The 144179-nt window shown below is 37.1% G+C and overlaps 1 protein-coding gene and 2 long non-coding RNA genes across 18 annotated transcripts in view; all 3 read left to right on the plus strand.

Moving 5' to 3' along the window:
• Positions 1 to 1661: 1661 nt before the first annotated feature.
• Positions 1662 to 121443, plus strand: LOC114297128 (uncharacterized). Of its 16 annotated transcripts, none has more exons than XR_014344438.1 (7): positions 1683 to 2115; positions 4288 to 4470; positions 16238 to 16392; positions 16647 to 16839; positions 28462 to 29457; positions 41267 to 41305; positions 41399 to 41819. XR_014344438.1 is itself a non-coding variant. In XM_082894611.1 (6 exons), the coding sequence occupies exons 3-6, from the start codon at positions 16286 to 16288 to the stop codon at positions 41540 to 41542; spliced, it is 483 nt and encodes a 160-aa protein (XP_082750737.1). In that variant the 5' UTR covers positions 1683 to 2115; positions 4288 to 4470; positions 16238 to 16285; the 3' UTR covers positions 41543 to 41819. The 16 variants fall into 16 exon arrangements, 4 of the variants coding, with proteins under 4 accessions (XP_082750737.1, XP_082750735.1, XP_082750738.1 ...); XR_014344435.1 differs by having other exon boundaries at positions 16657 to 16839; XR_014344439.1 differs by having other exon boundaries at positions 1695 to 2115; positions 4278 to 4470; positions 16657 to 16839.
• Positions 109572 to 112852, plus strand: LOC145802106 (uncharacterized). Its single transcript, XR_014344444.1, has 2 exons — positions 109572 to 110014; positions 112153 to 112852. It is a non-coding gene; the product is annotated as an uncharacterized LOC145802106 (long non-coding RNA).
• Positions 121444 to 133138: 11695 nt separating the features above from the next.
• The window catches only part of LOC145802107 (uncharacterized), a 12704-nt gene continuing 1663 nt past the window's right edge, over positions 133139 to 144179 (plus strand). The window contains exon 1 of the long non-coding RNA XR_014344445.1: positions 133139 to 134143. This is a non-coding gene — a long non-coding RNA (uncharacterized LOC145802107). The remainder of the gene's footprint in view (positions 134144 to 144179) is intronic.

Below are 144179 nucleotides of genomic sequence, written 5' to 3' on the forward strand. Positions count from 1 at the left end.
AGAAAGTTAAGGTTATTTCTTCTCTTCGAATTTTGGTGGAAGACTCTAAGTTCCTCATCTGAAGATGCGGCTAAACAATTCAACATGCCTTAAGAGAGGGCAACATGAGTGCCGATGGTTTGGCTAAGCTGGGCACAGATCAAGATAAATCCCTGATTGTCATAGAAGACCCCCAAATGTGATCCGCAACCAAGTTATGGCTGATTTGATTGGACAAAGCTACCTTAGAAAGGGGCCTAATGGTTCTTAGTTTCTCTTCTTTTTTTTTGTTTTTTTGTTTGCATGTTTCATCTGTTTTAAATTTTCTGATGTACCAAAAAAAAAGAAAAAAAGAAAAAAAGAGAAAAACTTATGAATCCTCGAAAAACTATTATTGAATTTTGATTGGGGGGTTAGAGCATCTCTATCAGTTCCCTTATAATAGCTAATTCTTCAGAAATTCTTCTCCAACAGATCCCTTATACCATCCCTTATATGTAGGATTGCTACAGTGACTTCCTATTTGTAAGGAGTCATTGTAGCTCCCTTATATCTGATAAATTCTTATTTTATTTCGTTGAAGGCTTGAGGAGAAGTCCCTTAGATGTCTCTCCGGACATCTCCTCGGACATCCGTCTGGATATTCGTGAGTGCCCTGTAGCTAAGGAAGAAAAATGCTCAAAAATGACGTAACCGGTTGTCCACCCGAACATCCGGCCGGTCAGCCTCTCGGACGTCTGGCCCGTGCCTTTGCTTTTGTTGCTTTCTTCTGTAATTGATTGACTTTAAATGCAGTGCTATAAAGCCTCCATTTTTGACTTCAAATGATATTGTTTAATTATTTTAGGGCAAATTACACAAATAGTCTCTTCAGTTTGAGACTCGTGTCACTTTGGTCCATGACTTTTCAATTGTAACATATTTGACATTGAATTTTCAATCTTGTTTTAAATAAGGACAATTGAAGGTAACATTGTTTAATTTCAAGGGCAAAATAGTTAATTTAATAAAATATAAACTAATTTGACAAAAATAAATGTCAAAAAAATATTTTTATTTTTTTAAAAATTATTTTTATCCACCAATGAAAAAATTATGTAAAATTGATAAAAATTACATAATTAATTTTACATGATCATCATCCAAACACATAATATTAATTTGGTAAAAAAAAAATGTCTAAAAGATTTATCAATTTTACATAATTTTATTTTTAGTGGGTATAAATAATTTTTAAAAATTCAAACATATTTGTTTGACATTTATTTTTGTCAAATTAGTTTATATTTTATCAAATTGACAATTTTACCCTTGAAAAATCTAATGATATCTTCAATTGTCTTTATTTGGAACAAGATTCAAAATTCAAGATCAAATGTATCACAATTGAAAAGTCAGGACTAAAATAACACAAGTCCCAAACTATAAGGACTATTAATGTAATTCACCTATTATTTTATTATTGAAAAATATTCAAATTTATTATTCAAATTTAAAAATAATTAAAAAGATTATTTTAATAGAATAGGACAAGAATAGAGAATTTGTTGAAGAAGTTGGATGGAAAAATAATTTTTAAAATAAGAAATAAATTTTTTAATAATAATAATTCTTAAAATAGGAAATTTTTTTTAATAATAATAATTCTTAAAATAGGAAATAAATTTTTTAATAATATTTTTGGGTAAAATTTAGGCAAGCTGCTCTTCTTCAATGTGATATGATGTAGCCAATTTTGCTCCGCAGATCCTTCTCCTCTCTTCTCTCTTTCGACCTCTCTCTTTGTTATCTTTACCTTTGCTTTGTCCATCTCTATCTCCACCCGGTCATCCATGCGTCACACTATCTCTCGCGCAGATCCCTCCATCTCTATCTCCACAGATCCTCCCTGCCTCTCTCTTTCCTCTGTTTTATCTCTCTCTAAACCCTAAACCCTTTGGATCTCTCTATATTCGATCCATCTGACAAACCCGAAACCATTGAAATCGACTCCTTCAAATCGTCTTTCAGATGGAGAAGATGAAGACGAAGTACAAACAAACCCTAAGACAAAGCAAGCAGATGAAGAAGATGAACAAGACAAAAGCTTGAGATTGCTGAAATCGTCTGAAATCCATCACGCATCTTCAAATCGAGGTATTTATTTTTTTGAAATCTTCTCTCTGATGATGGAGAATTGCTTAAAATTTGGCACAAGCTTTGGCATTGCCATAATTTGGCAGCCAATATAGCTTTTTGCCAATTGTTGCCAAAATTTGGCAATGCCAGCTCCATTGGCAGCCCACTGTGGATGTTCATATGTATAAATTATTTTGATGGCTTATTACCTTTGATGTTAAACCTTTCATTCTTTGTTATGTAGGCTTATTACTATTATGTACTCATGATCGTTATGTTTATTTATTCCTTTTTTATTTAAAAATTAACAATATTAAACGTCATTAGGTTAAGTCGTGGTAAGTTAACATAATTTCTTAAAATTCTTGTCTATCCTAATTTGTTTCACCAGTAAGAGTTATTTTCTTATTTTACAATGTTTAAATCAAATATCGTTAGGTTAAGTGCTGTTATGTTAATTTAAAATTTTAAAATACATGCCAATCCTTATTATTTTACCAATTTTAAAAACTGACAATAATATTTATGGTCATTGTACATGCAGGAGACAAACAATTCAATGATTGTAAATTTTATTTTACGCAATTAGAGTCCACTTTTTATTGATATCTTATATTTGTTATAAAAATGTTACAAAAGTACATAGTAATTTAACACAAACATGGTTCTTTCTAGATAAAAATTCTTAAGATATAAAAAGAGTTGATTTACTCATAAAACTGTGAAAAGAGGGGGCCAATCTTTGTATACTCTCATGATGTGGCATTTTGAAAATGTAAGTATTTAGAGTGGCACGTAAGCACCGATTAGTTGAGAGTAAAAGATTTGGGTTAAACTTTACTTTTATTACTGTACATTAGACGAGGTTAAGAAAGAAAGACAAAGTAATTTTGTATTATTACGTATATGTCTGCTCAAAGCCTTTTAGGTAAAGGGTGACATATGGATGGGTTGGGTTGGGTCAGGTGAAGATGGGTGTTGTGTTTAAATGGATTAACCCTGAACCTGCCTAATTAGCAAACAAGTTATACTTGGACAGATTTAGCTGTACACAGGTCGTGCACATGGACCCATTTTGATCAGTTTAATTACTCATCTCTGCCAAGAACCATTTTTAGCTGACCATTTTATGAGTATCTTTTTTTGGATCCAATCCATTTTCGTGGCCCGACCCATTGGCCAAGATTTGTTTTCCCATTCCTTGGTACAATTGTTCTAGTGGCTAGCCTGTTGAACACTATAATTACAAGTGGGTGGTTTAATTAAAAATTCCTAGTGAACAGAAAAGCAGAAACTTTTTCTCTTGTTCTTGGTCTTAAACGTTTAAGTAAATAAAAAGTATTACTGCTGTGAGGTCAACCTTGTTTTTGTTTTAAGCAATATGCGGCCCAAAGTTCAATTGTTACACTCATGTGATGAACCAAATAGACACTGTTTCACACATGTGGTGTTCTCACTGGCTAAGTCTTATGGAGGGTTCCTGAATGTCCATCATAAAGATGCTGAATAAACAAATAGAATCCAATTATTTATTTATTATTTTTATTTTTTTATACATCAATTGGGGTTGGATGTTAGTTGTTAAGGGAAGGGGAACCACAAAGAGTGTCAAACTCTTCCCCATAAGATTTGAATTCAAAACCTCACACTACAAAGTGGTGTTGCACAATCACAAGGCCAAGGCTGTTGTTAACTAGAAACTAATTTAGTGCATTGATTTCTTCTTTTTGGTAATTTCAAGTTAAACAATTTGGTTTTGACGTAGGACCAAGTGCTTTGGAATCACTATAATACTAGATCTAATACTAAACCTATGAAGCACGGGTACTCTAAAAATGTTGCCGTACAAGTACCGGGTACTTCTCGGGTGGGGGTACATGTACCGGTACGGCTGCACGCGTACCGGGTACGCAAAAAACGCACCGGGTACGTTTTATATGGTTAGTATACTAATGGGTACGCCATGGGTACACCACAGGTATGCCATGGGTATGTTTTGGGTACTCCGGTGTAAAAAATGAGATTTTTTTATAAATTAAAGGGTACCGGAGCAGTTTTTTATGTCTATTTTAAAGAATTATAAAAATCTGGGGTTCTTTTGTAATAAATAAAACATAAATAAAAAATGAAACCAAATAAAATTAGGGTTCTTTATTCACTCTATCATTCAATCATCTCAGCTCCTTCTAGATCTCATTCCGAAATACTCCAAGGTTGAAGAACTTCGAAGGTGCTAGGGTTCCATGTCTATTCGATCATCTCCTTCCAGAAATACTCCCAAGAGAGTTTGAAGAACACTTCGAAGGTGCGATTGAAAGGTTTAATCGAAGGTGCTGCTGATTGATTCTCTCATTCGAAGGTGCAATTGAAGAGGTAAGTTCATCTTCGATTCTTTCCCCTTTTCTTCTTCGATTCTTTATCCTCTTTCTTTCATTTTTTTTTTCCAGATTTTTGTGCTGTTTCTTCGTTGCAAACGATCGATTCTTCTTTTCTCTTTGGTTTTCTCTTTCTTTGATCCTTCATTTTCTTCATCTTCTTCATCATTTTTCTTGAACTTTTTTTTTTTTTTTTTTTTTTTTTTTTTCTGATATATGCCAGATTTTTGAACTAAAATCTGTCCAGATTTTTGAACTAAGATTTGTCCTTATTTTGTTTTTCTTTTGATATATGTCCAGCTTTTTGAACTTGAACTAAGATCTGTCCTTATATATATATATGTATATTTTTTTTCTGATATATGTCCAGTTATTTGAACTAAAATCTGTCCAGATTTGTTGAATTAAGATCTGTCCTTATTTTTTTAATTTTTTTTTTCCTGATGTATGTCATATATATATGCAATATGATATTGGTTGTAAAGCTTGACGACAAATTAAAATCCCTTGACACCTTAAATTCTCTTTCGTGGCCGTTTATTTTGAGGGGGAGGGATGGGGGTTTTGTAACTGAAAAACAGAGCATTAATTTGTGATGCATAACCATTGGTTTTGAGTTAAGTTAATTTTTCTGTTTGCAATGCTTGATGTTGTGGGTGGATATGATCGATTCTTCTTTTCTCTTTAGTTTTGATATTTAATTTTAATTTGTAGGTTGGATCCTTTAACCATAATTATAAAAAAAATAAAAAAAAATATCGGCGTACCGCAACCGTACCCGTATCATATTTTTTTGGGGTTTTCCGTATCGGCGTACCCGCAATCGTACCCCCACCCGTCCCCGCACCCACACCCGTGCTTCCTAGTACTAAACTCATGTAGGGAAGATTAGGAAACTTACAGAAATGCTCATCGCAGCTGGGGTTTATGGCTGATTAAGTAATGAAAAGTTAGGTAGCTTACCGAGTTAAAATCAATGCTACAATTGGTTTGATTTCAAACTGTGAGCTTGTTGGATTTTGTACTATTTTACGTGTTTGGGGTTGCGTTCAAAATGTCAAAAGGTCGGGGAAAGAGTTCTGTTTCGTTGGTGTTTTAATCATTTAATAGGGGCCCTTTTTGAAAGCTTTGATGATTTAACTCCTAAAAAATAGCCTGGCTTTCATGAGCAAGGAGAAGGATTCATAGGAACAAGATGGAGAATATTTTAGGTTTCTATCTGAGTTTATTCCTTCAGAGCTGCACCTGAAGCAAGGTTGCCATACATTATACAGAGTTCCAAATTTTCTCAAAAAAATTTGGAAATCAATTCTATTGATTAGACTTATTGACATGCATGTACCATATGTAGGTTGTTGGGTTCTAATTCAACTTGGTCTGAAACTTAAGAAATAGAAACTGAGGCCCTTTGACTTGTTGAAAAAATCTAGATCATATAAATTCTCCATAAAACCATAACTTAGCATACAATACAACCCATGGACCAAAACCATAGCCCCTGTCAAGTGAATTTTGAAAATTAGCAAATGATCCCTAACATTTAAATCTAAGAAAGGCAAAGTTTTTAAAGGTGAATGCGTAATGTGAGGCGTTTTATCCCTCATGAGGTGAGGCGTAAGCATTTCAAATTCTGAATTTTTATATTTAGTAAATATTTTAAAACAAAAAATAAATACATCAAAATTAAATATAAAGGTGTAAATACTTTTATGCTCAAGGCTCATTGCAGAGAATGAAGCTTTGCTTTATTAAAAGTGAAATTGGTATTCTTAGTTTTGGTGATTGCGCTTCTCACTGAGCATTAACTTTGTGTTTTTTCTTGATTAGTCATGCTTAATTTTTCCTATGAAATATAGTTGTAAAATGGTTCTTTTTTATTTTTTGTATTTAAACCATCTACTAGAGTAAGTTTAGTAAGACCCTAAGACAAACTCTTCATATGTGTACTCCTCACATGCTTATGCGTAAAAGACGTATAAGGCGCAGCTAAAACGCATGTCTCAGACTATGTGCACAAGCCTTTGGGGAGTAAAGCCTAAGAATCAAAGCCTTGAGGCGTTTTTCGTTAGCCTCGCCTCGAGGCGAGCATTGAGGCAGGCTTCAGTAAAGCCTTTTAAAGGTAATAAAAGATAAATAAAATTGCACAATAGGCTATTGAGCTACTATAAAAAGTAGAGGTGCGCAAATGAATAGATGAACTTGCAAACTGAACCAATCAGGTCTTCATAGTTGGGCTTGTTCGTTATGGGACAATTCTCCATTTGGTTTTGGATCCAAAAATTCCCATGATTGACGCTGTCGTTTTAGTTCTTGGTTTAGGGCTCAAGTAATGTGGAACAACTTGAGAACTAACCCCATGTATATATAATATAATATTTATTATAGATGTAAATTTTCTTGATTTGTCTTGATTACCTTGGCTTTAACAATGTACAAAAATCATTTGCATAGCATGTGTTGTTGACTTTATGTTTGAGTATTTACAAAAATTTTAGTGGACAATTGAAGTGTTATAAAATGCGAGTAGAACTATGGGAGCCTGAAGATTTTCAGTTTTGATTAGTTGTATTCCGTTCATTCATTGGTTTGGTTCTAGGTTTGGAATTTCCATAACTCACTAGGTTCATTTGGTTTTGGGTCTAGAACTAACCCAACTTAACCCAACCCAACCAACCCATGCTCACCCCTACTAAAATTTTAAGTGGAGACTTAAAATTCAAATTAGAAATTATTAGATGAAGTCTCAAGTATATTGTTTCTATATATTTATTGGATGTCTCTTAAACTTAATTTCAAAGAGTTTGACCATGTATTTTGCGGACTTTATGGTTAGGGATTTCTAAACTTTTTAGTGGGCAACTAAATATTTAATTCAAGTGGAACTGTTGGTCAACATGAAGCAACCTGAGTTTTTCATTTTGGGTGGAATGAGTTCCATTCATTGTTCCGTTTGGTGGTGTGTCCAAAATTCCCATAACCAACAAGGCCTGTTTGATTCTCGGTCTGGCATTGACCCAACTGAATCGAAATTATTAAATGAAGTTTCGGGTACTTGCATACAAAATTTTAGAATTGCCATTTTTTTGTTAACATGCCCGACTTCATTCTCCGCCAAATTATGAGAAAGCTTGCCTTCAATGTAGTATTCTAGGAATAAAGAAAATAAATAAAAAGGAATCATGGCTTTTATTCTTGGAAGATTGAAATTCCTTTTTCGGTTTTTTTAAGTTAGTTTAAAATTTTTTATTTTTTATTTTTTTGTTAACTCATTACTTCTTTTGTTTTGTTTTTTATTTTTTTTAATAGTCCACTTCATTTTTAATAGAGGCACAAGATAGTCTTGACGATGGTGCTTTAACTATATTTGAGATCGATGGTGTTAGGAAGAGATATCGGCTCAATTGTTTTCATATAGTGGTTGAAGTAGAAATACTGTACAATAAAATGATGGAACATCCGAACAGTCATATATACACTCCTCTTCCAATTTTCTAAGTCAAGGAGGACAGTGGCAACGAGTGTACGGAAGAATTGCATTTTGTTGCCATACCTCGAAGGGGAGTTACAATTGAAGATTTTTTGAAAACATCGTCAAATAGAGATTCACTCTTTGATTCTCTCCATTCAGATTAATATAAGAAACTAATGAAAGAGATTATCAAAGTTGTTATTCATCTAAAGGACATAAGTGATTTAATAATCAAATTAGGTCTTCAAACTGTCACAGTATTACATGACAGACAATTTTCTCAACATTGTATTGCCAAATTTTTTGGTGTCAAAATTTTCAGTAAGTTGAAATGCTGCTAGTAAAAATGATTTATTTATTTACTTATTTATTTATTCTTATGGAATTTTTATCTTTATGTATTGTAATATAGGAGAGCAAAATAAGGTGTTAGGTTTTTGTAATTGGCAATCCTGTTTGATAAAATTCTTTTCAGTTGTAATTTTATTTGATCTTTTATTTGAGTGAGGCTGTGAGTATTTAGATGCGATTCCAACCTGAATTGTGCTTATGCAGAGGAGTTTATAATCTTAATCCTATCATGTTTGCCACTTTGCTGACTATGTCACGACCTTTTAGAAGTTTCACTCGCCTGCAAAAGTACTGGAAGTTGTTTTTTTCTGCTCGAGCAACCATTCCTGTGTTCGAGCATAAACCCTGTTTAGTCTCACGCGTTTTAGGCACTCTGCTCAAGCAGCCATTCTTGCCGTCGAGCGGAGATCGCGGATCTGTTTGCTATAAAAGCTGTGGTTTAGTCAGATGTTAGGGTACGGCTTCCAGATCTTCTTTTTAGGTATTAGGGTTTTCTTCTGGAGCTTCTTTGCTTGTTTCCTTTGATATCTGTGAGAGTTTAATTATGAATTGAGTGGATTATGTCAAAGGGTTTGTTTAGTTTGTTTTATTCACTCAGCAGCATCGATATCAGTCTTCGTCCTCGTATAGATCAATTTGATAAATGCTAACAACTTTGATGAGGGAGTTATTACCTTATGAAAAATCTAAAATCCCGGATATATTGATTTGTGATTATGTACTAATTTTAAACAGTAAATAACAATCTCAATCAAACAATCAAAGACAAATTGACACAACAATTTTACGTGAAAAAATCACAATTGGAGCGCCTCCAACTGTGATAAAAAATCACGGGCCAAGGCCACAAAACAATTCACTAAGAAGGCACAAATGAATTACACAAGTGTACTCTCAATTTCCTAATGAATTCACGCTTGAATTGAACCGACCCCTATGTGCCTCTTCCAGCCCGTCTTCACCTCGGAATTGTCTTGCCCAACGTTGAATCCACAACACCGATGTCGAATCCACGACGATGAGCCACTCCGGAATCCACTAAAGCTTCAGGTTTATGTTCCACGGAACCCACCAATGCCGATATTAAATTTGTTGGCATTTATCATATTGATCTATACGGGGACAAAGATTGATATCGATGCTGCTGAGTGAATAAAACAAACTAAACAAACCCTTTGATATAATCCACTTAATTCATGATTAAACTCTCACAAATATCAAAGGAAACAAGCAAAAAAGTTCCAGAAGAAAACCCTAATACCTAAGAAGAAGATCTGGAAGCTGTACCCTAAAACCTGATTGAACCGCAACTTTTATAGCAAACAGATCTGCGATCTCTGTTCGAGCGCAAGAATGGCCGGTCGAGCAGAGTGACTAAAACGCGTGAGACTAAACAGGGTCTACGCTCGAGCACAAGAATGGCTGCTCGAGCGGAAAAAAACAACTCCCAGTACTTTTGCAAGCGAGTGAAACTTCTGAAAGGTCGTGACATAGTCAGCGAAGTGGCAAACATGATAGGATTAAGATCATAAACTCTGCTACATAGGCACAATTCAGGTTAGATTCGCATCTAAATACTCATAGCCTCATTGAAATAAAAGATCAATTAAAATTACAACTGAAAAGAATTTTATCAAACAAGATTGCCAATTACAAAAATCTAATATCTTGTTTTGCTTTCCTATATAATAGTACATAAAGATAAAAATTAAATCCACAAGAATAAATAAATAAGTAAATAAATAAATCATTTTTACTAGCAGAATTTCAACTTACTGAAAATTTTGCCACAAAAAAATTTGGCAATACAATGTTGAGGAAATTGTCTGTCATGTAATAATGTGACAGTTTGAAGATCTAATTTGATTGCTAAATCACTTATGCCCTTTAGATGAATAACAATTTTGATAATCTCCTTCATTAGTTTCTTATATTGATCCGAATGGAGGGAATCAAAGAGTGAATCTCTATTTGACGATGTTTTCAAAAAATCTTCAATTGTAACTCCCCTTTGAAGTATGGCAACAAAATGCAATTCTTCCTTACACTCGTTGCCACTGTCCTCCTTGACTTGGGAAATTGGAAGAGGGGTGTATATATGACTGTTCGGATGTTCCATGATTTTATTGTACAGCATTTCTACTTCAACCACTATATGAAAATGATTGAGCCGATATCTCTTCCTAACACCATCGATCTCAAATATAGTTAAAGCACCATCGTCAAGACTATCTTGTGCCTCTATTAAAAATGAAGTGGACTATTAAAAAAAATAAAAAACAAAACAAAAGAAGTAATGAGTTAACAAAAAAATAAAAAATAAAAAATTTTAAACTAACTTATAAGTTATTCTTTGTATGAAATATGTTATAGCTATAGGGAACCGTAGGAGCTTGGACATTCTCTTTTTGCCAGCTACATGTCACGGCCTTGGTTATTTCCAAGTTATCCGCGTGGCTCCGAGACAATCACAAGTCTTACTTGGTGATGCTAAGTCGGTCTAACTCACAAATTTGCAAGAAAAGCATGTAAGAAGACAAAAAGAGTTTGAGAGAATGTCTTTGTATTCACTTTAAAGGGACTCGGTACAATTCTTGGATTGATTGGAACAAATGAGCGCCTCTCCTATTTATAGGCTTCTTAAGAGCATTCTAGAACACACAAGAAAGTGTCATGTAGAAGCTTCCCATGGAAGCCTTCTTACTAGCTACAAGAACATTCTAGAATGTCTTCTAGAAATATCTATATAAATATCTACAAGTCTAGTTATATGTACAAGTATGATCTACTTCCAAAATCAATTTAAGACCAAATAAGAATAATAAATAATACCCACTCATGGGCAACCCCTATTAACTCATATCAACAAATATGAAAATTGTCAAAATACCCCTAACCTAAAAATCCTAGAAAATATAAACTAATAATAAAATAGGACTATAATAATACTAAAACATGATTATGAAGGGTTCCTATCGGTTTTTCATTTTTCTTTGAAATCATGCCAATTTTCAAATATCGCCACTTTTTTGAATTTACTCTTTATTGAGTTTCTTATATTCTGCATCACATCTCTTTATATATTTTTTAAAAAGAATTATACATTACATTATTCTTAAGAATTATACGTTGTTTTTAAGAATATAAGATATTTATGTCAAATTCTCAAACTTTGAAAATCAAACATTAGCAAATGTCAAAGTTTTGGTCTCATGTTTATATTTTTAGTGATAGACATGACCGATAAGTGACGACACGTCGTGAAATGAGTGTCAAACATGTGTCCAAAATTAATATTTTTAATTTTAATCAAGGACATGTAAAAAATAGTATTGAACACGTGTCTAAGAGTGTCGGTGTCCGAAATGGACACATCTGCTTCTTAGAAGTGTTCGTTCGTGCTTCTTAGAACTGTGTGTTTGTGCTTCTTAGCTTATCCCACAAGCATTTTTACAGCCCTAACAAGACAACGGAGAGGAGACCAAATTTGCTTCGCTCGCCCCATCTCAACCCACCCTGTGCCAATTATATTTAATTACATGACCTTTGTATGTATATCCATCCACATATGAATTTGATTTGTTAAATTTAGTAAGAGTAAAATAGTAAAACACTCATGTGTTTCTCAGTTTTTCTTTTCTCACCTTTTTAACTCGTCTTTAATCTTTTTAACTCTTATTACTCATCAATCTTTGTCCCTCTTATACTACATCATCTCCCTCATTAGTATAATTCCTCTGAAGGGTGACAAATTACTTGCCAACCCCTTGCTCCTGACCCATCCTCGCCACTGCTTCGATGTTTCCCACCCCAACAAGGAACGGGGTGGGGATGGGGCCCTTCAAACCTTGCCTGTCTTGTTGTCATTCCTAATTGGAAACCTTGCCTTTGTAGACAAAAAACTTTCTTCTTGTTATTAAAATGCTTTTATTTCTTGGATGTTTTATGTTGGTTGGGGTTGAGGGTTGCGCTGCTATGGGACAAGATGGCAATGATAATTTCATCTGGGAATGCACTTAGCTGATCCTCAATGTAATTGCTCTTCTTGCAACGCTAATCATTGAAAACAAAAGCTAGTGACACACTTTGTTCCAACATATCAAACATTACTATGAAAAATAAAAATAACAAAATTCAAACCCATCATGCAACATAGAGAAACAATTTTGTTTCTGGCAACGGACCACAACGCCTACCCATGTTTCTTCCCATGAATTCCCCTGGTGCTCTTGCTGGAGGTCTGAAATAGGGTTGGTTTCGTATTTGATCCAGGACTTTATGGATGGGGATTCGGAACACCGTCGCCACTGCCTGTTTGCCCTTCAATTCTGTTTCTTGTTTGGGTGGTCCGTTGTTACCTCGGCCTCGCTTCGGCGAGCCGTTTGCTTTCTCCTGCTTTGTCTCTTTGTTTCCCGATGTGTCTTCCTCGGCTCTGGCGTATTTCTCGATTCTTGCCATGAGCTCTTCCATGCTTTTTGGCAGTGTTTTTGCCAAAGACTTCCGTAGTGGGCAGTCATCTTTCAGGCCGTTCTTGAAAGATACGACCGCCACTTCTTGGTTGCATTCGGGTATTCGATTGAACACCTCGTAGTATCTCTTCGCGTAGGCCTAAGGCCTTCTTCTTTGGTGATTCTTAAAGCCATCAGGGCGTCGACCCTCAAGGGCTGTAGTTTGTTTGTTACAAACCTGGCTACAAACATCTCGGCCAGGCCTTCCCATGTCTTTACGCTTCCCTTTGGCAGCTTATGGAACCAATCGGATGCTATTTCCCCAAAGAATGAGGGAAATACTTTACAGAGCAATGGTTCGTTCCCACTGTATAACGCCATTGAGTTCAGGTATAGTCCAACAATGAAGTTGGGGTCTGACTTACCATCATAAATTTGGAACCTCGGCATACTGAATCTCTTTGGTGCTTCAAATTTGTCTAGTTCCACCGAGAATTGTGTCGTCGGCTTAATTGGGGAAGTTACCTCGGCTTCAACATTCTGTTGCCTCCTCTTGAGGTAATCTCTTAGGTCCTCTTTACTCCTTCCTGGAGCTCGGCTATCTTTTGATTTCAATTTCTTCGGCACGCTGCTTTCGGCCTCGTGGTGGGGTCGTTTTGATCTCTCTCCATGTGTTGTGTCAAAGCAAAGTGCTTGCCTTTGAATATGGCGATGTTCTTTGGGCTCTGGATCCTTCGCGTGATACGTCCTTTGGGACTCTTCTTGTCTCGGCTCTTCTCGTCCGCCTTCCCTGGAAGGTCGGTGAGAGTGGCTTCCACTCCTAGTGTGCTGAGGGGCTTCGAGAATTGCTCTTCTTTCTCCCTTCTGGGTATTAATTGCTGGCATCGGCGTATCTTGCAGCGGGTATGGTGGCTGCATTACATTATTTTGCATCATGAAGTTGACGACCGACTGTAGGTCTGCCAACTTGTTTGCCAATTCTTTTACTTCCTCATCCCTCCGTAGGCACCTATCCCTCCATACCTGAAGATTATCTTCGTTATAGTACTGGCCTTGGTCTGTTTTCTTTGAAGTGTTCCCTTCCTGGCCGACGTCTTTCTCGACGTGGCCTTGGTCATGAATTCTTGCATTATGGCTGTCTCCTTCTACATCAAGGTCGATTGGTCTGCCACTCCCAGCAGGAGTGTTGCCCCCAATGTTTTCCCTCTGTTCGTTACTGGCCATCTATTCTTCTAAGATTCCCACAGACGGCGCCAAATTGTATGGGTAATTTTCTTACCACACTGCCCGCCTAGTAATCAGCTGGAGAGCACCGGTAGAGTAGATGGCTTTAGTAACCTGAAACAGAAAGAAAAAGGCTCCGGTGGTGGCTCTTCCACCCGGGGGCACTCCGACGATCAAGTCAGTATATCTCTCAAAGATAATCAAGTGCTAAACTCACAAGCTTGAGTATAAAACTGTGTACCTTAGACCCATGGGGGTGCCTCTCTTTTATAGTTTACTCAATCCAAGTCCTACTAGAAGCCCGACTTCTATGGACTCCAATTTAATACTTACTTTGGATTCTTCAAGAGATAAAGATAAACTCCATAAGAGCTTTATCCTTATCTTGCCTAAGTCTCCTCTTTGTCTTAGGACTCTTGTCCCTTATCCGCTTATCTCGGATTCTGATATCTTCGGAGATAACCTCGGCAACTCCGAGATCACCTCGGCGTAATTTCCACGACATGTGGCACCTCGGCCAAACACGTCGGCGTCGCCATGCCACGTGTTGGTACCCAAGAAATATATCCCCACAATAATAATAATAATAATAATAAAGTTTAGCGATAATGTAAGTGGTTAAAAAGACAGCTCATAGCAAACTTTGAAAGCTTAACTTTAGGTTCAATGGCATAAAAAAGTCTTTATGTTATGGTTATCAATTAATCGGACAATCCACATCAAATTCTTTTAGTTTTAAATTGATTGAAATTAACGTTTCAATTTGAAATATGTTATAAATGCAAGCTAAGTTTTGGTAATTTGGTTTATTAGCTTGGCTAAACCACTTTTAGGTCTTGTTTGTTTGGCGAATTAGGTTAGATGAGATTATGAGTACGGTAAGATTGAATGGGGAGATTATTAGTGTAGTGATATTAGATTGGAGATATAAAATAAAGTGTATTTGTTTGTAACTAGTGGGGTGGTATTAATTAGTTAGGACTAAATTTATAAAATACCTAAAAATCCTCATCTATAATTTTGTTGTTTTTGTAAAGTGGAGAGCAAAATGATAATTTAGCTATCAATTTAAGTGAAGGGACTAGCTATCCCAACCCTTTTTTGAAAATGCTAATCCCACCATAAGAGGGGATTAATATTCTCATGAAATTACTAATCCCATTATATTTTATTACACCCAAATATAGATTTAATGAATCCCACAAAAGTTGATTTACTCATAAAATTGTGAAAAGAGGGGGCCAATCTTTGTATACTCTCATGATGTGGCATTTTGAAAATGTAAGTATTTAGAGTGGCATGTAAGCACCGATTAGTTGAGAGTAAAAGATTTGGGTTAAACTTTACTTTTATTACTGTACATTAGACGGGGTTAAGAAAGAAAGACAAAGTAATTTTGTATTATTACGTATATGTCTGCTCAAAGCCTTTTAGGTAAAGGGTGACATATGGATGGGTTGGGTTGGGTCAGGTGAAGATGGGTCTTGTGGTTAAATGGATTAACCCTGAACCTGCCCAATTAGCAAACAAGTTATACTTGGACAGATTTAGCTGTACACAGGTCGGGCACATGGACCCATTTTGATCAGTTTAATTACTTATCTCTGCCAAGAACCATTTTTAGCTGATCATTTTATGAGTATCTTTTTTTGGATCCAATCCATTTTCGTGGCCCGACCCATTGGCCAAGATTTGTTTTCCCATTCCTTGGTACAATTGTTGTTGTGGCTAGCCTGTTGAACACTATAATTACAAGTGGGTGGTTTAATTAAAAATTTCTAGTGAACAGAATAGCAGAAACTTTTTCTCTTGTTCTTGGTCTTAAACGTTTAAGTAAATAAAAAGTATTACTGCTGTGAGGTCAACCTTGTTTTTGTTTTAAGCAATATGCGGCCCAAAGTTCAATTGTTACACTCATGTGATGAACCAAATAGACACTGTTTCACACATGTGGTGTTCTCACTGGCTAAGTCTTATGGAGGGTTCCTGAATGTCCATCATAAAGATGCTGAATAAACAAATAGAATCCAATTATTTATTTATTATTTTTATTTTTTTATACATCAATTGGGGTTGGATGCTAGTTGTTAAGGGAAGGGGGAACCACGAAGAGTGTCAAACTCTTCCCCATAAGATTTTGAATTCAAAACCTCACACTACAAAGTGGTGCAGCACAATCACAAGGCCAAGGCCGTTGTTAACTAGAAACTAATTTAGTGCATTGATTTCTTCTTTTTGGTAATTTCAAGTTAAACAATTTGGTTTTGATGTAGGACCAAGTGCTTTGGAATCACTATAATACTAGATCTAATATAAAACCTATGAAGCACGGGTACTCCAAAAATGTTGCCGTACAAGTACCAGATACTTCTCTGGTGCGGGTACGCGTACCGGTAAGGCTGCACGCGTATTGGGTACGCCAAAACAGGTATGTTTTATACAGTTAGTATACTGATGGGTACGCCATGGGCACACCACGGGTACGCCATTGGTACGTTTTGGGTACTCCGGGGTAAAAAATGAGATTTTTTTATAAATTAAAGGGTACCGGAGCAATTTTTTATGTCTATTTTAAAGAATTATAAAAATCTGGGGTTCTTTTGTAATAAATAAAACATAAATAAAACATGAAACCATATAAAATTAGGGTTCTTTATTCTCTCTATCATTCTATCATCTCAGCTCCTTCCAGATCTCATTTCGAAATACTCCGAGGCTGAAGAACTTCGAAGGTGCTAGGGTTCCATGTCTATTCAATTATCTCCTTCCAGAAATACTCCCAAGAGAGTCTGAAGAACACTTCGAAGGTGCGATTGAAAGGTTTAATCGAAGGTGCTGCCGATTGATTCTCTCATTCGAAGGTGCGATTGAAGAGGTAAGTTCATCTTCGATTCTTTCCCCTTTTCTTCTTCGATTCTTTATCCTCTTTCTTTCATTTTTTTTTTCAGATTTTTGTGCTGTTTCTTCGCTGCAAACCATCGATTCTTCTTTTCTCTTTGGTTTTCTCTTTCTTTGATCCTTCATCTTCTTCTTCATTTTTCTTGAACCTTTTTTTTTTTTTTTTCTGATATATGTCCAGATTTTTGAACTAAAATCTGTCCAGATTTTTGAACTAAGATTTGTCCTTATTTTTTTTCTTCTTCTGATATATGTCCAGATTTTTGAACTTGAACTAAGATCTGTCCTTATATATATATATATTTTTTTTTTTCTGATATATGTCTAGATATTTGAACTAAAATCTGTCCAGATTTGTTGAACTAAGATCTGTCCTTATTTTAAATTTTTTTTTTTCTGATATATGTCATATATATATGCAATATGATATTGGTTGTAAAGCTTGACGACAAATTAAAATCCCTTGACACCTTAAATTCTCTTTCGTAGCAGTTTATTTTGAGGGGGAGGGATGGGGGTTATGTAACTGAAAAACAGAGCATTAATTTGTGATGCATAACCATTGGTTTTGAGTTAAGTTAAGTTATCTGTTTGCAATGCTTGATGTTGTGGGTAGATATGATCGATTCTTCTTTTCTCTTTAGTTTCGATATTTAATTTTAATTTGTAGGTTGGATCCTTTAACCATAATTATAAAAAAAATAAAAAAAAATATCGGCGTACCGCAACCGTACCCGTATCATATTTTTTTGGGGTTTTCCGTATCGGCGTACCCGCAATCGTACCCCCACCCGTCCCCGCACCCGCACCCGTGCTTCCTAGTACTAAACTCATGTAGGGAAGATTAGGAAACTTACAGAAATGCTCATCGCAGCTGGGGTTTATGGCTGATTAAGTAATGAAAAGTTAGGTAGCTTACCGAGTTAAAATCAATGCTACAATTGGTTTGATTTCAAACTGTGAGCTTGTTGGATTTTGTACTATTTTACGTGTTTGGGGTTGCGTTCAAAATGTCAAAAGGTCGGGGAAAGAGTTCTGTTTCGTTGGTGTTTTAATCATTTAATAGGGGCCCTTTTTGAAAGCTTTGATGATTTAACTCCTAAAAAATAGCCTGGCTTTCATGAGCAAGGAGAAGGATTCATAGGAACAAGATGGAGAATATTTTAGGTTTCTATCTGAGTTTATTCCTTCAGAGCTGCACCTGAAGCAAGGTTGCCATACATTATACAGAGTTCCAAATTTTCTCAAAAAAATTTGGAAATCAATTCTATTGATTAGACTTATTGACATGCATGTACCATATGTAGGTTGTTGGGTTCTAATTCAACTTGGTCTGAAACTTAAGAAATAGAAACTGAGGCCCTTTGACTTGTTGAAAAAATCTAGATCATATAAATTCTCCATAAAACCATAACTTAGCATACAATACAACCCATGGACCAAAACCATAGCCCCTGTCAAGTGAATTTTGAAAATTAGCAAATGATCCCTAACATTTAATCTAAGAAAGGCAATGTTTTTAAAGGTGAATGCGTAATGTGAGGCGTTTTATCTCTCATGAGGTGAGGCGTAAGCCTTAAGGTATTGAGGCGTAAGCATTTCAAATTCTGAATTTTTATATTTAGTAAATATTTTAAAACAATAAATAAATACATCAAAATTAAATATAAAGGTGTAAATACTTTTATGCTCAAGGCTCATTGCAGAGAATGAAGCTTTGCTTTATTAAAAGTGAAATTGGTATTCTTAGTTTTGGTGATTGAGCTTCTCACTGAGCATTAACTTTGTGTTTTTTCTTATTAGTCATACTTAATTTTTCCTATTAAATATAGTTCTAAAATGGTTCTTTTTTATTTTTTATATTTAAACCATCTACTAGAGTAAGTTTAACAAGACCCTAAGACAAACTCTTCATATGCATAGGCGCACCTAAAACGCATGTCTCAGACTATGTGCACAAGCCTTTGGGGTGTAAAGCTAAAGAATCAAAGCCTTGAGGCGTTTTTCCTTAGCCTCGCCTCGAGGCGAGCATTGAGGCAGGCCTCAGTAAAGCCTTTTAAAGGTAATAAAAGATAAATAAAATTGCACAATAGACTATTGAGCTACTACAAAAAGTAGAGGTGCGCAAATGAATAGATGAACTTGCAAACTGAACCAATCAGGTCTTCATAGTTGGGCTTGTTTGTTATGGGACAATTCTCCATTTGGTTTTGGATCCAAAAAATCCCATAATTGACGCGGTCGTTTCAGTTCTTGGTTTAGGGCTCAAGTAATGTGGAACAACTTGAGAACTAACCCCATGTATATATTATATAATATTTATTGTAATAATTTATGTATTATTGATTGATTGATGATTGTTATATTGATGTGTTATATTACAAATCAGAGTAGCTCATTATATAGGAGAGGGTTTGGGTAGTAGGTGAGGAGTAGGTGAGGGTAAATTGGTGGTAGGTGTAGTAGGTGTGGTAGTAGGTGGTGGTAGGTGTAGGTAAATTCTAACAGCCCCCCGCAAACTCAAGGAGGATAGAAACTAACCAACTTGAGTTTGAAGAGAGGAACAAAACAAGAAAATACATAAAAATAAAAAAGGATATGAGACACTGTATGGTCGTGTCAGACCATTGGTGAAGACACTGAATGGTGGTGTCATAACGTTGTAGAGGACACTCGATGGCGGTGTCAGACCGTTGTAGAAGACAGTTTATGGGGTCATGTCGGACCGTTGTAGAAGACAGTTTATGGGGTCATGTCGGACCGTTGTAGAAGACAGTTTATGGGGTCATGTCGGACCGTTGTAGCAGACAATGTTGTGACAGTTGTTGTGACAGTTTACGGAGTCTTGCTGGACCCTTGTAGAAACTAACCGGAATCAATGTCGGGACAGTTTACAGAGTGTTGTCGGACCCTTAAAGGAGCTAACCGGAATCAATGTCGGGACAGTTTATAGTCTTGTCGGACCCTTGTAGAAACTAACCGGAATCTATGTCGGGACAGTTTACAGAGTCTTGTCGGACCCTTAAAAAGTCGCACCCTCAAAAGGTGTGCCCAATTTTTCAAAAAGCGTGCCATCAAAAGGCGTGCCCAATTTTATCAAAAGGCGTGCCGGATTCATCATGGCGAGGCACGTGAGTGCCTTGGTTGGAGCGCCCGTTTGTCGGCTGGTGGCAAGAGGCGCGCGATGCGCGTGGCTGCCTCGGCTATAAGACGGAGGCTGAGGCTGAGGCAGAAGCTGAGACAGAAAAACGGATAGAAACCTCTGAACATTGTCATTCTGAAACACTCGGTAAAGACGTTGTATCCAAACCTTCTCTGAAACATCTGAACAATGGCCTCTTCTTCCCGTTCAGCTACCCAGAATACGGCATCCTCATCCCGAGGTCTACTCACTCTCTTTCCCGCCCTCAATGAGTCAACGAGAGAGAGAACTGGTGCGGTGGCACTGGAAACTCAACCAAGCGCCCCGGAGTATACTCCGTTGAACTTTCCGATGCGGTCTGTGGAGCAAAGAATGGCAGTGCTGTCGGATGTGGAGGCCAATCAGTATACTTTGAAGGCATGTGTGGAAAGCATGACGGCGGTCACAAATTTGTCGAACCGGCTGCAGAGTAGGACAAATGAGGTGCAGCATTTAAACGCCCAACTGGCTCTGCTCCAACGCATGTATAAGGATGCGCGAGCAGAGATAAGCGTGCTAAGGGCAGAAAACAAGGACCTGAAGCGGAAGACCACCGTGATGTTCCGATTTGGAGGGCCGCCATATGCGGCAGTGGAGGAGCAGGGAGTAAATGTGCTCGGTGGCGTGGGAAACACGGAGGCAACACCGTCAAGGGCAGGCCAGGACGGAGGCAAAAAGAAGAGACCGGCGGCTGAATAGAGAAGAAAAAATCCCGCCTGTGGATGTGTTGCTGTTGTTTGTTTTTTTTTTTTTTTTTTGTTTTTTTTTTTGTGTAAAATTGGGATCGGGGTTGATCCCAGAGAGGAATAAAATATGGTTTGTTGTGTAAATTGGTAAATTGTTTTTTTTTTTTTTTTTTTTTGGAAGATATATATAATAATAATAATAATAATAATAATAATAATAATAATAATAATAATAATAATAATACAAAGAATGGGTCAAAGTGGGAGGGTGTGAAGAAATGTTATTTTAGAGGATGGTGGAAGACATGGGTGGAGTGCAGAAGTGGACGTGCCAGAGCCACTATTTTTTTTTTTTTTTTTTTTTTAAGAAAAATAAAAAAAAATAAAATAAAATAAAATAAAATAAAAGAAAGTGATAATGAGTCCCACGGGTTTGGGTAAAACCTGGTTTGTTGGTGCAAAAATATTGTTTAAACAAAAAAGAAAGGGAGGTGGTGGAAGATATGATGATGAATAAAAAATAAAAGAAAGGAAAAGAGAGGGTTTAAAGGAAGAGAGAGAGAGAGAGAAAACATGGAATCTTTGTACAGTTGAATGCACATTTCGGGGGGCTTTATCCTCCATGCCGAGCTTGTTAATCATATATTCTATGATGTTCTTGGTGCATTCTGCAGACAGACCAGATTTTAGGGGATAAAGAGTATCATCGACATCAAAGAGGAGGCAGTCATATTTCGGGTTTGGATCTTGATGGTGAGAAAGTTTAAACATGTCTGAACAGGTGGCTTCAGCCTCGGAAGCCTCGTCGAGGTCCGGCGGAGTCAGGCCGGCGCGACCGAAGAACTTGGCGACGAAGACGGTGGCGTGGCCTTGAGATTCAGGGGAGTCGATCCACTGAAGGCATGGTCGGAGGATACAGTTTTCACTGCAACCCTTTCGAAGAACTCGACAGCCATTGCAACTCATGATTACAAGCTCAACATATCAGATTCAAGCTATAAACGAGGAAATGAATTTGGTAGCCAAACGCAGAAACTGGGGAGAGAGAAAGATGAAGTTACAGTCTGGGTATGTGTAGAGGTCCAGCGGGCGGCCAAGGCGAGGCTGCCGCCCGCCGGTGAAGCGGAAGTACTAAGTTGTTAACCTCGCTCTGATACCATGTAATAATTTATGTATTATTGATTGATTGATGATTGTTATATTGATGTGTTATATTACAAATCAGAGTAGCTCATTATATAGGAGAGGGTTTGGGTAGTAGGTGAGGAGTAGGTGAGGGTAAATTGGTGGTAGGTGTAGTAGGTGTGGTAGTAGGTGGTGGTAGGTGTAGGTAAATTCTAACATTTATTATAGATATAAATATTCTTGATTTGTCTTGATTACCTTGGCTTTAACATGTGCAAAAATCATTTGCATAGCATGTGTTGTTGACTTTATGTTTGAGTATTTACAAAAAATTTAGTGGACAATTGAAGTGTTATAAAATGCGAGTAGAACTATGGGAGCCTGAAGATTTTCAGTTTTGGTTAGTTGTATTCCGTTCATTCTTTGGTTTGGTTCTAGGTTTGGAATTTCCATAACTCACTAGGTTCAACTAACCCAACCGAGCCCAACCCAACCAACCCATGCTCACCCCTACTAAAATTTTAAGTGGAGACTTAAAATTCAAATTAGAAATTATTAGATGAAGTCTCAAGTATATTATTTCTATATATTCATTGGATGTCTCTTAAACTTAATTTCAAAGAGTTTGACCATGTATTTTGCGGACTTTATGGTTAGGGATTTCTAAACTTTTTAGTGGGCAACTAAATATTTAATTAAAGTAGAACTGTTGGTCAACATGAAGCAACCTGAGTTTTTCATTTTTGGGTTGGAATGAGTTCCATTCATTGTTCCGTTTGGTGGTGTGTCCAAAATTCCCATAACCAACAAGGCCTGTTTGATTCTCGGTCTGGCACTAACCCAACTGAATCGAAATTATTAAATGAAGTTTCGAGTACTAGCATACAAAATTTTAGGTTTGCCATTTTTTTGTTAACATGCCCGACTTCATTCTTCGCCAAATTATGAGAAAGCTTGCCTTCAATGTAGTGTTCTAGGAGTAAAGAAAATAAATAAAAATGAACCATGGCTTGTATTCTTGGAAGATTGAAATTCCTTTTTTGTTTTTTTTTTTGGGACATGAAACTTCTGCTAGGAAGCAATAAGAGCGGTATTAAGGGCCTGAGTGTTTGGAAATAAAATCAGTGGCTTGAGTGATTTGTAGATCAGACTTGTACATATAAGTAGACTTGTAGATATTTGTATAGATATTTCTAGAAGACATTGTAGAATGTTCTTGCAGCTCGTAAGAAGGCTTCCATGGGAAGCTTCTACATGACACTTTCTTGTGTGTTCTAGAATGCTCCTAAAGAGCCTATAAAATGGAAAGGGGCTCATTTGCTCCAATCAATCCAAGAGTTGTATAAGTCCCTTTAAAGTGAATACAGAAACATCCTCCCAAACACTCTGGGCTTGTTTGGTTTGTTTTTGGGAGAGTTGTTTTTGAAATTTTTTTTCAAAATTTTGTTTGGTTTATTGTTTTTCTCAAAAAATTTCCAAAATTACTTCCTCTCTCTTACACATCAAGCAATCACTTTTTCTCTCTCCTCTCTCATTCTTAATCACTTTTTTTCTCACACACATCTACCCAATTACAACAAAAATATCAAATCATCACAAACTCCCAAATTCCAAAATTACTTTCAAAAAATACAATCAAGCAAACCAAAAAAATTTCTAAACTCTCTCCCCAATTTTTTTTTTTGAAAATCACTCTCTCAAAAACAAACCAAACACACCCTTTGTCTTCTTACTTGTCTTTCTTGTAAATTTGTGAGTTAGGCTGACTTAGCATCACCAAGCAAGACTTGTGATTGTCTAAGTGCCACACGGATAACTTGAAAATAACCAAGGCCGTGACATGTAGCTGGCAAAAAGAGAATGTCAAAGCTCCTACGGTTCCCTATAGCTATAACATATTTCATACAAAGAATAACTTATTAGTTTAAAATTTTTTATTTTTTATTTTTTTGTTAGCTCATTATTTCTTTGGTTTTGTTTTTTATTTTTTTTAATAGTCCACTTCATTTTTAATATAGGCACAAGATAGTTTTGACGATGGTGCTTTAACTATATTTGAGATCGATGGTGTTAGGAAGAGATATTGGCTCAATCGTTTTCATATAGTGGTTGAAGTAGAAATACTATACAATAAAATCATGGAGCATCTGAACAGTCATATATACACCCCTCTTCCAATTTTCCAAGTCAAGGAGGACAGCGGCAACTAGTGTACGGAAGAATTGCATTTTGTTGCCATACCTCAAAGGGGAGTTACAATTGAAGATTTTTTGAAAACATCGTCAAATAGAGATTCACTCTTTGATTCTCTCCATTCGGATCAATATAAGAAACTAATGAAAGAGATTATCAAAGTTGTTATTCATCTAATGGACATAAGTGATTTAACAATAAAATTAGGTCTTCAAACTGTCACATTATTACATGATAGACAATTTTCTCAACATTGTATTACCAAATTTTTTGGTGTCAAAATTTTCAGTAAGTTGAAATTCTGCTAGTAAAAATGATTTATTTATTTACTTATTTATTTATTCTTATGAAATTTTTATCTTTCTGTATTGTTATATAGGAAAGCAAAATAAGGTGTAAGGTTTTTGTAATTGGCAATCCCGTTTGATAAAATTCTTTTCAGTTGTAATTTTATTTGATCTTTTATTTGAGTGAGGCTGTGAGTATTTAGATGCGATTCCAACCTGAATTGTGCTTATGCAGAGGAGTTTGTGATCTTAATCTTATCATGTTTGCCACTTCGCTGACTATGTCACGACCTTTCAGAAGTTTCACTCGCCTGCAAAAGTACTGGGAGTTGTTTTTTTCTGCTTGAGCAGCCATTCCTGTGTTCGAGCGTAGACCCTGTTTAGTCTCATGCGTTTTAGTCACTTTGCTCGAGCGGAGATCGCGGATCTGTTTGCTATAAAAGCTGTGGTTTAGTCAGGTGTTAGGGTATGGCTTCCAGATCTTCTTCTTAGGTATTACGGTTTTCTTCTAGAGCTTCTTTGCTTGTTTCTTTTGATATCTGTGAGAGTTTAATCATGAATTGAGTGGATTATATCAAAGGGTTTGTTTAGTTTGTTTTATTCACTCAGCAGCATCGATATCAGTCTTCGTCCTTGTATAGATCAATTTGATAAATGCTAACAACTTTGATGAGGGAGTTATTACCTTACGAAAAATCTAAAATCCCGGATATATTGATTTGTGATTATGTACCAATTTTAAACAGTAAATAACAATCTCAATCAAACAATCAAAGACAAATTGACACAACAATTTTACGTGGAAAAATCACAATTGGAACGCCTCCAATTGTGATAAAAAATCATGGGCCAAGGCCACAAAACAATTCATTAAGAAGGCCCAACTAAATTACACAAGTGTACTCTCAATTTTCTAATGAATTCACGCCCGAATTGAACCGACCCCTATGTGCCTTTTCCAGCCCCGTCTTCACCTTGGAATTGTCTTGCCCAACGTTGAATCCACAACGCCGATGTCGAATCCACGACGATGAGCCACTCCGGAATCCACTAAAGCTTCAGGCTTATGTTCCATGGAATCCACCAATGCCGATATTAAAGTTGTTGGCATTTATCAAATTAATCTATACAAGGACAAAGATTGATATCGATGCTGCTGAGTGAATAAAACAAACTAAACAAACCCTTTGATATAATCCACTCAATACATGATTAAACTCTTACAAATATCAAAGGAAACAAGCAAAAAAACTCGAGAAGGAAACCCTAATACCTAAGAAGAAGATCTGGAAGCCGTACCCTAAAACCTGACCAAACCGCAGCTTTTATAGCAAACAGATCCGCGATCTCTGTTCGAGCGCAAGAAGGGCCGCTCGAGCAGAGTGACTAAAACGCGTGAGACTAAACAGGGTCTACGCTCGAGCACAAGAATGGCTGCTCGAGCGGAAAAGAACAATTCCTAGTAATTTTGCAAGCAAGTGAAACTTCTGAAAGGTCGTGATATAGTCAGCGAATTGACAAACATGATAGGATTAAGATCATAAACTCCGCCACATAGGCACAATTCAGGTTAGATTCGCATCTAAATACTCATAGCCTCATTGAAATAAAAGATCGAATAAAATTACAACTCAAAAAAATTTATCAAACATGATTGTCAATTACAAAAACCTAATACCTTATTTTGCTTTCCTATATAACAGTACATAAAGATAAAAATTAAATCCATAAGAATAAATAAATAAGTAAATAAATAAATCATTTTTATTAGCAGAATTTCAACTTACTGAAAACTTTGCCACAAAAAAATTTGGCAATACAATGTTGAGGAAATTGTCTTTCATGTAATAATGAGACAGTTTGAAGATCTAATTTGATTGTTAAATCACTTATGCCCTTTAGATGAATAACAATTTTGATAATCTCCTTCATTAGTTTCTTATATTGATTCGAATGGAGGGAATCAAAGAGTGAATCTCTATTTGACGATGTTTTCAAAAAATCTTGAATTGTAACTCCCCTTTAAGGTATGGCAACAAAATGCAATTATTCCGTACACTCGTTGGCCCTGTCCTCCTTGACTTGGGAAATTGGAAGAGGGGAGTATATATGACTGTTCGAATGCTCCATGATTTTATTGTACAGTATTTCTACTTCAACCACTATATGAAAATGATTGAGCCGATATCTCTTCCTAACACCATCGATCTCAAATACAGTTAAAGCACCATCGTCAAGGCTATCTTGTGCCTCTATTAAAAATGAAGTGGGCTATTAAAAAAACAAAAAACAAAACAAAAGAATTAATGAGTTAACAAAAAAAATAAAAAATAAAAAATTTTAAACTAACTTATAAGTTATTCTTTGTATGAAATATGTTATAGCTATAGGGAACCGTAGGAGCTTGGACATTCTCTTTTTGCCAGCGACATGTCACGGCCCTGGTTATTTCCAAGTTATCCGCGTGGCTCTGAGACAATCACTAGTCTTACTTGGTGATGCTAAGTCAGCCTAACTCACAAATTTGCAAGAAAGGCAAGTAAGAAGACAAAAAGAGTTTGAGAGAATGTTTTTGTATTCACTTTAAAGGGACGCGGTACAATTCTTGGATTGATTGGAACAAATGAGAGCCTCTCCTATTTATAGGCTTCTTAAGAGCATTCTAGAACACACAAGAAAGTGTCATGTAGAAGCTTCCCATGGAAGCCTTCTTACAAGCTACAAGAACATTCTAGAATGTCTTTTAGAAATATCTATACAAATATCTACAAGTCTAGTTATATGTACAAGTATGATCTACTTCCAAAATCAATTTAAGACCAAATAAGAATAATAAATAATACCCACTCATGGGCAACCCCTATTAACTCATATCAACAAATATGAAAATTGTCAAAATACCCCTAACCTAAAAATCCTAGAAAATATAAACTAATAATAAAATAGGACTATAATAATACTAAAAACATGATTATGAATGGTTCCTATCGGTTTTTCATTTTTCTTTGAAATCATGCCAATTTTCAAATATCGCCACTCTTTTGAATTTACTCTTCATTGAGTTTCTTATATTCTGCATCACATCTATTTATATATTTTTTAAAAAGAATCATACATTACATTATTCTTAAGAATTATACGTTGTTTTTAAGAATATAAGATATTTATGTCAAATTCTCAAACTTTGAAAATCAAACATTAGCAAATGTCAAAGTTTTGGTCTCATGTTTATATTTTTAGTGATAGACATGACCGATAAGTGACGACACGTCATGAAATGAGTGTCAAACATGTGTCCAAAATTAATATTTTTAATTTTAATCAAGGACATGTAAAAAATAGTATTGAACACGTGTCTAAGAGTGTCGGTGTCCGAAATGGACACATCTGCTTCTTAAAAGTGTTCGTTCGTGCTTATTAGTACTATCTGCTTCTTAGAAGTGTGTGTTCGTGCTTCTTAGCTTATCCCACAAGCATTTTTACAGCCCTAACAAGACAACGGAGAGGATACTAAATTTGCTTCGCTCGCCCCATCTCAACCCACCCTGTGCCAATTATATTTAATTAAATGACCTTTGTATGTATATCCATCCACATATGAATTTGATTTGTTAAATTTAGTAAGAGTAAAATAGTAAAACACTCATGTGTTTCTCAGTTTTTCTTTTCTTACCTTTTTAACACTTGTCTTTAATCTTTTTAACTCTTATTACTCATCAATCTTTGTCCCTCTTATACTACATCATCTCCCTCATTAGTATAATTCCTCTGAAGGGTGACAAATTACTTGCCAACCCCTTGCTCCTGACCCATCCTCGCCACCGCTTCGATGTTTCCCACCCCAACAAGGAAACGGGGTGGGGATGGGGCGCTTCAAACCTTGCTTGTCTTGTTGTCATTCCTAATTGGAAACCTTGCCTTTGTGGACAAAAAACTTTCTTCTTGTTATTAAAATGCTTTTATTTCTTGGATGTTTTATGTTGGTTGGGGTTGAGGGTTGCACTGCTACATTTCTTTTGTTTCTCTATGTTGCATGATGGGTTTGAATTTTGTTATTTTTATTTTTCATAGTAATGTTTGATATGTTGGAACAAAGTGTGTCACTAGCTTTTGTTTTCAATGATTAGTGTTGCAAGAAGAGCAATTACATGGAGGATCAGCTAAGTGCATTGCCATCTTGTCCCTCTTGACAATGAAAGAAGCGGCAAGAACTGGTGTGCTTTCCCTTGAATGGAAAAATTTGTGGAAGTTTTCCATGGGTAGTTTGAATTTTGATGCTTCCAATACAAAGGCGCGCATGCAACAAGAAATAGAAACAATGTCAATTGAAACTGAAAGGACTAAGTATATAAGTAGGGTAAACAAAGTCTCCAATTTGCATCAGGGCCAAAATATAGAAGAATTTAGAGTGTGCTTTGATTTGGATTAGAATTTTGCATGTGTCATTGATAGATGAATTAACTTTGCAAAAGAAAAGAGTTTGAAAGCTTGAGTTGGACTTGAGGATAATTTGACGATTCTCAGTTTGAGGATTCTTGCCCTTTTCCGTTAAGCCAATTTGGTGTTCTAAGCTTTAATACCTTGACTTCCCTCTGCTTGAAATCGGTAGATTTGACAGAAGACGTTCTTGCACAATTCTTATCTAATTGTCCGTTGATTGAAGAGTTATCTTTGATGCATTCATGATCTTTGGTTAATCTAAAAATAGGTGGTCCTCTGAAGTTGAAGTAATTGGTGCTTAGCTACTGTTTCAGTTTACGAAATCTTGAGATTTTGGCTACAAATCTCATATCATTTAAATACCGTGGGCCATACATAATCAACAATCCTCTTAAGAATGTTGCCCTGTTCTCTGAAGTATCCATTGGGGGTTGTTAGTTACTGCATGGATATAGTTTGTTCAGCATTTTACCGTTTCTCTGGTGTACTCTGTTAGCTAGAGACACTTGTACTGGACCTGGATTCTCTGGTTAGTTGGCATAACCATTGCGTGGTAGTTTTGTTTTTTAATTCCAGAATTTTGTAATCTTAAGCGGTTGGAATTGTAAGCTGTTGCATATGATGACCAAAGTATCCCATTCCTCACTTCCTTGATAGATGCATTGTATAAGTTTGTGGTGAAGGTGAATCTTCTTAATCTAAATGGCTTTTCATTTAAGAACACTTGGATTATTGTTTATTTGGTCAAATGATGCAAATTACAATGTTTGTTGTGTTCATATGAGTACTTGTACATGTTTTAGCTCCCATTCATTTGTATGAGATCAGTCTTGTAATTTGACTATGTAATCACGCAGTTATTATATTACAACCAGTGGTTGATCTATGCGATGCACGTAATAAAATTAATATTTTTAACAAATTTATGATAATATTATTATGAACCATGACATAAATATATGTTTATATGTATAAATTATTTTGATGGTTTATTAGCTTTGATGTTAAACCTTTCATTTTTTTGTTATGTAGGCTTATTATTACTATATACTCATGATTGTTATGTTTATTTATTCCTTTGTTATTTAAAAATTAACAATATTAAACCTCATTAGGTCAAGTCGTGGTAAGTTAACATAATTTCTTAAAATTCTTGTCTATCCTAATTTGTTTCACCTGTAAGAGTTATTTTCTTATTTTACAATGTTTAAATTAAATATCGTTAGGTTAAGTGCTGTTATGTTAATTTAAAATTTTAAAATACATGCCAATCCTTATTTATTTTACCAATTTTAAAAACTGACAATAATATTTATGGTCATTGTACATGTAGGAGATGAACAATTCAATGATTGTAAATTTTATTTTACGCAATTAGAGTCCACTTTTTATTGATATCTTATATTTGTTATAAAAATGTTACAGAAGTACATAGTAATTTAACACAAACATGGTTCTTCCTAGATAAAAATTCTTAAGATATAAATAAAGTTGATTTACTCATAAAATTGTAAAAAGAGGGGGCCAATCTTTGTATACTCCCATGATGTGGCATTTTGAAAATGTAAGTATTTAGAGTGGCACGTAAGTGCCGATTAGTTGAGAGTAAAAGATTTGGGTTGAACTGTACTTTTATTACTGTACATTAGACGAGTTTAAGAAAGAAGGAAAAAAGTAATTTTGTATTATTACGTATATGCTTGCTCAAAGCCTTTTAAGTAAAGGGTGACATATGGATGGGTTGGGTTGGGCAGGTGAAGATGGGTGTTGTGTTTAAATGGATTAACCCTGAACCTGCCCAATTAGCAAACAAGTTATACTTGGACAGATTTAGCTGTACACAGGTCGGTCACATGGACCCATTTTGATCAGTTTAATTACTTATCTCTGCCAAGAACCATTTTTAGCTGACCATTTTATGAGTAACTTTTTTTGGATCCAATCCATTTTTGTGGCCTGACCCATTGGCCAAGATTTGTTTTCCCATTCCTTGGTACAATTGTTCTAGTGGCTGGCCTGTTGAACAGTATAATTGCAAGTGGGTGGTTTAATTAAAAATTCCTAGTGAACAAAATAGCAGAAACTTTTTCTCTTGTTCTTGGTCTTAAACATTTAAGTAAATAAAAAGTATTACTGCTGTATGGTCAACCTTGTTTTTGTTTTAAGCAATATGTGGCCCAAAGTTCAATTGTTTCACTCATGTGATGAACCAAATAGACACTGTTTCACTCGTGGTGTTCTCACTGGCTAAGACTCATGGAGGGTTCCTGAATGTCCATCATAAAGATGCTGAAAAAACACATAGAATCCAATTATTTATTTATTATTTTTATTTTTTTATACATCAGCTGGGGTTGGATGTTAGTTGTTAAGGGAAGGGGGAACCACAAAGAGTGTCAAACTCTTCTCCATAAGATTTGAATTCAAAACCTCACACTACAAAGTGGTGCTGCACAATCACTAGGAAGGCCTAAAGGTGGAGTATGATCCAGTTCAGAGTACGGTACTTGGCATGGATGTGCTTCATTCTTTCCAGGAAGCCTTTGCTTTTGTGCAGAATGAGGAGAGTCGCCGCTCTGCGATGCTTCCATCTGTTACTATTGATTGTTCAGCCTTGGTGTCTGCACCTCCTCACGATACTTGTGGTTCTCGTCCTTCCTCTGAGAAGGATAATCTTTTCTATGATTGCTGTCGTAGACCTCGACACACAGGAGAGACTTGTTGGAAGCTGCATGGGACTCCCTCTGGTGGTTGAGGCGACCGTCTTGGTACTCGAGGGGGTAGGTCTGGTCAGTCTAGAGGCCGCGGGGCCAATGTTCGGGCACATCTTTCCAACACTGTTGAGCCACTATCTTCCTTGCTGCTGATGTTTCGGGGTTATCTGCCTCGGATTTTGAGATTGCTCTTCGTCACTTGCTAGACCGTCGAGCCTTCACTTTTGCTACAGGTGCACCTTCTTCTTCCTTGGCCAATTCAGGTAACTTGGCTGCCGCCCCATGTGCATTGCTATCTTATATGACTGTACCCTGGATTATTGATTTTGGTGCTTCTGACCATATGTCTGGCTCCTCTAATTTATTCTCCGAGTATAACCCCACCTCCGGTCAAGAAAAAGTATGTATTATTTCATCTGTGTTAGGGAAATGTTTAATTCATGCCACCTCTTCCCTTCCTTTGTCCTCTGTACTTCATGTTCCTAATTTTAGTATTAATCTTTTATCTTTGAGTCGGATTACTCATGATTTAAATTGTAACGTAATGGTTTTTCCTGATCATTGTTTTTCCCAAGACCTTATCATGAGGAATAGGATTGGCAGTGGTAGAGAGAACATGGTCTCTACATTGTGGATCAGACAAACAAGCTGGCTCATTCATCTATCCAATCACCATCCACCAAGGACGACATTTGGCTGTGGCATTATTGCTTAGGCCATCCCACCTTTTTATTACTTAAGCATTTATTTCTTTCTGTTTTTGAGAAAAATAATGTCTCATTTTCGATGTGAGTCATGTCAACTTGGAAATCAACATCGAGCCTCTTTTGCTCCGTCTATTAATAAAAGTTCAGTCCTATTTTCTTTGATTCATTTTGATGTATGGGTTCATTCCGTTTTGTGTCTATAAAAGGTAAGAAATGATTTGTTACTTTCATTGATGATTGCTCTAGGGCCACTTGGGTATATCTGATGAGAGATATGAGTGTGGTGCTTTCTGTGTTTCAAAATTTCTATAAAATGGTTTGTATTCAGTTTGGGGCAGTTGTCCAAATTCTACGTTTTGATAATGGGGGGGAATATATTGACTCTGGTCTTGCTAGTTATTTCGCCACTCATGGCATTATCCACCAAATTTCTTGCAATAATACTCCTCAACAAAATCTTGTTGCAGAATGCAAAAATCACCATCTCCTTGATGTGGCCGTCGTCTATCATTTGAGATGCGGGTTCTATGCTTCTATTGGGGGGAAGCGGTTCTCATTGCCGCGTATTTAATTAATCGACTTCCTACCCAAGTCCTTTAAAAACACACACCTCTTCAAGTCCTCTTCTGGGTTCTCCATTCCTTCTAAGACCTTTGGCTGTGTTTGCTTTGTCCATAATCATTCCCTTGTGGTAAATTGGATCCTAAGTCTCTTAAGTGTGTTTTTCTGGGTTATTTTGCCACCCAAAAAGGTTACAAGTGTTATCATCCTTTTACTTGCAAATGGTTTGTCTTTATGGATGTCACTTTCTTTGAGTCTCAGCCTTACTTTCCAGCCTCCCCGGTATTACTGTCATCCCTTTAGGAGGAGCCTTGGTGTGAAGAGATTCCTATTCCACTTTCACCAGTGGTTGCAACGATAGAGAATGATGAGCCAACAGTTGTTGCGGAAAAGGAAGCAAGCAAAGTTTATATCTGGGACAAGGACAGACATTAAGTCCCTTCAATGCAAGAGACTACTACTTTTCCTTCTCTACTGCCAACTTCTTCTCTGGATGAGTGTCCAGAGTCACCCCCCTCTCTTGAGAGTCCAGGTAATTCTGATTCTAGTGCTCCTATTCCTGAGTTTTCAGATCTTGATGTTTCCATTGCTAATAGGAAGGGGGTTAGGCCATGTACTCAGTATCCTATTACTAATCACATCTCTTATTCTAATCTTTCTTCCTCATATAAAGCCTTTCTGTCTAAAGTGTCTTTTGTGAGTTTACCTACCAATTTTCAGGATGCTCTCTCTATTCCTGAATGGAAACATGCCATGATGGAAGAGATGAGAGCTCTCAGCAAGAGTGGCACTTGGGAGTTCGTGGAGTTACCTAGAGGCAAAAATCCAGTTGGATATTAGTGGGTGTATACGGTAAAACACAAAACAGAGAGCGGTACAAAGCAAGACTGGTTGCTAAGGGCTTTAATCAGACTTTTGGGGTAAATTACTAGGAGACATTTGCATTAGGGGTGAGCATGGTCCGGATTGTATTGGATTGGGGTAAAACCAGGACCAATCCGTTATCTACGGTTCCTGAAAAATTAGAACCAATCCAATCCGTTTAAATATGGAACCAATCCGAACCAATCCATTTAAATACGGATTGGATCGGTTTAGGGCCACGGATTCATATAATTAAATAACAAAAATATATATATATAACACTTTAATTTCATAAAAATATAAATATAGCGCTATATTAGTTTCACAATAGCAACATGTTTTTCTATAATAACGACATACTGTTCTAGAATTTAAACCATAAGAAAATTAGTTTCACCATAAGTATTTAGACCATTACAAATTAAAATTAAAAACTAACAAACAAAAGTAATAAAAGAAGATATTATACGGTTTTAGGTTTGAGTTTAGATTTTATATAGAATAAGAAAAGATACTATGGGGGAGGATGTATAATAAAAATATAGATTATTTGTATACGGTCCGGATCGGTTCCAATCTGAAACCGTGGGGTTCAATCCGTAACCAATCCGTATACTACGGATTTTTAATTCTTCAATCCGAAACCGAACCGCAGATTCAAAAAACTAATCCAAACCTATCGGATTGGACTGGACTGGACTGGACTGGACTGGATTGGATTACGGATTTCACAGATTCCTTGCTCAGTCCTAATTTGCATCGGTTGCTAAGATGAATTCCGTGAGAATCTTACTCTCTCTTGCTGCAAATTTGGATTGGCCGCTTCATCAGTTTGATGTGAAGAATGCTTTCCTTCATGGAGACCTAGCAGAGGAGGTCTATATGGATATTTCCCTTGTAACGCCCCAACTTCCGGGCCACTAATAAATCAAATCAACCTCAAATTTATAATTGCGGATAACTTATAATTTCAAATATGCAAATCGTCTCCATAAATAATTACTCAAATGTCTCCAAAACATAAATTATACAAATTTTCAAAAATAATATATAGTTGTGGACTAAAAAATCTCCAACTCAAATAATCTTTTTAGATACTTCAACCTCAATCGCCACTAAATTTGCTCCACACCTGAAAAATAAATTAATTTGGGAAGTATACAATACAACAAGAATAACAAGGCTCAGACAGAAAATAAATCAACAGAGATCCAACAATTACACAACCGATTAGATTCGATAATGAAACAATTTACCAAATTGCACAAACAAGTCAACTTGACATATGATAATTTATCCAGAACCAAATACCGGTCCTACTTGGTACATGACCAGTGACCGGCCTCACCTACCTCACCGAAGCACAACCGCTTATCCGGGCTATTGGTGCAAGCTATTAGCAAGGTCTATTCGATCCATGTATGGAGCGTTTCCATGTCATTTAACTAGACAAATCAACACTGACTACACAAAACTTCATAGAATTTATCAAATGACCAGAGTACTCAAACGTGTCAATAAAATGATTTTACAAAATTTATCAAATGATCACAATAATCAAGATTACAAATTGGAAGTAATTAAAATAAACTCTTTGCAAAGAGATTTAAATGAATCATATTGTATACCACCGAATTACTTCAAATCAATCTCCTCCGTCGCCAACACTCGAATGTCAATATTTCTCCATGAATCTCCAAAGTGGCATAAGGTATGTAAGGTTTCACAAAATTTACAACTCTCCTCCTTTACGAAAATGCTTACACTCACTCTAAACACTCTTAATCTAAACTCAAAATTTCTATAATTTAAAAGAGAACAATATGAGAGAGATAGAGATATGGATGGACCAAGAAGAAGAATGATAGAAATGGTTGAGAGGTGAGCTCAATTTATAGGCAAGGATACTTGGGACAAAAGAAAAGGAAAAATAATAAAATAAAGTCTACTTGGTGGGCAAGAAAGGGGTGTACTTGGAGAAAAAGAAAAATAACTTTCCTTGGAGACAAAGTAACTTGGAGTCTAAAGGAATACGGAGTGATTAGGGGACTTAATTATGTGATTAGACAAGATTTAGTTAGCCTCTAGTTGGAATGGAACTAGGTTGGGAACACAATCCCTTGTTTTAGGGGTACTTGGTACTTTTGCTTCTAGAATGCCATGATTACAAGCCTTGAAAATTGATCCCTCACACTCTCCTAGGTTGGTTGGCCATGGGGAAGGGAAATGGAGAATGTTCTATTCAATATATGTGTACTATGGATATATTCTCAATGTACATATAGATCCAGAAATTGATTTGGTGGTACTATAGTATAAAAAGTACATGTACTAGTTTGGGGCAAAATCTTGAAATTAATAAAAGAAGTGAGGGCTTGGAATTAAACTCATGTATTGGAACCTTATTTATGTAAAATTAAATTAGGCTAAGGAACCTAATTCGGCTAGGATATTCCTATTCCGATAAAAATTAAAAATGTTAACCTGCAAGATTCGAAATAATTTAAGAAACTAAGGGACTTTTAAGGAAATAATTTAGACGTAAGGGTTTTTAAAGAAATACATTTTTTAAGGGCTTCACATCCCTGGTTTTGCAAATGCTAAGTCCAAAGATAAAATATACAAGCTCCGAAAGTCGCTTTATGGGCCAAAGCAGTCTCTTAGGGCTTGATTTGAAAAGTTTGCTCAAGCTATGTTGAAATATGGGTTCAAGCAAAGTCAAGTTGACCACACCTTATTTGTGAAACACTCCCACATGGTAAGATCACAACTCTTATTGTTTATGTTGATGATATTGTTCTGATAGGGGATGACGTTGATGAGATCCCTCAATTGAAGGAATACTTAGCTAAGGAGTTTGAAATCAAAGACTTGGATAATTTGAAGTATTTCTTAGGCATTGAAGTAGCTAGGTCCAAAGATGGTATCTTCATATGTCAGAGAAAGTATGTACTTGACTTGTTAAAGGAAATTGGGATGCTTGGAGGTAGACCATGTGATACACTTCTAGAACTGGGCCAGAAACTAAGTGAGGATCAAGAGGGTGAGCCAGTGGACGGGGAGATATCAGAGACTAGTGGATAAGCTTATACACTTATCCCACTCACGTCCAGACATTGCCATTGCAGTAAGCATGGTTAGGCAGTTTATGCATGCTCCTAGAACTTCCCACCTAGAGGCAGTTTTAAAAATCCTGAAGTCTTCCCTTGGAAAGGGTCTCTACTTCTCAAAACATGGACATCTTGGTGTGGAAGGCTTTACTGATGCGGATTGGGCTAGATCAGTCACTAATAGAACAGTCAATCTCTGGATATTGCACATTTGTTGGCGGCAACCTAGTCACATGGCAAAGTAAGAAACAAAATGTGGTTGCTAGATCTAGTACTGGGGTAGAATTCCAGGCTATGGCTCAAGGTGTATGTGAGTTGCTATGGATCAGACTATTGTTGGGACATTTGGGGATCCATCAGACCGATTCCATGAGGTTGTACTGTGACAACAAGGCGGCGACCAGTATAGCTCATAATCCAGTTCAACATGACAGAACCAAACATGTGGAGATTGATAGGCATTTCATCAAGGAAAAACTCACTAGTGGCACCATATGTACTTCATTTGTGAAGACTGGAGACCAACTAGCAAATATTCTCACCAAAGGAATAGGAAGCAAACCATTTTATAACATTCTCAACAAGCTCGGCTTGAGAAATATCTTCGCCCTGGCTTGAGGGAGAGTGTTAGAATAGGAAATTATATTCACATATGTTATTGTGGTTTGATGTAATGGGCTGTAATGAGCTGGCTCATAACTCATGCCTTATGGCACTCCTGTAATTATGTTTTATTCTTAATATAAAAGGGAATGAGGTCTCACTCATTCCCTATTTCTTTCTCTTCTCTAAATCTACAAAAAGGTTGGGGAAAGAGTTCTGTTTTATTGGTGTTTTAAGCATTAATAGGGCCTCTTTTCGAAAACTTTAATGATTTAACTCCTAAAGAATAGCTTGGCTTTTATGAGCAAGGAGAAGGATTTAGAGGAACAAAATGGAGAATATTTTTGGTTTCTATCTGAGTTCATTCCTTCAGAACTGCACCTGAAGCAAGGTTGCCATACATTATACAAAGTTTCAAATTTTTCTAAAAAATTTGGAAATCAATTCTATTGATTAGACTTATCGACATGCATGTCCCATATGTAGGTTGTTGGGTTCTAATTCAACTTGGTCTAAAAATTCAAAATTAGAAACTAAGGTCCATTGACTTGTTGAAAAAATCTAGATCGTATAAATTCTCCATAAAACCATAACTTGGCGTACAATACAACCCATGGACCAAAACCATAGCCCCCGTCAAGTGAATTTTAAAAATTAGCAAATAATCCCTAACATTAATCTAAGAAAGGAAAAGTTTTTAAAGGCGAATGCGTAAACGCCCTCATGAGTTGAGGCGTAAGCCTTAAGGCATTGAGGCGTAAGCATTTCAAATTTCAAATTTTTATATTTAGTAAATATTTTAAAACAATAAATAAATACATCAAAATTAAATATAAAGGTGTAAATACTTTTATGCTCAAGGCTCACTATAGAGAATGAAGCTTTGTTTTATTGAAAGTGAAATTGGTATTCTTAGTTTTGGTGATTGAGCTTCTCACTGAGCATTGACTTTGTGTTTTTTCTTAATTAGTCATTTACTTAATTTTTCCTATAGAATATAGTTGTAAAAAAGGGTTCTTTTTTATTTTTTATGTTTAAACCATCTACTAGAGTAAGTTTAACAAGACCCTAAGACAAACTCTCCATATGCGTACTCTTCATGTGCTTATGCGTAAAAGGCATACAAGACGCATCTAAAGCGCATGTCTCAGATTGTGTGCGCAAGCCTTTGGGGAGTAAAGTCTAAAAATCAAAGCCTTGAGGCATTTTGCCTTAGCCTCGCCTCGAGGCCAGCATCGAGGCAGGCCTCAGTAAAGCCTTTTAAAGGTAATAAAAGATAAATAAAATTGTGCAATAGACTATTGAGCTACAAAAAGTGCAGGTGCGCAAATGAATAGATGAACTTGCAAACTGAACCAATCGTTTTGGGACTATTCTCCATTTGGTTCTGGATCCAAAAAATCCCATAATTGACATGGTCGTTTCAGTTCTTGGTTTAGGGCTTAAGTAATGTGGAACAACTTGAGAACCAACCCCATGTATATATTATATAATATTTATTATAGATATAAATATTCTTGATTTGTCTTGATTACCTTGGCTTTAACCATTTACAAAAATCATTTGCATAGCATGTGTTGTTGACTTTATGTTTGAGTATTTACAAATATTTTAGTGGACAATTGAAGTGTTATAAAATGCAAGTAGAACTATGGGAGCCTGAAGATTTTCAGTTTTGGTTGGTTGGATTCCGTTCATTCATTGGTTTGGTTCTAGGTTTGGAATTTCCATAACTCACTAGGTTCATTTGGTTTTGGGTCTAGCACTAACCCAACTGAACCCAACCCAACCAACACATGCTCACCCTTACTAAAATTTTTAAGTGGAGACTTAAAATTCAAATTAGAAATTATTAGATGAAGTCTCAAGTATGTTGTTTCTATATATTTATTGGATGTCTCTCAAAGAGTTTGACCATGTATTTTGCGGACTTTATGGTTAGGGATTTCTAAACTTTTAGTGGGCAACTAAATATTTAATTAAAGTAGAACTGTTGGTCAACATGAAGCAACCTGAGTTTTTCATTTTGGGTGGACTGAGTTCCATTCATTGTTCAGTTTGGTGGTGTGTCCAAAATTCCCATAACCAACGAGGCCTGTTTCATTCTCGGTCTGGCACTAACCCAAATGAATCGAAATTATTAAATGAAGTTTCGAGTACTAGCATAAAAAATTTTAGATTTTCCATTTTATTGTTAACATGCCCGACTTCATTCTCCGCCACATTATGAGAAAGCTTGCCTTCAATGTAGTATTCTAGGAATAAAGAAAATAAATAAAAATGAACCATGGTTTGTATTCTTGGAAGATTGAAACTCTTTTTTTTTTTTTTCTTTTTGTGGGACATGAAACTTCTGCTAGGAAGCAATAAGGACAGTATTAAGGGCCTAAGTGTTTGGAAATAAAATCAGTGGCCTGAGTGATTTGTAGATCAGGGATATGATTCGAGATGTTGTAAACTAACATTGCATTCTTACTTTCAATCTTTAGACTTTGTTGAAGTTAGTATCTCAATTACCATGTTCATTAGCAATCACAACATCTGGTGAAAACTTTCAACATCTGCTTACCGTCTTGATTTTGAATTATATAGGTTAAAGCTATCCTTTTGCTTTCCATAATCACTTCATTGATATTGGCAAAGCAACAGAGCTAGGCATCGATAGGGATTTTTTAAAATTGACATGTAGCAATTTTAATACCGCATTCTTGGATCAATTACTGAAATTTTGGTTGCGAAAATTTTCGTCTATACAAGTCACTTATTGCACAAAGGACTTGATTTTGTTACTGATGCTTACCAGGATTTGTCCTAGACAATCAAACAGAAAAAGTAGGATCCTTTAGGTTGAAACTCAAATGGATGAAGACTAGTATGTTGGTGTGCATGTTTTGATACAAAGTTTCTGATACTAAACGTGATGTAAGAAATGTATGAAAGTCGGGACTAATGGCTGAGGTATATGGTGGGTTAGGTTAGGTTTGGTTTATGGGAATTTTGTGCTCAAGAATATATAAATTGCTTGTTTTTAGACTCAGTTTATGGAAAGTTTTGAACAATTATTTATGGTTTTTGGAGTTTAAATGGAAATCCAATAGGTAAGGGAAGGTGTATGGATGGGGTAATTGAACGGTCATAAAATAGGGATATGAAAATTGTGAGTTAGTTCATGAAGGCAATTGTTTTCTTGTTGATATAGAAGGAGAAAACGAAGAAGCAGTCTAATTTGAGGCACTCTAATTTTTGGCGATCACACCAAAAGTTCCTTGAGGATAACCACGTCCTAAGATGTAGTTGCTTTAAGCCTCTAGCTTCGGTACTTCTCATTGATTTTTGGAAATTATTATCTATCGAAGTGAACGATACATGCGTAGTTGAACAAGGGGTTGTAGCCTGTGTGGCTAGCCCTTTGGCTACCAAGTCTCCCCTAAGGAGAGGTCTTGGGTTCCACTCTTGGGAGTCGAATAGGAGGCAAGACTGGGGTGCTTGTAAGCATAAGGTGTGAGTTCAACTCATCTTAGATGCTAATCTAACAACTAATCACTGACTTTTGTTGATCCAAAAAAAAAAAAAAAAAAAAGGAAAGAAAAATACTTGTGAAGTTGTATGTAGGTTGCTGGCTTGTCCTAGTTTTTTTAGGATAATTTAAGATCTCAAGATAAGAAAGTAAGAGACTGTTGAAATTTTATGGAGCTAATGAACACTTCATAGAAGACCTAACCATATAACTTAATCTATATGATACAAAAACCAACAATGGAGTTCATTTTTAATGAATGCAAAAATTTATTGAATGTTGTAACTCATGAGAAACAAACAATTTGCATAATTCGTGTCCCATTCATCTATTATTAATTGTTAAGAATGATGATTTTTTTGCTAAATTGATGATTTTAGTTCTCAATGACATGACCACTGCTTTCCTTTTGGCAGTTACGCTATGGTGGTCATCTAGAAAGAATACAAGAGCATGTATGTTATGATAAAAACTTAAAAAGATTTATGTTGTCTATTGATTTCCTTGTCTGTAAACAAAGTTGACTCAATTCTGTTGCTTTATGGCAGTTAAATGTGGGATTTACATGTTTGGGAGGGAAGCCAAGGGAGGGTACAAGAGGCTTACATGAATTCCTCAAAGTGGTAGAAATTGTTGTGACACTGAGCTTGCTGTGTACTTGCTTGAGAATGCTGTGTTGCTCGACAAGATAACTGTCGTTTCTAGACATCCATATTACATGTGAAGGTGGGATTTAAATGACCCAATAGGCGAGGGAAATGATGCTGCTAGAGAACGTGCCAAGCAGCTGAAAACAAAACTACCCCTAGGCACTGAATTAGTGAACTTTGATTGCAAAATTGTCAATTAACTATAAATTGTTGGCTGTGGTGGCATTGATCTATATATTGTGAGAATAGTTGTGTTGTGTTAAAGGTATAGTATTATCCAATAGAGTTTTATAAAGTTACGTATTATGATTTTGTTAAAGAGGGGGCTATGATGATGTCTTCTTTTATTTGCTACCAGATAGTGATGATATTGTTTGCATAATTTTTACTTGATTACTCCTGATTGCTGTGGAATGGCCATCTCATCTGATCTAGGTTTGCTGAATATATTTTAGTTTCTTGGGTGTCTGTCTTGCCACGGCTGTGAGATCATGAACTGTCTAGATGATGATTCTATGGTGGTGGCAGCCCTTTTTTATTTTTTATTTTGTTTATTTATTTATTTTTTTTGTTGCCCTTTTTTGTCCCCACATAAATTGTTCTTTGTCTGGGCTTATATATCAAGCAGAAAACAAACTATGACAATGTTGCAAAGAAGAAACAATTTAAAAAAAATAATTCAAAAAAATGTGCATACCCTATGTACTTTACTTTTTTCCTTCATTGGATTTAAAAAAAAAAAACTATAGTTGCATTGATTTGTAACATCACTAATTTAATATATCAGAATAGTTTGTAATCAACACGAATTTAAACTATAATTTGCATATGACATGTTGTGCCTAGATATTTCCTTGCGTTAGGTATGAGCACATGCACTAATGGATATGAATCAATCTTAATTTAGTGCGAATCAATTACTGTAAACCAAATAAAAATTGAGATAGAATTGTCTATTTGCAAATATTATTTGAAATATAATATTTAAACCCTATTTTGACTATGTTTAACTCTTAAATAATAGGGCTGAGTAAGGAATTCGTGAAATTTGTAATCCGATTCAGTCCAGTCTAATTTGATAGGTTTGGATTGGTTTTTTGAATCCATGGTTCGGTTCCGGATTGAAGAATTAAAAATCCATAGTCTACAGATTGGTTCTGGATTGAACCTCACGGTTCTGGACTGGAATCGATTCGGACCGTATATAAATATTCTATATTTTTATTATACATCCTCTCCATAGTATCTTCTCTTATTCCATATAAAACCTAAATTCAAACCTAAACCCGCATCATATCTTCTTTTATTACTTTTGTTAATTTTTAGTTTTAATTTGTAATGGTCTAAATATTTACGATGAAATCAATTTTCTTATGGTTGTTTAAATTCTAGAATAGTATGTTGCTATTATAGAAAGACATGTTACTATTGTGAAACTAATATAACGTTATGTTTATATTTTTATGAAATTAAAGTGTTATATATATATATTTTTTTGTTATTTAATTATGTGAATCTATGGTCTTAAATCGATCCAATCCGTGTTTAAATTGATTGGTTCGGATTGGATCCATGATTTAAACGGATTGGATTGATTCAAATTTTCTAATCCGGACCATGCTCACCCCTATTAAATAACTCAAAGTTTTGGTTTGAGAAAACAACAGTTGAATTCAGAGGTTTACCATTGTGTTTAAGGAAGGAGTTAGTTTACCGCGTCCTTTCGATGCTTCTTGATTTTTATTTTTATTTATTTATCGGTGCAAGTCAGTCGTTTGATTAGCACTTATTGGAATTAGCCTCTCCATCCTTGCAAAGCACAAGTATTTATCCATTAATTCAAAATTCTAGGATAAATTACTAGTAGGTCCTAATATTTAGATTTAATTTTCACATGAAAGTTGGTTCTAGCAAAAGACGATTAGTGACATTTTGTTGTGCCAATTTTTATTAGGATCTGCATAGAAGTTCTCTTAATTCAATTCTCTCTTACAAAGAGTTGAACCCGTGACTTTCCATTTGAAATTAAGCCATTAAGAGTCACGGGCCAATTATGTTAGGCCTAGTAAATTCTTCCCGTGACTTTCCATTTGAAACTAAGCCATTAAAAGAGTCATGGGCCAATTATGTTAGGCCTAGTAAATTCTCTTAACTTGACTATGGTTTTAGTGGATTGGTTTTAATCATTATAGTTATTAATATATTTATCAAAATCATAAATATTATTTTATTCTTTTTTTTTTTAATTATAATTAATTCAATTTATGTTTTCATGGGAGCGAGAAGAGGTGGTGGCGGCCAGCACCATTGGAACTTAACTAGTGACAAGCAGTGAGGAAGGGGTGGATGAAAAGAAGAAATTTTGTTTGTGTGGAAGAACAACACAAACTAAGAATTCAGTCTTAAAATTGCTTACATGATAAACTAGGAGGTGGGAAATGGAGAGGGGAAGGAGAGAAGGGAAGAGGTTGACTCTTTTTATCGGGTTGATTTATTTCTTTAATCCAATATATTACGGATAAAATAAGAATTCAGTCTTAAAATTGCTTACATGATGAATATGTAGGTTGAATTATTTTTATATGACTCGAACCACGTACAAAATTATTGATTTGAGTTGACTATTTTTCAACATGAATACGATTATGACCCACATACCCGTTTAATGGAAAATTAATTATATATTTTAAGATTAATTACACTAAGATCCTTTCCACTATTAGTGAATCACTTTGACCTCATCATCTATAAATCCACCATTTTGACCCCTCAATTATATTAATGTGTCATTTTCACCCCTCTAAACCAATACAATTTTTATAATGGAGGGGTGTTTGTATAATTAACCCTACATTTTAATATTATTTCTATTAGAGGTACCACGATTTGAACATCATGATATGTTCAAATCGCATAGTAACTCGATTCAGTTAAATAAAGGATTGGGTTTTTCTCATGTTGGAATCTTAACATGAGAGAGAATTTGAGGGGCCCGTAGGGCCTATTATGGGTATCGTTTCGATAATCTAAATCGTTCATTTTGCAGGGCCCTCAATGTAGGTTAATTTGATAATAGTAACCTTTTTATTTTATCGCATTTGTCTTTAAAAATATGGATGGTTTATTTCAATTTTTTTCAGAGACAAATGCTATAAAATGAAAAATTTGTGACTATTGGACCAAACTAAGTTTCTTCATGGATAATATACATTGAGAGCTCAACAAATTGAATGGATCAGATCATCGAAACGGAATCGGTGATGGGCCTTATAGGTCGCTCAAGTTCTCTCATGTTGAGATCTCAACATGAGAGAAGTCCAACCCTAAATGAAAAGAGTAAATTACAAATACACTCCCTGAGATTTAATTAAAATATGAATCACCCCTCTGTGATTTTGAAAATTACATTCCACCTCCTAAGGTTTCTAATTTCATAACAAATCGCCCATTTGATTAATAAATCATCAAGTCAATTAACAATTTTTAATGATGTTAAAAATATGTTTCAATTAATACTTTAGGTAATTTTATTACTGTATAAGAGAGCAATTATGAATTTTATTTTTTTAGTTAATTCTGTTAAATAAAAATTCTAATAAGGGGCTATTTGTAATTTTTCAAATCACGAGTGACAATCAATATTTTAAGCAAACCTCAGGGGGTGTATTTGTAATTTACCCTATTCTTAAGAAGTCAACACACACCACTATTACTAAAATATCCTTAACTACTAATTTTTTATTTTAAATTTTAAAATGCTATAACTTTTGTTCTAGATATAGTTTTTTTTAATAAAAATTAGTATTTTTAGAATCATCTCATCAAAATCTATTAAACAAGATCTATGTTGACTATAATTTCTTTTTTTAAAAAAAAATACCGTTGAAATTGATGTAAACAGTAAAATTTTACTTTGTTTTATAGTAAAATTTTACTATCAATCAATTAGGAAACATAGCTTTATTGCGAGTTCACAAAATGAATCACACAATGACACACTATCAGAGTAAAATTTTACCATCATTCTATGAACAGGGTATAAAAAAAATATAGTACATCTTACAATGAGCAATTACAATAAGTAGAGAAGAAATTTTATTTTCATATTTACAAACTAGTAAACAAATATCATTAATTACGAATCACACAAAACAAAAACAAATTAAAAAAACAAATAGTTAATCAAAAATTTAACATACATGATCGAACTCGAACAATAATCAAACAATGATTGAATGAAGCTTCAACTCTAACACGAACAGTAATGTAATGAAGAACAATGATCATTGAATACTGATTGCTGATTAGTTCATGATTACAATGATTGAAGAATGAACGATGATTGAAGAATAATGAACATTGATTACTGAAGAACAATGAACAATGAAGAATAGTGAAGATGGTTGAACAATGATCATTGTTCTGTAATCAATGAACAATGATCATTGAATGAAGCTTCAATGTCAATCGTAGTAACAGATTTGAAATCTTTGAGATATATATCAAGGGCAAGATTGTCCAAAAAAAGAGGAAAAATGTTAGTTTATCTTTCATGAAGAACGCGCCTATTGCTTTGGAAGTTTAGGAAGTAAAATATTTTAGGTTGTTTTTTACACACTAACATATTAGGCCTAAGAGGCTTTAGCTAAATTTTTCATAAAAATATATATAAAATATAGTTTTTGGGTTCAATACACTTTTTTTGTTACCATTTTGAGATATGTAATCTCTCATTCATTATTTGAGATTATTTCGTTTATACCCCATACTTTTACACGATTTTCAATGACCCCCTCAGACTACTCTTATTTTCCCGCATACCCCCATGCTATTTAAGGTACTATTAATTTTTCCCTTGCCGTCACATTTGAAATGGAAAAAGTTAAAAATATTACATTTTGGACCCAAATTTCAAAAGAAAGATGCAAACCCACCATTTCCTACCAGCAATCCATCGCCACCAACCACGTCTTCAAGCCCTTCTATCTCATTCGTTATAACTCTGTTTCGCCTCATTTTTACATCGTTGGATTCAACTCACGGTCTAGTTTTCATATCAGATCTCACATGTCTCGTTCTTCCTTTTTTTGCTTGCTATCGGAGCTCCAAAAGTTGATTAAAAAATAAGATGTTTCTTTTCGTTTTCGATTTTTCTTTGAGCCATCTTTCAGACGTCATATCTTTCTCGATTCTTGACGGTTCTACTTCATTCTTTCGCCATTCTCTTCTCCTCATTTCCTATTTTTCCCTACACTACCTTGCTTTCTCACTTCATCGTATAATGGGCAATTTTGGTATGCCGAAAGTTGTTCGAAAACTAATTTTGAAAAGTTCAAAACATTTATCTTTTGTTTCTTTCTTCTCCATTTTCCTCATTCTTCTTCTTCTTCTTTACTTATAACATGATGTGGATCATGGTTCTAGGTGGTAACAAAACTGGTGATAGTGGTGGTGGTGCTTGAAGAAGAACAAAACTGGTGTAGTTCAGTGGCGGTGAAGTTGGTGGTTCGGGTAGTGATCTTTTTCTTCTCCTTCAATTATCCATCTAAACTTTTTCTTTATTTTAGTGAGAAAGAAGAAAGAAAACACAATTCAATAATCAAAATATCATATTTTCCACCACAAAGAGATCTAGAGAGAGAGAGAGAGAGATGACGGATATTGCTGTGTTGGTTGCAGAGGAGTATGAGGGGAAGGTGAAGAAATCAAGACAAAATGAAAATGGGTTTGAAAGTGATCAAACGATCAACTTGTTTTCTGCTGTATCTATCTTGGTTCGTAATCGGAGGAGGCTACATGATGATGATGGGTCTTCTTGGATCCTGATAACGATGAAGAATCTTGGGAAATAAGAGAAGAAGAAGAAAATCATAGAGCTATCCATTTCAACAGGGTTGTTATGGAGATAGATTATTGATATGTGTGTATATATATAGAAAGATGAAATATATCTCTTCATCAATTTCATCACCATCATCAACTTCACCAATATCACCACCCGAACCACCAACTTCACCGCCACCGAATTCCATTACTGCTACCATGATCACTGTCATCACCACTACCTTACAACACCAAACCCACCTTTTCACAACCAAGTTCCATTACCGCCACCATGAGCACTACCATCACCGCCACCTTACAACACCAAACCCACTGCCATCGTCGGGCTGCCACCACCACTACCACCATCACCACCATCACCATTACCAGCTCCATTACCACCTAGAACTATGTTCACATCATGTTTTAGTGAAGAAGAATAAGAAGAATGAGGAAGATGAAGAAGAAAGAAACAAAATATGAATGTTTTAAAATTTTTGAAATTAATTTTCAGACAACTTTCAGCATACCAAAACCACTCATTACATGAAGAAGTGAGAAAGCAAGGTAGTGTAGGGCGAAGCAGGAAGTGAGGTGAAGAGAATAGCGAAAGAATGAAATAGAACCGTCAAGAATCGACAAAGATATGAAGTTCGAAAGATGGCTCAAAGAAAAGTCAAAAACGAGAAGAAAAATCTTATTATTATTTTTTATTTATCAACTTTTGGAGCTCCGATAGCATGCAAAAAGAGTAAGAACGAGACGTATGAGATGTGATACGAAACTTAGACCGTGAGTTGAATCCAACGACGTAAAAATGAAGCGAAACAGATTTATGACGAAGGAGATAGAAGGGCTTGAAGTGGTGGTGGTTTGTTGGTAGGAAAGGGTGGGCCTGCATCTTTCTTTTTAAATTTGGGGCCAAAATGTAATTTTTTTAACTTTTTCCGTTTCAAATATGACGGCAGGGGAAAAATTGATGGTCACTTAAATAGTATGGGAGTACGCGTGAAAATAAAAGTAGTTTGGGAAGGTTATTGAAAATCGTGTAAAAGTATAGAGGTTTAAATGAAATAATCTCTTATTATTTTGGAATTTATCTAGAAAACAAACAAACAAATAAATAAATAATAGGATTTCATTTTACGAAATTGAAGAAATGAGATTGAATTGAAACTTATAATTTCATAGAGGAGAAATTTTGTTTCATTAAATTTAACTCGTGGGATTTGTTTTACTTTTATTTTTATATATCTTTTTTTATAGTTTTTTCATGCAATTGGTATTATGAAGGAATTTTTTTTTTAATGATATGACATGTTAACTTGATACAAATTAAACACGAATTCAAAATGACACAAAACAATGAAATCAAAAATTAAATTGGTTAAGTTAGTATTGACAAAATTTTGATTCAATCCTAATCATATGTTAACGAATGACATGACACACATCCCTAATCATATGTTTTCTATCAACGGTAAAAACCTAAGATTATAGCCACTTAAATTTTTACGCTATATATATATATATATATATTTATCTCTTATTCATAATGGAAGTGGGCCTTATACTATGTAATGATGTAGGGTCCACTTCCATTGTAAGCCGTTGTACGGGGAGCAAATATTCCGGCAAGCCCGTACTCCTTTCTTCCAAGCTCCGTCGATGTCCGATCACCTGCGAGCAAGTAATGGTGAGCTACCCGGCAGTGTGTGGCTGGAAACACCCTCCGACGATCAAGTTAGCACACACCTAAGGATGGATAGAGAGAAGGGAGAGAGTGTTTGAGTGTAAGAATTCCTTATAGAGATGTTCGTGTGTCCTGCGTATGGGGGGCGCAGACATGCTTATATACCTTCTGAGCCCCATATCCACTCCCTGTCATCTCCTGACACGCGGCTCTGCTATCCCATCTGTCAGCATAAACCATGCCATTCATCACCTAATCTCAACTGCCTGTCATCACAGCTGGAGCTCGGCAGCCGAGCTGCCCTATCCGTTGTGCTATGCCGTGCTCCATACCCTAGCACTTCACTGGCCAAGGCTGAGGAGGACCGGGCTAGGCGGCATCTCGGCAAAGCCTAGCCCGAGGTGCCTCCTGGGGTCGGCCTCTCTGCCGGTCAGACAACTTCCTCGGATGTCCGCGCCTTCCCGGGCGCCGGTCGCTCGGCCTATCTGGCTTCGGCCATCTTCGGACCGAGCATCCTGGCCCGACCGAGCACTGCCTTGCCGAGCAGTTTCTGTCCGGTCCGGGGTGGCACACACAGCCCGAACTCTGCCCGGCCCAAGTTCTGGCAGCCCTTCTCTGGGCATACAGTCGGTCATCTCGGCCCAATGCACTGCTGGGCTTTCAACCTGCTGGGTCGATATCTCGGCCCAACTCCAGATCATAAATCACCCTCTCAATTGCCCCTTAATTCCGTCCGCGAAAGCGTGACTGGGATTACTCACTTCGACCGAGATAACATTTCTCCGGTCTTCAAGACGCCGAACCTCGTCCGGGCTAGTTGGCATAATTGTCTGCAAACTTGCCCGGTTATATTCCCCGGCTGACATCTTTTCTCCAAAAGTAGCTCGGCCGGCTCTTCGCCTCTTCAACCCGTCGCTTCAGTCCTGACGTCGCCATAAATAGGGACACGTGGCGGGCTGCCATTGGTCATCGGGCAGCCAACCCGCCGTCCGTGCCAGAGTTTTGAATTTTGGCGGCCTTTCATTCTTACATACACACGACCTCCTTACGCCATTTCTTCCTACTGCCTTTCTACTATCTGACGATCCAAAGCTCAAGCCCTCTCCTCTATCTCGACTGCCATTCTTTGTGCTTTGAAGGACAGCTCGAGCTCTTCACAGGTAAGATCTTCGATCCCCCTAATTGCTATTTTATTTCATATTACACACATTAGGGTACAAAAACGTAGCTTCTTAGGGTATAGGCCTTAGAATCCGTACTAAGCCTCCCTCTGTTCTTGTTGTTCTTCTTCTTCCTGAAGAACACTGAAGAACTGGAGCGAACCGGGCTCCTGATCTTCTTTTGATCCAAAAAACCCACCTGACCGAGCAAATAACATGTTTGTCTCAAACCCAGCAAAATCGAGATAATCAAAAGGACTTGGTCGCTCAACCGGGCTAACATCTGGCCTGCTTGGCTGACCGGGCTCCTTAGATAGAATCAACGACCGAGGTGGTCTGGCAGCCTTGATGACCGAGCTAAAATCCAGCTCCTTTTGCGCGACCGCGCTAACACCTAACACTTGCCATCCTTTTCCTGCAGAGTCCGAGGGGACCACTGTCATTCCTGAAGCTCTCAGGACCGAGCTGCATCCAATAACTAGCGCCAAACCCCTCAGCCGGGATACCCTAAGCCGGCCACAAATGGGGAAATTTCGCTTCCTAGTGGAAACTCCGGCCGCGCTAGCAGCCTTCAGAGAGGATTACAGCATTCCGGCCGATGTTCATCTCGAACTGGCTGAGGAGGAGACCACTCCTTGGGGAAGAGTTGACCAATGCCCCTTCACCGTGCTCTCAATCGTTGAAGGGGGGCTTCGTTTCCCGCTCAACCCTCTCATAACCGAGTTCCTCCGCCGTACCGGGCTGGCGCCCACCCAAGTGTCAACCAACACCTATAGAATAATCAACGGCGTTCACGAACTGAACAATCGGCTAGGCACCCACTTAGGTCTAGCCGAGATACTACGGCAATACACAATGGGCCACACCGGCGACGGCCTAGCGTATTACTTGAAGATTAGACCGGGCAAGGAAAAAATTGTGACCGGCACCCCGGATAAAGATCTTCACGACGATGATTTTTTCTGGGTGTCGGGCAATTATGAAACCGCCGAGGTGCCGGGCTGGTTCATAAGCAAGGACTTCGATTTTTCATGTAAGCCACTCAAACTTGCTCGGTGAACTTAATTCTTTAGTTTTTAACTAATCGGTTTCCCTGTTTCTTTTGCAGCTATCCAAGTCTTGCAAGCCAACTACCAATTCCCCAACGTCGAAGCAATTCGGACCGTGCTTAGGTACCGACACCGGGATTGCAACGATTTACTCGGCTATACCCCGACATATAGGTATTCTGCCCCGCGTCGGAGTAGAGTAACCGACTTCCTCAGAGCTCCTTCGCCACCTCCAGATCCAACCCTACCCGACGTCCCGCTAATCCAGCTGACAGACGAGCAAGAGATGGCCAAAAGAAGTCGAATCAAAAACCTGCTCACCGCCACATCCGCCGAGGTGCCGAGCGTGGTAACTCGGTCGCCAGCCGCCGGTCAATCCAGTGGCGCCGTGGTCGCCCTGGCCACTCAATCCGCCGGGTAATCCAGCCGAGAAGCCCCTGCACGTCGGGCCGGAAAAAGAGCTCGGGCAGACCCGTCCGCCGAGCTAGTCACCGAGCTTACCACCAAGCACCCAACTGACACCCCCGCCCCAGTGCCGGCCTGGCGCCCACATTTGAAGCACCGGGGTCAGGATATCCCGGCAACGGCTTCTATCAAAGCTGACAAAGAGCATTTGCTCGCCTTTGATCTGACCAAGGCCCTGCTGCTACCGAGCGACGTGGTCGGCAGCGACCACGTCCCCGACACCCGGTTGGTCAAATCGTCGGTGAAGTCCATGGCCAGGGTAAGTGGATGTTGCTTTGAAAAATTTCATAAGTGTTTGTTCGGTTTCCTTTCTGCTCGGTCTTCTTTCTGATCAACTTTGCTTCTTTGTGCAGGCCATTCAAAAACAACACTTGGTTTTGGAGCGCATCTACCGGCTTAGGCAGAAAGCCAACGACACTGCCAGCCAGGTTGAAAGCCTTCAAGCCGAGCTCGGCCGGGCTAAAGCTTCTCTCGAGATGGCCAATGCGGATAATAATAGGCTGCTCGGTCAGCTGAATGCAGCCGAGAAGAAACAAAGTGAGCTCCAGACCGAGGTGGACACCCTCAAGAAGTCAGAGAAGAAAGCTTGCCGGGCTGCGAACAACGCCGGTTTTAACGAGGCCGAGCAGAGCTATAAAAAGCAAGTCTTCGCTACTCAAGACATCTACTTCAAGGCCGGCTGGAAGTCCGCCTGCGAACACCTCGGCCAAGGCTCCGACACCGACGTATTTGCCAACCCTCCTCCAGCTTCGCTACCGGTCTACCTTGTGCCTTACGCAAACGACGTATTCAGCGCCTTGCAAGCGGAGGCCGAGGAAGGACTTGAGGACGGAGAGGGTGACATAGATTCGGAGGCAGAGGAGGCCGAGGTGCAAGAGCAGCCCGGCAATGCTGAGCCCGGTGTCGAAGACGTCAGTCCTACCATCAACCTGGATGCTGGCGAGGACGAGTTCACCAATCTCTCCCCCCTAGTTTAGTTCTCTTGTTCTTTTTTTTGTATTTTTGCTTTCAACACTTTTGATGTAACCGGGCTCTGTCCCCACCTTTGTACTGAATTTCTTATCAATGAAAATTCAAATTTTTGCAAGTGTATGCACGGTTGTAATCAGTTCTGTCTTTAGCAAAATATCTCGGCATAACTCATCGTTTGAACACTTTGTCGACCGGAATACATAACACGGTCTAAGCACTTCAGCAGAACAAGACAAATTCATGAACCGAAATAGCCACTTCGGCTGTAACAAAGTCGAACAAATCAACTCTTCCAACCGGAGTACATCATCTCGGTTGGGAATCCAAAGTTGGACAAGACACCAACTCTTCCAACCGGAGTACATCATCTCGGTTGGGAATCCAAAGTTGGACAAGACACCAACTCTTCCAACCGGAGTACATCATCTCGGTTGGGAATCCTAAGTTGGGCAAGACACCAACTCTTCCAACCGGAGTACATCATCTCGATCGAGAATCCTAAGTTGGGCAAGACACCAACTCTTCCAACCGGAGTACATCATCTCGGTTGGGAATCCAAAGTTGGGCAAGACACCAACTCTTCCAACCGGAGTACATCATCTCGGCCCGTAACATTAAAACAATAATCCAAGTGCTAAAGCAAAATTACTTCTATAATTTGACAAAAAGAATTACATTCTGCTTTGTAAGCCAAAAAATTTCTTTACAAAAAGAGGAAAGTAAAAGCTTAAAAATAATACAATTTCAAGTTGGCCGCATTCCATGGCCGGGGTATGGCTCTTCCCTCTAGATCCTCCAAGTGGTAAGCCCCCTTGCCAGCCAGACCAGTGATCTTGTAGGGTCCTTCCCAATTTGCCCCTAGTTTGCCTTCTCCTGGCACCAGGGTGTTGCCCATAATCTTCCTCAAAACCCAATCTCCAACTTTGAACGGTCTGGGGTGCACTGTCTTGTTATACTTCTTGGAGAGCTCTTGTTGGTAGGCGGCCACATGGATGAGGGCTTTCTCCCGGCGCTCTTCCGCTAGGTCGAGCTCCAAGGCAATAGCCTCGGCATTTAGCTCGGGCTCGAAACTTTCGCTTCTAAGGGTGGGCATTCCAACTTCCAAAGGTATGACCGCCTCCATGCCATAAGCCAAAGCAAATGGAGTTTCCCCGGTCGAACGTCGCGGGGTTGTTCGGTATGCCCAAAGGACGCTAGGTAATTCTTCAGCCCATTTTCCCTTAGCCTTTTCCAGCCGTTTCTTCAACCCATCTAGTATAGTCTTGTTTGATGCTTCGGCTTGACCATTGGACTGCGGGTAGGCCGGGGTGGAGTTGTAGAATTCTATCTTCAAATCTTCACAAAATCCTCTGAATAGGCGACCGTCAAACTGGGTGCCGTTGTCAGAGATCAAAATCTTGGGGACGCCAAACCGCGTGACCACGTTCTGCCAGACAAATCGCTTCACGTCTTTCTCTTTGATGGTTGCCAAGGGCTCAGCTTCAACCCACTTTGTGAAGTAATCTGTGGCCGCGATGAAGAATTTCCGGTTGCCCGGTGCTGTTGGCAGTGGTCCCACTATATCTAGCCCCCACATGGCGAAAGGCCAAGGACTGGTGAGGGGAAGAAGTTCCCTGGCAGGCTGGTGGATCTGATGGGCGAATTTCTGGCATTTTTCGCACTTGCGGACATATTTTTGCGCGTCGGCCTGCATGCACGGCCACCAGTATCCCTGCGAAATAGCTCGGTAGGCCAAGGACCTGCCCCCTATGTGGCTGCCACAAATGCCTTCATGAATTTCAAACAAGAAGGCTGCCACACTATTCGGGTGCACGCCCTTGAGATAAGGACCGGTGAAGGACTTCTTATACAACGCGCCAGATGGAGAGAGCCAAAACCGCTCTGACTTCACCCGGATTTTGTGTGCTTCTTTCTTGTCTGTTGGAAGAATCCGGTCTCTGAGGAACAAGATCAAGGGGTCCATCCATGAGGGACCTAACTCGGCGCAGAGTACATCCGTCTGCCCGGCGTTTTCAATGCTCGGCCGCGGAAGAAAGTCAATTAACAGGGGGTTGGGAGACGTACTATCTACCATGGAAGCGAGGCCGGCGAGTTCATCAGCTCGGCTGTTTTCTTCCCGGCCAATCTGTTGGACTCTGATTGCCTCAAACTGCTTGATATGGTCCCTGACCAGAGCTTGGTACTTCGCCATCCTATCGTCCTTCGCTTCATAAATCCCTGAAACTTGGTTAACCACAAGCTGGGAATCACTGTATACCAGGAGCTCGGCAGCCTTCATTTGAATTGCGCTCTTGAGCCCGGCGAGAAGCGCCTCGTACTCAGCCTCGTTGTTAGACGCCGGGAAGCCAAGTGTGATAGAATGCTCAATGGTTAGGCCGTCCGGGGATATAAGAACAATACCTAGGCCGGCACCATGGCGGTTAGACGATCCATCAACAAAAAGCTTCCACATGTCCCCCACAAAAAGGTTCCAGCAGTCAGATGGGTCCTGAGAGTTGCGAAGGGCAATGGGATCACAACTGCCTGGCTGTGCGGTGTCAAGTTTGGTGTTGACCGGTTCAAATTCAGTGCCCCTTGGTGATTCGACACCGGACTCAGCAAGTTGGTCTGTAATGCTCAAGTCCGTAGGCGAATCATCAGGTTGCGGTGTGAAGCCGGCCGCAGGTTCTGAGCTGACTGGAACCATTCCTTCCCTCCTGGATGATTCGGCACCGGACTCAACAAGTTGGTTCAGAATGCCCAAGTCCGTAGGCGAATCATCAAGTTCTGAGCTGTGTGGAACCATTCCTTCCCCCCTTGGTGATGCGGTACCGGACAGAGTGGATGGGTTGGTGATACACAACTCCGTCATCGCATCGCCGGGTGGTGTGACCATGCAAACTGAGGGAACTGCGATGGTGCGCACTAACTCCACGGCGCTTTCTTCTTCAACTGGTTGTTCCTCGGTTGGCATTGCGTACGTCTCATCATCTGCCTCGGCAATGTCGACCGGGCATACCGGATGAGTGCCAGGTGAGAACTCGGCAACAAAATCGGCCAAGGTTTGGGCTTTGATTGCGGTGCGCGGCTGGAACTTCACATCGAACTGTCCCAACTCGACCGCCCATTTTAAAATTCGGCCTGAAAAGTCTGCGCGTTCAAACAAGGCCTTGAGGGGAAACTCGGTCAGTACGACGATGGTATGGGCATGAAAATAATGTGCCAATTTCCTCGAAGCCATCATCAGTGCCAACGCAAGCTTTTCCAGCGGCAAGTACCTCGTCTCAGCCGGCAGCAAGGTCTTACTTACGTAAAAAATTGGGAGGTGCTTGATTCCTGCAGCCCGGACTAACACCGCACTTACTGCGTGCTGGGAGACGGCAAGGTAAAGGTAGAGTTCCTCACCTGGCTCTAGTGTAACCAACAGCGGCGGAGAAGACAAATAATCCTTGAGCTCGGCCAAAGCTCGGTCACACTCGTCATCCCATGAGAACTTTGACTTCAATGCTTGAAAGAAAGGGCGGCAGCGATCTGATGACCGGCTTATAAATCGATTAAGCGCGGCGGCCATCCTGGCCAGATGCTGCACGTCCTTAGCCGAGCTGGGCTGCTTCAACTCTTGCACGGCTCTGATCTGAGTAGGGTCTGCTTCGATGCCTCGGTTCGTGACTAAGAATCCCAAAAATTTCCCGGATCCCACGCCGAAGGCACACTTCGAGGCGTTCAAGCGCAGCTTGTGCTTCTTCAGAATGGCAAACATCTCGGCTAAGTCGGACAAATGGTTTGCCTCATGTCGGCTCTTTACCACCATATCATCGATGTAAGCCTCCATTGTCCGGACGAGCAAAGGAGCAAACATTTTGGTCACCATCCTCTGAAAGGTTGCTCCGGTGTTTTTCAAACCAAAGGGCATAACTCGATAGCAGAAGAGTCCCCTTGGAGTCGTGAAGGAGGTGATCTCTTGGTCAGGCCCATGCATGGCAATCTGGTGATAGCTGCGGTACGCATCCAAGAAACTGAGCCGATTGTGTCCAGCCGTCAAATGCACTAGCTGGTCAATGCGCGGCAAAGGGAAGCTGTCTTTTGGACAAGCTCGGTTGACTGTCTTGTAGTCGACACAGACTCGCCACTTTCCATTCTTCTTAGGCACCACTACCGTGTTGGAAATCCACCGAGGGTAGTGCACTTCCTGTATTGCTCGTGCCTCAAGCAAGTTCTTTACCTCCTCTGCTACTACCTCGGCGTGATGCAGCGCCGATCTCCTTGTTCGCTGGATGACTGGCTTTGCTCCAGGGAAGACATTGAGGTGATGGCAAATAAAGCTTTGGTCAACGCCAGGCATGTCGTAGGGCGACCATGCAAAGACTTCGATATTCGCCATCAAAAACTCAATCATCTCGGTTCTCTCCATGGCCGAGAGACTTGAACCGAGCAAGAAGAATCTGTCCGGCTGCTCGGCATCAATCCGCACCTCAACCAATTCTTCAACAGCCTTGTCTTCGGCTTTGGTGCCAACATCATCCAAGACACTCCGGTCCTCCGGTCCCTCGATCATTTGAACGAATCCTTTGGCAGCCCGGCTCCCGTTGACCGCCACGAAGCATTGCTTGGACATGACCTGATCACCCCAAATCTCCTCGATTGCCCCCATAGCCGAGGGAAATCTCATCACCTGGTGGTAGGTCGATGCTACGGCTTGCATGGCGTGAAGCCATCCTCTTCCAAGGATAAGGTTGTACGTTGAAGGCACTTGTAGCACCCAAAACTCCACTTGCTTGACCACGGATTCCGCTTTGACCGGCAGGATAATCTTTCCCAATGGCCACTCCGACTGCGAGTTAAATCCAACCAGTGGCGAAGTGGCCGGAGCCAAGTCTGTCTCACGGAGTTTGAGCTGTTTGAACGCATCATAATACATGATCTCGACCGAGCTTCCCTGATCGATCAAGATCCGTCTAACATCAAATTCTTTGACGCGTAGTGTTACTACAAGAGCATCGTTGTGCGGCGTCTGGATACGCTCTAAATCCCTTGAGGTGAAACTAATTACATCTTTCTCCTCTGTCTTCCCCCTTTTGATGGCAGGCTGTACTGACAAAACTTCCCTCATATGCTCTGCCTTCTTGATCATGCCCCGGAGTTCGCAAACACGCTCCGGTTCCACGATGCCGTGGATGACATTAATAACTCATTGTGGTGGTGCATCTCGGTCATCCTGTCCCCTGGGATCGACCGGAGCCTGATTCGGTTTCACGCCGCCATCAATGTAAAGGTCCAGATGCCCGGCCGCAACCAATTCTTCCAAATGTTGTCGCAAAGGCAAACAATCCTCAGTCCGGTGGCCCCTCTCCCGGTGAAACGTACAACGATACCGCGGATTGTAGCCCCTTTGTCCATCGCCCAACTTAGCAGGAAACCGGACATACTCCTTGTCTCGGATTTCACTAAGTATGCGATAGATTGGAATCTTGAAGACCGTGGTTATGCCTGTCCTCGCCTTCATTCTTCTGTTTGCGTCCTCAACGTCATCCCGGGGGTAATCATCCTGGTCATTCCGACGTCCTTTACCCCGGTTTTTACGATTTGAGCCTCGGTCTGATTCCTCTGCTCGGTCATTTGAGCGGCTGGACTCTTGCCCAACGGCGTGCACTTTGCCTGCTGTCTTCTTGTCTGTTCCGACCGGGGTGGCCTTCACGGTGGAAGCTGACGCATCATCCTCTACTCGGATGTGCTCATTGATGCGCTGCATGAGCTGGCCCATGGAGGTCGGCTGGTGCATGGTAAGCGAGTCCCGCAGTCTATGTCCGACCGGGAGACCACGCTTATATTGCGTGATTGCAAGGTTGACCGGGCAATCCAGGATCTCGTTGAAGGTTTCCCAATACCTTGAATTGTATGCCTTCAGTGTGTCGCACGGTTCCATCTTGACACTCAGCAAGTGATCGACTTCCTTTGGTGTTTTTGTGTTGGTTTTGAAGCGCGTAACAAACGCTTCGGCCAACTGATGCCACCGTTGTATGCTCCCTTCCGGCAACCTCTCAAACCACTTTAAGCCCAGCTCACCTAAACTGGACGGGAAGATTAGGCACATAAGTCCGTCATTTCGCCTATGTCCGGCCATGACCTGTCGGAAGTGGCTCACATGCATATAAGGATCGGTTTTGCCGTCGTAGAGCGTGAACTTAGGCTGGTGGAAGCCTGCCGAAAGCGGTGTTGTTTCTATTTCCAGGGAAAAAGGGGTGGCACTCAGCCTGGCCAGGTCTATATCTTCAAATATTGGCACTGCTTGGCGGGGTGGAGGCATTTCGACCTCCTCGCTGGCGTGAACCCCGTAGGAGAGCCGCTGGAAAGCTGGTATTCTCTGGGCTTCGCGCCGGCGAGCCCGCTCCCTTAACACTGCCCGTAGGTCCTCTGACTGAGCAGAATAAGAGTACTTCGACGTCGTCGCCGGACGTGAGGGTTTGTAGGTGCTGTCTTGCGCGCTAGACTTTTCTGCATGCACGTTGGAATCACCAACCTGGTAACTCCTGGTGATGGAAATGGACTGAGTACGTCGCTGACCCTGATCGCCTGACCGGCGGGATGGGGTGCGCTCACTGTGGTCTCCCACTCCAGCTACACCTTTCCCTTTGACATGCCGCTTAAGATCCTCCATCTCCGCCGCCATCCGCCTGATGACAGCGTCTTGGTCCCTTAACTTGTTTTCCAGTCGCCTGGCGTGCGAGTCTCTCCTCCGCCGGTGACCGTCTGGACTCCGTGAATGACAATGACTCCTTCCGCGCTTGTCCCGCGCGTCTCCTGACTGTCCTCTAGTGGGCGTCCCCAAGTCAGCCATTGGATGGACGGCAGGAGGTCCCTCTCTCCTTCGGGTATACTCCGGGGTGGCTCCGTTGATGGCGAACAACGGAAACTCGTCGTTGTTCGCCATGGACGGCGATCAGACGAGCCTGGAAGACAAGGTTTTGTCTGAAAACTTCCCACAGACGGCGCCAATTGTACGGGGAGCAAATATTCCGGCAAGCCCGTACTCCTTTCTTCCAAGCTCCGTCGATGTCCGATCACCTGCGAGCAAGTAATGGTGAGCTACCCGGCGGTGTGTGGTCGGAAACACCCTCCGACGATCAAGTTAGCACACACCTAAGGATGGATAGAGAGAAGGGAGAGAGTGTTTGAGTGTAAGAATTCCTTACAGAGATGTTCGTGTGTCCTGCGTATGGGGGGCGCAGACATGCTTATATACCTTCTGAGCCCCATATCCACTCCCTGTCATCTCCTGACACGCGGCTCTGCTATCCCATCTGTCAGCATAAACCATGTCATTCATCACCTAACCTCAACTGCCTGTCATCACAGCTGGAGCTCGGCAGCCGAGCTGCCCTATCCGTTGTGCTATGCCGTGCTCCATACCCTAGCACTTCACTGGCCAAGGCTGAGGAGGACCGGGCTAGGCGGCATCTCGGCAAAGCCTAGCCCGAGGTGCCTCCTGGGGTCGGCCTCTCTGCCGGTCAGACAACTTCCTCGGATGTCCGAGCCTTCCCGGGCGCCGGTCGCTCGGCCTATCTGGCTTCGGCCATCTTCGGACCGAGCATCCTGGCCCGACCGAGCACTGCCTTGCCGAGCAGTTTCTGTCCGGTCCGGGGTGGCACACACAGCCCGAACTCTGCCCGGCCCAAGTTCTGGCAGCCCTTCTCTGGGCATACAGTCGGTCATCTCGGCCCAATGCACTGCTGGGCTTTCAACCTGCTCGGTCGATATCTCGGCCCAACTCCAGATCATAAATCACCCTCTCAGCCGTCATCAAGAAATGTTGTATAAAAAGTGTGGTTGTAATAGGACTCAAGGGAAGAATTACATTTTATTATAGGGATAAATACTGGTAATATCCCAATTTGAATTTCATTGGCTAACATTTGTGATCCACCATTTTTGTATCAATTTTAGGAGACAATAGGACAAGTGTTATAGCATAAGTGGTGTTACCAAATAATTTCTCATTTCAAGAGGAGGGGAGAGGAGAGGGTGTATGTTGTGTCATTTTGTCAAAATAATAGGGTCACATGTAAATTGGACAATTATCAAGGGGTCATGGAGTCATGTAATTTACTCTAACCAAGTTGTGGGCGGTACGCATCCTCTCCTAATGTATATATATACAGAGTCTAATTTTCAAATGTCATTTCATCACGTAGAAAGAGCATAGTGAGTGTTGAGAGCAGAGCAGAGATTATCGGCGACAGAAGCGACACCTTTGAAGCCCTCTTATTAATGGTGGAAGAAGAGTGTAAGCTTTTCGGCTACCGTTCTCAACTCGATAATTACAACACACAATTGGCTGCTGCAGGGGCCACAGATTTGAATGAAATTGCAAACATGAAAGCTGAGATCACTCAACTTCTGTCCATACAAACTGAGAAGTGTGCAAAACTTGCATTTGATCTTCAACCAAAGGCCATACAATTTGCTCTTTGATGCAACATTGGAATCAAATGCACTACTTCAGAAGAAATCAAAGCTGTGGCCATTCTTCACCAAATGACAGGTTAGGACAAACCGATTCTAATATGTGAAAATGAGTTGGAGGCTTGTGCACTGATGCACAACTTGCGTACAAAGAAGATTGTCAAGGAAGAAGTTCATGGAAAGGCATCCTCAGATTATCGTTCCCCGAAAATCTCTTTCGACTACTACATGGAGAAAAAAGATGACTATTGGTAAGCACTCAATTTGATATAGTATATTTTTACAATTTTCTCTTCTTTATTTAGTTATATTTTTCAGATCTAAGCTCATGTATATCATGTCCTTAAGGTTAATGTAATATATTAGCTACATTTTTCTTATCTCTGTTGTTTTTTTTCCCTCTTTATTTTAGATCTTTGTAGAGAACATGATAATGATAAGAGTACAAATGAAGATCAAGAACTGAAGCAATCTCACAGCTCAGTGACAGTTAAAGATGTCATAGGTTAGTGAGGTTATATAAACTGCATGGCAGTTAGCTAGAATGTTGTTAGAGAATTTGTTAGAGAGTATTCGTATAGTGAGTTAGATAGATTAAGAGTGGGATGTATGTAGAAGTACAAATATATCTGTAATAGTTACATTTTTTTATATCAAATGAGAATTTCACCATGGTATCAGAACTTACAAGCTCATCCGAGCAAGATCCTCTGATGGCAGCCAGTTCTTCATCTCTTTCCAGTTCCATACTTGCAAATCTAAACTTGCTTATCTCTAATTTCACTTCTTTAGTTACCGTAAAACTCGATTCAAGTAATTTTCTCATCTGGAAGAGTCAATTACAAAATGTTGGCCAGTTCTCTATCTTTTTCTTTTTGGGCATTTTGTTTGTTTTCCTTGTAGATAACTCCTTGCCCACTTTTTGTATTTTTTTTTTCAATCAATATATATATATATATATATCCTAATTTGTTGCTGATAAAAGAAAAAACAAATACAAATAAGATATAGGCGTATGAAACTAAATTGCTCACTTCTTGTATCCCTTGCTAAGACCATTCAAAAATGATTCCATATCCCCTATTTTGTAAGGATATTTACAAGCCACATTCATAGCCCTCACCAGTAATTCTAACTCTCATCAATTTGAGTTGCCACTTGGCGATACTGTTACAAAAAAATATTTTAGTTATAAAAAAAGTACAAATAACTACAAATTAATTAGTGGTTAAAAATGTAATTCACCTTTAACACTATAATCAATCACTGTAATATGATAAAAATCTCCAACCCAAAATGAAAATATTTTGTATGCTATGATTGCCCTTCACTTTGAGCTTCAACAAATGTTGAAAAAGTCGAAGCAGTTCATTACATTTGTAAAAAAATAAAAATATATTAAAGAAATGAAATATAAAATAATATAATCATTATTGAAGATATAAAATTGTAGAACTTACATTAAAACCTGTTGATACATTTCATAAATCAAATGGTCCCTAAAAAACAATTGTTTGTTCTCTTTCATGAACTCTCCTAAACTCTTCTCCAAACATTTTAACACGTTTTTTTAACTACCCCACTGGAGATCATACCCTAACACGAAGAATATTTTAGTTCAACTACTAGAGCAAACATTTACTTTCTAAACTAACAAACACTTAACACACATAAATGGGTCTCATTTTTCACACAGATAGTGGAGACAATGCTTGTATATTTCACTATGGAGACAACTCTTACACTTCGGATGAATATGAGGCAAATGAACCTTCACTCCTTATATAGGCAACCTAGCATGCCTAGGAATATTATAGAGCCTTTATTAATTAGGGTGTGTAGAAGCTTCGTAGAGACTTCTACCACATTACAAGAACATTTCCTACACTAGAACTATGTATGCACATTTTAGAATTGTGTATAATATTCTCATATTCTTTAAAGTCTTCTAGGAGTTTCAGGAATCTTTCATTAGTCGCCCTTTCTTGAGCCTTCCTCTTTGTAGGCAATTTTGTCCAGGTAATTCAACGAGACGTGACAACGTAGCCGTACCCCTGACCAATCACAAATCATGTCTCTTGTTATTTTCCAATCACCCAACATAAAATCACAGGTCCTATTCTCTCCACCAATTATAACATATCATCACGTGGTCGTGCCCTAGGACAACCAAATAACTTCACCTCTCTGTTAGGGGTGCAGTGTAAATTTTAGGGATGTCAAATGGATGGGTTTGGTTAGGTCTATTAGGGTTATACCTTAAATTGGATAAGTTCAAACCTACCCAATTATCAACCGAATTAAATTTGAACATGTTTATATGGGTACGGGTTAGACTCAATAGCCCATATTATACTTAACACATTTTTAAATAGAAAGTTGATATTATCAATAATTACTATTGTCTCAAGTCAGTTTATCATATTATCAACTTTCTATTGGCCATTGGTAAATATTATTAATTAATAATAATAACTATTTTTTTATAAAAAAAATCAACTTATCAATACCTAGATATTTTAAATATGAGTAACGCTACAGACACTAATTAGAGTATAAACTAACACACCAACTAAATATAATATTAGGTACGACCATGTTAAGTGTTAGAACACTAATTAGTGTACCAACTAATACACAAACTAGATACAATATTAGGCAGGACTATGTTAAGTGGTGGAATCTACATGTATGCCTTGTGTATTAGTGTGTTAGTTGATACACTAATTAGTGTTTCTAGTATGAGTCTCGCTTCTCTCAAGTTGTCATCTCAACTTAAGAGACCGTTTGGATTTGATAGACCTATTTTGAAACTAATTTCGGTGATCCAAACCGTTCACTCTTTTAGACTCGTATTTATGCAAAAAATGAAGATAATTGGATTTTGATAGTTATATGTTTGAATCATATTTGTTTAAAAAAAATAGACGACAAATATAATTTCAAGAATAACCATTCATTTTTTTTTTAAATACAAATTTGATTCAAACATATAGCTACCGATATTCGATTATTTTATTTTTTGCATGAATATTCTACTCAATAAGTCTTAATAAATGAATTGTTTGGATTATTGAAACAGGATATGTGGTGGGCTCTACAAACTCCCAAGTTCTCTTATATTGAGATGTGAACTTGAGAAAAATTCAATCCTTCTGGTATTACTCTATAAATATTAGCCATTGATTTAAATTATTTGCACGTTTTGGACTTTAAGGAGCAGTAAATTCAACTTAAATCATTTTAAATAGAAAGTTGATACTTGGTTACATATGATAATTTTAAATAATCTAATTTTTTACCATTAAAATAAGCCTATTCAAACAACTAGGGAAAAAAAAAAAGATTTTCATTTAAAGGAAGTGGTGATATTTTTAAGTTTGTATAATTGCTGACATCTTTAAGTTGTAATTTATTTTTTTCTTATAAAAAAATGAAGAAAGTGTAAAAGATCAATTATTATTATTATATATGCACCATGAAAAAGATATCTCAAAATTTACTCTGAAATGAGTTGAATGATATAAATTTAAAATTGATATGACATGAACCCATCTAAAAATAATTATGATCATAAATATATTATTGTAAATATTTATTATTATTGATTTGTTTGTATAGATTTCATTATTGATTGTGTAACCAAACAAACCGTTGGACAAATTGTGACCATGCATAAAGTCCCAATGCAAGCCTCTGCGTTCCATCTTTTAGGAGCAATATTACGAATCAATCTTTATTACTCCTAAGATATCTTTTAGGAGTAAAAATTTATTTAGATTTATTTTATATATGAATTCCACACTACATAAACCCCATGAATTATTTTGGATCCTCCATTTTTTTGGGCTCCCATTTATAAATTTTGAAACCCCTCAAAATTTCTTCCCCCCTAAATAATACCAAAATTATCTTTGTGAAATTATTTCACCCATTGAATGCACACCCCCGCATCCCCACACCCCAAAAAAATCCCTCTTCCAAAAAACTCTAACAAACCCACCAAGAAGAAGAAGAGTCAATGTGATTATTGTCTCTGCTGCCGCATCCACCATTGTCACAGTTGGTATGTTTTCCCCTCCCTTCTCTCTCTCTATCTCTCTCTCTATATATATATACACATATAATTTTTTTAGTTTTCTCTTTATAATTTCTTCTCTTACAGGAAAAAAAATTATAATAATTGGTTTGGTTGGTAGATATTATAAAATTGTGAGTTCAGCAGAGAACTACGCAGCAATATTATCAAAATTACATGATGAAGGAATAACTTTTGAACCTGATAATGGATTTGGACTATTTCCGATAACTTCTACAAGCGTTAAAAATTTTGACCATTCAATGTGTTAAGAAATTTCCTGTTTTCCCGAACTTGAAAAATGAAAAATTCTGCAAGCATTAATAATTTTGACCATTCAATGTGTTAATATATTTTCATGTTCGGACCTGCATTTCTGAACATTACTTATTTGTTCAAGAATGCCTTCCCGAACAAATAAGTAATGTTCGGGCCTGTATTTCCGAACTTGAAAAAATGAAAACTTCTGCCAACATTAACAATTTTGACTATTCAATGTGTTAAGAAATTTTCATTTTCAAATCTGCATTCCTGAACATTACTTATTTGTTTGGGAATGTCTTCTCGAACAAATAAACAATGTTCGGGCTTGTGTTCTCGAATTTCAGTTATATGTTCGGGAGTTCAGTCCCGAAAAAATAACAAACATATTTTATTATTTTTGCCATTTTTTCAAGAAACTTACCTTTACAAGGCCAATCTCCTCTGAGTTAAGAACAACATCAAAGCTATGAATATCCTTTAAGCTTTTATTGTTGTATTCTTCTCGTCTTATTGAGTTGTGGTTACCCGAAAAATTTCTATTCATTGTTATTACTAGAGAAGTGTAGATAGTCAAATGGTTGCCATTGTTATCACCAGAATATTGTCGCCAAAAGGCTTTCAAAGTTTTGAGGGTGGGTAGATTTTGATGGTGGGATTTGGGAAAGATAGATGGGTGGTGATGGAAGTGGGTGCTCTCATAAACCCTAATTCATGATGTAGTGGATGTGTAGGTTTAATTGTAAGTGGGGTGTCCCAAAATTAATGATATTCTTTTTAGTAATTTTATTTGAGGTAATTATTGTAATAAAAAAATAAGTTAAAAATTGGGAGGTTCAAAATAATTTATGAGGTGCTAATAACAACGCTCTTAATTTATACTATACAATCATTCACCTAAAATTTTTTAAGTGGATTAATTTGGATCCCCATCATATTTGGTCTTTCAGCAAGACCCATTGGGCACCTGCGTCCAACCCGGCTTAACCCATTTTCTATGTGGCAGAATGAAACCAACCCAATTACAACCCATTTTCTAATTGGACGGGTTTGAATGGGTCTTAGATAGGTTTAAATGGGCGGGTTCATGGGGGCTAGACTTGCTAACTCTAGAAATGTGTCACTGCCTTCATTCAAATTAAATACTAATCAATATGTTTGATTTCAGTTTTCTAAATGTAGTTTTTTAAAATTTGAGTTTTTTTTTTTATTTTTCGTATTTTTTTAGTGAATATTTTAAAAAATTTAAACATTTTTTTTTTACTTTTTTAGATGCATCTTACTTAAATGTACCTAAATCGTAAAATATTTGTAAAAAGATATTTTAAAAAATTAATAAATACATAAAAATACGAAAAATATACTTAATTTTCATTTTTTTTGGTTGTATTTTTGGTATTTAGTGAATTTTTTAAAGATTTCTTTCACAAATATTATACTTTGTAAGTATATTTATGTTGGGTGTGTCTAAAAATTTAAAAAAAAAAATTACTTAAAATTTTTAAAAAAAATCAGTAAAAATAAAAAAATATGAAAAACAAAAAAGTAGAATTTTCTGAAAAGTGAATTTTGAAAAGTGAAAACAAATAGAGTGAGGAACGTTTTTATTTTTATTTTTAATATAACAAAAACGGATTAGAATGTAATAAATTTGTAGTGTACTCAAGTGAGAATTTTACTTTTGATCTATTTTTAGAATTTTCTTTTTAAATGATAGAATGTGTTGCGATTAATGCTGTTTTCTAACTAATATATTGTTTTGAACACTACTGGAGCAAATTAAGATTTGACTATTTAAACAAATTTAGAATAAATTATTTAAATTGTATGGGTAAAGCATAAAAATAAATTCACTTAAGTTAAAAAATTATAATTTATCTTATTTCATAACTAGCGGTTAACCCATGCTGGCTGATTTTCTTGTTTTTAAATGATATTTTATGTTACGATGCATGTGTCATAAAAAAATATTATTAATTTAAATTTAAATTAAAATGTAATTCTAATTATTTATTTTGATAATCTTAACCTTATCGTTCTATAAAATATTATTTGAATACTCATGTATAATAATTTTAGTTAAATTATTTGTGTGTTTTGATCATTTTAGTCCTATCGTGTTATAAAAGTGTAATTATCATATAAAAATTTTATACGATATATATTAAATTATAAGATAATAAAATAAATACTCATTTTGATATTAAAATGGTTTATATCATGTGTATTTTATGTTATATGTAATTTTTAATTTTCAAAAATAAAAAATGAAATTTTAATTAATACTTTGAAGTAAATACTTTCAAAATTTTCCAATCATGTAGACTAAAATTTAATTTGGACTTTCCTATAAAGATTTTAAATTTCAAAGCAAATGTAACTTAGATATAGTGTAATGATATGACTAAAACCTTTTCTTTTCTTTTTTTTTTCTTTTCTCCCTCTTGCTTTTCATATAAATATTTTAAAATTTAAAATTATAGATATTGTTAGATAGATCAATAGTTTTAAACTATTTATATTACAAAAAAAGAAAAGAAAAAAGAAAGTGTAATTAATACTTTAAATCTGAACTCATGGTTAACTTACCAACACCCATAGCTTTAGTCATATTTTGTTACTATTTCAATGGGGGATTGGATTGGAGCTTGGAAGCCATGAGACAGGCTGTTATTTTGAGTCATTTGAATAGGCGGTTGGGTTTTATGAGGTTAATATGTATGTTGATTTATCAGTCAAAATTGTGATGTTAAGAACAGTAGACGGTGAACATTTTTCACTGTGTTTTCATTCATACATTTTCAATGAAATTTTTGTAAATCATTGAAGCTTTATTTTATAAAGTTTCACTTCTCATAGTGTTTATTGCAACCAATTTCCCTACCTCAGTTGGAACTAAGATATTGTGTTTGGTTAAACATATAGTTTTGGTTTGTCTGTATATTATATTTTTCTTTAATTATTATTTCAAGTTATGACTATTAAGTTCAGTTTCACCTATACATATTTACTCAGCATGGAGATTTTGTTTTGGTGCAGCAAAGAAAGGGATAATGGTTTTTGCTCTGCATGAGGAGCCTGATCTCACAGAGCTAGTTGGGGATTTCAAAGTTCATATTCAGATCACCAAGGAGACTTTCAATGGTATACCAGCTAGACTCTTTCCAATCCATAACCGACAACACCACCAAAATTAGCTCCACCTTCAGTTTGTTCTTCATTTTTTTAAACCAATAAGCTTTCCACTTCGCTCATGATGGGACCTGAGCTTTGTTCCTAATTTACAAGCATTGGAGAGGTGGAGAGCTCAAGTTCATAATTGGTGAAGTGGATGGCTTATATTCAATTTTGTGTGTGACATTTATTTCATATTTTTTGGTTATGCAGTCTTGCAAGTGTTTCATCAATAAGGAGCACTTGCCATCTTATGTATAAAGCTGACGAGGGTTTTGTTAATGAGGAAATTTTATTTTATCCTTCAAACTATATCTCGATGATCAATTTTAACCCTTGTACTTCAAATAATTTTAATTTCACACCTAAGTTATTGGATTTTGGATCTATTTTACCTCTGTCGTTAGCTACTGTTTATAATCAAACAGAAGTTGCTGACATGGCACCGAAATTTCGTATGAGATTTTATTTTGCCCCCCAAACTATCTCAAAAATATCAATTAGAACCCCAAACTTCATATTGTTTAAAGGTCTAATTGATATTTTGGAAAGAGTTGGGGGGGTAAAATGAAAATTTTGAGAAAATTTGGTGGGTAAAATGAAATCTCAAATGAAGACGGCAGCAAGTGCTAGCTACAGTTGATGGCAGGGGTGAAATTGATCTAAAATTAAATAGTTTAGGTGTAAATTTGACATAATTGAAGGTTTAGGGGTTGAATTGATTTTCAAGTGATAGTTTGGGGGACAAAATGAAATTTCCTCTTTGTTAATTAGCATTCAACTTCTTTTCCCTTGGTTAATGTATTTCACTGGACTTTGAAACAATTTATTATAGCTTGGCTTCAGAGTATTACAAATTCCCAATATGCACCTGTAGAAATTCAGGCTAGATTTTACTTTGCTACCCTTCCCAATATATTCTTTAGCGTTGCTTTTTTATTTTTCTTATTTGTATTCATTTAAAAAGAAAATTTTAATTCTTCAATGAAAGATATCAACAAATGTTGGTTCATTGTTCTTATTTTGGGACTCGTTGAATCTGCGCTAGTTATTAGTTCTGCTTCTGCGTTAGCTATTATAGTCATCAATGCTCGTGTTTTTCATTCTTGTGTAACACAATGCTACTCTGAAAGTTATAAGAGTGGTTGTTGAACTAGATAAGTCAAAGTTAAGGATTACAAGTTTGGAAATGGTTTGCAAAAGTTTTCTTAGGACCATCAATTGTCACGACCCTCAATCAGTCTTTTGTTTGATGTTTGTGTTTGGTCATTATGGTTTTGGTGTTGTTTATTGATGGGCTATACTAGTGCATGACAAATCTTATTTCACATTGTCACACTCGTGAAACTTTTGCCAGTGTAAAAGCAGCTTACATTCCTTTTTCAACTATTATAGTTTCCAACTTTTTGTGCCCAACATAATTTCTTAGTGCTTCCATTAATTTTTCCATATGCCATGCATTATTCTTGCTAATACTTGTTATTTTGATTGACTTCTTACTCAATAGTTGTGAAGACACGATATTTACATCCTATCCATTGAGCTCTGTCCAAGAAGTGTAGTGTGAGCTTTACTCCTACGGGAATCTTTTCATTTCCTTTGTCCATTTCATTGCACTTAATTGATTTTATTTCCTTTCTTATTCCCTCCTTAATTTTTAGAGAATGTGAAAGTTGGGACTGGTTTCTCTCCAGTCTAATTATCGGACTAAAGAGGTACTGTTGGGCCTATTGTGGCCCACTTTTGGGCCCCATTTCGATGATCCAAATTGTTCACATTTTAGGGTTCGTCAAGAACATCACACCTGAAAAAAATCAAGTTGATCGGATAAAGACAATCACATGTTCGGATAAGTTTTGTATATAAAAAAAAATAAACTGTGAGAAAATAAACGGTTTATACAAAATTGATTCGAACACATGATTTCTGTTATCCGATTGACTTGATTTTTTGAAGAGATGATATACTCGACAAATTTTAAAATGTGAATGGTTCAGATCATTGAAACGGGGCCTAAAAATCTAGATAGTCCAATCTAGATTCGAATTGGAGACAGTCCATGTCATGACCCGAACCCGCCCCTATGGGTTAAGGACATAACTGGCCAGTAATTAAGGGATTACCTACGGCCTCAAACCATCTAAGGCAAAACTCATCAGAGTAAAGGGGTCAAACGGAAGCAAATTCAAACTTTTGTCCATAGAGCTATGCTTACATGGCACGTTGTCACGACCCAAACCCGGCCCTATGGGTTTAGCACCATAACTGGCCAGTAATCCGAGATTACCGAAGGCCTGCAGAACAGTAGTATAGTAAAACAGAGTACAGGGCCTGGCGGAAGCCAAAACAGTAAATAAATAATGTCCATTGAGCTGTGACAGTCTGTATGCCAAAAAGATTTTTCAAGCATTCACATATACAAACAGTACAGTCTATACAAAATTTACAGTCACACAGTATAGGGACCAAATCCCTTGATAACAGTACAGTTAGTAGCTGACAGTCTATACAGTAAACCAAACGGTACGGAGATAGACGGGGGAAAAACAAGACACCCCAAAGCCATAGCATGGCAACTCGGAACCTCGCAGTGAGGCACAAAGGCTGGCTTGACAAAACTGGAGTCTAACCCGCGGTCCTAGCTCCGATCTGGTGGCTGAGCACCTACATATATATATAAACAGTGAGCTAAAGCCCAGTAAATAACATAATGTGTAAGGAGGTTAAGAATGAAATGTCCTTACAGTAATGAAATCAGTTCATTAAACAATACTTCAGTCTTTCAGTCAGAACAGTTATTCAATCATATGTGGTACATCCATTAGCATAGCAGTAAACAGTAGGTCTTAAAGACCGAATAGTAATGATGGCCATCAATCAGTAAACAGTAGTGGTTCCACGAGGGAACCGACAGAGATCTCTGTAACAGTAACAGTCAGTAACAGTAGTTGCTAAGGATGCCACAATACAGTTCAGAATAGAGGACATACATTCATTCAATTAACAGTAACAGTTCAGAAAGCAGTACAGTACAGTTCAATTGTTCTGAAGATAATCATTTTGAACATATCTTTACACAATTGTTACTCACAGAGTTTGGGCTACAGTATGCTAGAGCGCGCCTCCCCAGTCGCCAACCCTACACAGTTAACAGATTGAACACACACTAAGCTACACAGTTGGGAGATAACATAATTTAACCCCTAATGCCTCGGTGTGTTCTACATCTATCCTCAACAAGATGTCTTAAACTAGGCCTAAGAATGCCTAGAATGGAATGAGGATGCAAATATGTGATCAGAAGACTGTTTCAAGATTTTCAGAAAAACAGAGTCCCGCTCGAGCGCAAGTTTCCCCGCTCGAGCGGTCATGCAACAAAGGTACACGCTCGAGCGTCAACTTTCCCACTCGAGCGTACTGTAAAAGTACTGGATGGGTGAAATCTCCGCTCGACGCCCGCTCGAGCTTGAGACATGACTCCGCTCGAGCGCCCAATCCTCCGCTCGAGCGGACTGTAAAACAGTGCAGAGGTACTGGATGCTCGGATTCCACGCTCAAGCGGCACTTCCCCTGCTCGAGCGGAAGTGCAGAATCTGGGAATTCCAGATTGCACCTCCAAGCTCAAACTCACATTCAAATGCATCAAAACCAATCCTCTTGGGCCCATTTTCTGGAAAACATTTATAAACACATAGAATATCCTAGTTCAAAGCTCAATTTTGAGAAATCAAGGCCCAAGGGTGTTTAATTCAAACTCAATTTCAAACCAATTTCATGAACAATATGAACACGCAAACATGCATGAATTCAAATCATTTGGAAGTTCCAATCTGATGCTCTAAGGAGCCAATTGATCCAAAAACAAGTTGAAAACATGGACCATTACAAAATTATGAACATGCATGTTCTATTTCACCATGGATTCAACTCAAAACTCATCAATTCAAACAGGCATACGGGAATTATGTTCTAATCTTACATGTATGAACTAAAACATGGCTTAACTCTACAAATGAAGCATGAATCATGCAAGAATCAAGTCTATGACAACAAAAAGAAGATGAATGTCCTACCTTAGTCCTGTGTTCAAGGTTTAGGTGTCCAATTTGACAATTTGCACTTCAATTCCAAGCAATTCAAGCCAATTCACTAGAACAATTCAACTCTCTCCCTTCCTCTCTCTCTAAGGCCGGTTGAACAAGGAGAAGGAACTAATGAAATGTTTTGATTCATGATTCAAGCATGCAAGGGCTCTAATGTGTTATATTGAGTGGGCCACTAAGGGTGGCAATTTGGTAATAAGTCCAGTTCATGTAATTTAACACCATTAATCTAATTTAATCATACCTAATCAGTTTTCAGATAATTATACCATAAAATCACATTAATTATGAGGATCCTAAAACATCAATCAATTCCCGGTTCGGCCGCCGACAAGGCCTTCAATTAGCAGTTTAAACGTAAAACACGAACAGATCAAATAATCAATCAAACAGATAGATGCACAATTAAACAGATAGACTCAGTCAATTAATTCCAGATTCCAGTCATTCAGTTCAGTACTTTAATCAGTCCAATTATCAGTCATAATCAGTCATTAATCGGTAAACAGTATGAGGGTTGTTACACACGTCATAACAATTCACACGCACATATGTTAATAACTCACATCAAAATATGCAATAACATAAAGTTCTGTACACACAGGATCATCCAAGTCTTAGTCAGCCTAACCAAAACTTATATACAAACGTAATCCAAAGTCCTCGCCAACATGACAAAATATAACAAAATAGCAAAAGGGCGAAGACAAGTCTCGTGCGTGAGACGTATGGGCTGACTCTTCAAAACCTTGGTTGTTCCACACAAACTTCACAGAGGCTGGGTTTGGACCTCCCTTGGCTCACCTACAGACACATGAATGAGCATGAGCGAAAGCTCAGTGAATAATATCAAACACGGAAAATACACGAACAGTATTTAGAACAATCATGCACCAAACGGCCTTGGGCCCAATTCACTTTTCTGTCTAGTATATATATATATATCAATTAACTGCGGTTCCAAACACATCAGATGGCCTCGGGCCCAATCCATTCATGTCAAACGGCCTTTGGCCCATTTATTCTTCTATTCATATCAGACTGGCCTTTGGCCCATTCATTCTTTCATTCATGTCAGACTGGCCTCTGGCCCACTCATTCTTTCATTCATGTCAGACTGGCCTTTGGCCTATTCATTCTTTCATTCATGTCAGACTGGCCTCTGGCCCATTAATTCCTCCATTCATGTCAGACTGGCCTTTGGCCCAAACATTCTTTCATCCTGTCAAACTGGCCTTTGGCCCAAACATTCTTATAGCAAACATTCGTCCACCAATCAAAATTAACGAACTTATAAGACTTACATAGAAGTAAGCAATTGGACAAATAACATACTTCAGATATCTTTATTAAGATATTAATCATAGTGTTCTGCCGGTGGATTCACCCTTGAGCTCGACCCTACACATTACATAACACATTTGGGTCACAAGCAATTCAATCCGTTCTTAATTCATACATTCCTCTTAGGCTTCTTTCTTACCCTTTTAATTCATTCATAATGCTCAATGCATGCCTAAGAGTGCTCAGAAGTGAAAGAGAACGGAAAACGAAACATAGAACATCTTTACAAAATTTCTGAAACAGGGGTCCCCGCTCGAGCGTGGACTTTCCCACTCGAGCGGACCCATTAGGTCTGCAAAAGTATTGGTTGCCTCATTTTTACACTCAAGCGTGAAGTCGGGTGCTCGAGCTGAAAGTCACTCTACATGGCTCCCTGCTCGAGCGTGAATCTCCCCGCTCGAGCGGGCATCAATGTTTGCAAAATATTCTGAGAGCTTGTATTTTATGCTCGAGTGGCGGTTCCCCCGCTCGAGCGGACTTCAAGAATTCTGGGTTTTCCAGAACTTGTTCTTGAGCTCAAATTCGACATTCAAAGGTTCCAAAGCTCGAATTAAGGTACCAAAATAGGGAAACACAATATATATCATGAGTACACAAACAATATGAAGCCAATTGCTCAAAATCATGGTCCAATCTTCAAAATTAATCAACATTTCTTTAGTATAATCAAGGCTCATGAATTCAAACTTTACATAGGCTTCATATCTTCCATAATCAAACATGCATGCAAATTTTTGACTTCATTTCTATTTCAAATCATGCAAATGACACTTATTATTGTGGAACCCATGAAAATTATGCATGCATGTGAAGATTGATGCCCAGTTCTCTATGTTCAACATTATTCATGCTAGCTCATGCAAATTTCAAGCTCAAACATACAATCCATGGCAATCTCCTACATGCATGTGTTCATTGACTCCCAATTCATCAAAACTAACTCAATTCATGTTCTTGATCACCATTCAACTTTGAATTCACAAAGTTACAAACTAAAATCTATGAATTTACTCACCTTGGAGTTTTAATCTTCACAATTGAGGTTAATCCTTGAGCCTAGCTTTCAAATCTCACAAACCTTGAGCCAAATTACACAATGATGTCTTCCCTCTCTCTCAAAGTCGGTTCTCTCTTCCTCTAGAGAGTTGATCTCAGCCAAAATGACTTAAAAGAGGTGGAATTAAGTGTATAATGCCCCCTTTATATGGGCTCTCATAAGCACAATTGATTAAGATTAAATAATTGAGCACTATAACACCAATTTAATCTATTTAATTTGATCCGACTCAATTTTCAATTAAATTTCACCGCAGTCTCTAAAAATTACGCTAATCACAATGGCGTAGTTAATTTTGATTTCTGTGGCCGATAAGGCCTTCAATTTTCAGTTTATAACAGTAAGTTGAATAGATATTCCTACGGTGAACAGATAGAAATTCAAAACCATATATATTCATATAAATGGCACTCAAAATCATATCAAACACATAATTACATATGCAATTAGGATTAACTAGCATAATACGGAGCAGGGTTATCACAGTCCAAGTATGTGAAAGTTATATGTGTGAATATTCCCACTTAGAAATAATCTAAAACATGGTGGCGTACAAGGACACTGCCAAGTCACTAGTTATCTGAGTTGTAGTTGCAAATGATTTGGTGTGGAAAACATCAATTGGATGGGTCTTTAAGTTCACTTATAAGGTAAAAATGCGACTCAATGTTTGTAACATCAAGTCATTGAGTTCAAACGGAAAAATAGACCATGTAGTCGATCTTACTTGATCAAAACACAAGGTTAAGTTTGGTTTGGTTTGCAAAGAACCCACTTTCTAGCTTGAATAGTTGCTACAATATAGAGCAAACAGGTAAGAGGTTGGCAAAGTATTAACAAAAGTAAGCAAGCAGCATAACTCGATCATAGAAAATAAATAGGTTACAAAATAGTTTGTAGTATTAACAAATCTAATTATTAATGGTGCTTACAAATCTCATTATTAATGGTGTTTGGTTTCTTGCAAGAGTAGTTTTCACAAAGTCACGTAAGTTGTGTGTCACAAAACTCAGGGGAGTTAACACAAAATGAAGCGTAAGTTTGTTCCTACAAATTTTCAACAACACAAAAATGCGTATGTTTTCATAACTGACGTAAGTGAATTTACATAAATACGTAAGTGAAGACAAATATATCCTAGTCGTTGGATATATCTTTGATTTCACAAAAATGAGTATGTTTTCACGACTCACAAAAGTGATTTCATAAAAAATGCGTAAGTTAACACTAAAATCATGTAAGTTTGTTCCTGAAAATTTTGAAGAACACAAAAATGCGTAAGTGAACACCTTTACGAGTAAGTCATTGGAGAAAACTTTGATTTCACAAAAGTGAGTAAATTTTCACAATTCATGCAAGTGATTCACAGAAAATTCGTGTAAGTTTGTACCCATAAAAATTTTGAATTTCACAAAATTGCGTGAGTTTTCACAAACACTCGTAAGCAATCTAAAAAAAAAGCATAAATGAACTGAATTTTGTGTAAGTTGTTTGAGAAAATTTTTAGTTTACTGAAATGCGTAAGTTTTCACAAAGTCACATAAGTCATTCCAGAAAAAATTCGCTTAACTTATCTCATACAAATTGACTAATTTCACAAAAATGCATAAGAATTCACAAACTCACGTAAGTGATCTAACAAAATTTTATTTATGTAACATACTACTACAAAATTATAAATAGATCATGGATTTTAAGTGTGATATATGTTATTTAATCACGAATTTTTTAATTTGTCAAGGTGTGATCTTTAAGATTAAGGGTCATTTTCGATCACACTTTTTGACCGTCATTAAAAGATAATTTTGTCACATATTTTGACCATGATAAAAAAAAACATTTAGGTCATAGATTTTAAGTGTAATTAATAACTAATAAAACCTGAGATTGAACTTAAATAATTTATGATTAACAATGACATAAGATCACAGTTATATGCATTTGTTTATCACGATTAGTGCGTGTGATAAAAAAAAAGTTCGACCACAAAATATGACTATCAATCACAGCATATAAACTGTGATTAAAATCTGAACAGTACTAATATCTAAAATATAATCAATATTATTTGTACAGAAATTTCCTTTGAATCATAACGCTAACCACATATAAATAAGTAATAACCTCATATATTTTATAAGTGAAAGTTGAATGTTGAAAAAATATGTACAATAAAAGTTAAGGAATAAAATGTTTTTTCACTGTATACACAATAAAAATCTAATGAAAAAATTAAAAATATAAAAAAAAACTAAAGGAAAACTCAAAATTCTTAAATTTCTGTCTTATTTGATCGTATTTTGCATCTCTCCAAGCAATTTCTAACCTAAATAAAAAGAACACAAATTAGTTCAGAGACAGCTAAAAGCCTAAGAATAAACTTACTCATTTTTTTGTCATTTAAAAACAAAAATAAAAAATTAATGGATATGCCAAAAGTAACCTCATATACAATGTCTTCTATGCATAAAATGCCATGCTTCCCCAATGCCTGCCAAACAATCAAAAGAATGTTGCATTAAAATATTTGAAATTTTGGCATCAAGTGAGAATCAAACCATACAAAACACAATTTAGAAATTCCCCCCCCCCCCTAATTACTAGTTCAATAATGTTATTGTCGATCAGGGGAACTTTCTACTTGACAATTTTCACCAAGCCTTTCTTCTAAATCAATTCCTTCAAGAATTACATTTCTATCTGTGTGTTACTTATTGATTGAGAACTATGAAATTCCTATTGGGCATCAGTGCTCACGCCATTGTTGTTTTATCTTTTTACAGGAAGAAGGTATGGATTTTGTGATTGAAGAGTTAAGAAGTCTATGTTTTATATATATATATATATATATGTAATTTCATAGTAGATGTAAAAGAAATGGATTTTGTATTTGTATTTGTATTTATTTATTTGTAGTACAGTAGGAGATTGACATGTATTGTTGTCATAGTAATATTCATTAAGAGAGAGAGAGAACATGTATTATTGTATTTCTAGTACTCAAGTGTAATAGATATTTGTATATATCTATTAAAAAAAAAATGGACCTAAATTACAAGCTTTGGTAATGTTTCCAAGTAATTAAAAATTGAGGCGTGACAAAATATGTCTTCATCTCTAAAATAGCTACCTTTGCATGAATCTCTGACTGAAAGCCATTCTCAAACAGCATCACTTTATCTTCTTCTGCAGCTACCTGATGTGGAGCATACCTCGACAATTCTGCAAACTTGGCATCATATTGAGCCACCATCATGTTATTCTACTTCAACTTGAGAAACTCCACTTGTTTCTACCTCCACACTACTTCAGGGAAGTATTTCTCATTAAACAGTTCCAGAAACTTGTTCCACACTATCTTTGCTTCTTTACCCTCATATTGACTCTTCACCATGCGCCACCAATGCTCTGTTTGACCCTTGAACCTAAAAGCTGCAATGGCCACCTTTTGGTCTGCTGAACAACCTAGAACATCAAATATTTTCTCCATCTATAGTACCCATGCCTCTGCCTCTGTAGGGTCCATTGCTCCATGAAATTCTAGAGGTTTTGCCTTCATAAACCTCACAAATAAGGAACCTCTATCCAAACTTAAGGCTGGTGGAACTACTGGTTATGGGGCTATATGATTGTTCAGTAATCCCAGCAAGACTGTAAAACATGTGTGGCTGGTGCAGCAGGAACAACTCCTGGTGCTTTAGAGGCAACTGAAGCAATATATGGTGTAGTAGGGGGAATAGTGCCCACAACTGACGCAGTAGTTGGCGCTACTGAAGAAGGAATAGGAGCATGGGGAACTCTACGATTAGCGGCTGACTGACCAGTTCCAAGAGCATTCACACTTCTTGTAACGACCCCATCACATATAATGATTAGCATTTAATTAATTATGGAGATTTGAATTTTAATTGCCCATTATTCTGATTTAATTTAGGATTTATGGAAATTATGGAGACTGATTCATATATGATTCTATTAAAGATTTATTTTGGAATTAGAAATTGAAAGCCTAAATGGCTCAAGAGAATATAATTGGCAAATTGAATTATTTTTATTTCGAATATCAGACCACATGGGAGTTCAATTAAAAATTCGATTTAGATTAGTAAAATTGAGATTTTATTAAGGAAGAAATCAACTAAATTTTCTGAAATTAAAACTTAAGGTATGAAATTTATGTTTAATTTGTGTAGAATCTTCACATTATACTTGAAATTAAAGATGAAATTGGAATCAAAATCACATGATTAAAAGGAATTAGCAAGAAGATGAAGAAAATGGAGTTAAATTTAAGATTATGGAAATAAATTTGGAAATTAGTTAATTTGAGTTTGATTTTTGTTATTCTTCATAAATTTAAAACTCATCCTTACATGCATCTTGGATTTCAAGTTTTTTGATTTTAATTCATGTTTAAAAGACTTATGAGTTTGAATTTGGGTTTGATATAAAGAAAATTAATAAAAAAACTAAATTAGAGCAATTCAGGAAGTAAATTATGATTTGAATATATAAAATTAATTAGTTTTGGTCTTAATTTCATACATGAAAATACTTTTCTAAGAGTTTTGTAACTTCAATTTCATGATTTAAAGGAAATAGAAAAGAGTTGGAAATCAATTTCATGTAAATTGAAAGGAATTGGTAAAAGGATGAAGAAATTGAATTAGATTCAAGTTTATGAAAGTTAATTTAGAAATTCCTTATTTTGGATTTGATTTTGAGAGTTATAATTAAATTAAGCTTCATGAATTACATGTAATTTCATTGTACATTTAATTTTGAAAAAGAATTTTAGAAAAAAACATGAGTTCATGGGTTTTGATTTTGAAATGCGGTAAGGTTTTGATTTAAATAAATTGATTATTATGCTTCAAGATTTTGAGTAAATGATTTATAACTAAATAAGTGTTTATGTTTTCTAAAGTATTTTCAAGTTTGGATCAAGATATGTATGGGTTTAAAGATTGAAAATGCGTTTGGAAGCCATTTTTGAGAAATTTGGAACTGAGAAATTTTACAGACTGCTCAAGTGGACTAATTACTGCCAGAGCGCACATTGAAGGCTTCTAGTACTTTTGCAGTCTTTACAGATCGCTCGAGCGACAAGAAGTTCACTCGAGCAAACAACTCTTTTTCAACATATTTTGGAAAAATGGCATTTAGTTTGTATTTTTAATCTCATCTCTTTCTAAGCATTCTTAGGCAAGAATTATGACTCAACAAGATTAATAAACTAACAATTAACACAAATTAGTTGGTTAAGGAATAAATCACTGATTTAGTAATAATTGACCAAGAAGCCAAGTAAGAAATTAATCTATTTGGAAGAAAGGGATTTGGTAATGAAAGAATATGTGAAATAAGAACCCGGTTCATTTGAATAAGAAAGAATAAGCATAGTACAACTTTAGATTACTTAGATAAAAAAGGATAAGAGAAGTCAAGTTTGATCAAGAAGTGATATTGTGTTTGAATGTGTATATGTAATGTATTTGTGTAGGTCACGCGTTATCGCTTGCCTTATCTGTCTAATCTATCTAATTTGTCTGATTTGCTTCTGGAGCTATCTGTGGGTAACAACTCTATAAAGCTATGTTTGATTATAAGTATTTTCTGACTGAAATGATACGATCTGTTTTCTAAAATGTTATTTTATGAATTATGAATGAATGTCCATTCTTCTTAAATGTATTCATGGCATCCTTAACATCATGTGATATCTGTTATTTGCTCTGTATACGTCTCATGGAATCATGAGTCAACTGAACGTCTCATCATGAGTCAACTGTACATCCCATGTGATCATGAGTCAACTGTTATGGATCCTTATGAACGTCTCTGTGCACATGAGTCAACTGTTTACATCCCATATAAATGGGTCAATTGTTCTGTTAGCGCTAATGGATGTACCACGTATAATTATTTATGAAATCTGTATAAGTATGAATCTGAATCTGTTTCTGATTTGAAATCTAAATATATATAAAAATCTGTTTCTGATATAAACTCTGATTTCTGAATCTGTGATGGACATCATTTGTAAACCTTTTTACCTTGTTGTTATTAACTGGGCTCTAGCTCACTATATTATTTATGTATGTAGGTGATCAGGCGCGTGACCAGGCCTAGAGCTTCTGCCTGGACTCTGTCTTGTTAGCCAACCTATATGTCCCCCGTGCAGGTTCCAGATATGTCAAGTGGTCAAATCTATGTGAATAAAGTTTAAGTTTTTGTTCATTCTATATTTAGGGCTAAGCCTCTTTTTGTCTAGTCTATATATTTGGTGATGTGTAAATATATGTATATAAAGTTTAAAATTTTTCTGTCCCATATATGTCTTCACAGCTCAATGGATGTTATTTATTTGTATTTTGCTTCCGCTTGCCCCTAATAATTTGATTTATGTATTAGAGGTCTTCAGTAATCTATGGATTACTGGCCGATTACGGTGCCAAACCTATAGGGCGCGGGTTTGGGTCGTGACACTTCTCTTCCTATGTGCCATCTCTTACCCTTCAAAATAAAATCAAGAAAAGCTAAACACAAGCTTAAACAAAACTAACTTAACCATATACTACTAAGGACTCTAGGGACTCAAACCTCGTCTAAATGATGAAATACAAGATATGTAACTTGATAAATTACAGCTCTGATACCACATTTGTCACACCCCAAATCCAAGCATGATCGGTCGTGGCCCACAAGGACTTAGCCCAAGGCACACGTAAGCCTAAACACAAACCCAATATCAAAAAAAATAAATGTAACGATAGTCCAGAAATAAATAAACCAAAACCGAATCCAGTTACAAGTCACAAGTACAAACAGCTAAACTAACCCTAATCAATACCATCCAAACCAATGGGATATAAACAACCCATATAATAGAATAACCCTAAAAGAATCTTAATAAATAAATAAATAAATAAATAAATAATATGGACAAACTTAATATAATGATCTAAAAAATAAACATAAAAAAAAGTAATATAAATGTCCTAGAGGTTCATGCAATTGAGTCCTCGCTATGCCATGAGTCCACTCTTAGTCCTTCTATCACCTAGAATTGATAAACAACTAAGTCAGCTGATAGCTCAGTGAGTAGAAGCATAGGTAGTAAATACAGTTTTGAAACAGGGTTCAATCCCAACATAAGATATATATATCACAGAAACTAGATTGTCATACAATTTTGATAAAGACAATCTGCTTCAAAAAGAAGGTTCTACAGTTGAACAGTTAAAATACACATGTCTTTCAAGGACATAACAGATGACATTCTCCACTTAAAACAGATTACAACATGATCATCAATAATTTTTTGGGTTCGAAGAATAACAAGTAACACGCCACAAAATTCTATAGGCAATAAGCCTGTTGGATCCTATATTGAACCAAGAGTCATCCTCGTGGTGGTCACCTAGTGTAACAACCCTCGTCACTGTTTACTGATTAACCACTGATTACCGTTAAACTGAACTGATTATGACTGATAAGTGAACTGAATAAACTACTGAACTGACCTACTGAAATTGAAACTGAATTGACTGAGTATACCTGTTTAATTGTAATTCTATCTATTTGGTTATTTGATTATCTGTTCGTGCTTTTATGTTTAAATTGTAAATTGAAGGCCTTATCGGCGGCCGAATCCGAAATTGATTGATAATTTGTGATCCTTAGAATTAATGTGATTTTATGGTATATTTATCTGAAAGCTGATTCGGTATGATTAAATTAGGTTAATTATTGAGAAGTTACATAGTTTGACTTAACTACAACTTTGCCATTTGAGGGGGCCACTACACCAAACCTTGTCTAAGGCTTAGTCTTGCATTACAAACATTTGCTCAGCCATTATTCTTGAGTGTATAGCCGACTAGAGAGGGAGAATAGGGAGTTAGAGTGAATTCATCTTGAATTGCTTGGAATCTTGAAGAAATTGTGAGAGATTTGCCTTCTTGAGCCTCCATACCTCTAATTCAAGACTTAGGTAAGGAATTCCAACCTCTCCTTGTTGTATTTAAGCTTGTTCATGCGTGGTTCTTGAGCCTTTAGTGATTTAAGTCAAGTTTTGGTCTCATGATGTTGAATTGGAGCCTAGTTCATGCATGCATGCCTTTACTTTGAAGTTTTGATGTTGTCCTTCATGAAATTGTACACGCATGCTCATATTTTTACAATAGACCATGTTTTCACCTTGTCTTTGAAAGAATTGGCTCATTAGAGCATGAAATTGAAGCTTGAAATGGTTTAAATTCATGCATGTTTGCCTGTTCTTCATATTCATGGAAATTGGTTTGAATTGGATTTATTTGAAACACCCTTGGGCTTTGATTTTACAAATTGAGTTTTGAATTATGTTAAAGTATGAGTTTTGATGTGTTTTCTGGAAAATTGGCCCAAGAGGATCGAAATTTATGGTTTAAAACTTGGTTTTGAGCTTGAGGTTCAAATCTGGAATTTCCAGGATTTTGACTCACGCTCGAGCGGGGTGACTGGCGCTCGAGCGTGGAAATCGTGCTCCCAGCATTTTGTTCTGTTTTGAATTCCGCTCGAGTGGAATAATTGACGCTCGAGCGGGGCATTGTGTCTTATGCTCGAGCGGGTGTCGAGCGCCCAATCGAGCGTGATTTTCGCCTATCCAGCACTTTTGACTGTTTTGCAGAACGCTCGAGCGGGTAAGTCTACGCTCGAGCGGAAACCTTTGTCTGCATGTCCGCTCGAGCGGATTAACCTACGCTCGAGCGTGACCTCTATTTTCTGAAAAGTCTGGAAATGCTTTTTTCAAGTGCATCTTTGCATCCTCATCTCATCCTAGGCATTCTTAGGCCTAGTTTAAGGCATCCTAATGAGGATATAGATGTAGAACACACTGAGGCAATTAGGGATTAAGTTATTATCCTTCCCAACTGTGTAGCTTAGTGTGTGTTCAATCTGTAACTGTGTAGGGTTGGCGATTGGGGACGCGCTCTAGCTTACTGTAGCCCAGAACTCTGTGAGTAACAACTGTGTAAAGATATGTTCAAAATGATTATCTTCTGAACAATTGAACCGTACTGCTTTTTGAACTAATACTATTAATTGAATGAATGTATGTCCTATATTATGAACTGTATTGTGGCATCCTTAGCAACTACTGTTTACTGCTACTGCTACAGAGATCTCTGTCGGTTCCCTCGTTGGAACCACTACTGTTACTGACTGATGGCCATCATTTACTGCTCGGTCTTTTTAAGACCTACTGTTTACTGTACTGTTATGCTAATGGATGTACCACATATGACTGTATCGACTGAACGACTAAAATACTGATTTAATGAACTGTTTTCATTACTGTAAGGACATTCATTCTTAACCTCTTTACGCATTGTGTTATTCACTGGGCTTTAGCTCACTGTTCATATATATATGTAGGTGTGCAGGCACCAGATCGCATCTAGAAGCGTCGGGGTAAACTCCAGTTTTGTCAAGCCAACCGTTGTGCCTGACTGCGAGGTTCCGAGCCTGTCAAGCTACGGCTTAAGGGTGTTTTTAAATTCCCCGTCTGTCTCTGTATCTGTCCTGTTCGACTATATAGACTGTTACTGTACTGTTTGATAGGGATTAGGTCCCTGAACTGAATGATTGTATATATGTACATACTGTTTTGTCTGACTGTATATATTTTAATGAAAAGTCTTTTTGGCATACAGACTGTCGCAGCTCATTGGACATTGTTTATTTACTGTATTGGCTTCCGCCAGCCCCTGTACTCTGTATTACTGTATTACTATTAAGCAGGCCTTCGGTAATCTCGGATTACTGGCCGGTTACAGTGCTAAACCCATAGGGGCGGGTTGGGGTCGTGACAGAGTGGTATCAGAGCGATACTTACCACGAGTTATACCGCACACACGTGTCCAAATGAGCTATAGGATGTCCTAGAAAAGTGATTAGGGCATTACATGAGCATGATAAGTGTGTGATATGACTGAATGAGTATATGCTAAAGTATGAACCTGTGTAAACAATGACTGCCTATATTGATAATTGTTACAACTGCTTATAGTGAAATGGATAATGCAAACACTGCAACTGAATCCTCATCCCCTGAGGCCAGAATGGCCAGACTGGAACGGATGATGGAACTGATAACTGAAAGATTAGACCAGCAACAGAATCAACAGCCCCCACCTTCTCCTCCGGCTGTACCGGAACAGAATACTAACGTTAATGATGGGGACATAATTACTCTCACCCACAAGTTCAGCAAAATGAAACCGCCATCCTTTCAGGGAGGCTTTGAACCGTTAAAGGCTGAAGCATGGGTTCTTGAGACTGAAAAATTATTTGAGGTTTTTTCGTGCTCTGAAGCGCATAAAGTGCTATTGGCCACCTTTACTCTGCAAGAAGAAGCTAGAAGGTGGTGGATGCTTATCCGTAATGAAAATACAGTTATGACTTGGGCTCAATTCAAAGGAGCCTTCTTCGAAAAGTATTTCCCTCAGTGTGTCAGGGATAGAAAAGTAACTGAGTTTGAACAGCTGAGACAGGGCTCAATGTCTGTTGCTGAATATGAAATAAAATTTACCGAACTTGCTAGATATGCACCACACATGGTGGACACCGAGTACAAGAAGGCCAGGAAGTTCGAAGGTGGCCTTAATGTTGCAATTCTCGACAGAATTAATGTTCTGAAGCTACCAAACTATGTAAATGTTCTTGACCGAGCCTTGATGGCTGAATCGAACATCGAGGCACTAAAAACTGAAACACTAGCGTCTGAATGGCGTGGGAAAAGGCAGGGTTTCAAATTCAAGAAAGGCAAACATAACCCAGTGAACAAGAAACAGAATACGGGGTCAACAACTAGCCCCAGCCAGGGAAGTGGTTTCATACCACCCTGTTTTGAGTGTGGCAAGAAGCACAAAGAGGTCTGTTACAAAATATCTGGAGCTTGTTACAGGTGTGGCAAGGTGGGCCACATGGTTAAAGACTGCCCCTCTGCTCCACAGGCCAGTAGTAAAGCTACACCAAGCGTGGCAGCCTTAACTGTTGCACCAAAACCGAACCCCAAAGCTACCGGGAAAGAGCCCATGAGGCAGGGCCGAGTGTTTGCCCTAGTATCGGGAGACGTGCAGAATACCGAGACCGTTGTGTCAGGTATTCTCTCTATTTGCACCCAAAATGCTTATGTACTGATTGATTCGGGGTCTACGCATTCATATGTGTCGCATGCTTTTTCGCGAAAACTGAATAGACCATTAGAACCCATGAATTATCTGTTAGTTGTATCATCACCCATTGGGGAATCTATGACCTGTGCATATATGTACCCTGCTTATGAAATTATTGTTGGTGATGCACATTTGTTTATTGACTTACTGCCTCTAAACATTGATCATTTTGATGTAATATTGGGAATGGACTAGTTAACAAAATACCATGCTACCATAGACTGTGTAACGAAACAAGTAGTTTTCCGTCCACCGGGTTTACCCGAATTTGTGTTTAATGGGGTCGGAGTAGTACCTCCTCCGTATTTGATTTCATCTATGAAAGCTATTAAATTGATTAGAAAGGGGTGTAAGGGATACCTGTGTTCTGTATTGACTGTATCTACTGATGATGATGCTAATGTGAACAGTATTCCTATAGTCAGAGAATTTCCAGATGTTTTCCCAGATAATCTGTCAGGGGATTTGACTGACAGAGAGATTGAATTCACCGTTGATGTGATTCCGGGAACGCAGCCAGTATCTAAAGCTCCTTACCGAATGGCTCCAACTGAACTGAAGGAATTGAAAGTGCAATTGCAGGAACTGTTAGATAAGAAGTTCATCAGACCTAGCACTTCGCCTTGGGGTGCTCCTGTTTTATTTGTGAAGAAGAAAGACGGCTCACTGAGACTGTGCATTGATTACCGTGAACTGAACAAGGTAACTGTGAAAAATAAATACCCATTGCCACGTATTGATGACTTATTTGATCAGTTACACGGTGCTCAAGTGTTTTCTAAGATCGATCTCAGATCCGAATACCATCAGTTGAAAGTTAAACCAGAAGACATTGATAAAACTGCTTTTCGAACGAGGTATGGACATTACGAATTTTTAGTTATGCCTTTTGGAGTTACCAATGCACCTGCTGCATTCATGGACCTCATGAACAGAATCTTTAAACCGTACCTTGATGACTTTATTGTTGCATTCATTGATGACATACTGATTTGCTCCAAAAGTATAGAAGAACATGAACATCATCTGAGACTTGCCCTACAGACCCTAAGAGAACAGAAAATTTATGCTAAATTGTCTAAATGTGAATTTTGGCTTGATCATGTTATGTTTTTGGGGCATGTTGTTAGCAAAGATGGAATTTCTGTTGATCCGCAGAAAATTGAAGCTGTAGTGAACTGGCCTAGACCAACAAATGTGACAGAAGTTCGAAGCTTTTTGGGACTAGCCGGGTATTACAGAAGATTTGTCAAAGACTTCTCCAAAATTTCCTTACCATTAACTCAACTGACATAGAAGGGGATGTCATTTGATTGGACTAACCAAAGGGAATCAACCTTCCAAGAGTTAAAGACTTGACTCGTGACTGCACCAGTTCTTACCTTACCTTCAGGTACGGACGGTTATACCATATTTAGTGATGCTTCTCATAAGGGTTTGGGGTGTGTTTTAATGCAGAATGGGAGAGTAATTGCCTATGCTTCCCGATAACTGAGACCGCATGAAAAGAACTACCCGACCCAGGATCTGGAACTTGCTGCAGTAGTATTTGCACTAAAAATCTGGCGTCACTACCTTTATGGGGCGACGTGTAAAGTATATACCGACCATAAGAGTCTGAAATATTTCTTCACACAGAAAGAACTGAACATGAGACAGCGGAGATGGCTAGAATTGATTAAAGACTATGACCTACAGATTTTGTACCATCTAGGAAAAGCCAACACCGTTGCCGATGCACTGAGTCAGAAATCGATTGGAAATTTAGCCTGTTTGCTTACCGGGCAGAAAGAGTTGCTTTGTGACCTTGAAACATCTGAAATTGAAATTGTCGTACGAGAACAAGGTGGAACCTTAGCTGCTATTTCTGCTCAACCGGCACTGATTGAAGAGATTAAAGAGAAACAACAATTGGATGACTTCTTAAAGAAGATCATCGAAGAAAGGGAATCCAAATCAAGATCGGGTTTCAAATTTGAAAGTAATGTACTGAAATTTCAAGAAAGACTGTGCGTACCAAATGATTCTGAATTAAAAAGAAGAGTTCTGCAAGAGGGCCACAATTCAAAATTTTCTATCCATCCAAGGAATACGAAAATGTATCAAGATCTGAAACTGAATTTCTGGTGGCCGGGAATGAAGAAAGAAATTGCCGATTTTGTATCAAAATATCTTCATTGCCAACAAGTCAAAGCCGAACATCAACGACCCGCAGGCTTATTGCAGCCCTTACCGATACCGGAGTGGAAATGGGAACATATTACCATGGACTTTATCGTTGGATTACCTCGCTCTAGTAAAGGTATGGACTCAATATGGGTTATGGTTGATAGACTGACTAAATCTGCTCACTTCTTACCTGTTAAGACAATTTATAACGCGGACAAATTGGCTACACTCTATATTGATGAAATTGTTAGACTACATGGAGTGCCTGTGTCCATTGTTTCTGATAGGGATTCGAAGTTTACGTCGAGATTTTGGCAAAGCTTACAGACTGCATTGGGTACTGAATTGAGACTGAGTAGTGCTTATTATCCTCAGACCGATGGCCAGTCAGAAAGAACCATCCAGACTTTGGAGGATTTACTGAGAATGTGTGTCCTTGATTTTCAGGGAAACTGGGAAAGCCATTTGTCATTGGCTGAATTTGCCTATAACAACAGCTACCATTCAAGTATTGGTATGGCGCCTTTCAAGGCGTTGTATGGCAGAAAATGTAGATCTCCGATTTGCTGGGCAGAAGTTAGAGATGGGCCTCTGCTTGGGCTGAGATTGTTTATGAAACAACTGAGAAAGTGAAACTAGTACAACAGAGACTGAAAACTGCGCAGGCAGACAGAAGAGTTATGTTGATGTTAGAAGACGAGACAAAGAGTATGAAGTGGGTGATCACGTTTTTGTGAAAGTGACACCGATGAAAGGCCAGACTCGTTTTGGAGTCAAAGGCAAGTTAGCGCCAAGATATGTTGGACCGTATGAGATTATCGAGAAAATCAATCCGGTGGCGTATCAAGTTGCGCTTCCTCCTGAAATGGAGCATATGCACAACGTCTTCCACATATCTATGTTGAGGGATTACCTCCGGGATCCCTTTCATGTGATAGAGCCTACTCGTGTAGTGTTGGGTGATGACTACACTTACGAGGAACGGCCCATACAGATTGTAAACAGACGGATCAAGAAGTTGAGAAATAAAGAGATCCCGCTAGTGAAAGTCGACTGGAAAAACCATGGTGGCGTGTATGCCACTTGGGAAAGGGAAGATGACATGGCTAAAAGATATCCTGAACTGTTTCCACTAAACCCTGTTTTCTTCCAGAATAAAGGTAACTCGAGTTTAGAGGACTAAACTCTTTTTAAGGAGGGGAGACTGTAACAACCCTCGTCACTGTTTACTGATTAACCACTGATTACCGTTAAACTGAACTGATTATGACTGATAAGTGAACTGAATAAACTACTGAACTGACCGACTGAAATTGAAACTGAATTGACTGAGTATACCTGTTTAATTGTAATTCTATCTGTTTGGTTATTTGATTATCTGTTCGTGCTTTTATGTTTAAATTGCAAATTGAAGGCCTTATCGGCGGCCGAATTCGAAATTGATTGATGATTTGTGATCCTTAGAATTAATGTGATTTTATGGTATATTTATCTGAAAGCTGATTCAGTATGATTAAATTAGGTTAATTATTGAGAAGTTACATAGTTTGACTTAACTACAACTTTGCCATTTGAGTGGACCACTACACCAAACCCTGTCTAAGGCTTAGTCTTGCATTACAAACATTTGCTCAGCCATTATTCTTGAGTGTATAGCCGACTAGAGAGGGAGAATAGGGAGTTAGAGTGAATTCATCTTGAATTGCTTGGAATCTTGAAGAAATTGTGAGAGATTTGCCTTCTTGAGCCTCCATACCTCTAATTCAAGACTTAGGTAAGGAATTCCAACCTCTCCTTGTTGTATTTAAGCTTGTTCATGCGTGGTTCTTGAGCCTTTAGTGATTTAAGTCAAGTTTTGGTCTCATGATGTTGAATTGGAGCCTAGTTCATGCATGCATGCCTTTACTTTGAAGTTTTGAAGTTGTCCTTCATGAAATTGTACATGCATGCTCATATTTTTACAATAGACCATGTTTTCACCTTGTCTTTGAAAGAATTGGCTCATTAGAGCATGAAATTGAAGCTTGAAATTGTTTAAATTCATGCATGTTTGCATGTTCTTCATATTCATGGAAATTGGTTTGAATTGGATTTATTTGAAACACCCTTGGGCTTTGATTTTACAAATTGAGTTTTGAATCATGTTAAAGTATGAGTTTTGATGTGTTTTCTGGAAAATTGGCCCAAGAGGATCGAAATTTATGGTTTAAAACTTGGTTTTGAGCGAATTTCCAGGATTTTGACTCACGCTCGAGCGGGGTGACTGGCGCTCGAGCGTGGAAATCGTGCTCCCAGCATTTTGTTCTGTTTTGAATTCCGCTCGAGCGGAATAATTGACGCTCGAGCGGGTGTCGAGCGCCCAATCGAGCGTGATTTTTGCCTATCCAGCACTTTTGACTGTTTTGCAGAACGCTCGAGCGGATAAGTCTACGTTCGAGCGGAAACCTTTGTCTGCATGTCCGCTCGAGCGGATTAACCTACGCTCGAGCGTGACCCCTATTTTCTGAAAAGTCTGGAAATGCTTTTTTCAAGTGCATTTTTGCATCCTCATCTCATCCTAGGCATTCTTAGGCCTAGTTTAAGGCATCCTAATGAGGATATAGATGTAGAACACACTGAAGCAATTAGGGATTAAGTTATTATCTTTCTCAACTGTGTAGCTTAGTGTGTGTTCAATCTGTAACTGTGTAGGGTTGGCGACTGGGGACGCGCTCTAGCTTACTGTAGCCCAGAACTCTGTGAGTAACAACTGTGTAAAGATATGTTCAAAATGATTATCTTCTGAACAATTGAACCGTACTGCTTTCTGAACTGATACTGTTAATTGAATGAATGTATGTCCTATATTCTGAACTGTATTGTGGCATCCTTAGCAACTACTGTTTACTGCTACTGCTACAAAGATCTCTGTCGGTTCCCTCGTTGGAACCACTACTGTTACTGACTGATGGCCATCATTTACTGCTCGATCTTTTAAGACCTATTGTTTACTGTACTGTTATGCTAATGGATGTACCACATATGACTGTATCGACTGAACGACTGAAATACTGATTTAATGAACTGTTTTCATTACTATAAGGACATTTATTCTTAACCTCTTTACGCATTGTGTTATTCACTGGGCTTTAGCTCACTGTTCATATATATATGCAGGTGTGCAGGCACCAGACCGCAGCTAGAAGCGTCGGGGTAAACTCCAGTTTTGTCAAGCCAACCGTTGTGCCTCACTGCGAGGTTCCAAGCTTGTCAAGCTACGGCTTAGGGGTGTTTTTAAATTCCCCGTCTGTCTCTGTATCTGTCCTGTTCGACTGTATAGACTGTTACTGTACAGTTTGATAGGGATTAGGTCCCTGAACTGAATGATCGTATATATGTACATACTGTTTTGTCTGACTGTATATATTTGAATGAAAAGTCTTTTTGGCATACAGACTGTCACAGCTCATTGGACATTGTTTATTTACTGTATTGGCTTCCGCCAGCCCCTGTACTCTGTATTACTGTATTACTATTAAGCAGGCCTTCGGTAATCTCAGATTACTGGCTGGTTACGGTGCTAAACCCATAGGGGCGGGTTTGGGTCGTGACACCTAGCCTAGCCTAGGTCTTTTCCTTACAATCGTTGAGCACTAGGGTCATCACATGCCAACCCAGATCTGTTCCCTAGTGGCTAGAGTCACAGTGGAATGATTTCCTTGGACTTTTATATACAGATAATCCCAATAATCAATACAATTCAGTTTCGCAAAACATGGTAGTTCACCATTATAAACATGAGACCATAAAAAATAGTTTACAGTATGCCAAGTTTACACATATTTCAGTGTTAATTTAATTCCATTGATAATATAATAATTTATCAAAACAGTTTAGTTCTAAAACAACAATTTAATTTTCCAACAGTTCAGGGTAGGGGAACATTTATAAAAATATGTAGCAGGCAACTACTCACCTAAACATGGTATAATATAATCCTCAAACCGAATAGGAAAGTCCAACTAGTACCCTGAAACAAGTACGAAAACTACATGTCACTAGTAACTCAAAAATACTAAAAGAATAAGAAACTAAGTAACCCCAAGCTAAATCACACTATCACAGCTCAACCCAACTCACCGTTACTATTCAATACTATTAAATAATACCTAATTTCATGTTCTTCAAGGTCTAAATTACCCAAGACAAGGGTTCAGATCGAAACTTAATTAAAAATAACTTTAAGATAAAACAGAATTTTAAACAAGTTTTCCCAATCTATTCGCTAAATTTGAAAATTAAAAACCCACTTCATGCTATTAAAAAAATTCCAAAACCCTCCATATATCAACTAATATATCCTAAGTTTCAAATCCAATTGGTTTCTGTTAGTATACCTGCAACACTTTAAAGAAATTAATGTTTCTGTTAGTATACCTGAGAAATCGATGCAAGGCCAAAATTTTAAGAAACTAGACTTGTAACCGGTTCTAATGACACTGATTTGATAATTTTTGAATTTATACCCAAAGAAAACGACACTTCCGAATTTACTATTTTGTACTAGTTTCCTAGACAAACTTGAATGCATCAGTTTATATGGATTTTGACTCCCAAAAATTATAAAATAATTCTGGCATGAAATTCAATATTTAATTAAGCTACTGTAAAAATTTCAGTTCAAAATTCATTTGTTTGATATGATTTCTTGATTTTTAATGTTTGTGTTTGTGTGCAAAATTTTTTTTTCTTTCTTTGGACTACGAATTACACCCATTATTTCTCATCACCAACCACTGCCTTGGCACCCAAACAACACACCCATTTCTCCTATTCCTTCCCAACAACAAGCAGATTACACACATAAACCATCACAATATAAAAATATAATAAAATAGGAAACCCACCAATATTGCTGAAAATTTCTCTCCAATCTCTCTTCTCTCTCTCTCTCTCTCTTTCACGACTGCAGCTATTTTGCGGAGAACAAATAAGAGAGATTAGGGTTTTATTATTATTAACCTTTTCATATCGTGTGTTTAAAATTAATTAAAATACCCTCTAACAATATTTAATTTGTACTTTAGAATTCACCATCAAAATATTTGAGATTGTAAAATTATTATCATTTAATTTTTTACTTTATTTTTATATTCGGGTTCTCACAGCACTCATTCGTTTCTCTTCCTCTGGCTTGACTGACTACAGGTTTTAAGTGGTTGTTCGGTTTAAAACCCTAATCTAACCCAGTAAGCCGAGAAAACGAAGGAAACTTTTTTTTTAAAGAGCAATCAACAAGATATCCCTCCCTTTGATTATTTCTGAAACCCTAAACCCTCTTCTAAAACTATCTTCTTCCCCATTTTTTTTCTCTCTGTGGATATTTCTAAAATCATCCCTTTTCTAAAACTTGTTTGAAAAATCTTCTGTGTATAACAAATAACTTGAATCCAAATCAAATAAACAAAATAAATTACTTACAGTATTTTACCTAAACAACTTATGAACAATAATGATCAAGTCAAGTGTGTGACACTCTGTCCTTAAGACAGATTCGCCCCGCTCAGGTGCTTACGAAATTATAGCGTCTATCTCCTGGGATAAAATGATCTTACACAGATTGTATTAGCACTAAAAACAATCTGTTCCGGTAAACTAGAACCTGTGTTCTATACTCTCAGAAATTTCTCTAAAAACTAGTATGAAAAATAGTGCAAAGAGAGAGCAAAAACGGGAAGAGAATTGAATTTATTTGGATGATCAAATTTGCTGAAATGATTTTGTATTTATAGGCATAGTTGGTGATTGTTGGAAGAGCCGAACATGTTTGATTTCAAATTGAACAGATGCAAACTGTTGAAACAGTTTTGAATCTGTCTGGAAAGAAACTGAATTTGTCCAGTGCAATTTGTTAAAACATGTTGAAAATCTGTTTGAATCTGCTTGGACTTGTTTGGAAAAGTGTCACGACCCAAACCCGGCCCTATGGGTTTAGCACCGTAACCGGCCAGTAATCCGAGATTACCGAAGGCCTGCTTAACAGTAATACAGTAAAACAGAGTACAGGGCCTGGCGGAAGCCAATACAGTAAATAAATAATGTCCATTGAGCTGTGACAGTCTGTATGCCAAAAAGATTTTTCATACATTTATACATAACAGTACAGAACAGTATGCACGATATTTACAAGCATTCAGATTAGGGACTCGACCCTATATAACGGTACAGTAACATACAGTCTATACAGAACGGTAAAACAGTACAGAAGGGGGAATTCTTAAAACACCCCTAAGCCTTAGCAGGTAGACTCGGAACCTCGCGGTGAGGCACAAAGGCTGGCTTGACAAAACTGGAGTAACCCTGACGCCTCTAGCTGTGGTCTGGTGCCTGAACACCTACATATATATATGAGCAGTGAGCTAAAGTCCAGTGAATAACATAAAGCGTAAAGGGGTTTAGAATGAATGTCCTTACAGTAATGAAAACAGTTCATTTGAATCAGTATTTCAGTTGCTCAGTACAGTAAACAGTCATATGTGGTACATCCATTAGCATAACAGTAACAGTAGGTCTTAAAAGACCGAACAGTAATGATGGCCATCAGTCAGTAAACAGTAGTGGTTCCACAAGGAAACCGACAGAGATCTCTGTAACAGTAACAGTAACAGTAAATCGTAGGTACTAAGGATGCCACAGTACAGTTCAGAAATAAAGGACATACATTCATTCAGTAAATAATACCAGTTCAGTAAACAGTTCAGTTCAGTATTCAAAAGATAATCAGTTGAACATATCTTTACACAATTGTTACTCACAGAGTTTGGGCTACGGTATGCTAGAGCGTGTCTCCCCAGTCGCCAACCCTACACAGTTCACAGGTTGAACACACTAAGCTACACAGTTGGGAAATCTCATAACTTAATCCCTAATTTGCCTTGGTGTGTTCTACATCGATATCCTCATCAAGATGTCTTAAACTAGGCCTAAGAATGCCTAGGATGGGATGAGGATGCAAAAATACGCTTAGAAAACATTTTCAGAAATTTCAGTGAAACAGGGTCCCGCTCGAGCGCAGGTTTCCCCGCTCGAGCGTACAGGCAAACAAAGGTCCCCGCTCGAGCGTGTCATCCAGTCCTCCGCTCGAGCGCCCAATAATCCGCTCGAGCGGACTGTTCTACAGTGCAAGATGCTGGAAGCTCGATTTTACCGCTCGAGCGGCACTACCCCCGCTCGAGCGGACGACTGAAATCTGGAAATCCCAGATTCGAGCTCCAGGTTCAAAACCAAGCTTAGATGCATAAAATTCGATCCTCTTGGGCCAATTTTCTGGAAAACTCTTTTAAACACATAGAATAACATATTTCAAAACTCAATTTAGGAAATCAAAGCCCAAGGGTGTTTAATTCAAACCCAATTTCCAACCATTTTCCAAGAACAATCCTCAAACATGACATGCATGACCTTAAATCATTTTTAAAGCTTCAATGCTGTTTCAAAAGAGCTCAAACCTTCAAAAACAAGATGAACTCATGGAGTATGACCAAAAGATGGACATGCATGTGAGGTATTATGAACTACAACCTCAAAACTTCAAGAATGGCAACATGCATGCAACAATTAAGCTTCAATTCAACCAGAATGAACCAAAACATGACTAAGAAGACAATGGAGCTACCTTTAGTCTTGTATTTCAAGAAGGGAGCTCAAATATGCAATCACTTCAACAATTCTTCAATTACCAAGCAATTTACCAGCAAAATCAACAAGAACAATTCTCTCTCTCTCTAACTCTCCTCTCTTGGTCGGCAAAAGCAAGAAATGAGCTGAGAAAAATGTTTGATTCAAGCATACCAAGGCTCTAACATGTTATAACAAGGGCCCACTAACAATGGCAAAACGGTAATTAAGTCCAACTCTTCAATTAGCTTATTTTAATCTAATTTAATCATACCTAAACAGTTTTCAGGTAAATATACCGTAAAATCACATTAATTATGAGGGTCATGGAACATCAGTCGATTTCTAATTCGGCCGCCGATAAGGCCTTCAATTAGCAGTTTAAACATACAAACAGGAACAGATAGTCAAACAGTCAAACAGATAGAACACAATTTAACACACACATACTCAGTCAATTCGATTCCAGTTTTCAGTCAGTCAGTTCAGTACCTTAGGTAGTTCAATTATCAGTCAAAATCAGTCTCGGTTAACAGTAATTAGCGGTTAATCAGTCATTAATCGGTAAACAGTATGAGGGTTGTTACAGTCTCCCCTCCTTATAAAGAGTTTAGTCCTCTAAACTCGAGTTACCTTCATTCTGGAAGAAAACAGGATTCAGTGGGAATAGTTCAGGATATCTTTTAGCCATGTCATCTTCCCTTTCCCAAGTGGCATACATACCACCATGGTTCTCCCAGTCAACTTTCACTAGCGGGATCTCTTTGTTTCTCAGTTTCTTGATCCGTCTGTTAACAATCTGTATAGGACGTTCCTCGTAAGTGTAGTCATCACTCAGCACTATACGAGTAGGCTCAATTACATGGAAGGGATCCCGGAGGTAGTCTCTCAACATCGAAATGTGGAAGACGTTATGCATATGCTCCATTTCAGGAGGGAGCGCAACTTGATACGCCACCGGATTGATTTTCTCAATAATCTCATACGGTCCGACATATCTCGGCGCTAACTTGCCTTTGACTCCAAAACGAGTCTGGCCTTTCATTGGTGTCACTTTCACAAAAACGTGATCACCCACTTCATACTCTCTGTCCCGTCTTCTGACATCTGCATAACTTTTCTGTCTACTCTGTGCAGTTTTCAGTCTTTGCTGTATCAGTTTCACTTTTTCAGTTGTTTCATACACAATCTCGGGCCCAAGCAACGGCCCATCTCCAACTTCTGCCCAGCAAATCGGAGATCTACATTTTCTGCCATACAATGCCTCGAAAGGCGCCATACCAATACTCGAATGGTAGCTGTTATTGTAGGCGAATTCAACTAATGGCAGATGACTTTCCCAGTCTCCCTGAAAATCAAGGATACACATTCTCAGTAAATCCTCCAGAGTTTGGATGGTCCTTTCTGACTGTCCATCTGTCTGAGAATGATAGGCACTACTCAGCCTTAATTCAGTACCCAATGCAGTCTGTAGACTTTGCCAAAACCTCGATGTAAACTTCGAATCCCTGTCAGAAACAATAGACACAGGCACTCCATGCAGTCTTACAATTTCATCAATATAGATAACAGCCAATTTGTCCGCATTATAGATTGTCTTGACAGGTAAGAAGTGAGCAGATTTGGTTAGTCTATCAACAATAACCCAAATTGAATCCATACCTTTTCTGGAGCGAGGTAATCCCACAATGAAATCCATCGTGATATGCTCCCATTTCCACTCTGGTATAGGTAAGGGTTGCAATAATCCGGCAGGTCGTTGATGTTCAGCTTTGACCTGTTGACAATGAAGACATTTGGACACAAAGTCGGCAATTTCCTTCTTCATCCCCGGCCACCAGAAATTCTGTTTCATATCTTGGTACATTTTCGTGTTCCCTGGATGGATAGACAGTTTCGAATTGTGGCCTTCTTGCAGAACTCTTCTTTTCAGTTCAGTGTCATTTGGTACACACAGTCTTTCTTGAAATTTCAGTACATTATTCTCAAATTTGAATCCGGGTCTCGGTTTGGATTCTCTTTCTTCGATGATCTTTTTCAAGAAGTCATCCAGTTGTTGTTTCTCTTTAATCTCTTCAATCAGTGCTGGTTGGGCAGAAATAGCAGCTAAGGTTCCACCTTGTTCTCCCAAAACAATTTCAATTTTAGACTTTTCAAGGTCACAAAGTAACTCTTTCTGTCCGGTAAGCAAACATGCTAAGTTTCCAATCGATTTTCGGCTCAATGCATCGGCAACGGTATTGGCTTTTCCCGGATGGTACAATATCTGTAGGTCATAGTCTTTAATCAGTTCTAGCCATCTCCGCTGTCTCATGTTCAGTTCTTTCTGTGTGAAGAAATATTTCAAACTCTTGTGGTCGGTATATACTTCACATGTTACCCCGTATAGGTAGTGACGCCAGATTTTCAGTGCAAATACTACTGCAGCAAGTTCCAGATCATGGGTCGGGTAGTTCTTTTCATGTGGTCTCAGTTGTCGGGAAGCATAAGCAATAACTCTCCCATTCTGCATTAAAACACATCCCAAACCCTTATGAGAAGCATCACTAAACACAGTATAACCATCCGTACCTGAAGGTAAGGTCAGAACAGGTGCAGTCACTAATCGAGTTTTCAACTCCTGGAAAGCAGATTCTCTTTGGTCAGTCCAGTCAAATGATGTCCCCTTCTGAGTTAACTGAGTCAATGGTAGAGCAATTTTGGAGAAATCTTTGACAAATCTTCTGTAATATCCAGCCAATCCCAAAAAGCTTCGGACTTCAGTCACATTTGTCGGTCTAGGCCAGTTCACTACAGCTTCAATTTTCTGCGGATCAACAGAAATTCCATCTTTGCTAACAACATGCCCCAAAAACATAACATGGTCAAGCCAAAATTCACATTTAGACAGTTTAGCATACAGTTTCTGTTCTCTTAAAGTTTGTAGGGCAAGTCTCAGATGATGTTCATGTTCTTCTATACTCTTGGAGTAAATCAATATGTCATCAATAAATACAACAATAAAGTTGTCAAGGTATGGTTTAAAGATTCTGTTCATGAGGTCCATAAATGCAGCTGGTGCATTCGTGACTCCAAAAGGCATAACTAAAAATTCGTAATGTCCATACCTCGTTCTAAAAGCAGTTTTATCAATGTCTTCCGGCTTAACCTTCAGTTGATGATATCCGGATCTAAGATCAATCTTGGAAAATACTTTAGCACCCTGTAACTGATCAAACAGGTCATCAATACGCGGTAACGGGTATTTATTCTTTACAGTTACCTTGTTCAATTCACGGTAGTCAATGCACAGTCTCAGTGAGCCGTCTTTCTTCTTTACAAACAAAACCGGTGCACCCCATGGTGAGGTACTGGGTCTAATAAACTTCTTGTCTAACAGTTCTTGCAATTGCGCCTTCAATTCTTTCAGTTCAGTTGGAGCCATTCGGTAGGGAGCTTTAGAAACTGGCTGTGTTCCGGGAATCACGTCCACGGTGAATTCAATCTCCCTGTCAATCAAATCCCCTGGAAAATTGTCTGGAAAAACATCTGGGAATTCTCTGACTATAGGAATACAGTTCACATTAGCATTATCATCAGTAGATACAGTCAGTACAGAACACAAATATCCCTTACAGCCCTTTCTAATCAATTTTACAGCTTTCACAGATGAAATCAGATACGGGGGAGGTACTACTCCAACCCCATTAAACACGAATTCAGGCAGACCAGGTGGACGGAAAACAACTTGCTTGGTCACACAGTCAATAGTGGCATGATATTTTTGTAACCAATCCATTCCCAATATTATGTCAAAATGATCAATGTTCAATGGCAGTAAATCAATAAACAGATGCATATCCCCAACAATAATTTCACATGCGGGGTACATATAAGCACATGTCATGGATCCCCCTACAGGTGATGATACGGCTAGCAGATAGTTCATAGGTTCTAAGGGTCTATTCAGTTTCTGTGAGAAAGCATGCGATACATAAGAATGTGTAGACCCCGAATCAATCAATACATATGCATTTTGTGTACAAATAGAGAGAATACCTGACACAACGGTCTCGGTATTCTGCACATCTCCCGGTACTAGTGCGAACACTCGGCCTTGCCTCACAGGCTCTTTCCCGGTAGCTTTAGGATTCGGTTTTAGTGGAGCATTTGATGCCGCGCCGCTGGCTGCAGCTTTGCTATTGCCCTGAGGAGCGGAAGGACAATCTTTAACCATGTGGCCCACCTTGCCACACCTGTAACAGGCTCCAGATAGTTTGTAACAGACCCCTTTGTGCTTCTTGCCACATTCAGAACAGGGTGGTATGAACCCACTCCCTTGACTGGGGCTAGTTGTCGACCCCGTATTCTGTTTCTTGTTGGCTGGGTTGTGCTTGCCTTTCTTGAATTTGAAACCCTGCCTTTTACCATGCCATTCAGTTGTTGGTGTCTCAGATTGTTTCACTGCTGCAATGTTTGACTCGGCCATCAATGCCCGGTCGAGAACACCCACAAAAGTTGGTAGTTTCAAAACGTTTATTCGATCAAGAATTGCAACATTAAGGCCGCCCTCAAATTTCCTGGCCTTCTTATACTCAGTATCCACCATGTGCGGTGCATAACGGGCAAGTTCAGTAAATTTTGTTTCATATTCGGCAACCGACGTGGTGCCCTGTTTCAGTTGTTCAAACTCAGTTACTTTCCTATCCCTGACACACTGCGGGAAGTACTTTTCAAAGAATGACTCCTTGAACTGAGCCCAAGTCATAACAGTAGTTGTATCGCGGATCAACATCCACCACCTTCTAGCTTCTTCTTGCAAGGTGAAGGTAGCTAACAGTACTTTATTCGCTTCTGAGCACGGAAACACTTCAAATAGTTTCTCTGTTTCCAGAACCCAAGCTTCAGCTTTTAACGGTTCAAGGCCTCCCTGAAAGGATGGCGGTTTCATTTTGCTGAACTTCTGGGTCAGAGCAATAATATCCCCATCATTCACATTAACATTAGGTTCCGGCTGTACCGGAGGAGGAGGAGGTGGGGGCGGTTGGTTCTGTTGTTGTTCAAGTCTAGCAGTTATCAGTTCTATCATTCTTTCCATTCTTTCCATTCTTGCCTCGGTAGACGAGGATTCAGGTTCATTTGCATTGTCCATTTCACTATAAGCAGTTATAACAGTTTTAAACATAAGCAGTCATTTGTTTAACAGTTTACCACATTAGCACGTATTCAGTCATAACATAATCACACACTTATCATGCTCATGCGATGCCCTAATCACTTTTCTAGGACACCCTATAGCTCATTTGGACACGTGTGTGCGGTATAACTCGTGGTTAAGTATCGCTCTGATACCACTCTGTCACGACCCAAACCCGGCCCTATGGGTTTAGCACCGTAACCGGCCAGTAATCCGAGATTACCGAAGGCCTGCTTAACAGTAATACAGTAAAACAGAGTACAGGGCCTGGCGGAAGCCAATACAGTAAATAAATAATGTCCATTGAGCTGTGACAGTCTGTATGCCAAAAAGATTTTTCATACATTTATACATAACAGTACAGAACAGTATGCACGATATTTACAAGCATTCAGATTAGGGACTCGACCCTATATAACGGTACAGTAACATACAGTCTATACAGAACGGTAAAACAGTACAGAAGGGGGAATTCTTAAAACACCCCTAAGCCTTAGCAGGTAGACTCGGAACCTCGCGGTGAGGCACAAAGGCTGGCTTGACAAAACTGGAGTAACCCTGACGCCTCTAGCTGTGGTCTGGTGCCTGAACACCTACATATATATATGAGCAGTGAGCTAAAGCCCAGTGAATAACATAAAGCGTAAAGGGGTTTAGAATGAATGTCCTTACAGTAATGAAAACAGTTCATTTGAATCAGTATTTCAGTTGCTCAGTACAGTAAACAGTCATATGTGGTACATCCATTAGCATAACAGTAACAGTAGGTCTTAAAAGACCGAACAGTAATGATGGCCATCAGTCAGTAAACAGTAGTGGTTCCACAAGGAAACCGACAGAGATCTCTGTAACAGTAACAGTAACAGTAACAGTAAATCGTAGGTACTAAGGATGCCACAGTACAGTTCAGAAATAAAGGACATACATTCATTCAGTAAATAATACCAGTTCAGTAAACAGTTCAGTTCAGTATTCAAAAGATAATCAGTTGAACATATCTTTACACAATTGTTACTCACAGAGTTTGGGCTACGGTATGCTAGAGCGTGTCTCCCCAGTCGCCAACCCTACACAGTTCACAGGTTGAACACACTAAGCTACACAGTTGGGAAATCTCATAACTTAATCCCTAATTTGCCTTGGTGTGTTCTACATCGATATCCTCATCAAGATGTCTTAAACTAGGCCTAAGAATGCCTAGGATGGGATGAGGATGCAAAAATACGCTTAGAAAACATTTTCAGAAATTTCAGTGAAACAGGGTCCCGCTCGAGCGCAGGTTTCCCCGCTCGAGCGTACAGGCAAACAAAGGTCCCCGCTCGAGCGTGTCATCCAGTCCTCCGCTCGAGCGCCCAATAATCCGCTCGAGCGGACTGTTCTACAGTGCAAGATGCTGGAAGCTCGATTTTACCGCTCGAGCGGCACTACCCCCGCTCGAGCGGACGACTGAAATCTGGAAATCCCAGATTCGAGCTCCAGGTTCAAAACCAAGCTTAGATGCATAAAATTCGATCCTCTTGGGCCAATTTTCTGGAAAACTCTTTTAAACACATAGAATAACATATTTCAAAACTCAATTTAGGAAATCAAAGCCCAAGGGTGTTTAATTCAAACCCAATTTCCAACCATTTTCCAAGAACAATCCTCAAACATGACATGCATGACCTTAAATCATTTTTAAAGCTTCAATGCTGTTTCAAAAGAGCTCAAACCTTCAAAAACAAGATGAACTCATGGAGTATGACCAAAAGATGGACATGCATGTGAGGTATTATGAACTACAACCTCAAAACTTCAAGAATGGCAACATGCATGCAACAATTAAGCTTCAATTCAACCAGAATGAACCAAAACATGACTAAGAAGACAATGGAGCTACCTTTAGTCTTGTATTTCAAGAAGGGAGCTCAAATATGCAATCACTTCAACAATTCTTCAATTACCAAGCAATTTACCAGCAAAATCAACAAGAACAATTCTCTCTCTCTCTAACTCTCCTCTCTTGGTCGGCAAAAGCAAGAAATGAGCTGAGAAAAATGTTTGATTCAAGCATACCAAGGCTCTAACATGTTATAATAAGGGCCCACTAACAATGGCAAAACGGTAATTAAGTCCAACTCTTCAATTAGCTTATTTTAATCTAATTTAATCATACCTAAACAGTTTTCAGGTAAATATACCGTAAAATCACATTAATTATGAGGGTCACGGAACATCAGTCGATTTCTAATTCGGCCGCCGATAAGGCCTTCAATTAGCAGCTTAAACATACAAACAGGAACAGATAGTCAAACAGTCAAACAGATAGAACACAATTTAACACACACATACTCAGTCAATTCGATTCCAGTTTTCAGTCAGTCAGTTCAGTACCTTAGGTAGTTCAATTATCAGTCAAAATCAGTCTCGGTTAACAGTAATTAGCGGTTAATCAGTCATTAATCGGTAAACAGTATGAGGGTTGTTACAAAAAGGCACATTGGGTGGGAGCAAAAAATTTGAATTCAAATTGGTGCAAAATTCAAATTTTTTTCTACAATAATATTTTTTTTGGAAAAATTCAAAAAAACTTTGTCAAAAAATTAATGCTAGGACCCAATCCACAACCCGCACCCAGCCCGGCTCGGTCGGCCGGACGGACGACTGCGACGGCGCACGTGTGTGGTGGTTTAAGCCAATCCACAACCTGCACCCGGCCTGGCTCGATCGGCCGGACGGACGGCGACGCATGTGTGTGGTGGTTTGAACTAAAACTCACTTTGTCCATAACTCCTCCCTTCTACAAACTTGGAGTGTCCCCAAGTTTGTCCCCCTAGAGCTTATATACTCACATAAGCTCTATTAAAGTTTTAATGTGGGACAACCATTTTAAGATAACCCATATTTGACTCTTTAATTTCCCATTTGAACAAACTCGAAATCGACGTCAACTTCTCATTCACTCATAAATGGTTTTGACGTCTTCACCGTGACTTGCCATGCGATAAGAAACACGTCACCTCTTTGGATCCACCCCAAGACATGTGGGCGCCACTCAAATTTGGGCTTAAAGTTGGCCCAAAATAAGACTATAAAAACCATAATTTCCAAAAAAACTATACTCTTTGATTTTTACCCTATTTTCTGTCTCTAGTGTTCTATCTGAATTTCTATTCTAGTCTCTCTTGGCTCACACTAATTCGAAATTTGCACTGAAATGAGGTTGGGTAGGATTTTGTTCTATTTTGCTATTTATATATCTTGGTTGACATTCTTAATGAAATAATCCATTTTTACATTAATTAATATAGTATTTTGTAACCATGTTGTTGCTTCCATGACTTGTTCTTAAATTGTTGCAATATATTTCATGAGAAATTTTGGCATTAAAATTATAGGGCCAATTATGTCATTTGAATTTTGATTGCATTTAAGATGTTTGTAAAAATGCATAGTTCGTTAGCAATTTAAACAAAAGTTTTGGAACTATATTTTCATTGCATTTAGATGTTAACAACTTGTGATTGACTTAACATGTTCATAGAAGATTAATCCCAAAATATATTTAGTGATATTCACATGAAGTAACTATAACTTCCCAACTATAATTGCAGGGTGATAAGCACTTACCACTAAATAAAAGTGTAAGGCCTACAAGAAGACAGCTACATCTGATTGTTCAGCCAACCTAGTAACATCTGCAGGAATGACAGAGCTGCGGATAATTGTAGGGGCCACTTCAGCACTGCCTATAGCCGTATTAGCATTGGTTATCTGTCGATCCTTCAAGGCCGGCATGGAGATGATTGGGGATTCGACGACCGCTATCTTCAAGGCAGAGGTTGGAGACCATGCAGCAGTAGTGGAAGAATCTAATCGACTTTTTTTTTCAGACCTCTACCGATTGGTTATGAGGACACTTGCCCGATCTCTGGCCAAAGGTTGGGGGCAACGTTCTCAACAGTTGCCATGATAGGAGAAGAAAATGAATCATCTACTGCTACAATCGGTGATCATTAGGGCTGATCAGATACAGCAGGATCAGAAATAGCCTGGGAGGCTGAGGGTGACTCAGCAGCCCTTTGACGCTTTCTAGCGACAACAATCTCCAAAAAATTCTTTAGTGGCATCGCATGATGTTTGAAATAGTAGCCTCCGAACTAGATGACTCTTCTTGAGGTTGTTCTTCTTCAGGTGCTACTTCCTCGATGTTCTCCCGAAGATGAGGAAGAATATAAAAATCAAAGCCACTGTCAGCACTAAGATTTATACCGTCAGTCACGATCATGGTACCATAGTAAGGAATGTACGAAAGCAGCACGTAGGCAACTTGACCTTGGCCTTACTGTTCTGGTGGCCCTTTGTAAGACCAAGCTTGTTGTAGAAGAGGGAGGTTCACTTGATCTTTCCACTCGCTAGGATTAGAAAAGACCTTAGGAGCTGCAAAAAATGACAAGAAAGCATTAACAAACTGCAATCAGAAAGGACGACATCACAGGCAAGTAGAAAGATAGAGGATAACCTGGTCAACCAATGACCTTGAAAATATATCAAATTCGATTAGCACTAGGAGTGAATTCCATATTCCCCTCTATTATTACAAACAAATCGTTGACATCCTTGCTAGAGTCAGGAAGCATCTGAACAAGTTGACACTTCGCTGATCTGGGCTTGAAGTAAAACTTCGACTTTTCTTTGGAAGTAAGGACAAAATTATAACAATATCTAATCTCCAAAAGGCATAGATTGATCCCTAAGATATCGTTCAAGACAACCACGCCCATAACTATTCTAAAAAAGTTGGGGAAAAGTTAGGAAGGACGTACCTCATAAAAATGAAACACCTCTCTGAGAAGAGGATGTAGGGGGAATTGAACTCCTCCCTCAACTATGTTTATCAAAGGGAGAGGAATTCGTTCCTTAGATCCCTCCGAGATACTATCACCAGAATAAGGAGACAGACGACAACATCATCAAAAAAGTTATACAGAGTTCTAAACTCCGTAATACTTTCCTTGGACTCAAAGAAACATCTCAGGCAATTCATGGTGAAAATAAAAGAAACCAGCAGAAGAAAAAGCAAAAAGAAATTCAAAATCACAATAAGCAAACAAGAGAAAAAACTTACAAGGATTATAGACTAAAACTTCAGGCGAAGGACAGAGGAATGCGTATAGGGTTTTGAGAAGACGATGAACAAGGAGGTGAAGAGCAAGAGACAACCCCTTAATTAATATGTCAGAAGCGAGATGGCACATTGAAAGACGAAGTGACGGGCTTCATCATTTAATTTAAAACTACTCAAAAAGACGCATATCATAGGCAGGGGTATCGACCCGGATTCCGACTAGATCGGCCACGATGTCTTTGGCAATCCGCTACAAAGGATCCCCGAAAAGGGGTAATTGTTGAGAGGTGAAAACATTGACCCAAAGCCCAGGGGTAAAAACATTGGCCCAAAACCCAAGCCTAGCCAAGTAGGACAGATCAGGAGAAAAGCCCAATTCATCACTAGGTCCATAAAATAAAGAGACAGTGTCACGTGACCAAAGCTTAAGTAAAATCGTCTTTCAGAAGGAGATCTGCAGAATGCAGGGACGCACTTCGATCCATTTATAATCAACGGTGTGGACCACAATTGTCAGAGCTAGGGGCATAGGCTTAGCCTACCCAAACGACACAACTATCGATGATCTAAATCTAACAGGCGAACAATTGGCAAGTTGACCATAGACATCTAAACTGATCTAAGTCGCCTACCTCAAGGTGATCCAGCGATAAAGGATCAAAACAACCTGGCCACTTGCCTGACCAAAGTCTGGTTGTAAGTAGAGCCCTCGGATTACGATGATCATCTAATGGCCGAAGCCCAAGACGATAGCACTATAAAAGGAGGAATAAGAAAAGCAAAGAGGGTAAAAAAAACAAGTCTTTCTTCTCAACAAAATACAATATGACTGGTCACCATTCTGACTTGACCGTTGGAGGATCCTCCTTACTATCCCTGGTCGGGAGTGATCACTAACAAGTTGGTTTCTGTTTTCAGAGTAAAGGAAGGAGCACTTCATCTCACTTTCTCTGTGGAGAAAATTTCTACCTTCCATAGAATCCATTTTGAAGTCTAAGTTTTCACCGGTTATTGGCCCTACCTTTTTGTTGCTACTTTGTGCAAATCTGGAAAAACTGAAATCTTTTAATTTTTGAAAACAAATTTACTCCTTGATAACACAATATTTATAACATCCAAAGATTTGGTTCTGAAATAAAAGATGTTTTTAAATGCTCTATTGTTTATCCTTCAACTAATTTGCTGGTTGTGTGGACTCCTCCCTTTGCAGGAAAATTGAAGATGAACATGGATGGCAGCTCGGGAGGTGACCTAAACGATGGCTATTTGAGGGCTGATCTGCGATGAGAAAGGAATTTGGCTTTGCGACTTCAACAGAAAACTTACCAACTATTCAAGCATTGAGGCAAGAATCTAGGCTATTTAACGAGGTTTGACAATTGCTTTTGAGAAGGGCTACAAGAATATGATCATTGAGACCGATTTTGTGAAAGCCATTAACTTGCAGAAGGAGAAAGTTAAGGTTATTTCTTCTCTTCGAATTTTGGTGGAAGACTCTAAGTTCCTCATCTGAAGATGCGGCTAAACAATTCAACATGCCTTAAGAGAGGGCAACATGAGTGCCGATGGTTTGGCTAAGCTGGGCACAGATCAAGATAAATCCCTGATTGTCATAGAAGACCCCCAAATGTGATCCGCAACCAAGTTATGGCTGATTTGATTGGACAAAGCTACCTTAGAAAGGGGCCTAATGGTTCTTAGTTTCTCTTCTTTTTTTTTGTTTTTTTGTTTGCATGTTTCATCTGTTTTAAATTTTCTGATGTACCAAAAAAAAAGAAAAAAAGAAAAAAAGAGAAAAACTTATGAATCCTCCAAAAACTATTATTGAATTTTGATTGGGGGGTTAGAGCATCTCTATCAGTTCCCTTATAATAGCTAATTCTTCAGAAATTCTTCTCCAACAGATCCCTTATACCATCCCTTATATGTAGGATTGCTACAGTGACTTCCTATTTGTAAGGAGTCATTGTAGCTCCCTTATATCTGATAAATTCTTATTTTATTTCGTTGAAGGCTTGAGGAGAAGTCCCTTAGATGTCTCTCCGGACATCTCCTCGGACATCCGTCTGGATATTCGTGAGTGCCCTGTAGCTAAGGAAGAAAAATGCTCAAAAATGACGTAACCGGTTGTCCACCCGAACATCCGACCGGTCAGCCTCTCGGACGTCTGGCCCGTGCCTTTGCTTTTGTTGCTTTCTTCTGTAATTGATTGACTTTAAAGGCAGTGCTATAAAGCCTCCATTTTTGACTTCAAATGATATTGTTTAATTATTTTAGGGCAAATTACACAAATAGTCTCTTCAGTTTGAGACTCGTGTCACTTTGGTCCATGACTTTTCAATTGTAACATATTTGACATTGAATTTTCAATCTTGTTTTAAATAAGGACAATTGAAGGTAACATTGTTTAATTTCAAGGGCAAAATAGTTAATTTAATAAAATATAAACTAATTTGACAAAAATAAATGTCAAAAAAATATTTTTATTTTTTTAAAAATTATTTTTATCCACCAATGAAAAAATTATGTAAAATTGATAAAAATTACATAATTAATTTTACATGATCATCATCCAAACACATAATATTAATTTGGTAAAAAAAAAATGTCTAAAAGATTTATCAATTTTACATAATTTTATTTTTAGTGGGTATAAATAATTTTTAAAAATTCAAAAATATTTGTTTGACATTTATTTTTGTCAAATTAGTTTATATTTTATCAAATTGACAATTTTACCCTTGAAAAATCTAATGATATCTTCAATTGTCTTTATTTGGAACAAGATTCAAAATTCAAGATCAAATGTATCACAATTGAAAAGTCAGGACTAAAATAACACAAGTCCCAAACTATAAGGACTATTAATGTAATTCACCTATTATTTTATTATTGAAAAATATTCAAATTTATTATTCAAATTTAAAAATAATTAAAAAGATTATTTTAATAGAATAGGACAAGAATAGAGAATTTGTTGAAGAAGTTGGATGGAAAAATAATTTTTAAAATAAGAAATAAATTTTTTAATAATAATAATTCTTAAAATAGGAAATTTTTTTTAATAATAATAATTCTTAAAATAGGAAATAAATTTTTTAATAATATTTTTGGGTAAAATTTAGGCAAGCTGCTCTTCTTCAATGTGATATGATGTAGCCAATTTTGCTCCGCAGATCCTTCTCCTCTCTTCTCTCTTTCGACCTCTCTCTTTGTTATCTTTACCTTTGCTTTGTCCATCTCTATCTCCACCCGGTCATCCATGCGTCACACTATCTCTCGCGCAGATCCCTCCATCTCTATCTCCACAGATCCTCCCTGCCTCTCTCTTCCCTCTGTTTTATCTCTCTCTAAACCCTAAACCCTTTGGATCTCTCTATATTCGATCCATCTGACAAACCCGAAACCATTGAAATCGACTCCTTCAAATCGTCTTTCAGATGGAGAAGATGAAGACGAAGTACAAACAAACCCTAAGACAAAGCAAGCAGATGAAGAAGATGAACAAGACAAAAGCTTGAGATTGCTGAAATCGTCTGAAATCCATCACGCATCTTCAAATCGAGGTATTTATTTTTTTGAAATCTTCTCTCTGATGATGGAGAATTGCTTAAAATTTGGCACAAACTTTGGCATTGCCATAATTTGGCAGCCAATATAGCTTTTTGCCAATTGTTGCCAAAATTTGGCAATGCCAGCTCCATTGGCAGCCCACTGTGGATGTTCATATGTTAAACCTTTCATTCTTTGTTATGTAGGCTTATTACTATTATGTACTCATGATCGTTATGTTTATTTATTCCTTTTTTATTTAAAAATTAACAATATTAAACCTCATTAGGTTAAGTCGTGGTAAGTTAACATAATTTCTTAAAATTGTTGTCTATCCTAATTTGTTTCGCCAGTAAGAGTTATTTTCTTATTTTACAATGTTTAAATTAAATATCGTTAGGTTAAGTGCTGTTATGTTAATTTAAAATTTTAAAATGCATGCCAATCCTTATTATTTTACCAATTTTAAAAACTGACAATAATATTTATGGTCATTGTACATGCAGGAGATAAACAATTCAATGATTGTAAATTTTATTTTACGCAATTAGAGTCCACTTTTTATTGATATCTTATATTTGTTATAAAAATGTTACAAAAGTACATAGTAATTTAACACAAACATGGTTCTTTCTAGATAAAAATTCTTAAGATATAGAAAGAGTTGATTTACTCATAAAACTGTGAAAAGAGGGGGCCAATCTTTGTATACTCTCATGATGTGGCATTTTGAAAATGTAAGTATTTAGAATGGCACGTAAGCACCGATTAGTTGAGAGTAAAAGATTTGGGTTAAACTTTACTTTTATTACTGTACATTAGACGAGGTTAAGAAAGAAAGACAAAGTAATTTTGTATTATTACGTAGATGTCTGCTCAAAGCCTTTTAGGTAAAGGGTGACATATGGATGGGTTGGGTTGGGTCAGGTGAAGATGGGTCTTGTGGTTAAATGGATTAACCCTGAACCTGCCCAATTAGCAAACAAGTTATACTTGGACAGATTTAGCTGTGCACTGGTTGGGCACATGGACCCATTTTGATCAGTTTAATTACTTATCTCTGCCAAGAACCATTTTTAGCTGACCATTTTATGAGTATCTTTTTTTGGATCCAATCCATTTTCGTGGCCCGACCCATTGGCTAAGATTTGTTTTCCCATTCCTTGGTACAATTGTTCTAGTGGCTAGCCTGTTGAACACTATAATTACAAGTGGGTGGTTTAATTAAAAATTCCTAGTGAACAGAATAGCAGAAACTTTTTCTCTTGTTCTTGGTCTTAAATGTTTAAGTAAATAAAAAGTATTACTGCTGTAAGGTCAACCTTGTTTTTGCTTTAAGCAATATGCGGCCCAAAGTTCAATTGTTACACTCATGTGATGAGCCAAATTGACACTGTTTCACTCATGTGGTGTTCTCACTGGCTAAGTCTCATGGAGGGTTCCTGAATGTCCATCATAAAGATGCTGAAAAAACAAATAGAATCCAATTATTTATTTATTATTTTTATTTTTTTATACATCAATTGGGGTTGGATGTTAGTTGTTAAGGGAAGGGGAACCACAAAGAGTGTCAAACTCTTCCCCATAAGATTTGAATTCAAAACCTCACACTACGAAGTGGTGCCGCACAATCACAAGGCCAAGGCCGTTGTTAACTAGAAACTAATTTAGTGCATTGATTTCTTCTTTTTGGTAATTTCAAGTTAAACAATTTGGTTTTGACGTAGGACCAAGTGCTTTGGAATCACTATAATACTAGATCTAATACTAAACCTATGAAGCACGGGTACTTCAAAAATGTTGCCGTACAAGTACCGGGTACTTCTCGAGTGCGGGTACATGTACCGGTACGGCTGCACGCGTACCGGGTACGCAAAAAACGCACCGGGTACGTTTTATATGGTTAGTATACTAATGGGTACGCCATGGGTACACCATGGGTACGCCAAGGGTACGTTTTGGGTACTCCGGGGTAAAAATTGAGATTTTTTTATAAATTAAAGGGTACCGGAGCAGCCTTTTATGTCTATTTTAAAGAATTATAAAAATCTGGGGTTCTTTTGTAATAAATAAAACATAAATAAAAAATGAAACCAAATAAAATTAGGGTTCTTTACTCGCTCTATCATTCAATCATCTCAGCTCCTTCCAGATCTCATTCCGAAATACTCCAAGGCTGAAGAACTTCGAAGGTGCTAGGGTTCCATGTCTATTCGATCATCTCCTTCCAGAAATACTCCCAAGAGAGTTTGAAGAACACTTCGAAGGTGCGATTGAAAGGTTTAATCGAAGGTGCTGCTGATTGATTCTCTCATTTGAAGGTGCGATTGAAGAGCTAAGTTCATCTTCGATTCTTTCCCCTTTTCTTCTTCGATTCTTTATCCTCTTTCTTTCATTTTTTTTTTCCAGATTTTTGTGCTGTTTCTTCGCTGCAAACGATCGATTCTTCTTTTCTGTTTGGTTTTCTCTTTCTTTGATCCTTCATTTTCTTCATCTCCTTCATCATTTTTCTTGAACCTTTTTTTTTTTTCTTTCTGATATATGCCAGATTTTTGAACTAAAATCTGTCCAGATTTTTGAACTAAGATTTGTCCTTATTTTGTTTTTCTTTTGATATATGTCCAGCTTTTTGAACTTGAACTAAGATCTGTCCTTATATATATATATATATATATTTTTTTTTTCTGATATATGTCCAGTTATTTGAACTAAAATCTGTCCAGATTTGTTGAATTAAGATCTGTCCTTATTTTTTTTAAATTTTTTTTTTTTCTGATGTATGTCATATATATATGCAATATGATATTGGTTGTAAAGCTTGACGACAAATTAAAATCCCTTGACACCTTAAATTCTCTTTCGTGGCCGTTTATTTTGAGGGGGAGGGATGGGGGTTTTGTAACTGAAAAACAGAGCATTAATTTGTGATGCATAACCATTGGTTTTGAGTTAAGTTAAGTTATCTGTTTGCAATGCTTGATGTTGTGGGTGGATATGATCGATTCTTCTTTTCTCTTTAGTTTTGATATTTAATTTTAATTTGTAGGTTGGATCCTTTAACCATAATTATAAAAAAAATAAAAAAAAATATCGGCGTACCGCAGCCGTACCCGTATCATATTTTTTTGAGGTTTTTCCGTATCGGCGTACCCGCAATCGCACCCGCACCCGTACCCGCACCCGTGCTTCCTAGTACTAAACTCATGTAGGGAAGATTAGGAAACTTACAGAAATGCTCATTGCAGCTGGGGTTAATGGCTGATTAAGTAATGAAAAGTTAGGTGGCTTACCGAGTTAAAATCAATGCTACAATTGGTTTGATTTCAAACTGTGAGCTTGTTGGATTTTGTACTATTTTACGTGTTTGGGGTTGCGTTCAAAATGTCAAAAGGTCGGGGAAAGAGTTCTGTTTTATTGGTGTTTTAAGCATTTAATAGGGGCCCTTTTTGAAAGCTTTGATGATTTAACTCCTAAAAAATAGCCTGGCTTTCATGAGCAAGGAGAAGGATTCATAGGAACAAGATGGAGAATATTTTAGGTTTCTATCTGAGTTTATTCCTTCAGAACTGCACCTGAAGCAAGGTTGCCATACATTATACAAAGTTCCAAATTTTCTCAAAAAAATTTGGAAATCAATTCTATTGATTAGACTTATTGACATGCATGTCCCATATATAGGTTGTTGGGTTCTAATTCAACTTGGTCTGAAACTTCAGAAACAGAAACTGAGGTCCTTTGACTTGTTGAAAAAATCTAGATCATATAAATTTTCCATAAAACCATAACTTAGCATACAATACAACCCATGGACCAAAACCATAGCCCCTGTCAAGTGAATTTTGAAAATTAACAAATGATCCCTAACATTTAATCTAAGAAAGGCAAAGTTTTTAAAGGTGAATGCGTAATGTGAGGCGTTTTATCCCTCATGAGGTGAGGAGTAAGCCTTAAGGTATTGAGGCGTAAGCATTTCAAATTCTGAATTTTTATATTTAGTAAATATTTTAAAACAAAAAATAAATACATCAAAATTAAATATAAAGGTGTAAATACTTTTATGCTCAAGGCTCATTGCAGAGAATGAAGCTTTGCTTTATTAAAAGTGAAATCGGTATTCTTAGTTTTGGTGATTGAGCTTCTCACTGAGCATTAACTTTGTGTTTTTTCTTGATTAGTCATACTTAATTTTTCCTATAAAATATAGTTGTAAAATGGTTCTTTTTTATTTTTTGTATTTAAACCATCTACTAGAGTAAGTTTAATAAGACCCTAAGACAAACTCTTCATATGTGTACTCCTCACATGCTTATGCGTAAAAGACGTACAAGGCGCACCTAAAACACATGTCTCAGACTATGTGCACAAGCCTTTGGGGAGTAAAGCCTAAGAATCAAAGCCTTGAGGCGTTTTTTGTTAGCCTCGCCTCGAGGCGAGCATTGAGGCAGGCCTCAGTAAAGCCTTTTAAAGGTAATAAAAGATAAATAAAATTGCACAATAGGCTATTGAGCTACTACAAAAAGTAGAGGTGCGCAAATGGATAGATGAACTTGCAAACTGAACCAATCAGGTCTTCATAGTTGTGCTTGTTCGTTATGGGACAATTCTCCATTTGGTTTTGGATCCAAAAATTCTCATGATTGACGCTGTCGTTTCAGTTCTTGGTTTAGGGCTCAAGTAATGTGGAACAACTTGAGAACTAACCCCATGTATATATAATATAATATTTATTATAGATATAAATTTTTTTGATTTGTCTTGATTACCTTGGCTTTAACAATGTACAAAAATCATTTGCATAGCATGTGTTGTTGACTTTATGTTTGAGTATTTACAAAAATTTTAGTGGACAATTGAAGTGTTATAAAATGCGAGTAGAACTATGGGAGCCTGAAGATTTTCAGTTTTGGTTAGTTGTATTCCGTTCATTCATTGGTTTGGTTCTAGGTTTGGAATTTCCATAACTCGCTAGGTTCATTTGGTTTTGGGTCTAGCACTAACCCAACTGAACCCAACCCAACCAACCCATGCTCACCCCTACTAAAATTTTAAGTGGAGACTTAAAATTCAAATTATAAATTATTAGATGAAGTCTCAAGTATATTGTTTCTATATATTTATTGGATGTCTCTTAAACTTAATTTCAAAGAGTTTGACCATGTATTTTGCGGACTTTATGGTTAGGGATTTCTAAACTTTTCAGTGGGCAACTAAATATTTAATTCAAGTAGAATTGTTGGTCAACATGAAGCAACCTGAGTTTTTCATTTTGGGTGGAATGAGTTCCATTCATTGTTCCGTTTGGTGGTGTGTCCAAAATTCCCATAACCAACAAGGCCTGTTTGATTCTCGGTCTGGCGCTGACCCAACTGAATCGAAATTATTAAATGAAGTTTCGAGTACTAGCATACAAAATTTTAGAATTGCCATTTTTTTGTTAACATGCCCGACTTTATTCTCCACCACATTATGAGAAAGCTTGCCTTCAATGTAGTATTCTAGGAATAAAGAAAATAAATAAAAAGGAATCATGGCATGTATTCTTGGAAGATTTAAATTCCTTTTTTGTTTTTTTTTGGGACATGAAACTTCTGCTAGGAAGCAATAAGGATAGTATTATGGGCCTGAGTGTTTGGAAATAAAATCAGTGGCTTGAGTGATTTGTAGATCAGACTTGTAGATATTTGTATAGATATTTCTAGAAGACATTGTAGAATGTTCTTGTAGTTTGTAAGAAGGCTTCCATGGGAAGCTTCTACATACACTTTCTTGTGTGTTATAGAATGCTTCTAAAGAGCCTATAAAAAGGAAAGGGGCTCATTTGCTCCAATCAATCCAAGAGTTGTATAAGTCCCTTCAAAGTGAATACAGAGACATTCTCCCAAACTCTCTGTCTTCTCACTTGTCTTTCTTGCAAATTTGTGGGTTAGGCTGACTTAGCATCACCAAGCAAGACTTGTGATTGTGTAAGTGCCACACGGATAACTTGGAAATAAACAAGGCCGTGACATGTAGCTGGCAAAAAGAGAATGTCCAAGCTCCTACGGTTCCCTATAGCTATAACATATTTCATACAAAGAATAACTTATAAGTTAGTTTAAAATTTTTTATTTTTTATTTTTTTGTTAACTCATTACTTCTTTTGTTTTGTTTTTCATTTTTTTTAATAGTCCACTTCATTTTTAATAGAAGCACAAGATAGTCTTGACGATGGTGCTTTAACTATATTTGAGATCGATGGTGTTAGGAAGAGATATCGGCTCAATCGTTTTCATATAGTGGTTGAAGTAGAAATACTGTACAATAAAATCATGGAACATCCGAACAGTCATATATACACCCCTCTTCCAATTTTCCAAGTCAAGGAGGACAGTGGCAACGAGTGTACGGAAGAATTGCATTTTGTTGCCATACCTCAAAAGGGAGTTACAATTGAAGATTTTTTGAAAACATCGTCAAATAGAGATTCACTCTTTGATTCTCTCCATTCGGATTAATATAAGAAACTAATGAAAGAGATTATCAAAGTTGTTATTCATCTAAAGGACATAAGTGATTTAACAATCAAATTAGGTCTTCAAACTGTCACAGTATTACATGACAGACAATTTTCTCAACATTGTATTGCCAAATTTTTTGGTGTCAAAATTTTCAGTAAGTTGAAATTTTGCTAGTAAAAATGATTTATTTATTTACTTATTTATTTATTCTTATGGAATTTTTATCTTTATGTATTGTAATATAGGAAAGCAAAATAAGGTGTTAGGTTTTTGTAATTGGCAATCCTGTTTGATAAAATTCTTTTCAATTGTAATTTTATTTGATCTTTTATTTGAGTGAGGCTGTGAGTATTTAGATGCGATTCCAACCTGAATTGTGCTTATGCAGAGGAGTTTGTGATCTTAATCCTATCATGTTTGCCACTTCGCTGACTATGTCACGACCTTTCAGAAGTTTCACTCGCCTGCAAAAGTGCTGGGAGTTGTTTTTTTCTGCTCGAGCAACCATTCCTGTGTTCGAGCGTACACCCTGTTTAGTCTCATGCGTTTTAGTCACTCTGCTCAAGCGGCCATTCTTGCCCTCGAGCGGAGATCGCGGATCTGTTTGCTATAAAAGCTGTGGTTTAGTCAGGTGTTAGGGTACGACTTCCAGATCTTCTTCTTAGGTATTAGGGTTTTCTTTTGGAGCTTCTTTGCTTGTTTCCTTTGATATCTGTGAGAGTTTAATTATGAATTGAGTGGATTATGTCAAAGGGTTTGTTTAGTTTGTTTTATTCACTCAGCAGCATCGATATCAGTCTTCGTCCTCGTATAGATCAATTTGATAAATGCTAACAACTTTGATGAGGGAGTTATTACCTTATGAAAAATCTAAAATCCCGGATATATTGATTTGTGATTATGTACTAATTTTAAACAGTAAATAACAATCTCAATCAAACAATCAAAGACAAATTGACACAACAATTTTACGTGAAAAAATCACAATTGGAGCGCCTCCAATTGTGATAAAAAATCACGGGCTAAGGCCACAAAACAATTCACTAAGAAGGCACAAATGAATTACACAAGTGTACTCTCAATTTTCTAATGAATTCACGCTTGAATTGAACCGACCCCTGTGTGCCTCTTCCAGCCCCGTCTTCACCTTGGAATTGTCTTGCCCAACGTTGAATCCACAACGCCGATGTCGAATCCGCGACGATGAGCCACTCCGGAATCCACTAAAGCTTCAGGCTTATGTTCCACGGAACCCACCAATGCCGATATTAAATTTGTTGGCATTTATCAAATTGATCTATACGGGGACAAAGATTGATATCGATGCTGCTGAGTGAATAAAACAAACTAAACAAACCCTTTGATATAATCCACTGAATTCATGATTAAACTCTTACAAATATCAAAGGAAACAAGCAAAAAAGTTCCAAAAGAAAACCCTAATACCTAAGAAGAAGATCTGGAAGCTGTACCCTAAAACCTGACTGAACCGCAGCTTTTATAGCAAACAGATCCGCGATCTCTGTTTGAGCGCAAGAATGGCTACTCGAGCAGAGTGACTAAAACGCGTGAGACTAAACAGGGTCTACGCTCGAGCACAAGAATGGCTGCTCGAGCAGAAAAAAACAACTCCCAGTACTTTTGCAAGCGAGTGAAACTTCTGAAAGGTCGTGACATAGTCAGCGAAGTGGCAAACATGATAGGATTAAGATCATAAACTCCGCTACATAGGCACAATTCAAGTTAGATTCGCATCTAAGTACTCATAGCCTCATTGAAATAAAAGATCAATTAAAATTACAACTGAAAAGAATTTTATCAAACAAGATTGCCAATTACAAAAATCTAATAACTTATTTTGCTTTCCTATATAATAGTACATAAAGATAAAAATTAAATCCACAAGAATAAATAAATAAGTAAATAAATAAATCATTTTTACTAGCAGAATTTCAACTTACTGAAAATTTTGCCACAAAAAAATTTGGCAATACAATGTTGAGGAAATTGTCTGTCATGTAATAATGTGACAGTTTGAAGATCTAATTTGATTGCTAAATCACTTATGCCCTTTAGATGAATAACAATTTTGATAATCTCCTTCATTTGTTTCTTATATTGATCCGAATGGAGGGAATCAAAGAGTGAATCTCTATTTGACGATGTTTTCAAAAAATCTTCAATTGTAACTCCCCTTTGAAGTATGGCAACAAAATGCAATTCTTCTGTACACTCGTTGCCACTGTTCTCCTTGACTTGGGAAATTGGAAGAGGGGTGTATATATGACTGTTCGGATGTTCCATGATTTTATTGTACAGTATTTCTACTTCAACCACTATATGAAAATGATTGAGCCGATATCTCTTCCTAATACCATCGATCTCAAATACAGTTAAAGCACCATCGTCAAGGCTATCTTGTGCCTCTATTAAAAATGAAGTGGACTATTAAAAAAACAAAAAACAAAACAAAACAAAAGAATTAATGAGTTAACAAAAAAAATAAAAAATAAAAAATTTTAAACTAACTTATAAGTTATTCTTTGTATGAAATATGTTATAGCTATAGGGAACCGTAGGAGCTTGGACATTCTCTTTTTGCTAGCTACATGTCACGGCCTTGGTTATTTCCAAGTTATGCGCGTGGCTCCGAGACAATCACAAGTCTTACTTGGTGATTCTAAGTCGGTCTAACTCACAAATTTGCAAGAAAGGCAAGAAAGAAGACAAAAAGAGTTTGAGAGAATGTCTTTGTATTCACTTTAAAGGGACTTGGTACAATTCTTGGATTGATTGGAACAAATGAGCGCCTCTCCTATTTATAGGCTTCTTAAGAGCATTCTAGAACACACAAGAAAGTGTCATGTAGAAGCTTCCCATGGAAGCCTTCTTACAAGCTACAAGAACATTCTAGAATGTCTTCTAGAAATATCTATACAAATATCTACAAGTCTAGTTATATGTACAAGTATGATCTACTTCCAAAATCAATTTAAGACCAAATAAGAATCATAAAAAATACCCACTCATGGGCAACCCCTATTAACTCATGTCAGCAAATATGAAAATTGTCAAAATACCCCTAACCTAAAAATCCTAGAAAATATAAACTAATAATAAAATAGGACTATAATAATTCTAAAACATGATTATGAATGGTTCCTATCGGTTTTTCATTTTTCTTTGAAATCATGCCAATTTTCAAATATCGCCACTTTTTTGAATTTACTCTTTATTGAGTTTCTTATATTCTGCATCACATCTATTTATATATTTTTTAAAAAGAATTATACATTACATTATTCTTAAGAATTATACGTTGTTTTTAAGAATATAAGATATTTATGTCAAATTCTCAAACTTTGAAAATCAAACATTAGCAAATGTCAAAGTTTTGGTCTCATGTTTATATTTTTAGTGATAGACATGACCGATAAGTGACGACACGTCGTGAAATGAGTGTCAAACATGTGTCCAAAATTAATATTTTTAATTTTAATCAAGGACATGTAAAAAATAGTATTGAACACGTGTCTAAGAGTGTCGGTGTCCGAAATGGACACATCTGCTTCTTAGAAGTGTTCGTTCGTGCTTCTTAGAAGTGTTTGTTTGTGCTTCTTAGCTTATCCCACAAGCATTTTTACAGCCCTAACAAGACAACGGAGAGGAGACTAAATTTGCTTCGCTCGCCCCATCTCAACCCACCCTGTGCCAATTATATTTAATTAAATGACCTTTGTATGTATATCCATCCACATATGAATTTGATTTGTTAAATTTAGTAAGAGTAAAATAGTAAAACACTCATGTGTTTCTCAGTTTTTCTTTTCTCACCTTTTTAACACTTGTCTTTAATCTTTTTAACTCTTATTACTCATCAATCTCTGTCCCTCTTATACTACATCATCCCCCTCATTAGTATAATTCCTCTGAAGGGTGACAAATTACTTGCCAACCCCTTGCTCCTGACCCATCCTCGCCACCGCTTCGATGTTTCCCACCCCAACAAGGAACGGGGTGGGGATGGGGCCCTTCAAACCTTGCCTGTCTTGTTGTCATTCCTAATTGGAAACCTTGCCTTTGTAGACAAAAAACTTTCTTCTTGTTATTAAAATGCTTTTATTTCTTGGATGTTTTATGTTGGTTGGGGTTGAGGGTTGCGCTGCTATGGGACAAGATGGCAATGATAATTTCATCTGGCAATGCACTTAGCTGATCCTCCATGTAATTGCTCTTCTTGCAACGCTAATCATTGAAAACAAAAGCTAGTGACACACTTTGTTCCAACATATCAAACATTACTATGAAAAATAAAAATAACAAAATTCAAACCCATCGTGCAACATAGAGAAACAAAAGCTAGTGACACACTTTCTTTTGTTTCTCTATGTTGCATGATGGGTTTGAATTTTGTTATTTTTATTTTTCATAGTAATGTTTGATATGTTGGAACAAAGTGTGTCACTAGCTTTTGTTTTCAATGATTAGTGTTGCAAGAAGAGCAATTACATGGAGGATCAGCTAAGTGCATTGCCAGATGAAATTATCATTGCCATCTTGTCCCTCTTGACAATGAAAGAAGCAGCAAGAACTGGTGTGCTTTCCCTTGAATGGAAAAATTTGTGGAAGTTTTCCATGGGTAGTTTGAATTTTGATGCTTCCAATACAAAGGCGCGCATGCAACAAGAAATAGAAACAATGTCAATTGAAACTGAAAGGACTAAGTATATAAGTAGGGTAAACAAAGTCTCCAATTTGCATCAGGGCCAAAATATAGAAGAATTTAGAGTGTGCTTTGATTTGGATTAGAATTTTGCATGTGTCGTTGATAGATGAATTAACTTTGCAAAAGAAAAGAGTTTGAAAGCTTGAGTTGGACTTGAGAGGATAATTTGACGATTCTCAGTTTGAGGATTCTTGCCCTTTTCCGTTAAGCCAATTTGGTGTTCTAAGCTTTAATACCTTGACTTCCCTCTGCTTGAAATCGGTAGATTTGACAGAAGACGTTCTTGCACAATTCTTATCTAATTGTCCGTTGATTGAAGAGTTATCTTTGATGCATTCATGATCTTTGGTTAATCTAAAAATAGGTGGTCCTCTGAAGTTGAAGTAATTGGTGCTTAGCTACTGTTTCAGTTTACGAAATCTTGATATTTTGGCTACAAATCTCATATCATTTAAATACCGTGGGCCATGCATAATCAACAATCCTCTTAAGAATGTTGCCCTGCTCTCTGAAGTATCCATTGGGGGTTGTTACTGCATGGATTTAGTTTGTTCAGCATTTTACCATTTCTCTGGTGTACTCTGTTAGCTAGAGACACTTGTACTGGACCTGGATTCTCTGGTTAGTTTGCATAACCATTGCGTGGTAGTTTTGTTTTTTAATTCCAGAATTTTGTAATCTTAAGCGGTTGGAATTGTAAGCTGTTGCATATGAAGACCAAAGTGTCCCATTCCTCACTTCCTTGATAGATGCATTGTATAAGTTTGTGGTGAAGGTGAATCTTCTTAATCTAAATGGCTTTTCATTTAAGAACACTTGGATTATTGTTTATTTGGTCAAATGATGCAAATTACAATGTTTGTTGTGTTCATATGAGTACTTGTACATGTTTTATCTCCCATTCATTTGTATGAGATCAGTCTTGTAATTTGACTATGTAATCACGCAGTTATTATATTATAACTAGTGGTTGATCTATGCGATGCACGTAATAAAATTAATATTTTTAACAAATTTATGATAATATTATTATGAATCATGACATAAATATATGTTTATATGCATAAATTATTTTGATGGTTTATTAGCTTTGATGTTAAACCTTTCATTTTTTTGTTATGTAGGCTTATTATTACTATATACTCATGATTGTTATGTTTATTTATTCCTTTGTTATTTTAAAATTAACAATATTAAACCTCATTAGGTCAAGTCATGGTAAGTTAACATAATTTCTTAAAATTCTTGTCTATCCTAATATGTTTCACCAGTAAGAGTTATTTTCTTATTTTACAATGTTTAAATTAAATATCGTTAGGTTAAGTGCTGTTATGTTAATTTATTATTTTAAAATACATGCCAATCCTTATTATTTTACCAATTTTAAAAACTGAGAATAATATTTATGGTCATTGTACATGTAGGAGATAAACAATTCAATGATTGTAAATTTTATTTTACGCAATTAGAGTCCACTTTTTATTTATATCTTATATTTGTTATAAAAATGTTACAGAAGTACATAGTAATTTAACACAAACATGGTTCTTTCTAGATAAAAATTCTTAAGATACAAAAAAAGTTGATTTACTCATAAAATTGTGAAAAGAGGGGGCCAATCTTTGTATACTCTCATGATGTGGCATTTTGAAAATGTAAGTATTTAGAGTGGCATGTAAGCACCGATTAGTTGAGAGTAAAAGATTTGGGTTAAACTTTACTTTTATTACTGTACATTAGACGGGGTTAAGAAAGAAAGACAAAGTAATTTTGTATTATTACGTATATGTCTGCTCAAAGCCTTTTAGGTAAAGGGTGACATATGGATGGGTTGGGTTGGGTCAGGTGAAGATGGGTCTTGTGGTTAAATGGATTAACCCTGAACCTGCCCAATTAGCAAACAAGTTATAGTTGGACAGATTTAGCTGTACACAGGTCGGGCACATGGACCCATTTTGATCAGTTTAATTACTTATCTCTGCCAAGAACCATTTTTAGCTGACCATTTTATGAGTATCTTTTTTTGGATCCAATCCATTTTCGTGGCCCGACCCATTGGCCAAGATTTGTTTTCCCATTCCTTGGTACAATTGTTCTTGTGGCTAGCCTGTTGAACACTATAATTACAAGTGGGTGGTTTAATTAAAAATTCCTAGTGAACAGAATAGCAGAAACTTTTTCTCTTGTTCTTGGTCTTAAACGTTTAAGTAAATAAAAAGTATTACTGCTGTGAGGTCAACCTTGTTTTTGTTTTAAGCAATATGCGGCCCAAAGTTCAATTTTTACACTCATGTGATGAACCAAATAGACACTGTTTCACACATGTGGTGTTCTCACTGGCTAAGTCTTATGGAGGGTTCCTGAATGTCCATCATAAAGATGCTGAATAAACAAATAGAATCCAATTATTTATTTATTATTTTTATTTTTTTATACATCAATTGGGGTTGGATGCTAGTTGTTAAGGGAAGGGGGAACCACGAAGAGTGTCAAACTCTTCCCTATAAGATTTTGAATTCAAAACCTCACACTACAAAGTGGTGCAGCACAATCACAAGGCCAAGGCCGTTGTTAACTAGAAACTAATTTAGTGCATTGATTTCTTCTTTTTGGTAATTTCAAGTTAAACAATTTGGTTTTGATGTAGGACCAAATGCTTTGGAATCACTATAATACTAGATCTAAGGTAAAACCTATGAAGCACGGGTACTCCAAAAATGTTGCCGTACAAGTACCGGATACTTCTCGGGTGCGGGTACGCGTACCGGTAAGGCTGCACGCGTACTGGGTACGCAAAACGGGTATGTTTTATACAGTTAGTATACTGATGGGTACGCCATGGGCACACCACGGGTACGCCATTGGTACGTTTTGGGTACTCGGGGGTAAAATATGAGATTTTTTTATAAATTAAAGGGTACCGGAGCAATTTTTTATGTCTATTTTAAAGAATTATAAAAATCTGGGGTTCTTTTGTAATAAATAAAACATAAATAAAACATGAAACCATATAAAATTAGGGTTCTTTATTCTCTCTATCATTCTATCATCTCAGCTCCTTCCAGATCTCATTTCGAAATACTCCAAGGCTGAAGAACTTCGAAGGTGCTAGGGTTCCATGTCTATTCAATCATCTCCTTCCAGAAATACTCCCAAGAGAGTCTGAAGAACACTTCGAAGGTGCGATTGAAAGGTTTAATTGAAGGTGCTGCTGATTGATCTCTCATTCGAAGGTGCGATTGAAGAGGTAAGTTCATCTTCGATTCTTTCCCCTTTTCTTCTTCGATTCTTTATCCTCTTTCTTTCGTTTTTTTTTTCCCCAAATTTTTGTGCTGTTTCTTCGCTGCAAACGATCGATTCTTCTTTTCTCTTTGGCTTTCTCTTTCTTTGATCCTTCATCTTTTTCTTCATTTTTCTTGAACTCTTTTTTTTTTTTTTTTTTCTGATATATGTCCAGATTTTTGAACTAAAATCTGTCCAGATTTTTGAACTAAGATTTGTCCTTATTTTTTTTCTTCTTCTGATATATGTCCAGATTTTTGAACTTGAACTAAGATCTGTCCTTATATATATATATATATTTTTTCTGATATATGTCTAGATATTTGAACTAAAATCTGTCCAGATTTGTTGAACTAAGATCTGTCCTTATTTTTTAAATTTTTTTTTTCTGATATATGTCATATATATATGCAATATGATATTGGTTGTAAAGCTTGACGACAAATTAAAATCCCTTGACACCTTAAATTCTCTTTCGTAGCAGTTTATTTTGAGGGGGAGGGATGGGGGTTATGTAACTGAAAAACAGAGCATTAATTTGTGATGCATAACCATTGGTTTTGAGTTAAGTTAAGTTATCTGTTTGCAATGCTTGATGTTGTGGGTGGATATGATCGATTCTTCTTTTCTCTTTAGTTTCGATATTTAATTTTAATTTGTAGGTTGGATCCTTTAACCATAATTATAAAAAAAATAAAAAAAAATATCGGCGTACCACAGCCGTGCCCGTATCATATTTTTTGGGGGGTTTTCCATATCGGCGTACCCGCAATCGTACCAGTACCGTACTCGTACCCGCAATCGTGCTTCCTAGTACTAAACTCATGTAGGGAAGATTAGGAAACTTACAGAAATGCTCATCATAGCTGGGGTTTATGGCTGATTAAGTAATGAAAAGTTAGGTAGCTTACTGAGTTAAAATCAATGCTACAATTGGTTTGATTTCAAACTGTGAGCTTGTTGGATTTTGTACTATTTTACGTGTTTGGGGTTGCGTTCAAAATGTCAAAAGGTCGGGGAAAGAGTTCTATTTTATTGGTGTTTTAAGCATTTAATAGGGGCCCTTTTTGAAAGCTTTGATGATTTAACTCCTAAAAAATAGCCTGGCTTTCATGAGCAAGGAGAAGGATTCATAGGAACAAGATGGAGAATATTTTAGGTTTCTATCTGAGTTTATTCCTTCAGAACTGCACCTGAAGCAAGGTTGCCATACATTATACAAAGTTCCAAATTTTCTAAAAAAAATTTGGAAATCAATTCTATTGATTAGACTTATTGACATGCATGTCCCATATGTAGGTTGTTGGGTTCTAATTCAACTTGGTCTGAAACTTCAGAAATAGAAACTGAGGTCCTTTGACTTGTTGAAAAAATCTAGATCATATAAATTCTCCATAAAACCATAACTTAGCATACAATACAACCCATGGACCAAAACCATAGCCCCTGTCAAGTGAATTTTGAAAATTAGCAAATGATCCCTAACATTTAATCTAAGAAAGGCAAAGTTTTTAAAGGTGAATGCGTAATGTGAGGCGTTTTATCCCTCATGAGGTGAGGCGTAAGCCTTAAGGTATTGAGGCGTAAGCATTTCAAATTCTGAATTTTTATATTTAGTAAATATTTTAAAACAAAAAATAAATACATCAAAATTAAATATAAAGGTGTAAATACTTTTATGCTCAAGGCTCATTGTAGAGAATGAAGCTTTGCTTTATTAAAAGTGAAATTGGTATTCTTAGTTTTGGTGATTGAGCTTCTCACTGAGCATTAACTTCGTGTTTTTTCTTGATTAGTCATACTTAATTTTTCCTATTAAATATAGTTCTAAAATGGTTCTTTTTTATTTTTTATATTTAAACCATCTACTAGAGTAAGTTTAACAAGACCCTAAGACAAACTCTTCATATGCATAGGCGCACCTAAAACGCATGTCTCAGACTATGTGCACAAGCCTTTGGGGAGTAAAGCCTAAGAATCAAAGCCTTGAGGCGTTTTTCCTTAGCCTCGCCTCGAGGCGAGCATCGAGGCAGGCCTCAGTAAAGCCTTTTAAAGGTAATAAAAGATAAATAAAATTGCACAATAGACTAAGTAGAGGTGCGGAAATGAATAGATGAACTTGCAAACTGAACCAATCAGGTCTTCATAGTTGGGCCTGTTCGTTATGGGACAATTCTCCATTTGGTTTTGGATCCAAAAAATCCCATAATTGACGTGGTCGTTTCAGTTCTTGGTTTAGGGCTCAAGTAATGTGGAACAACTTGAGAACTAACCCCATGTATATATTATATAATATTTATTATAGATATAAATATTCTTGATTTGTCTTGATTACCTTGGCTTTAACATGTGCAAAAATCATTTGCATAGCATGTGTTGTTGACTTTATGTTTGAGTATTTACAAAAAATTTAGTGGACAATTGAAGTGTTATAAAATGCGAGTAGAACTATGGGAGCCGGAAGATTTTCAGTTTTGGTTAGTTGTATTCCGTTCATTCATTGGTTTGGTTCTAGGTTTGGAATTTCCATAACTCACTAGGTTCATTTGGTTTTGGGTCTAGCACTAACCCAACCGAACCCAACCCAACCAACCCATGCTCACCCCTACTAAAATTTTTAAGTGGAGACTTAAAATTCAAATTAGAAATTATTAGATGAAGTCTCAAGTATATTGTTTCTATATATTCATTGGATGTCTCTTAAACTTAATTTCAAAGAGTGTGACCATGTATTTTGCGGACTTTATGGTTAGGGATTTCTAAACTTTTTAGTGGGCAACTAAATATTTAATTCAAGTAGAACTGTTGGTCAACATGAAGCAACCTGAGTTTTTCATTTTTGGGTGGAATGAGTTCCATTCATTGTTCCGTTTGGTGGTGTGTCCAAAATTCCCATAACCAACAAGGCCTGTTTGATTCTCGGTCTGACACTGACCCAACTGAATCGAAATTATTAAATGAAGTTTCGAGTACTAGCATACAAAATTTTAGGTTTGCCATTTTTTTGTTAACATGCCCGACTTTATTCTCCGCCACATTATGGGAAAGCTTGCCTTCAATGTAGTATTCTAGGAGTAAAGAAAATAAATAAAAATGAACCATGGCTTGTATTCTTGGAAGATTGAAATTCCTTTTTTGTTTTTTTTTTTTGGGACATGAAACTTCTGCTAGGAAGCAATAAGAGCAGTATTAAGGGCCCGAGTGTTTGGAAATAAAATCAGTGGCTTGAGTGATTTGTAGATCAGACTTGTACATATAAGTAGACTTGTAGATATTTGTATAGATATTTCTAGAAGACATTGTAGAATGTTCTTGCAGCTTGTAAGAAGGCTTTCATGGGAAGCTTCTACATGACACTTTCTTGTGTGTTCTAGAATGCTCCTAAAGAGCCTATAAAAAGGAAAGGGGCTCATTTGCTCCAATCAATCCAAGAGTTGTATAAGTCCCTTTAAAGTGAATACAGAAACATTCTCCTAAAAACTCTGGGGTTGTTTGGTTTGTTTTTGGGAGAGTTGTTTTTGAATTTTTTTTTTCAAAATTTTGTTTGGTTTATTGTTTTTCTCAAAAAATTTCCAAAATTACTTCCTCTCTCTTACACATCAATCAATCACTTTTTCTCTCTCCTCTCTCATTCTTAATCACTTTTTTTCTCACACACATCTACCCAATTACAACAAAAATATCAAATCATCCCAAACTCCCATACTCCAAAATTACTTTCAAAAAATACAACCAAGCAAACCAAAAAAATTTCTAAACTCTCTCCCCAATTTTTTTTTTGAAAATCACTCTCTCAAAAACAAACCAAACACACCCTCTGTCTTCTTACTTGTCTTTCTTGCAAATTTTTGAGTTAGGCTGACTTAGCATCACCAAGCAAGACTTGTGATTGTCTAAGTGCCACACGGATAACTTGGAAATAACCAAGGCTGTGACATGTAGCTGGCAAAAAGAGAATGTCCAAGCTCCTACGGTTCCCTATAGCTATAACATATTTCATACAAAGAATAACTTATAAGTTAGTTTAAAATTTTTTATTTTTTATTTTTTTGTTAGCTCATTATTTCTTTTGTTTTGTTTTTTATTTTTTTTAATAGTCCACTTCATTTTTAATATAGGCACAAGATAGTTTTGACGATGGTGCTTTTAACTATATTTGAGATCGATGGTGTTAGGAAGAGATATCGGCTCAATCGTTTTCATATAGTGGTTGAAGTAGAAATACTATACAATAAAATCATGAAACATCCGAACAGTCATATATACACCCCTCTTCCAATTTTCCAAGTCAAGGAGGACAGCGACCACAAGTGTACGGAAGAATTGCATTTTGTTGCCATACCTCAAAGGGGAGTTACAATTGAAGATTTTTTGAAAACATCGTCAAATAGAGATTCACTCTTTGATTCTCTCCATTCGGATCAATATAAGAAACTAATGAAAGAGATTATGAAAGTTGTTATTCATCTAATGGACATAAGTGATTTAACAATCAAATTAAGTCTTCAAACTGTCACATTATTACGTGATAGACAATTTTCTCAACATTGTATTGCCAAATTTTTTGGTGTCAAAATTTTCAGTAAGTTGAAATTCTGCTAGTAAAAATGATTTATTTATTTACTTATTTATTTATTCTTATGAAATTTTTATCTTTATGTATTGTTATATAGGAAAGCAAAATAAGGTGTTAGGTTTTTGTAATTGGCAATCCTGTTTGATAAAATTCTTTTCAGTTGTAATTTTATTTGATCTTTTATTTGAGTGAGGCTGTGAGTATTTAGATGCGATTCCAACCTGAATTGTGCTTATGCAGAGGAGTTTGTGATCTTAATCCTATCATGTTTGCCACTTCGCTGACTATGTCACGACCTTTCAGAAGTTTCACTCGCCTGCAAAAGTACTGGGAGTTGTTTTTTTCTGCTCGAGCAGCCATTCCTGTGTTCGAGCTTAGACCCTGTTTAGTCTCACGCGTTTTAGTCACTCTGCTCAAGCGGCCATTCTTGCCCTCGAGCGGAGATCGCGGATCTGTTTGCTATAAAAGCTGTGGTTTAGTCAGGTGTTAGGGCACGGCTTCCAGATCTTTTTCTTAGGTATTAGGGTTTTCTTCTAGAGCTTCTTTGCTTGTTTCCTTTGATATCTGTGAGAGTTTAATCATGAATTGAGTGGATTATATCAAAGGGTTTGTTTAGTTTGTTTTATTCACTCAGCAGCATCGATATCAGTCTTCGTCCTCGTATAGATCAATTTGATAAATGCTAACAACTTTGATGAGGGCGTTATTACCTTATGAAAAATCTAAAATCCCGGATATATTGATTTGTGATTATGTACTAATTTTAAACAGTAAATAACAATCTCAATCAAACAATCAAAGACAAATTGACACAACAATTTTACGTGGAAAAATCACAATTGGAGCGCCTCCAATTGTGATAAAAAATCAGGGGCCAAGGTCACAAAATAATTCATTAAGAAGACACAACTGAATTACACAAGTGTACTCTCAATTTCCTAATGAATTCACGCCCGAATTGAACCGACCCCTATGTGCTTTTTCCAGCCCCGTCTTCACTTCGGAATTGTCTTGCCCAACGTTGAATTCACAACGCCGATGTCGAATTCGCGACGATGAGCCACTCCGGAATCCACTAAAGCTTCAGGCTTATGTTCCATGGAACCCACCAATGCCGATATTAAAGTTGTTGGCATTTATCAAATTGATCTATACGAGGACAAAGATTGATATCAATGCTGCTGAGTGAATAAAACAAACTAAACAAACCCTTTGATATAATCCACTCAATACATGATTAAACTCTTACAAATATCAAAGGAAACAAGCAAAAAAGCTCGAGAAGGAAACCCTAATACCTAAGAAGAAGATCTGGAAGCCGTACCCTAAAACTTGACTGAATCGCAGCTTTTATAACAAACAGATCCGCGATCTCTGTTCGAGCGCAAGAATGGTCGCTCGAGCAGAGTGACTAATACGCGTGAGACTAAACAGGGTCTACGCTCGAGCACAAGAATGGCTGCTCGAGCAGAAAAAAACAATTCCTAGTACTTTTGCAAGCAAGTGAAACTTCTGAAAGGTCGTGATATAGTCAGCGAAGTGACAAACATGATAGGATTAAGATCATAAACTCTGCTAAATAGGCACAATTCAGGTTAGATTCGCATCTAAATACTCATAGCCTCATTGAAATAAAAGATCGAATAAAATTACAACTCAAAAGAATTTTATTAAACATGATTGCCAATTACAAAAACCTAATACCTTATTTTGTTTTCCTATATAACAGTACATAAAGATAAAAATTAAATCCATAAGAATAAATAAATAAGTAAATAAATAAATCATTTTTACTAGCAGAATTTCAACTTACTGAAAACTTTGCCACAAAAAAATTTGGCAATACAATGTTGAGGAAATTGTCTTTCATGTAATAATGTGACAATTTGAAGATCTAATTTGATTGTTAAATCACTTATGCCCTTTAGATGAATAACAATTTTGATAATCTCCTTCATTAGTTTCTTATATTGATTCGAATGGAGGGAATCAAAGAGTGAATCTCTATTTGACGGTATTTTCAAAAAATCTTGAATTGTAACTCCCCTTTGAGGTATGGCAACAAAATGCAATTCTTTCGTACACTCGTTGCCACTGTCCTCCTTGACTTGGGAAATTGGAAGAGGGGAGTATATATGACTGTTCGAATGCTCCATGATTTTATTGTACAGTATTTCTACTTCAACCACTATATGAAAATGATTGAGCCGATATCTCTTCCTAACACCATCGATCTCAAATACAGTTAAAGCACCATCGTCAAGGCTATCTTGTGCCTCTATTAAAAATGAAGTGGACTATTAAAAAAACAAAAAACAAAACAAAAGAATTAATGAGTTAACAAAAAAAATAAAAAATAAAAAATTTTAAACTAACTTATAAGTTATTCTTTGTATGAAATATGTTATAGCTATAGGGAACCGTAGGAGCTTGGACATTCTCTTTTTGCCAGCTACATGTCACGGCCTTGGTTATTTCCAAGTTATCCGCGTGGCTCGGAGACAATCACTAGTCTTACTTGGTGATGCTAAGTCAGCCTAACTCACAAATTTGCAAGAAAGGCAAGTAAGAAGACAAAAGGAGTTTGAGAGAATGTTTTTGTATTCACTTTAAAGGGACGCGGTACAATTCTTGGATTGATTGGAACAAATGAGCGCCTCTCCTATTTATAGGCTTCTTAAGAGCATTCTAGAACACACAAGAAAGTGTCATGTAGAAGCTTCCCATGGAAGCCTTCTTACAAGTTACAAGAACATTCTAGAATGTCTTCTAGAAATATCTATACAAATATCTACTAGTCTAGTTATATGTACAAGTATGATCTACTTCCAAAATCAATTTAAGACCAAATAAGAATCATAAAAAATACCCACTCATGGGCAACCCCTATTAACTCATGTCAGCAAATATGAAAATTGTCAAAATACCCCTAACCTAAAAGTCCTAGAAAATATAAACTAATAATAAAATAGGACTATAATAATACTAAAAACATGATTATGAATGGTTCCTATCGGTTTTTCATTTTTCTTTGAAATCATGCCAATTTTCAAATATCGCCACTTTTTTGAATTTACTCTTCATTGAGTTTCTTATATTCTGCATCACATCTATTTATATATATTTTTAAAAAGAATCATACATTACATTATTCTTAAGAATTATATGTTGTTTTTAAGAATATAAGATATTTATGTCAAATTCTCAAACTTTGAAAATCAAACATTAGCAAATGTCAAAGTTTTGGTCTCATGTTTATATTTTTAGTGATAGACATGACCGATAAGTGACGACACGTCATGAAATGAGTGTCAAACATGTGTCCAAAATTAATATTTTTAATTTTAATCAAGGACATGTAAAAAATAATATTGAACACGTGTCTAAGAGTGTCGGTGTCCGAAATGGACACATCTGCTTCTTAAAAGTGTTCGTTCGTGCTTCTTAGTACTATCTGCTTCTTAGAAGTGTTTGTTTGTGCTTCTTAGCTTATCCCACAAGCATTTTTACAGCCCTAACAAGACAACGGATTTGTTAAATTTAGTAAGAGTAAAATAGTAAAACACTCATGTGTTTCTCAGTTTTTTTTTCTTACCTTTTTAACACTTGTCTTTAATCTTTTTAACTCTTATTACTCATCAATCTTTGTCCCTCTTATACTACATCATCTCCCTCATTAGTATAATTCCTCTGAAGGGTGACAAATTACTTGCCAACCCCTTGCTCCAGACCCATCCTCGCCACCGCTTCGATGTTTCCCACCCCAACAAGGAAACGGGGTGGGGATGGGGCCCTTCAAACCTTGCTTGTCTTGTTGTCATTCCTAATTGGAAACCTTGCCTTTGTGGACAAAAAACTTTCTTCTTGTTATTAAAATGCTTTTATTTCTTGGATGTTTTATGTTGGTTGGGGTTGAGGGTTGCACTGCTATATTTCTTTTGTTTCTCTATGTTGCATGATGGGTTTGAATTTTGTTATTTTTATTTTTCATAGTAATGTTTGATATGTGGGAAGAAAGTGTGTCACTAGCTTTTGTTTTCAATGATTAGTGTTGCAAGAAGAGCAATTACATGGAGGATCAGCTAAGTGCATTGCCAGATGAAATTATCATTGCCATCTTGTCCCTCTTGACAATGAAAGAACCGGCAAGAACTGGTGTGCTTTCCCTTGAATGGAAAAATTTGTGGAAGGTTTCCATGGGTAGTTTGAATTTTGATGCTTCCAATACAAAGGCGCGCATGCAACAAGAAATAGAAACAATGTCAATTGAAACTGAAAGGACTAAGTATATAAGTAGGGTAAACAAAGTCTCCAATTTGCATCAGGGCCAAAATATAGAAGAATTTAGAGTGTGCTTTGATTTGGATTAGAATTTTGCATGTGTCGTTGATAGATGAATTAACTTTGCAAAAGAAAAGAGTTTGAAAGCTTGAGTTGGACTTGAGAGGATAATTTGACGATTCTCAGTTTGAGGATTCTTGCCCTTTTCCGTTAAGCCAATTTGGTGTTCTAAGCTTTAATACCTTGACTTCCCTCTGCTTGAAATCGGTAGATTTGACAGAAGACGTTCTTGCACAATTCTTATCTAATTGTCCGTTGATTGAAGAGTTATCTTTGATGCATTCATGATCTTTGGTTAATCTAAAAATAGGTGGTCCTCTGAAGTTGAAGTAATTGGTGCTTAGCTACTGTTTCAGTTTACGAAATCTTGAGATTTTGGCTACAAATCTCATATCATTTAAATACCGTGGGCCATGGATAATCAACAATCCTCTTAAGAATGTTGCCCTGCTCTCTGAAGTATCCATTGGGGGTTGTTACTGCATGGATTTAGTTTGTTCAGCATTTTACCATTTCTCTGGTGTACTCTGTTAGCTAGAGACACTTGTACTGGACCTGGATTCTCTGGTTAGTTTGCATAACCATTGCGTGGTAGTTTTGTTTTTTAATTCCAGAATTTTGTAATCTTAAGCGGTTGGAATTGTAAGCTGTTGCATATGAAGACCAAAGTATCCCATTCCTCACTTCCTTGATAGATGCATTGTATAAGTTTGTGGTGAAGGTGAATCTTCTTAATCTAAATGGCTTTTCATTTAAGAACACTTGGATTATTGTTTATTTGGTCAAATGATGCAAATTACAATGTTTGTTGTGTTCATATGAGTACTTGTACATGTTTTATCTCCCATTCATTTGTATGAGATCAGTCTTGTAATTTGACTATGTAATCACGCAGTTATTATATTATAACTAGTGGTTGATCTATGCGATGCACGTAATAAAATTAATATTTTTAACAAATTTATGATAATATTATTATGAATCATGACATAAATATATGTTTATATGTATAAATTATTTTGATGGTTTATTAGCTTTGATGTTAAACCTTTCATTTTTTTGTTATGTAGGCTTATTATTACTATATACTCATGATTGTTATGTTTATTTATTCCTTTGTTATTTAAAAATTAACAATATTAAACCTCATTAGGTCAAGTCGTGGTAAGTTAACATAATTTCTTAAAATTCTTGTCTATCCTAATTTGTTTCACCAGTAAGAGTTATTTCTTATTTTACAATGTTTAAATTAAATATCGTTAGGTTAAGTGCTGTTATGTTAATTTAAAATTTTAAAATACATGCCAATCCTTATTTATTTTACCAATTTTAAAAACTGAGAATAATATTTATGGTCATTGTACATGTAGGAGATGTACAATTCAATGATTGTAAATTTTATTTTACACAATTAGAGCCACTTTTTATTGATATCTTATATTTGTTATAAAAATGTTACATAAGTACATAGTAATTTAACACAAACATGGTTCTTCCTAGATAAAAATTCTTAAGATATAAATAAAGTTGATTTACTCATAAAATTGTAAAAAGAGGGGGCCAATCTTTGTATACTCCCATGATGTGGCATTTTGAAAATGTAAGTATTTAGAGTGGCACGTAAGTGCCGATTAGTTGAGAGTAAAAGATTTGGGTTGAACTTCACTTTTATTACTGTACATTAGACGAGTTTGAGAAAGAAAGAAAAAAGTAATTTTGTATTATTACGTATATGCTTGCTCAAAGCCTTTTAAGTAAAGGGTGACATATGGATGGGTTGGGTTGGGCAGGTGAAGATGGGTGTTGTGTTTAAATGGATTAACCCTGAACCTGCCCAATTAGCAAACAAGTTATAGTTGGACAGATTTAGCTGTACACAGGTCGGTCACATGGACCCATTTTGATCAGTTTAATTACTTATCTCTGCCAAGAACCATTTTTAGCTGACCATTTTATGAGTAACTTTTTTTGGATCCAATCCATTTTCGTGGCCTGACCCATTGGCCAAGATTTGTTTTCCCATTCCTTGGTACAATTGTTCTAGTGGCTGGCCTGTTGAACACTATAATTGCAAGTGGGTGGTTTAATTAAAAATTCCTAGTGAACAAAATAACAGAAACTTTTTCTCTTGTTCTTGGTCTTAAACATTTAAGTAAATAAAAAGTATTACTGCTGTAAGGTCAACCTTGTTTTTGTTTTAAGCAATATGTGGCCCAAAGTTCAATTGTTTCACTCATGTGATGAACCAAATAGACACTGTTTCACTCGTGGTGTTCTCACTGGCTAAGACTCATGGAGGGTTCCTGAATGTCCATCATAAAGATGCTGAAAAAACACATAGAATCCAATTATTTATTTATTATTTTTATTTTTTTATACATCAGCTGGGGTTGGATGTTAGTTGTTAAGGGAAGGGGAACCACAAAGAGAGTCAAACTCTTCTCCATAAGATTTGAATTCAAAACCTCACACTACAAAGTGGTGCTGCACAATCACTAGGAAGGCCTAAAGGTAGAGTATGATCCAGTTCAGAGTACGGTACTTGGCATGGATGTGCTTCATCCTTTCCAGGAAGCCTTTGCTTTTGTGCAGAATGAGGAGAGTCGCCGCTCTGCGATGCTTCCATCTGTTACTATTGATTGTTCAGCCTTGGTGTCTGCACCTCCTCACGATACTCGTGGTTCTCGTCCTTCCTCTGAGAAGGATAATCTTTTCTATGATTACTGTCGTAGACCTCGACACACAGGAGAGACTTGTTGGAAGCTGCATGGGACTCCCTCTGGTGGTTGAGGTGACCGTCTTGGTACTCGAGGGGGTAGGTCTGGTCAGTCTAGAGGCCGCGGGGCCAATGTTCGGGCACATCTTTCCAACACTGTTGAGCCACTATCTTCCTTGCTGCTGATGTTTTGGGGTTATCTGCCTCAGATTTTGAGATTTCTCTTCGTCACTTGCTAGACCGTCGAGCCTTCACTTTTGCTATAGGTGCACCCTCTTCTTCCTTGGCCAATTCAGGTAACTTGGCTGCCTCCCCATGTGCATTGCTATGTTATATGACTGTACCCTGGATTATTGATTTTGGTGCTTCCGACCATATGTCTGGCTCCTCTAATTTATTCTCCGAGTATAACCCCACCTCCGGTCAAGAAAAAGTACGTATTGCTGATGGTACTATTTCATCTGTGTTAGGGAAATGTTTAATTCATGCCACCTCTTCCCTTCCTTTGTCCTCTGTACTTTATGTTCCTAATTTTAGTATTAATCTTTTATCTTTGAGTCGGATTACTCATGATTTAAATTGTAGCGTAATGGTTTTTCCTGATCATTGTTTTTTCCAAGACCTTATCATGAGGAATAGGATTGGCAGTGGTAGAGAGAACATGGTCTCTACATTGTGGATCAGACAAACAAGCTGGCTCATTCATCTATCCAATCACCATTCACCAAGGACGACATTTGGCTGTGGCATTATCGCTTAGGCCATCCCACCTTTTTATTACTTAAGCATTTATTTCTTTCTGTTTTTGAGAAAAATAATGCCTCATTTTCGATGTGAGTCATGTCAACTTGGAAATCAACATCGAGCCTCTTTTGCTCCGTCTATTAATAAAAGTTCAGTCCTATTTTCTTTGATTCATTCTGATGTATGGGTTCATTCCGTTTTGTGTCTATAAAAGGTAAAAAATGATTTGTTACTTTCATTGATGATTGCTCCAGGGTCACTTGGGTATATCTGATGAGAGATATGAGTGCGGTGCTTTCTGTGTTTCAAAATTTCTATAAAATGGTTTGTACTCAGTTTGGGGCAGTTGTCCAAATTCTACGTTTTGATAATGGGGGGGAATATATTGACTCTGGTCTTTCTAGTTATTTCGCCACTCATGGCATTATCCACCAAACTTCCTGCATTAATACTCCTCAACAAAATCTTGTTGCCGAATGCAAAAATCGCCATCTCCTTGATGTGGCCGTTGTCTATCATTTGAGATGCGAGTTCTATGCTTCTATTGGGGGGAAGCGGTTCTCATTGCCGCGTATTTAATTAATCGGCTTCCTACCCAAGTCCTTTAAAAACACACACCTCTTCAAGTCCTCTTCCGGGTTCTCCATTCCTTCTAAGACCTTTGGCTGTGTTTGCTTTGTCCATAATCATTCCCTTGTGGTTAATTGGATCCTAAGTCTCTTAAGTGTGTTTTTCTGGGTTATTTTGCCACCCAAAAAGGTTACAAGTGTTATCATCCTTCCACTCGCAAATGGTTTGTCTTTATGGATGTCACTTTCTTTGAGTCTTTGCCTTACTTTCCAGCCTCCCCGGTATTACCGTCATCCCTTTAGGAGGAGCCTTGGTGTAAAGAGATTCCTATTCCACTTTCACCAGTGGTTGCAACGATAGAGAATGATGAGCCAACAGTTGTTGCGGAAAAGGAAGCAAGCAAAGTTTATATTTGGGGCAAGGATAGACATTAAGTCCCTTCAATGCAAGAGACTACTACTTTTCCTTCTCTACTGCCAACTTCTTCTCTGGATGAGTGTCTAGAGTCACCCCCCTCTCTTGAGAGTCCAGGTAATTCTGATTCTAGTGCTCCTATTCCTGAGTTTTCAGATCTTGATGTTTCCATTGCTAATAGGAAGGGGGTTAGGCCATGTACTCAGCATCCTATTACTAATCACATCTCTTATTCTAATCTGTCTTCCTCATATAAAGCCTTTCTGTCTAAAGTGTTTTCTGTGAGTTTACCTACCAATTTTCAGGATGCTCTCTCTATTCCTGAATGGAAACATGCCATGATGGAAGAGATGAGAGCTCTCAGCAAGAGTGGCACTTGGGAGTTCGTGGAGTTACCTAGAGGCAAAAATCCAGTTGGATATAAGTGGGTGTATACGGTAAAACACAAAACAGATGGTTCCATAGAGCGGTACAAAGCAAGACTGGTTGCTAAGGGCTTTAATCAGACTTATGGGGTAAATTACCAGGAGACATTTGCATCGGTTGCTAAGTTGAATTCCGTGAGAATCTTACTCTTTCTTGCTGCAAATTTGGATTGGCTGCTTCATCAGTTTGATGTGAAGAATGCTTTCCTTCATGGAGACCTAGCAGAGGAGGTCTATATGGATATTTTTCTTGTAACGCCCCAACTTCCGGGCCACTAATAAATCAAATCAATCTTAAATTTATAATTGCGGATAACTCATAATTTCAAATATGCAAATCGTCTCCATAAATAATTACCCAAATGTCTCCAAAACATAAATTATACAAATTTTCAAAAATAATATATAGTTGTGGACTAAAAAATCTCCAACTCAAATAATCTTTTTAGATACTTCAACCTCAATCGCCACTAACTTTGCTCCACACCTGAAAAATAAATTAATTCGGGAAGTATACAATACAACAAGAATAACAAGGCTCAAACAGAAAATAAATCAACAGAGATCCAACAATTACACAACCGATTAGATTCGATAATGAAACAATTTACCAAATTGCACAAACAAGTCAACTTGACATATGATAATTTATCCAGAACCAATTACCGGTCCTACTCGGTACATGACCAGTGACCGGCCTCACCTACCTCACCGAAGCACAACCGCTTATCCGGGCTATTGGTGCAAGCTATTGGCAAGGTCTATTCGATCCATGTACGGAGCGTTTCCATGTCATTTAGCTAGACAAATCAACACTTACTACACAAAACAACTTCATAGAATTTATCAAATGACCAGAGTACTCAAACGTGTCAATAAAATGATTTCACAAGATTTATCAAATGATCACAATAATCAAGATTACAAATTGGAAGTAATTAAAATAAACTCTTTGCAAAGAGATTTAAAGGAATCATATTGTATACCACCGAATTACCTCAAATCAATCTCCTCCGTCGCCAACACTCGAATGTCAATATTTCTCCATGAATCTCCAAAGTGGCATAAGGTATGTAAGGTTTCACAAAATTTACAACTCTCCTCCTTTACGAAAACGCTTACACTCACTCTAAACACTCTTAATCTAAACTCAAAATTTCTATAATTTAAGAGAGAACAATATGAGAGAGATAGAGATATGGATGGACCAAGAAGAAGAATGATAGAAATGGTTGAGAGGTGAGCTCAATTTATAGGCAAGGATACTTGGGACAAAAGAAAAGGAAAAATAATAAAATAAAGTCTACTTGGTGGGCAAGAAAGGGGTGTACTTGGAGAAAAAGAAAAATAACTTGGAGACAAAGTAACTTGGAGTCTAAAGGAATAGGGAGTGATTAGGGGACTTAATTATGTGATTAGACAAGATTTAGTTAGCCTCTAGTTGGAATGGAACTAGGTTGGGAACACAATCCCTTGTTTTAGGGGTACTTGGTACTTTTGTTTCTAGAATGCCATGATTACAAGCCTTGAAAATTGATCCCTCACACTCTCCTAAGTTGGTCGGCCATGGGGAAGGGAAATGGAGAATGTTCTATTCAATATATGTGTACTATGGATATATTCTCAATGTATATATAGATCTACAAATTGATTTGGTGGTACTATAGTATAAAAAGTACATGTACTAGTTTGGGGCAAAATCTTGAAATTAATAAAAGAAGTGAGGGTTTGGAATTAAACTCATGTATTGGAACCTTATTTATGTAGAATTAAATTAGGCTAAGGAACCTAATTCGGCTAGGATATTTCTATTCCGATAAAAATTAAAAATGCTAACCTGCAAGATTCGAAATAATTTAAGAAACTGAGGGACTTTTAAGGAAATAATTCAAACGTAAGGGTTTTTAAAGAAATACATTTTTTAGGGGCTTCACATCCTTGGTTTTGCAAATGCTAAGTCCAAAGATAAAATATACAAGCTCCGAAAGTCGCTTTATGGGCCAAAGCAGTCTCTTAGGGCTTGATTTGAAAGGTTTGCTGAAGCTATGTTGAAATATGGGTTCAAGCAAAGTCAAGCTGACCACACCTTATTTGTGAAACACTCCTCACATGGTAAGATCACAGCTCTTATTGTTTATGTTGATGATATTGTTCTGATAGGGGATGACGTTGATGAGATCCCTCAATTGAAGGAATACTTAGCTAAGGAGTTTGAAATCAAAGACTTAGATAATTTGAAGTATTTCTTAGGCATTGAAGTAGCTAGGTCCAAAGACGGTATCTTCATATGTCAGAGAAAGTATGTACTTGACTTGTTAAAGGAAATTGGGATGCTTGGAGGTAGACCATGTGATACACTTCTAGAACTGGGTCAGAAACTAGGTGAGGATCAAGAGGGTGAGCCAGTGGACGGGGAGATACCAGAGACTAGTGGGTAAGCTTATATACTTATCCCACTCACGTCCAGACATTGCCATTGCAGTAAGCATGGTTAGGCAGTTTATGCATGCTCCTAGAACTTCCCACCTAGAGGCAGTTATGAAAATCCTGAAGTACCTGAAGTCTTCCCTTGGAAAGGGTCTCTACTTCTCAAAACATGGACATCTTGGTGTGAAAGGCTTTACTGATGCGGATTGGGCTAGATCAGTCACTAATAGAACAGTCAATCTCTGGATATTGCACATTTGTTGGCGGCAACCTAGTCACATGGCAAAGTAAGAAACAAAATGTGGTTGCTAGATCTAGTACTGGGGTAGAATTCCAGGCTATGGCTCAAGGTATATGTGAGTTGCTATGGATCAGACTATTGTTGGGACATTTGGGGATCCATCAGACCGATTCCATGAGGTTGTACTGTGACAACAAGGCGGCGATCAGTATAGCTCATAATCCAGTTCAACATGACAGAACCAAACATGTGGAGATTGATAAGCATTTCATCAAGGAAAAACTCACTAGTGGCACCATATGTACTTCATTTGTGAAGACTGGAGACCAACTAGCAAATATTCTCACCAAAGCAATAGGAAGCAAACCATTTTATAACATTCTCAACAAGCTCGGCTTGAGAAATATCTTCGCCCTAGCTTGAGGGAGAGTGTTAGAATAGGAAATTATATTCACATATGTTATTATGGTTTGATGTAATGGGCTGTAATAAGCTGGCTCATAACTCATGCCTTATGGCACTCCTGTAATTATGTTTTATTCTTAATATAAAAGGGAATGAGGTCTCACTCATTCCCTATTTCTTTCTCTTCTCTAAATCTACAAAAAGGCCGGGGAAAGAGTTCTGTTTTATTGGTGTTTTAAGCATTAATAGGGCCTCTTTTCGAAAACTTTAATGATTTAACTCCTAAAGAATAGCTTGGCTTTTATGAGCAAGGAGAAGGATTTAGAGGAACAAGATGGAGAATATTTTTGGTTTCTATCTGAGTTCATTCCTTCAGAACTGCACCTGAAGCAAGGTTGCCATACATTATACAAAGTTTCAAATTTTTCTAAAAAATTTGGAAATCAATTCTATTGATTAGACTTATCGACATGCATGTCCCATATGTAGGTTGTTGGGTTCTAATTCAACTTGGTCTAAAAATTCAAAATAGAAACTAAGGTCCTTTGACTTGTTGAAAAAATCTAGATCGTATAAATTCTCCATTAAACCATAACTTAGCGTACAATACAACCCATGGACCAAAACCATAGCCCCCGTCAAGTGAATTTTAAAAATTAGCAAATGATCCCTAACATTTAATCTAAGAAAGGAAAAGTTTTTAAAGGCGAATGCGTAAACGCCCTCATGAGTCGAGGCGTAAGCCTTAAGGCATGGAGGCGTAAGCATTTCAAATTTCAAATTTTTATATTTAGTAAATATTTTAAAACAATAAATAAATATATCAAAATTAAATATAAAGGTGTAAATACTTTTATGCTCAAGGCTCACTATAGAGAATGAAGCTTTGTTTTATTGAAAGTGAAATTGGTATTCTTAGTTTTGGTGATTGAGCTTCTCACTGAGCATTGACTTTGTGTTTTTTCTTAATTAGTCATTTACTTAATTTTTCCTATAGAATATAGTTGTAAAAAAGGGTTCTTTTTTATTTTTTATGTTTAAACCATCTACTAGAGTAAGTTTAACAAGACCCTAAGACAAACTCTCCATATGCGTACTCTTCACGTGCTTATGCGTAAAAGGCATACAAGACGCATCTAAAGCGCATGTCTCAGATTGTGTGCGCAAGCCTTTGGGGAGTAAAGTCTAAAAATCAAAGCCTTGAGGCATTTTGCCTTAGCCTCGCCTCGAGGCCAGCATCGAGGCAGGCCTCAGTAAAGCCTTTTAATGGTAATAAAAGATAAATAAAATTGTACAATAGACTATTGAGCTACAAAAAGTGCAGGTGCGCAAATGAATAGATGAACTTGCAAACTGAACCAATCGTTTTGGGACTATTCTCCATTTGGTTTTGGATCCAAAAAATCCCATAATTGACATGGTCGTTTCAGTTCTTGGTTTAGGGCTCAAGTAATGTGGAACAACTTTGAGAACCAACCCCATGTATATATTATATAATATTTATTATAGATATAAAGATTCTTGAATTGTCTTGATTACCTTGGCTTTAACCATTTACAAAAATCATTTGCATAGCATGTGTTGTTGACTTTATGTTTGAGTATTTACAAATATTTTAGTGGACAATTGAAGTGTTATAAAATGCAAGTAGAACTATGGGAGCCTGAAGATTTTCAGTTTTGGTTGGTTGGATTCCATTCATTCATTGGTTTGGTTCTAGGTTTGGAATTTCCATAACTCACTAGGTTCATTTGGTTTTGGGTCTAGCACTAACCCAACTGAACCCAACCCAACCAACACATGCTCACCCTTACTAAAATTTTTAAGTGGAGACTTAAAATTCAAATTAGAAATTATTAGATGAAGTCTCAAGTATGTTGTTTCTATATATTTATTGGATGTCTCTCAAAGAGTTTGACCATGTATTTTGCGGACTTTATGGTTAGGGATTTCTAAACTTTTTAGTGGGCAACTAAATATTTAATTAAAGTAGAACTGTTGGTCAACATGAAGCAACCTGAGTTTTTCAGTTTGCTGGTGTGTCCAAAATTCCCATAACCAACGAGGCCTGTTTCATTCTCGGTCTGGCACTAACCCAAATGAATCGAAATTATTAAATGAAGTTTCGAGTACTAGCATACAAAATTTTAGATTTTCCATTTTATTGTTAACATGCCCGACTTCATTCTCCGCCACATTATGAGAAAGCTTGCCTTCAATGTAGTATTCTAGGAATAAAGAAAATAAATAAAAATGAACCATGGTTTGTATTCTTGGAAGATTGAAACTCTTTTTTTTTTTTTTTTTTTTTTTTTTTTTTTTTTTGTGGGACATGAAACTTCTGCTAGGAAGCAATAAGGACAGTATTAAGGGCCTAAGTGTTTGGAAATAAAATCAGTGGCCTGAGTGATTTGTAGATCAGGGATATGATTCGAGATGTTGTAAACTAACATTGCATTCTTACTTTCAATCTTTAGACTTTGTTGAAGTTAGTATCTCAATTACCATGTTCATTAGCAATCACAACATCTGGTGAAAACTTTCAACATCTGCTTACCGTCTTGATTTTGAATTATATAGGTTAAAGCTATCCTTTTGCTTTCCATAATCACTTCATTGATATTGGCAAAGCAACAGAGCTAGGCATCAATAGGGATTTTTTAAAATTGACATGTAGCAATTTCAATACCCCATTCTTGGATCAATTGCTGAAATTTTGGTTGCGAAAATTTTCGTCTATACAAGTCACTTATTGCACAAAGGACTTGATTTTGTTACTGATGCTTACCAGGATTTGTCCTAGACAATCAAACAG

The sequence above is a fragment of the Camellia sinensis genome, chromosome 11, assembly GCF_055761805.1.
Source record: "Camellia sinensis isolate YWXY chromosome 11, ASM5576180v1, whole genome shotgun sequence".
Classification (NCBI taxonomy): Eukaryota; Viridiplantae; Streptophyta; class Magnoliopsida; order Ericales; family Theaceae; genus Camellia; species Camellia sinensis.

What these genes read in the sequence shown, in the direction of transcription:
- LOC114297128 (XM_082894609.1), top strand. Translation starts at nt 16,286, where the DNA reads ATGAAGCACGGGTACTCCAAAAATGTTGCCGTACAAGTACCAGATACT. An exon ending in TATTGGGTACGCCAAAACAG is followed by an intron (nt 16,393 to 16,646) that starts GTATGTTTTATA and finishes CTATCATCTCAG; the next exon opens with CTCCTTCCAGATCTCATTTC. An exon ending in TCGAAGGTGCGATTGAAGAG is followed by an intron (nt 16,840 to 120,985) that starts GTAAGTTCATCT and finishes TTCAATGATTAG; the next exon opens with TGTTGCAAGAAGAGCAATTA.